The following is a 101,437-nucleotide window of genomic DNA, read 5'->3' as shown; positions in this document are numbered from 1 at the left end:
AAAAGGGCAACAAGGAGGGAGCCAGTCTGTCTTCTCTAGGGAGGGAATACCAAAGTTGTCTGGGAGTAGCTACCACCGAGAAGGCCTTCTCTTGTGTCCCCAGCGAGTGGGCATGTGTGGGTGGTGGGATAGAGAGAAGACCCTCCCCTGGAGATCTCATAACCCAAAAACTCACTTCATCATCATCATCAACTTTATTGCACTAGCCGAAGGCCATGGCTTCATTCACAAAAGGAACAAAAAGAAAAGCAATAATAACCATAAAAACATCGGGCACTGCAGATGCAATAAACCATGATCACGTCTCCTAAAAACTATTTAATAATAATAAATTTTATTTATTCCCCGGCCAGAGCCAGGCTCAAAGCGGCTAACACCAGTAAAATTACAGTGAAAACATAAGCGGGGGGGGGGGGGGGGGGCAATTTAAAATACAGGTTAAATTGCAATTTAAAATGCAGTTTCATTTTAAAAGTAGCCCATAGATCAAGACCATAAGGGGAGGGCAACATAAGGGTCAGACTGAGTCCAAACCAAAGGCCAGGCGGAACAGCTCTGTCTTGCAGGCCCTGCGGAAAGATGTCAAGTCCCGCAGGGCCCTAGTCTCTTGGGACAGAGCATTCCACCAAGTCGGGGCCAGTGCTGAAAAGGCCCTGGCCCTAGTTAAGACCTGGGACCTCCAAAATGTTGTCATTTGTGGACCTTAAGGTCCTCCGTGGGGCATACCAGGAGAGGCGACCCCATAGGTATGTGGGTCCTAGGCCCCATATTTGTTGCATACCATAGAATAGCAGGGGGTTCTCAGGTAAAATGTGCCAGCTTAAATGTCCGAATCACCTTTTCAATTGACCGCTATTTTATCTAGTTCTTTTCTCCTGATCTTCTTAGCTGCCAACGCATACCGTGCTGCTTTATAAGTTGCAAAGTCACTTATGATTCCCCTGCCGCTGATCCTCTGGTGTTGGCAAAATATCTCGGGATGTTTAAAGGCATTTTCCTTCGCCCATGAAAGAGTGAAGGGGCAAAGCAGTTGAAGAAGCAGGGCTTGTGGCTCCTGTTCTCTGAACAATCTTGGGCTCTACCTTACTCAACGGAGGCCCTGTTGTTGTTGAGTGCTTCTCGGCTGGTCCTGACCCATGACAGGGCCTTCTCAGTGGTGGTTCCCTTCGCTGGTGAGATGCGTCTGTCTCCTCCAGAATGGGAAAAAATTCCTGCATGCCCAGGCACTTGATAGTCCTGGAACCCTGGAGCACTGCTGCCAGTCTGCTGCCACTGACTTGTGGGGACATCTTTCAGAGAAGAAAGGGCAAAGGAGTAAACCCTTCACAAATCCAGAGTAGAGCCCCTAAGATAACAACAACAACAACAATTTATTATTTGTACCCTGCCCATCTGGATGGGTTTCCCCAGCCATTCTGGGCGGCTTCCAACAAAGATTAAAAATACATCAAAATGTCACACATTAAAAACTACCCTGAATAGGGCTGCCTTCAGATGTTTTCTGAATGTCAGGTAGTTGTTTATCTCTTTGACATCTGGTGGGTGGGTGTTCCACAGGGCGGGTGCCACTACCGAGAAGGCCCTCTGCCTGGTTCCCTGTAACTTGGCTTCTTGCAGTGAGGGAACTGCCAGAAGGCCCTTGGCGCTGGACCTCAGTGTACGGGCAGAACGATGGGGGTGGAGACGCTCCTTCAGGTATACTGGACCGAGGCCATTTAGGGCTTTAAAGGTCAGCACCAACACTTTGAATTGTGCTCGGAAATGTACTAGGAGCCAATGTAGGTTCTTCAAGGCCGGTGTTATGTGGTCTTGGCGGCTGCCCCCAGCCACCAGTCTAGCTGCCGCATTCTGGATTAGTTGTAGTTTCCGAGTCACCTTCAAAGGTAGCCCCACATAGAGCGCATTGCAGTAGTCCAAGTGAGAGATAACCAGAGCATGCACCACTCTGGCAAGACAGTCTGCGGGCAGGTAGGGTCTCATCCTGCGTACCAGATGGAGCTGGTAGACAGCTGCCCTGGACACAGAATTGACCTGCGCCTCCATGGACAGCTGTGCATCCAAAATGTCTCCCAGGCTGCGCACCTGGTCCTTCAGGGGCACAGTTACCCCATTCAGGACCAGGGAATCCTCCACACCAGCCCGCCTCCTGTCCCCCAGAAACAGTACTTCTGTCTTGCCAGGATTCAACCACAATGGTTGTGACCCCTGGGAATCATAGTCCAGAGCATCAGCTGGGCACCACGTTGGAGAAGGCATGGCAGACCAGACCACCCTCCCTCTGCAGGACGGGTGGGAGTCATCTGGGATGCAGAGATGAAGCTGGTGGGCGCCCCTGTTAGTCATGCAGAACAAAACTGAGCCAGGAAGACAAAGGCTTGCTGACTCAGCCTCCGGCACTATAATCAGGGAACTGTTATGACTCACCTTGCAAGATGGGGATTTGAAAAACAATCATCGGATTAACCCCTGATAGAGTGGAGGGAGGAGGGAAGCCTTTTCCCCCAATGTAGTGGCTGAATCTCTGAAGCAGTGATGCTGTCAGGGCAGGAAAATGGGGGGGGGGGAGAGAGACACAGTCCCCAAATTGGGGGTTTCGTGCAACACGTAAACTATGGAGCTCCCCCCGCCCCCGAAGAGGCAGTGATGGTTACCAACTTGGATGGCTTTGAAAGAGGATTAGACAAATTCGTAGAGGAGGACTCTCGATGGCTACCAGGCAGGATGGTTCTGCTCTGACTCCACAGTTGGTATGCTTCTGAATACCAGTTGCTGGAAACTGTCAGGAGTTCAGCCTACACTTGAGTAGGACCCTGGCAGAGACACATGCCAGACTGGCATGTTCTCTCCCTCCTGGTCTTTCGTTCAGGAGCTTCAAATGTTTCCTCAGCCCAAACATCACAGTGACCGATGCCAACCGACACCAGCACACTTAGGGACCTGCAGAGTTTGTGCAACTTGCATAACAGACCTGAGCAACTCAGCGTTTTGGCTAATCTACTTTATTTAAATATACTGTGGTACCTCAGGTTAAGTACTTAATTCGTTCCGGAGGTCCGTTCTTAACCTGAAACTGTTCTTAACCTGAAGCACCACTTTAGCTAATGGGGCCTCCTGCTGCCACCGTGCCGCCAGAGCACGATTTCTGTTCTCATCCTGAAGCAAAGTTCTTAACCCAAGGTACTATTTCTGGGTTAGCGAAGTCTGTAACCTGAAGCGTATGTAACCCGAGGTACCACTGTAAACCCACACGGAGCACTGCAACATGGCTCCCTCTCTCTCTAGCATCAGACAGCAAAGAGAAAAAGGACAAAGGACAATAGTCCCACTTAACGGAACACAGTAACACAAACATCCTGTCTCCGTCACTTCCCACTCTGTGGAGTCAAAACATACACCGTCATGTGATAGACAACAATCCCATGACTGCAATCACAGAGCAGGAATTCTAACAGAAACCACAGCAGGGGAAAGTTGCTCTTGGGCTAAGATTGTGGGCCCCACAAGTTCGGGGGTGGTGTAGGGCACAGCAGGCAAGGGCAGTCCCCCCCCCACTTCTTGGGGGGGGGTAGGGAGGCTAATTACTCCCATCATAGCCTCCAAATTACCTCGTGTGGGTCGGGGAGATGTTATTGTCAGCCATCTTCAGATGCGCCCCCTAGTGGCCCCCGAAGATCCTGCTTGTGCATGTCCCATAATGGATATCTGGCTGGCCGGTGTGAGTACAGGATGCTGGACTAGATGGGCTGTTGGCCTCATCCAGCAGGCTCTCTTCTGGTATGTCCAACTCTTCATAACAAGGGTGTCTGCAAATGTGCCATGAATGCGGGCAACATCAACTCTGCCATGTGGGAACCCCTTGCAGTGCTTGGAGACAGTCTGGTTGTGTATCCATAGTAGTGACCACAGCAGAAATGACCGCTGGGAGGAGCACAGAGAGAAAAAATGCCCTGGTGCATCTGCAGCAGCACAATCAGATGCCTTCCTCTGCCCCAGCTGCAACAAAACATGTCTCTCCTGTATCTGTCTCTGCAGCCACAGCAATTGCTGCAACTTTCCAACAGTTTGACTTCACCCCCAAAGGTGCACTCCTCCGTTGTCTCCCGAGACAGATGGATGCCAGGGGTGTGTCTTGCAAACCACTGTTCTGAACGATGCTTTTTTTATCGGTTAGGGGGCGGGAGGGAGGATTCAGAGCTGAAGTGGGCTGCTTCGTGAAACTCCCTCTGCGCCACTGATGTGGTTTTTAAAAGACCTTTGCAAAGATTTGCTTGGCATCCTTTAACAACTCTCAAAAGATCCAGTTGATGCTGGAGAGACTAACCGGCTGCCAATAAAAACCAGTTAGGCAAGGTCATTCCCCACAGTTCATTGAGAAAAGTTTAAAGGGAATGTGCCAACATTCAACCGCATAACATGTAGTTTGGGCTTCAGCCACCCTGCGCACACTGGATGACTTTTGGTCAGCCGTTTCCCAAAGCAGGTGGCTTCCAGATGTGCCTGACTACAGCAGGGGCAGATGGGAACATCTGGAAACAGCCTGCTTTGGGGAAAAGGCTGAGTTTGGGCAATCACTTTCTTACTACTTCACAAGGGAGGAAAAACTGGTTTGCAGGCTGACATCTGAATGCTTCCTTGAGTTTCTTGGAGACAGAGTTGGATAAAAATGAAATAAGCACATTGTCGTGTTCCTTTATGTGCTCTGTTTATAATAAGATCAAGGTTTCTAAAATAATGAAGGCCTCATCCACGAACCTCTCTGCCTTTCTCAGCTTTTCCTAGCCAGGCACACATTTAAAGGGCACCCAACACACATTTAAAGCTCAGAACTTCTCCCAAAGAATTCTGGGAACTGTGTTGTGTTGTTTAGTCATTTAGTCGTGTCCGACTCTTTGTGATGCCATGGACCAGAGCACGCCAGGCACTCCTGTCTTCCACTGCCTCCCGCAGTTTGGTCAAACTCATGCTGGTAGCTTCGAGATCACTGTCCAACCATCTTGTCCTCTGTCGTCCCCTTCTCCTTGTGCCCTCCATCTTTCCCAACATCAGGGTCTTTCCCAGGGAGTCTTCTCTTCTCATGAGGTGGCCAAAGTATTGGATCCTCAGCTTCAGGATCTGTCCTTCCAGGGAGCACTCAGGGCTGATTTCCTTCAGAATGGAGAGGTTTGATCTCCTTGCAGTCCATGGGACTCTCAAGAGTCTTCTCCAGCACCATAATTCAAAAGCATCCATTCTTCAGCGCTCAGCCTTCTTTATGGTCCAGCTCTCACTTCCATACATCACTACTGGGAAAACCAGAGCTTTAGTTTCCTCTTTACAGAGTTGCAGTTCCCAGCACAACAGTTCGCAGGATTCTTTGGAGGAGGTTGTGGACATTAGATGTGCTTTTAACGCAGGAGGTCCTTGGCCTCCCCTAAGGGGGGGAAATGTTCCTAGCCAGAGATCCAGGAGCGAATTGTGCAGAGGGCGCACAAACAACTTCCGTCCAAGAGACAAACAGCGGCGTGTGTGCTGGACAGTGCAAAACAATGGAAAGCCCCAACGCCTCTTCTTTCCTCTTATCAGTTTCCTCGGACACGCTCCTTTCTCTGGGTCAGTTTCCTGTGCGGACACTGGTCCATTTCCTCGATTCAACTTGCAAGCCTTTTGGAGACGTCCAAGCTGTTCTAAAAAAAAAACCTCAGGTTGGCTTTTACAGCCCAAATCTCCACCGAGGCCCGCTAATCGATCAGAGAAAACAAACGGAGGCAACCCAAGAAGCAACGCTATAGCTGTTTTTATCTTTGTTCCTTATCTGTTGTGACAGGCCAGAACAAAAGCGAGTTACGAAACGTCACAGATACATCACCAAACGGGTTGTGCATGAAAATCAGTTCATGCTCAGAGTTCATGTTTCTCCCACGTCTTTACAAGTCTATCAAGATGCCTGATGACACCTGAGGATTGCCCTTCCTGGCCTGTCTGAAACATCCTTTGGAAATGGTGAACACCTTGGCTCCTGAAGCCAAAGGCCTGCAACATTCAGACATAGATTTGTGCTCATTTGACAGTTCAGCTTGGCCACGCAACAGACTCTTGTCAAACCGGTTTGCAGAGGGGCGACCTCCCAGGAATTTCTTGCTACCGTGACCTGAGGGGTGGGGGCTCGAGGAGCCAAACCTCCCTCTTGTATTGCTCTCTGTACTATTTCAGACATGCGGTTTACGCACTTCTCCGTGTGCGTTTGCATTGTATTTATGGCACCTTAGACTTCTTGCAACAAAAGCGAAGACGGCAGGCAGGCGGCTCCTAGGCGGACAACTGCCCGTCCCGCACCGGACAGCTTTCATCCACCCCTTTCCTCTGCGCCTGCCAGAGGCTCCCGGTCCCACCCCTTGCTGGCGAGAGCCCTGGTGTTGGTGTCGGTTTCAGGGCCAGGCGCGCGTCCGCCTCCCGTCCGCGCCCCCGGGGAGGAAGAAGCATGATTTGCGTCCGCTTGCTTCCTGGAGGGGACTATCCCTCTCGCCCCCCTCCTGCGCTCCTTCCTCCCGCTCCGGCTGCCCTGTGCGTAATTGCGCGCGGAGGCTCGGCAGGTGATGGTCCTATAACTATGCGAGCCATGCTTCAGGGAGAAGGCCAGGGCGAAGCGGCGCGGGAAGGGTTAACCCCGAAGGGTGCAGAGCCTGGGAAGGACGCGCAGCCCAGCCGGGTAAGCCGGAGAGGAGGGCGAAGGGTGCAGGCAGTGGCCTCAGCCAGGACTAGCACCTTGACCAATTTGGAGAGGTGGCTTTTCTTGTGCGTGACTCCGCGGAGCGCTGCGAGGCTGGCTGAGCGCCCTCACAGTCGGTTCCAAGAGGGTTTCTATATTTGAGCATTTTAAAGGGGGTGGGAGGCGCTCCCGGGCCGTTTGCCTGCCAAAAGTCTAAGCCAGGCAGCCGGAGAGGGTGGCGCTTGACTTGCAGATGCGGCACGGGGAGATCCTTTGGCAAGGAGCAAGCGTCCGGGAGCAGAGTTTACCTATGCGTGTTTGCAATTCTCTTTTTAATTCCGCGGGCTATGAAAAGTAAAACGCGAGGGAGGCAAGGGGGTGCAGACATATAGATCCGAGCACCTGGCCCCACGCAACTCGGTGGCTTTGCATGCGAAAAAGCCCTTGTCATCTCCACTTACAAGGGTTTCAGGTGGTATCTGCGGAACTCGCTGCAGCAGGGGGCAGCGAGGGCCACCGACATGGATGGCTTTAAGAGAGGATTGGACAGATTCATGGAGAAGGGTACCTACGGGACCGCCTCTCCCGGTATGCCTGGAAGACTGTGCTTCTGAGCATGTGCAGAGTGCTGTTCCTCAGGGGGAAAGTGCGGGTGCCTGCACTAGCCCAGGATCAGGCCAGGCTCAAGATCAGGGGCCAGCACCCTTTTTCAGTCGTGGGCCGGTCCATCGTCCCTCAGACCATGCGGTGGGCCGGACTATATTTTGGGGGAAAATATGAACAAATTCCTATGCCCCACAAATAACCCAGAGATGCATTTTAAATAAATGCACACATTCTACTCATGTAAAAACACGCTGATTCCCAGACCGTCCACCGGCTGGATTGAGAAGGCGATTGGGCCGGATCCGGCCCCCCCCCCGGGCCTTAGGTTGCCTACCCCTGCTCAAGATGCTTTGCTGCCTGAGGCAAAGGACGCAAGATGCCCATTTTATGGGCGTAAGCTGACCAGACTGAAGACACAGCCTCATGGCAAAGCTGGCAAGACAGCATCTCCCAACCCCTTAAGGGAGCCAGGCTAACTTAGAGGGCTCAGGGCAGAGCTCTACCCTTTAGCACCAGAGATGGGGAACCTTTTTCAGGCTGGGGCCCGCATTGCCTTCTAACCAACGTTCCAGGGGCCACATGTCAGAGGTGAGCAGGGCCAGATTTAGGTTTGATGAGGCCCTAAGCTCCTGAAAGTAATGGGACCCTTCATATGTCCAGCTGTCCTTCGTCAACAACAAATTGTCGCTGCTTTTTGTGTTGCATATATGCTCTCTGGTAATTGATGGACCTAATAGGTATCTGAAGCCATTTGCACGTAACAAAATATGTATTTATGTATTTTATCAAAGTAATTGTTGAACTGAAATACAATAAAGAAGACGTACTAATAGTGAAATACCATTAATTAGTATATTGATAGTGAAATAATTATTAAGCTCTAACTTAAAATGATTTTTTTATTCATAACAAACTTAATAATGCAAACACATTGGCATTTGCCAATAACAAAAGTTCCTTTAGAAACACAATTTACCAAGACTCATAATCTAATCTCTAGAAACTTGCTATAACATGAAATAATAATTGTAGGTTTTATTTTGTTTTTTATCTTATATTTTGGAAATGTACATCCAGGTGGTTTTTTCCCTTTATTTTTTGGGGGGGCCCCAAGAGAGTGGGGCCCTAAGCTGTAGCTTGTTTAAAGGTAAAGGTAAAGGGACCCCTGACCATTAGGTCCAGTCATGACCGACTCTGGGGTTGCGGCGCTCATCTCGCTTTATTGGCCGAGGGAGCCAGCGTACAGCTTCCGGGTCATGTGGCCAGCAGGACTAAGCCGCTTCTGGCAAACCAGAGCAGCACACAGAAACGCCGTTTTCCTTCCCGCTGGAGTGGTACCTATTTATCTACTTGCACTTCGTGCTTTTGAACTGCTAGGTGGGCAGGAACAGGGACCGAGCAACGGGAGCTCACTCCATCGTGGGGATTCGAACTGCCGACCTTCTGATCAGCAAGCGCTAGGCTCTGTGGTTTAACCCACAGCGCCTCCTGCGTCCTGTAGCTTGTTTAGCTTATACATAAATCTGGCCCTGGAGGTGAGCAGGGGCCAGGAACAAAAGTGGAGTGGGCGACAAATGAAGGCTAGTTTCTACCCACACTTGCACACTCCTCTCTCTATCCTTCCCCCAGGGAAATAAGAGGAATTGTCAGAGTTCCAGGCAGTGGCGTAGCGTGGGTTGTCAGCACCCGGGGCAAGGCAAGTAATTTGCGCCCCCTAACCCGTGGATTTGCGCCCCCTAACCCGTGGATTTGCGCCCCCTAACCCATGGATTTGCCCTAACCCCAGATCTTGCGCCCGGTGCGGCTGGCCCCCCCTGCACCCCCACGCTATGCCACTGGTTCCAGGGCACCTTCCAGCTGTGGAGAAATACTCAAGGAAGGTGAAAAACAGCAGCAATGATGGGCAGAGGCTGTGCTATCGTCAGGCCAACTAGGCATCCGCCTCGGGCACAGACCTCCAAGGGGTGGGCACAGTTTCATACAGGTTAGTTTTTGTTTTGCCAATCCTGTGAACTTAACAGCAGCAACACGAAGACTTCCAAAGTCCATGCTGCCGCTGCGCTAGGAAAACCTCTCTTCGTGCCACGACAGAAGCTCCTGGATAATGTGCCAGATGTTTCTGTTGCCCTAAGGACCCTCCACGCACTTCCAGCGTCAGTGGCGAGTGGGGAACGCAAAGCTCGAGTTTGCAGAACTGTCTTACGTTTAAGAATGTTGCCAGGGGGACTAGTCGGCTTGGCAAATCTATCAGCTGAGCTTCTGCCCAAGCTGCCTGCGCTTGACCCGAAGGAGCTGGTGATGACAAAGTTTGCCAAGGAAAAGGCACACAAAGTGAGATTGTGATCTGCATGAAATGGCAACATGTAACACCGCAATTCACAAGACTATTCAAAATGGTTTGTGTCCTCAAGTGTTTTCTTTTGTATTTGAGGAAGGTGCTCAAAGATGGTTGCATTATGCTTATCCTTACACTCTAAAATAAATTTAGCGCTTCCAAGTTGTGTGCTTTTGATTTTTCAACTGCTTCTGAAAATTGAAGCTAGCAATTTTGGGGGTGGGTTGCAAGTACAGTGGTACCTTGGGTTAAGTACTTAATTCGTTCCGGAGTTCCGTTCTTAACCTGAAACTGTTCTTAACTTGAAGCACCACTTTAGCTAATGGGGCCTCCCGCTGCTGCTGCACCGCCGGAGCACGATTTCTGTTCTCATCCTGAAGCAAAGTTCTTAATCCGAGGTACTATTTCTGGGTTAGCGGAGTCTGTAACCTGAAGCTTCTGTAACCTGAGGTACCACTGTAGTTAGCCATGCCTAGGGTGCAAAATAGCCTGGTGATAGGTGCAGCATGGAGAGAGCACTGAAGGCCAGTTAGAGAGGCCTAATTTTCCTCTCAGCTGCTCTAACACCTTCCCACTGCTTTGCCCCCTCTGCCCTAAATCTGCCACCTGAGGCCATTGCCTCCCTCTGCCTCATGGTAGGACTGCTTTGGAGCTTCCCATAATGAGCAAGTTGTTGATCACTGTGAGGACAGGATGCTGGACTAGCCAGGCCATAATGCCCCACCTTCCTCCCCACACCTCCAGGATTTCATGTGCACACAAGACTTTGCCTTGCTGCATCCACCGACAACATGCTCAATCTGCAACAAGCTTTGATTTTCGGAAATCGGAATGAAACCCTGAAATATACTCAGAGTCGCAAAGTGATTTCATGCTCTTTATTCAGCTCATAGTGGTGAGGAGGAATGAATGAAAGTCCCCTCAAAGTATCCGCTTTATATACATTATTTACACAATGGGCTAATTCTGATTGGCTAATTCTGGAATTCTACTGTAAGCCAATCAGGTTGTGGATTCACTTCTATCTGGAGCATGATTGGGTGGTTCCTGCCAACCAATCATACTGCTGCATTGTTCTAGGACCAATCAGACTGCTGCATTCTGAATCCTATTGTTCTAGGACCAATCAGACTGCTGCATTTTGGATCCTATTGTTCTAGGACCAATCAGACTGCTGCAGTTTGGATCCTATTCAACTCAGTACATAACAAACCCGTTTCTCAAGAAGCGCTTTTCATGGACTAAAAAATACGCAGCAGTTCTAGATTGTGTGAGGACTACGCAGGGGAAAAGAAAACAAGCACTCCATTGACTCTGGAACGAAATGTGTGTGTGCTGCCATAATACTAGGGGATGAGAAATGCCAGAAGCAGGTGATGTTGCTCTCAGATAGTGCGTGGAAGCAAAGAGCTGGCCAAGCCTTTCCTGGGTGCCACGGCCTGTGCCCTGCTTGGACAAGCGCCGAGGGGAACTTCAGGGTGCCGGCCAAGTAGGTGAAGTTTGGTAAAGCATTAATGAACGTGTCCAGGTCCCTGGCTGTGTCGTCATCACCTTCTCTTGTTGCCACAATGAATCACAGCCCTCGTTCCTTCCAGAAATGTGTCTGCAGTCCCCCAGTGAGGGTGCCTCTGATTGGCCTAATTACCGTACTTCCTGCCGTTGGGACAGGGTAAAAAAGGGTAACAGGGTCAGTGCAAGAAATTTGGGCACCAGAGGCGATCGCAAAATGGCACGTCCTCCCACCAGGGAAGATGGGGTGAGTGGAGATGTACAACAAGAACCAGGGAGGAATTGATCAAATTAACCTTACGTGACACTTGAAGTGGGAATCAAAGGCCATTTGGGGAGGTGGGGGCTCTGCTCTGAATCACGCTGGGAGGGTGCAAAGCCCAGGAGGCCCCCAGGAGTCAGCCTTTTCAGTATCCTCCCTGGGGTGGCAGGAGACTGGTAAAGTAAAGGTAAAGGGACCCCCTGACCGTTAGGTCCAGTCGTGGCTGACTCTGGGGTTGCGGCACTCATCTCGCTTTACTGGCTGAGGGAGCCGACGTTTGTCCGCAGACAGTTTTTTCCGGGTCATGTGGCCAGCATGACTAAGCCGCTTCTGGCGAGCCAGAGCAGCACACGGAAACGCCGTTTACCTTCCCGCCAGAGCGGTACCTATTTATCTACTTGCACTTTGAGGTGCTTTCGAACTGCTAGGTGGGCAGGAGCAGGGACCGAGCAACAGCTCACCCCGTTGCGGGGATTCGAACTGCCGACCTTCTGATCGGCAAGTCCTAGGCCCTGTGGTTTAACCCACAGCACCACCCGCGTCCCAGGAGACTGGTAGCGCCCTCTATTTGCTGAGAGGCTGCTGTTGAGGTGGGGTGGGGGGCTGCCGAGGTGACAGATTCAGCCCCCAAGGAGTGTGCCACAGCCATTGCTGTTACTGCAGCTGCAGCCGGTGATGCATTCCTTGGAGGCCAGATATGCTGCCCCTATAGATCCTGCCGCCCGAGGCAGTCGCCTCACCTTGCCTCACGGGTGGGCCGGCCCTGATAAGTAACCAAGATGAGGACCGAGAGGCAGTGTCCGGCTACGAGCCTCAGTCAGTTAAAAGCTCTTTGGAACCAAGAGGCTGTTAAAGGAAGGTGCCACGTGGTCCTTCCCGGTCAGTGCCCTCCCTCCCATCCCACAGGGTTCCTGAGCTGGGGGGCCACCACTGAGAAGACTCTGGATGGAGCAGCCATCTTCTGGAGCTCTCTGGATGCTTTGGGACTACAACTCCCATCAGCCCCTGCCAGCAGAGCTGGGCTCCAGCTAGCCACAGCATCACATGGCTGATGGGAATTGTAGTCCATAATATTTGGGGCATCCCATGATAGGGAAGGTGGGACGCGGGTGGCGCTGTGGGTTAAAGCCTCAGCGCCTAGGGCTTGCCGATCGTCAGGTCGGCGGTTCGAATCCCTGCGGCGGGGTGCGCTCCCGTCGTTCGGTCAAAGCGCCTGCCAACCTAGCAGTTCGAAAGCACCCCCGGGTGCAAGTACATAAATAGGGACCGCTTACAAGCGAGAAGGTAAACGGCGTTTCCGTGTGCGGCTCTGGCTCGCCAGATGCAGCTTGTCACGCTGGCCACGTGACCCGGAAGTGTCTCCGGACAGCGCTGGCCCCCGGCCTCTTGAGTGAGATGGGCACACAACCCTAGAGTCTGGCAAGACTGGCCCGTACCGGCAGGGGTACCTTTACCTTTTACCTTTTATGATAGGGAAGGAAGCACTGGATCTTGGAGCCACAATCCCCCATACTTCAGATAGCGGGACCACTTTGAAGGGAGCCTTCATAGTGCAGGGGTTATTGTTTGTTGTTGTTTTTACTGGTTATGTATTATTCTGTTCTTATATTGTCAAACACCATGCGATCCTCAAAGGAAGGGCAATATAGACATTTGACAACAACAGCAACTGACTTGCAGGCACAACAGGGCTGTTCTGTTCTGCAGCCCTCTGTGAAAATATGTGCTTCTAAAATTATCTGCAGCCACTATCCAGCTGCCGACACCCGATCCATCGCAAGCAGCTTGTGAAATGTCTCCCCGTCTCCTCCCCACCGCTGTTTATGCTGCTATTATCCCTCCAGTCCAAGGAGCTGAGGTTGGCACGTATATGTATATGTATATGTATAGTCATACTTCGGGTTGAAGTTGCTTCATGAGCGCTTTCGGGTTGTGCTCCGCGGTGACCCGGAAGTAACGGAATGCATTACTTCTGGGTTTCGCCACTCGCGCATGCGAAGATGGTTAAAATGATGTCACGCGCATGCGCGGAAGTGGCAAATTGCGACACGCGCAGACGTGGGTTGCGTTCGATCCCGTTCGTATCCAGAGGTACCACTGTATACAGTGGTACCTCTGGTTGTGAACAGGATCCGTTCCGGAGTCCCGTTCGCAGCATGAGCAGAACAGAACCCGCATCTGCGCATGCATGGGTCATAATTCACTGTGTCTGCGCATGCGCATGACATCATTCTGAGTGTCTGCGCATGCGCGAGCGGCGAAACCCAGAAGTAACCCTTTGCAGTACTTCCGGGTCGCCGCGGGACACAACCTGAAAAAACGTATCATGAAGCAAACGCAATACGAGGTATTACTGACTGTATGTATATGTATATTCTGTTTCCTTTCACAACACCCCTGCAAGGGAGGTTATAGACTGAGGGGTTTCCCCACTACAGTTCTCATGGAACTTTGAAGTGTCAGGCATAGCCCTACTGGCTTTAGCCCAAACGTAGCAGAGTTTTCCTGCACAGCGAGGAAGCTAGTTGCGGCAGTAATGACAAGTCAGCTAGACTCAGAATAACTATTTACAGGATTTATTAAAAAAAGGAGAAAATAAAACCAGCAGAGTTTCTGCATACAAAACAAAGCAAAATAAACCCTCTCTTTCTCTCTCTCTCAAAACCATACACAGCACTTCTACTCCTAACAACACCTCACATCAAACTGAGCTAGCAATCCCTTGATAACAGAGTTGAGTGCTGGTCGTTAACCAATCAGAGTGAGTAGTTTCTAGGTCAAGCAGACCTGGGCTTTCTGCCAAGAGTAAATTGACACCAGCCTGAGTTAATTGTGCGAAGCTAGAATCTGCAAGTTTCCCACGAGAACCAATTAACAGAAACTGAACACCCCCTCACAGATTCTGCTGAACAATTAACACCAAATACACCTATGTAGGAGATCATTTTTCCAGCAAACCTAAACCCTTGCACATTCGCTTGTTCTTTATCTTTGCCAATGGTTTAGTTAACACATCTGCTACATTTTCTTCACTTGATACATAAGTACAGGTGATTACATTGTCTTGTACACAGCAACGTACATTTTGGTATTTTACAGAGATATGTTTGGAACGCGATTTGAAACCCTCTGTTTTACTTAAGGTTATACAAGCTTGATTATCAATGTAAACTCGTACTGGTTCTCCACAATTTACATTTAAATCTGCTAACAAATGCTTGAAATAAATCACCTCGTTGCACAATTCACTCAATGCGGCGTACTCTGATTCTGTTGATGACACACTTACAACGTCTTGCTTGCGTGACCGCCAGCTGATTAAAGCTCCACCGACCATTATGACTAGTCCTGTGACAGATTTTCTATCCGGCAAATTTCCCCAGTCACTATCACAGTAGCAACTCAACATTTCATCCTCTGAAGAATTTAATTGTAACATATAGCCAATTGTCTGTTTGAGATATCTCAGAACTTGTTTTACCCCTTTCCAGGCATTTAGTGTGGGTTTTGAGACCAATCTACTTAATATGCCTACTGCATAACTAATATCAGGTCTGGACCACTGTGCTAGATACAATAAACTTCCAATTACAGAGTGATATACATCAGGATGTTCAAATTCAGGACTCTCATCTATATGAAGTGTTTTTATGAAACCTGGATCCATAGGCACCACTGCCCCTTTGCAATCCTGCATCCTGGATGTAGTCAGTAGTTGTTTAACTTTGTTCTGCTGACTAATTAGGCAGCTGCCATCTTGGGCCCAGCACACTTCCAACCCTAGATATGTCCTAACCGGGCCTAAGTCTTTCACTTTGAACTTACTGGACAATTGCTTGGCAAACCTTTTAGTTTGTTTATATGTTTTGCAGGCGTACAAAACATCATCTACATAGATCAGACAAAACTCTTGATCACTGCCTGTACCACGTACATAAACACAATTGTCAGCTGTACTCTGCTTGAAACCAAATGACACTAAGGCCTCATGGAAACATTTGTTCCAAGATCTTGCAGCCTGTTTGAGACCATATAGAGCTTTGTTTAATTTTAACACTCTATTGGAACCTGTCTCATAACCAGGCGGTTCGGCTAGATACAGGTCTTCTGATATTGATGCATGTAAATATGCAGTCTGAATGTCAAAATGGTTTAACAGGAGTTTTCTCTTTGCTCCAAGCGTTAAAATCAGCCTTACACTGTCTCCCTTAGCAGTAGGGGAAAAAGTCTCGTCATAATCTTTTCCAGGCCTCTGAGAGTATCCTTGAGCGACTAAACGAGCTTTGTATTTGTACTCTCCTGTCACCAGAGGTTTAAGTTTGTACACCCACCTGCAGCCTACAATCTTTGCCCCCTCAGGCGCTGCTACTGGTGTAAAAACCTTGTGCTCATTCAGAGAGGACATCTCTTCCTCCATTGCCTGTTTCCAGAGCTCTGCCTCCTCTTTTGGTAACTTTAACACCTCCTGAAAACTCTTGGGTTCTGCAATTACACTAAACACATTTGCAGTATCTGGAGAAAAACGCACCGGAGGCACTCCTTTGTTTTGTCTTTTAGATCTTCTGGGAGAAAATTTTTCTTCTGACCCACTTTCCTCCTCAGAACTTCGACCTCTCTTTTGTTGCTTAGCAACTGGTCTTTGGCTAACTCCACTTTCTTGAGAGCTCTTATCTGAACTTTCCTCCCCCTCAGACTCTGCCGCTCTGCCGGTGAGTCTTGGGGAGGACCGCTCCCCCCTGAAGCCCATTCTCCATCTTGGGCCTGGGGGCGGGCCCCATACTCCACCTCAGCACATAAGGCTCCAAGGAGGCCTCGGAACATTGCTGCTGCCGCTCTGCCGGTGAGTCTTGGGGAGGACCGCTCCCCCCTGAAGCCCATTCTCCATCTTGGGCCTGGGGGCGGGCCCCATACTCCACCTCAGCACATAAGGCTCCAAGGAGGCCTCGGAACATTGCTGCTGCCGCTCTGCCGGTGAGTCTTGGGGAGGACCGCTCCCCCCTGAAGCCCATTCTCCATCTTGGGCCTGGGGGCGGGCCCCATACTCCACCTCAGCACATAAGGCTCCAAGGAGGCCTCGGAACATTGCTGCTGCCGCTCTGCCGTGAGTTTGTGGGGAGGACTGCTCCCCCCTGAAGCCCATTCTCCATCTTGGGCCTGGGGGTGGGCCCCATACTCCACCTCAGCACATAAGGCTCCAAGGAGGCCTCGGAACATTGCTGCTGCCGCTCTGCCGGTGAGTCTTGGGGAGGACCGCTCCCCCCTGAAGCCCATTCTCCATCTTGGGCCTGGGGGCGGGCCCCATACTCCACCTCAGCACATAAGGCTCCAAGGAGGCCTCGGAACATTGCTGCTGCCGCTCTGCCGGTGAGTCTTGGGGAGGACCGCTCCCCCCTGAAGCCCATTCTCCATCTTGGGCCTGGGGGCGGGCCCCATACTCCACCTCAGCACATAAGGCTCCAAGGAGGCCTCGGAACATTGCTGCTGCCGCTCTGCCGTGAGTTTGTGGGGAGGACTGCTCCCCCCTGAAGCCCATTCTCCATCTTGGGCCTGGGGGCGGGCCCCATACTCCACCTCAGCACATAAGGCTCCAAGGAGGCCTCGGAACATTGCTGCTGCCGCTCTGCCGTGAACATTGTGGTGGGCCCACACCCACCACCGCCACAACTTTGGGGACACTGGTGCTGCAGCAGCAAATTTTTAAAATGTTTTTATATATTTTAAAGTGTTGTAAAGGTGTTTTTACTTTTTATTGTGTTGTACCACCATAAACGGTGGTTTTATCCATGTATTTTTATTTTGTTTTGTTTTATTTTGGGTTGGGGCGGGCTAGTTGTTGAGTGGGGTGGGGATTGGTTTTGTTCTGGTGTAATTGTTTCTGTTTGTTTGCTTTTATATTTTGTAAATGGAGGCGAATATGAGGCTTGGGATTCCTACTGTGGAGGGGCGAGGGAGGTATGGCGGTGGGGGCAGATGTTATAGGCGAAGGGGATCGAGATACGGATATGCTCGTACCCCTTCCAATCTGCGCCCCATCCCGAGATACGAGGGTAGGGTGAGCAAGGATTACTCACCTCCGTCACTGGTGTTGTGCAATGCCAGGTCTATAGGCAACAAAACCGCCACCCTGCGAGATTTCTTCATCTCTCAGGGGGTCGACCTGGCTTGTGTGACGGAGACCTGGGTGCGCGAAGGGGATACTGTTACCTTACGAGAGATGGCGCCCCCGGGTTTCTCCGTCCTCCACCAGTCGCGGACTGTGGGCCGGCGGGGAGGGGTGGCATTATTAATCCGGGAAGATTGTTCTTTCAGGGCTCTACCATCGCCATCGATCCCCGGCATTGAATGCGTTGGCCTAGTGTGGGGCTCCGAGGTGAGCTTGGCTGTCTGGCTGGTGTACCGGCCACCTAGCGCACCAGCAGCCACCCTGTCAGGCCTGCTGGAGGCGGTGGCCGGCTGGGCCTTGGAGTTCCCTAACCTATTGGTATTGGGGGACTTCAACATCCATGCTGATGCCACTCCCTCCTCACAAGCTCTGGACCTGGTGTCTTCCATGGCGACACTAGGGCTCTCCCAGTTTGTTTCGGGCCCCACACATCAAGCAGGCCACACGCTGGATTTGATCTTTGGCGTCGGTATAGATGTGATCATGTTTCCTTCGATGAAGGTGCCATGGTCTGATCACTACGCTCTGAAAGCCAGGATTGACGTTCCACCCCCACCCTGCTTGGGTGGCGAGCCGATTTGGGCTCGCCCGCGGAGGCTGATGGACCCTGATAGATTCCGTCAAGCCTTGCGGGACCTTGCTCCCCCTGGCGACTCATTGACTGAGCTTGTTGAGGGCTGGAATACCCAGCTCCTGGCAGCCATCAATGAGATCGCACCTAAGCGCCCTCTGCGACCCCGCAGAAACCGGGCTCCCTGGTTTACCGAGGAGCTCCGGAAAATGAAGCGGGACCTCAGACGGCTAGAGCGAGTATGGCGGGGTGCCCGTGACGGAGCTTCAAGAACATCCTATAGAGTTTTTATGAAAACCTATGAGATGGCAGTGAAGGCCGCTAAGAAGTCCTACTTCTCGGCCTCCATTGCATCCGCTAGCTCTCGCCCGGCGCAATTATTTAGTATAATTCGGTCTTTAACGTCCCTCGAAGGACAGCCAAATTTAAATAACAATTGGACACACAGCTGTGAGGCATTTGCGAGCTTTTTTGCGGAGAAGGTCCTGTTGCTCCGCCATGACCTCCCCGCCAATTTCGATACAATAAAGGAACTGGAGGCCCCTCGACTGTCCTCGGGTCCAGTATTGGACCACTTTGACCGGATATCCCCAGCCGATGTGGACAGACTCCTCCGAGCTGGAAAGCCCACCACTTGTCCTCTCGACCCGTGCCCGTCCTGGCTGATTAGAGCGTGTCCAGACGAGGTGCGGGCCCCCCTGGGGGATATCATCAATTTGTCCCTTGGCACCGGGACATTCCCAGGGGAACTGAAGGAGGCAGTGGTGCGCCCGCTTTTAAAGAAAACATCATTAGATCCCTTAGATCTATCCAATTACCGCCCGGTTTCGAATCTTCCATTCCTGGGTAAGGTGATTGAGAGAGCGGTTGCGGAACAGCTTGGTAGGTTTCTGGATGAAACATCGGCTCTGGATCCATTCCAGTCCGGCTTCCGCGCTGGTCATGGGACCGAGACGGCTCTGGTCGCCTTAACAGATGATCTCCGTAGGCAGCTGGATCAAGGCGGGTCGGGGCTGCTGATTCTTCTAGACCTGTCAGCAGCCTTCGACATGGTCGATCACGAACTCCTGGACCACCGCCTTGCCGACGTGGGGATCCAGGGCACAGCCCTTCAATGGCTGCGCTCGTTTCTCTCTGGTCGGGGACAGAGGGTGGCGCTTGGGGGGGAATTGTCATCCCGCCACTCCTTGGTGTGTGGAGTGCCTCAGGGTGCGATTCTCTCCCCGATGCTTTTTAACATCTTTATGCGCCCCCTTGCCCAGCTTGTCCGGAGTTTTGGGCTGGGCTGCCATCAGTATGCTGATGACACCCAACTCTATCTGTTGATGGATGGCCATCCTGACTCGGCCCCAGACACACTGATCAGATGCTTGGAAGCTGTGGCTGGATGGTTACGTGGGAGCCGGTTGAAGTTAAATCCTTCGAAGACAGAGGTCCTCTGGCTGGGACGGGACGATATGAGATTGAGGGGGCAACTCCCTTCTCTTGCGGGGGTGCAATTAGTGCCAGCACCGTCCGTTAAGAGTTTGGGTGTAATCTTCGATACCTCCCTCTCCATGGAGGCGCAGATTGCAGCTATAACAAAGGTGGCATTTTTTCATCTCCGCCAAGCTAAGCAGTTGGCTCCTTACCTCTCTCGCCCTGACCTAGCCACTGTGATCCACGCGACGGTCACCTCCAGACTGGATTATTGTAACTCGCTCTACGTGGGGCTGCCCTTGAGACTGACCCAGAAACTCCAGCGGGTGCAGAATGCCGCAGCGAGACTCCTTACGGGGTCTTCGCTGCGAGATCACATTCATCCGGTGCTATACCAGCTGCACTGGCTCCCGGTGGAGTACAGGATCAGGTTTAAGGTGCTGGTTTTAACCTTTAAAGCCCTATACGGCCTAGGACCCTCGTACCTACGGGACCGCCTCTCCTGGTATGCCCCACAGAGGAACTTACGGTCTTCAAATAAAAACATCTTGAAGGTCCCAGGCCACAGAGAGGTTAGGCTGGCCTCAACTAGAGCCAGAGCTTTTTCGACTGCGGCTCCAACCTGGTGGAATGCCCTGTCGCAAGAGACAAGGGCCCTGCAGGACTTGACATCTTTTCGCAGGGCCTGTAAGACAGAGCTGTTCCACCAGGCCTTTGGTCAGGGCGCAGCCTGACTCCCTCCTTTGGCAATCTCTACAAAGCTTTAGTCTATGGTTGCCATCAATTTGTATTTTAATTAATTTTTAGAATGTATTTATAATGTTGTACTGTTTTAGTGTTGTTAGCCGCCCTGAGCCCGGCTTCGGCTGGGGAGGGCGGGATATAAATAAAATTTATTATTATTATTATTATTATTATTCTCTGTGTCTACCTTCAGAGTCATGAAGCTCCTGGGAAGGTTCAAACCAAACCTCAGTATTGGCATGTAGTCTCTCCCAGCCACTATGTTCACAAAAACTGGCATTCCTGGAGATCACAATGCCATTTGTCCCTTCAGCAAAACGGAAACCTCTTCCCAGCTCCTGGTAACCCACAAACACTAACTGTTTGGTCTTAGGATCTCCCTTCTTCCTCATTTGTTTTGGAATTAATACCCAGGCTTTTGATCCAAACACATGCAAATGGTCAATTTTGGGTTTTTTCTGAAACAATTTAAAGTACGGGGTTGTACCTATTGTTTGATGAAAGAGCCTGTTTTGGAGATAACACGCGGTGAGCATGCTCTCCCCCCAATAAGACATGGGCAAATCAGCATCATCAAGCATGGCAAACATCATATCTTGTAAAGATCTGTTTTTCCGCTCTGCAACGCCATTCTCCTCTGGGGAAAAAATGTTCGTTTTTCTATGCCCAATGCCACGCTTTTGTAACCAATCTTTAAAGGCATTTGACATAAATTCACCACCTCTGTCCGTCTGAATCCTTTTAAGTTTAATGGACAGAAATCTTTCCACAGATGCCACCCAGCCTTTAAACTTAGTGAACACGTCACCCTTATTCTTCATGGGAAAAACCCAGGAGTAACGCGTGGCGTCATCCACAATTGTTAGTGAAAAGCGCGATCCACCCCTGCTTACAGCAAATGGACCAATTACGTCCATGTGAACCAGCTGTAGCGGTGCCTCACTAACTCTGTCGCTTCTGGGGTAAGAGACTCTGTGGGTTTTGACCTTTTTACAAACATTACAATCAAGGTACTTGTTACAACTCTTTAAATTACCCCCATCAGCCAATTCAGACATTTTTAGTACACTTTTCCAGCAAGCATGCCCCATTTTCCTATGCAATAAGTGCACACAGTTGTCATGTATAGCTTTGTTATTCACTGCAGGCTGAGATTTACTGACTACTGCTGCAACTTGAGATCCTGCTTTAAGCCAAAACAAGCCTCCCTCTGACTTAGCAGTGCCTAAAATCTCACCAGCCTTCTTAATAATGCAACTGTCTCCTTCAAAATACACTTTAAACCCAGCTTTTAGCAAACAATCTACAGACATCAGATTGCTCCTTAATGACGGCACACAAAGTACATTTTGCAGGCATTCACGAAGACAAGGAACAAAAACTGCACCCCCCGAAATCACTTCGGAAGTACTTCCGTCTGCTAGAGCCACCTGGCTGCACTGTGCTGAGTTCTTGGAAACAAACAATTCATCTGAATTTACGATGTGGCGAGATGCTCCCGAATCGACCACCCAGACCGCTTGTTTCTCATCAGCACTCTTGACCTCGCCGGTCACCAGCTGAGCCGACTGTTTTTGTTTGAAGAATTTCTTTTTACGCTGCTGCTGCTGATCTCGTCTCTGCTCCTGCACCGGCAACTGAGACTTGACCAACTCCGGACATTGTCGTTTTAGATGCACTGAAGACCCACATTGGAAACAACGCCTAACAGCAAACGCTGACTCCTCACCAATACGCTGCTTTTGCTTCACCTCTGGCACAGCATGAGAACTCCTTCCAAACCGCCCACCTGTAGAAGCCTCTGCAGCCAACGACCTTTCTTGCCTCTTCTGCCATTCTTCAATCAAACGCCCAGTAACGTAACTGACTGATAAATCATGCTCCTGCATGCCTTCTAGAGACAAAACTAAATTATCCCAGCTTTCCGGGAGAGAACTCAAAATAATAGCCACCTTCTCCTGCTGGTCTAATGCACAGTCTCTTTCCTGTAGCGCAGCAAACTTTAACTGTAAACTGTGTAGGTGTTCCTGCATTGTAACCCCAGGCTGTAACATTGCCTTGTACAATGCCTTGCGAATGAACAGCTTGGAAACCGCTGTCTCACGCACATGGAGTTCTTTAAGTGCTTGCCACACACCTCTAGCTGTCTTGATTCCCCTCACATACGGCAACTGGGAATCTTCCAGCCCCAAGACAATTGTGGCCCTTGCTCTTTGGTCTTTGTCGAGGTCTTCATCATCAGGCTTCGCAGGAAACTTACTCACCACTTGCCAGAGACGATCCCTCTGCAGCACTGCCTGCATGCGTTCCGACCACAGCAAGTAATTGGAGTCATTCAGACGCTCAAAAGCCATCTGAACTGGTTGTGAGGCCATCTTGAGAGCGATGTCCCTGGAACCTGGAACCAGCTACTCACGACCACCGAGAGAGAAAACAGGAACCACAGCACCCAGCACTCACACGCTGCAGCTGTTGTCCTTGTGTCCACTGCGTCACCAGCTCACCACAGTCAGGAACCAGCCAGAGTCCATCTGCTGCACCAGCAGGAACAACAACTTCTGGAACTACTGGAACCAACACCGTTGATGCTGACACCACCGCAACTCAGGCTGGCAGCACAATGCCCATAACCTCATGGAACTTTGAAGTGTCAGGCATAGCCCTACTGGCTTTAGCCCAAACATAGCAGAGTTTTCCTGCACAGCGAGGAAGCTAGTTGCGGCAGTAATGACAAGTCAGCTAGACTCAGAATAACTATTTACAGGATTTATTAAAAAAAGGAGAAAATAAAACCAGCAGAGTTTCTGCATACAAAACAAAGCAAAATAAACCCTCTCTTTCTCTCTCTCTCAAAACCATACACAGCACTTCTACTCCTAACAACACCTCACATCAAACTGAGCTAGCAATCCCTTGATAACAGAGTTGAGTGCTGGTCGTTAACCAATCAGAGTGAGTAGTTTCTAGGTCAAGCAGACCTGGGCTTTCTGCCAAGAGTAAATTGACACCAGCCTGAGTTAATTGTGCGAAGCTAGAATCTGCAAGTTTCCCACGAGAACCAATTAACAGAAACTGAACAAGTTCATGGTTGGCTGGCTGGGGATCCGAACCAGGATCTCTCCAGCCTGGGTTGTGGGCTGCATGCTAAGAGAGGGCAGAGCCAGAATTAAGAACAGGTGGAGACGCTTGCAAAAGTATCCTGAATTAACTAATCCAGAATAAAAACTGCCCCGCGTCCATTTTTGCCATGGTCACCTCAGATTAAAATTCCCAAACTTTGGTGAGTCTACTCAGGAGTAAGCGGTTCTACTGAGAAAGCCATCATCCTGAGCCCCACCCCGCAAGATAAGATGGTCTTCGCTGTTGAATGAGCCTTCACTCTGTTTTGGTTTTTGTTTTTTTTGCAGGAAAGTAAGAAGGTGTGGTGCGGGACGCGGGTGGCACTGTGGGTAAAACCTCAGCGCCTAGGACTTGCCGATTGCATGGTCGGCGGTTCGAATCCCCGCGGCGGGGTGAGCTCCTGTCGTTCGGTCCTAGAAGTTCGAAAGCACCCTTAAGTGCAAGTAGATAAATAGGTACCGCTTTATAGCGGGAAGGTAAACGGCGTTTCCGTGAGCTGCTCTGGTGCCGGTTCGCCGGAGCAGCTTTGTCACGCTGGCCACGTGACCCGGAAGTGTCTGCGGACAGCGCTGGCTCCCGGCCTCTTAAGTGAGATGGGCGCACAACCCTAGAGTCTGTCAAGACTGGCCCGTACGGGCAGGGGTACCTTTACCTTTACCTTTACCTTTAAGAAGGTGTTGTCAAAGCAAGTGTGATCCCACACTCTCCAGTACATTTCCCTGTGATTTATTACAAAAAACCCCCACACCTGATCTTTTTGGTGAACTGGGTTTGTTGTGTAAGAGCCCCCAATGCACTATAATTGCACAACCTGAATTTGTTGTTATGTGATTGAACCCTGCCCTCAAACAGCGGCAGCTGGGGCAGGCTTTCAGTTTGAAGTGGTAACTCAAAAAGGACTAGAATCTTGCTTTTGCTTTATTTTTAAAGAAAGATGCTTTCTGAGAGCAATATTCTATTCTTTATGTGTGTGGGATCTTGAAACATTTGAAGTCCTGTTTTCTCTTTCTCGTCTTCTCTCTCTCTCTCTCTCTCTCTCTCTCTCTCTCACACACACACACACACACACACACACACACACACTGCTGCCTGGAAAGTTGTGATTATGCCCAATTTACAGCTGGGGAATTGAGGTCAAGAAAGGCGATTGAAGAGTCCTTGAGTAAGCTTGCTTTCCTCAACCACATATTCTCTTCTGTTTCTCTGTTATCCACCACAAAAACTTCCATTGCCTCTTTTGAAAACCTGTCAGACTCTGGACTTTGAATGTTGTCATGGCTTGAGAGAGGTCATGTCAGTTTGACACCCAGTTCAGAAATTGTATTTTAGGCCTATCAGGATGTGCCAAAACTCCACTTAGTGTCAAAGGAAGAGGCAGCAGATCAGGAGAGAGAGACACCCCCAGTTTGACACCCAGTTCAGAAATTGTATTTTAGGCCTATCAGGATGTGCCAAAACTCCACTTAGTGTCAAAGGAAGAGGCAGCAGATCAGGAGAGAGAGAGAGAGAGAGAGAGAGAGAGAGAGAGAGAGAGAGAGAGAGAGAGAGAGAGCTTTCTCTGGGTCTGCCAAATCCCTGATTTTGCATAAGATTAACATAGAAAATTCTTGGTCAACAGACGAAGAAGCTCGTGTTTAGAGAGGAATTTAACATCCTCCCAACTCCCGTGATGCAATTTGCAGTGACCCCCCCTCTGACAGTGGGATCAAGGCAACCCGATAGGATTTTGCACTGTGGAAACTCCCTGCTGTTTGAATACAGGGGTAGGCCAGATTAGAGAGTTGTAGAGAAACTGCAGAGGGATGCAGGTGGCGCTGTGGATTAAACCACAGAGCCTAGGGCTTGCTGATCAGAATATCGGCGGTTCGAATCCCTGCGACGGGGTGAGCTCCTGTTGCTCAGTCCCTGCTCCTGCCAACCTAGCAGTTCAAAAGCACAAAAAGTGCAAGTAGATAAATAGGTACCGCTCCGGCGGGAAGGTAAATGGCGTTTCCATGCGCTGCTCTGGTTCGCCAGAAGTGGCTTAGTCATGCTGGCCACATGACTCGGAAGCTGTACGCCGGCTCCCTCGGCCAGGAAAGCGAGATGAGCGCCGCAACCCCAGAGTCGGCCCCGATTGGACCTAATGGTCAGGGGTCCCTTTACCTTTAGAGAAACTGCAGAAGGGATATTCATGTCCAGCAGCTCTACAGACCCTCCCAGGTCAGAAGCAGTAGGCACTGGGAGGTTGTGTGGAACAAACCTGCAGCCGTCCAGCTGGGGGTGATGGCACCTGTAGCCCCAAACACCTGGAGGTTGGCAAAGCCTGCAGTTGGGGAGCACAGAAGTATGCTGTATATTAACCACTGGTCCATCTAGATCAGCATACTCTACTCTGACTGGCAGAAGCTCCCAGAATTCTTTGGGTGCTTTAAAGGTAAAGGTAAAGGTACCCCTGCCCATACGGGCCAGTCTTGACAGACTCTGGGGTTGTGCGCTCATCTCACTCAAGAGGCCGGGGGCCAGCGCTGTCCGCAGACACTTCCGGGTCACGTGGCCAGCGTGACAAAGCTGCATCTGGTGAGCCAGCGCAGCACACGGAACGCCGTTTACCTTCCCGCCAGTAAGCGGTCCCTATTTATCTACCTGCACCCGGGGGTGCTTTCGAACTGCTAGGTTGGCAGGCGCTGGGACCGAACAACGGGAGCGCACCCCGCCGCGGGGATTCGAACCGCCGGCCTTTTGATCGGCAAGCCCTAGGCGCTGAGGCTTTTACCCACAGCGCCACCCGCGTCCCTTCTTGGGTGCTTTACATGCAGGATAATAATAATAATAATAATAATAATAATAATAATAATAATAATAATAATTTCATTTATACCCCGCCCTCCCCGGCCAAAGCTGGGCTCAGGGCGGCTAACACCAATAAAATTACAATAAAAACATAACAGAAAATAAATAAATAAAGCAATTTAAAATACAGCTTAAAATGCAATTTAAAATGCAGCGTCATTTTAAAAGTAGCCCATAGATCAAAACCATAAGGGGAGGGAAACATAAGGGTCAGACTGAGTCCAAACCAAAGGCCAGGCGTTACAGCTTTGTCTTTCAGGCCCTGCAGAAAGATGTCAAGTCCCGCAGGGCCCTGGTCTCTTGTGACAGAGCGTTCCACCAAGTCGGGGCCAGTGCTGAAAAGGCCCTGGCCCTAGTTGAGACCAGTCTAACCTCCTAGAGGCTCGGGACCTCCAAAGTGTTGTTATTTGTGGACCTTAAGGTTCTCTGCGGGGCATAGCAGGAGAGACGGTCCCATAGGTACGTGGGTCCTAGGCAGCATAGAGCTTTAAAGATGAAACCTTTCTTCAAAGTGTGCAAAACCAGATATGCTGTGTTTTGGGGGGAGGCTCTCCTGTGCATTTCTGCAGTAATAATAATAATAATAATTTATTATTTGTACCCCGCCCATCTGGCTGGGCTTCCCCAGCCACTCTGGGCGGCTTCCAACAAAGATGAAAGATACACTAAAATGTCACATATTAAAAACTTCCCTGAACAGGGCTGCCTTCAGATGTCTTCTGAATGTCAGGTAGTTGTTTATTGCTTTGACATCTGATGGGAGGGCGTTCCACAGGGCGGGCGCCACTACCGAGAAGGCCCTCTGCCTGGTTCCCTGTAACTTGGCCTCTCGCAGTGAGGGAACCGCCAGAAAGCCCTCGGAGAGCGGGGCCCTTGACCTATGCCCCAAAGTCCTCCCTCGAGTTCCCCACTTTGACAGGGGTGTGATGCTCCCCTCATGCCCAACTGAATTTCCCAGAGGCCTCCAGTTCACCACTGCCAGATGCTCACCAAACTGAACACCTTCTGATCTACCAGGGCTGCTCTTTAACATTTTCTTACATTTGCATTAGAGAAGACAGGATTTGCTACCTTAGCAGGGTGTGTGTGTGTGTGTTCAAGAGATGCTCTCCTCACCTGCTAGCATCTCATTCCCAGGTGAAACCAGCCTTACCTCTCCACCGGAAGGTTTGCTATGCGCTTGGAGGCGCCCCTTACCAGCTCACAGGCAACGCAGTCGGGTTTTTCCTCCAGATCTTCTTGCTGGATGTCGTGCAGGTGAGCTCCATCCTGCCACTCAGCTACATTCGGCAAAAAACAGTGATCTGAATGAGTTATAAACATGCAACACCAGATGGCGCCAGACAGCACAAAACTTTTCCATAGCGTTTTTCCATAGGTTTTTTTTTTTGGTTATAACAATTTGATTTCTGACTTATTTATAGCATTTTCCCCCCTGTGTGCAGATCCACCCCTGGTTTGTTTGCAGGGAGATGAAATGTTGGTTTCTTAATAATATGATGGTGACGATGATGATGATGATAATGATAAATTTATATCCCACCCTCCCCAGCCGAAGCCAGGCTCAGAGCGGCTAACAACAGTAAAATAATACAGCATTCTAAAATCAATTCATTATAAAATCAGTTGATAATGATGATTTATTATTTATACCCTGCCCATCTAGGAGGCTTCCAGCAGAATACTATAATACAAGGATTCATCAAATATTAAAAGCTTCCCTAAACAGGGCTGCCTTCAGATGTCATCTAAATGTCAGATAGTTGTTTTTCTCTTTGGCATCTGGTGGGAGGGCGTTCCACAGGGCGGGTGCCACCACCAAGAAGGCACTGAACAGATTAAGTCAGGGGTCAGCAACCTTTTTCAGCAGGGGGCCGGTCCACTCAGACCATTTTTTTGGGGGGGGGGGAATGAACGAATTCTTATGCCCCACAAACAACCCAGAGATGCATTTTAAATAAAAGCACACATTCTACTCATGTAAAAACACGCTGATTCCCGGACCGTCCGCGGGCCAGACTGAGAAGGCGATTGGGCCGGATCCGGCCCCTGGGCCTTAGGTTGCCTACCCCTGGATTAAGCCAACTGTTCTGTTGTTTGTTGATAAAATGTTTCCTGCTGCTGAAGTTTCCCGCTGTTTCTGGGTCTGTTTCATAAGTTTCATAATTGTTTTCCTGAAGTTTACTGAGCGTAAACTACTGAGAAGGCCCTGTGCCTGGTTCCCTGTAACTTCACTTCTCGCAGTGGGGGAATCGTCAGAAGGCCCTTGGAACTGGACTTCAGTGTCCAGGCTGAACGATGAGGGTGGAGATGCTCCTTCAGGTATACAGGGCTGAGTTCCAAAGTGTTGGCACTGCGACACTAAATAATCAATTTCAGAATGTTGTTCGGGTTGATGCTCCAGGTCTTTCCGCACTGCCTAACAGATTCAGTCTCCCCCTTTGCCTCGATCTAGCTGGAGCCCTTCCATGCTTCGCTGATCCTTTTCCTGGGGAAAGCCTGGGATGCTGTGGCCGACCCCGCCATCGGATTCCTGGTCAGCAGAAGCCCCCGCCGGAGGTGGGGCAAACTGATCCCCTGGTGAGTGAGAGGGGAAAGGGGTGACCGGGTGGATCTGCTGGTGTTTTGCAGGAAAGATCAAGGGGCAGCCTGGTCATAAAAGCTGGAGGTGCGTTAAGCGAGCCGCTTCTCATAGGACAGTGGAGTTGGAAGGGACAAAAATGAAAAATTCAGCCTTTCTCAACCTGTGGGTTCCCAGATGTTGTTGGACTACAACTCCCATCACCCCTAGCTAGCAAGGCCAGAGCTCAGGGATGATGGGAGTTGTAGTCCAACAACATCTGGGGACCCACAGGTTGAGAACCGCTAGTCCATATACTTCTTACAGAAGATTGGAAGAAGTATATGAATTATTTGAAGAGCAACTGTAACCAACGAATTATGCTAGTAGGACTACAAGAAGTTCTGTAAAGAGAAATATACGAAGTGTTACAAAGCAGGAAAAGATAGAGATATCGGTTATGAGTTTGAAATGTAATAGGGGAAATAAGAAGTGCATACTAAGAGATTAGATTGGAAAATTTTCAGACAGGACTGATGGAAGTCAAAAAAAATTGAATAGGATGTAAAAGTATGTTTAATTACTGTTGAAAATGATATGTTAAAAACAAATTAAAAATTATATAATTTTTATAATATATATATATATAGAGAGAGAGAGAGAGAGAGAACGGCAAGTCCACGGGTAGGCAAACTAAGCCCCGGGGGCCGGATGCGGCCCAATCACCTTCTAAATCTGGCCAGCAGACGGTCCAGGAATCAGCATGTTTTTACATGAGTAGAATGTGTCCTTTTATTTAAAATGCATCTCTGGGTTATTTGTGGGGCAACAGGAATTTGTTCATTCTCCCCCCCCAAAAAAATATAGTCTGGCCCCCCACAAGGTCTGAGGGACAGTGGACCGGCCCCCTGCTGAAAAAGTTTGCTGACCCCTGCCTTAAGCTAAGGGCGCTGAACCTTTTCGGCTCCATGGGCCAAATTTTGCAGGTATGGAGGTTTTGCATGTCGCCCCTCTTCCCTCTTTATATTTCCAACCTCGGAGATTTCAAGGGGAAGAGAAGAGGCAGTTGGCCAATGGTGTTGTGAGTTTTTTCTCCCCCCCCCCCTTCTGAACAAGTTGAAGCTGAACCTTCAGGGATGGATCCTGGCATGTTCCTGATGTGGCCTGACGTTTGTTCCAGCGGTCAGATCCCTGGTTTCACATCCTGGTTCCGCAGCTCTACCTGTTGGACTCCTGCCTTTCACGTGGCCCTTAAAGACATAAAAGCCCTTCTGGCAAACAAAGACTTCCACCTTGGGCACCCAGCCTGCCATTGCCCCCTCTTCCAATAACTGTGACGAATTCCCCATTGCAGTGGAACCTCCAGATACAGGGATAGTCTACCTCTGAGCACCAGATTTTTTTGGCACAGTCAATGCAATCCTGCTTGCTGCCTGGCGGCATCCAGCCAGCTGCTCTTAGCAACGACAGCAAGGCGGTCCTCACGCTCTCTTGTTCTCCTTGCAGGGTCATCTGCTCCACGCCATTCGGGGTCTTCTTCTACACTATGCTCTGGTTCGTGCCCTCAGATTCCCTCTCTGTGTCACTGAAGTTCTTTTGGTATTTGGTCATGTACTGCCTCTTCCAGACCTGCATGAGTGTAAGCGCTTGTGCCTGGGACGGATGGATGAATGAATGAATGTTCCCTTCAGCCATTGATTTATTGATTTATATATAGACACGGCATGTCCTGCAGTTCAAGGTGGGCTTTGTAGACCAGGAAGGTAAAAGACAAAGACACACACACACGCAACACACACAGCGGGGAGTTTAAAATGAAAGCCACATTTTTAAAAAAGCTACAAGCAGGCATTGCTAAGAGCCCAGCTCACAACATTGCATTAACTGCAACTACATTGAGGTTGAATCCTGACAAGACAGAAGTGCTGTTTTTGGGGACAGGGGGTGGGCAGGTGTGGGGGACTCCCTGGTCCTGAATGGGGCAACTGTGCCCCTGAAGGACCAGGCGCACAGCCTGGGAGTCATTTTGGACTCACAGCTGTCCATGGAGGTGCAGGTCAGTTCTGCGTCCAGGGCAGCTGTCTACCAGCTCCATCTGGTATGCTGGCTGAGACCCTATCTGCCTGTGGACTGTCTCGCCAGAGTGGTGCATGCTCTAGTTACCGGTATGTCCCGCTTGGACTACTGCAATGCGCTCTACGTGGGGCTACCTTTGAAGGTGACCCGGAAACTGCAACTAATCCAGAATGCGGCAGCTAGACTGGTGACTGGGAGTGGCCACTGAGACCACATAACACCGGTCTTGAAAGACCTACATTGGCTCCCAGTACGTTTCCGAGCACAATTCAAAGTGTTGGTGCTGACCTTTAAAGCCCTAAACGGCCTTGGTCCAGTATACCTGAAGGAGCGTCTCCACCCCCATCGTTATGCGCAGACGCTGAGGTCCAGCGCTGAGGGCCTTCTGGTGGTTCCCTCACTGCGAGAAGCCAAGTTACAGGGAACCAGGCAGAGGGCCTTCTCGGTGGTGGCGCCCGCCCTGTGGAACGCCCTCCCACCAGATGTCAGAGAGAACAACAACTACCAGACTTTCAGAAGACATCTGAAGGCAGCCCTGTTTAGGGAAGCTTTTAATGTTTAATAGGTTATTGTATTTTAGTGTTTTGTTGGAAGCTGCCCAGAGTGGCTGGGGAAACCCAGCCAGATGGGCGGGGTATAAATAATAAATTATTATTATTATTATTATTATTATTATTATTATTATTATTATTATTTCCACCCTGACAGATTCCCCCCTTTACCTTTACCTCCTTTTAGTGCTACCACGTCCCTTATTCCTCGCTGACCATGTTCCTGGGAGGGAGTCAGATGGACCGTGACTCTGCGACCGCCTACAGTAAGTCCCTTGGCAGAGATCACCATTGATCTGGAAATGCAGCTCCTGCCTTCCTTGTTTTCTGAGATGGTGAATCTCTACAGCAGGCACCCCCAAACTCGGCCCTCCAGATGTTTTGGGACTACAACTCCCATCATCCCTAGCTAACAGGACCAGTGGTCAGGGATGATGGAAACTGTAGTCCCAAAACATCTGGAGGGGCGAGTTTGGGGGTGCCTGCTCTACAGGGATTTCCTAGTCTGGAAAAAATAATAGTATCAGAGTTGGAAGGGCCAAGTACACTCTAGCCCAGGGGTCAGCAAACTTTTTCAGCAGGGGGCCGGTCCACTGTCCCTCAGACCTTGTTGAGGGCCGGACTATATTTTTTTTTTGGGGGGGGGAATGAACGAATTCCTATGCCCCACAAATAACCCAGAGATGCATTTTAAATAAAAGGACACATTCTACTCATGTAAAAACATGCTGATTCCCGGGCCGTCCACAGGCCAGATTTAGAAGGCTACTGGGCCGGATCTGGACCCTGGGCCTTAGTTTGCCTACCCATGAGAGAGACAGGGGTCAGCAAACTTTTTCAGCAGGGGGCCAGTCCACTGTCCCTCAGACCTTATTGGGGGCCGGACTATATTTTGAAAAATAATAATGAACGAATTCCTATGCCACACAAATAACCCCGAGATGCATATTAAATAAAAGGACACATTCTACTCCTGTAAAAACATGCTGATTCCCGGACCGTCCGCAGGCCAGATTTAGAAGGTGATTGTGCCGGATCCGGTCCCCGGGCCTTAGTTTGCCTACCCCTGCTCAGTCTAGCTCAACCCTCTGTAATGTAGGGATCTTTTGCCCAGCGTGGGACTCAAACACCCAACCCTGAGATTAAGAGTCTCACGGTTTACCGGCTCAGCTACCCCATCAGTTCATTTGTCCTGCCCTGGTGTCGTTGCCTGAGGCTGGTGTGACAGTTAACAAGGTGGAGATTACACTGATTAATTAATGGGGATTTTACGGAGAGGGAACTTTTCTGTGTAAGGGTATTTCATAGAATCATAGAAACCTAGGGTGGGAAGGGACATGAGGGTCATCTAGTCCAGCCCCCTGCCATGTAGGAATCTCAGCTAAAGCATCGATGACAGATGCCCATCCAAACTCTGCTTAGAAACCTCCAAGGAATAAGGACAAAGAAACAAGCATAGGATAAAACATCTGAATAAAATACAAGAATAAACACAGATAATGGATGGATAAAAACTGATAATTAAAACAGTTAAGAACTAAAAACAAACAAAAACACGCAGTTAAAAGTACTGTAAGAGCATAAGAACTAAAAGATTTGCAGTTAAAACAACTATAGGAGGCTGCAGAGTAGAAGGCTCTGAAATAGAGGGCACTCACAACATTAGAAACTGATGTGCAAATATGGTTAACTTAAGACTTAAGACTTCATTCCCTCATAATAAATCTACAACACTTAAAATATAAATCCGGGGACTTTAAATGAAATCCGGGGACATTCCAGGGACGGATTTTGTCAGGGACAGATTTGTAAATCTGGTGACTGTCCCTGGGAAACGGGGACGTCTGGTAACCATAGGCTAGGTTCCAGCCATGCAAAATCCAGAGTTGTAGAAACATCTGCAAGCGCCACTCTGATCTCCATCCAGGCACCTTCTGGCCAGGCAAATATCACTCAAGGAGGGTGTGAGATGGGGATGGTGAGGGGTCTGGCCTAGGGGAAGGGGTTGTGGCCTGGGCGGAGTCCAGAGGGCTGGATAGAAGAGCCTTGGGGGCCGCCCCCTCTGGTTTAGAGCTGTGCTGCGACTCCTTTCCGCTCACGCCTCTCCCACTTTTCCACGGCTTTCGGCAGGGATGGGAGTGGAGATGCTGAGCACCCTGGTGGGGTCGGGTACCCAGGGGCAAATTGTCGGGAGTCACCATGCCAGCATGAGGAAGAGGTGCGACGTGGCGAATGGCACCCTGGCAGAAAACGACACCTCTCTGCTCCCGGATGTGCTGGAGAATGCGGTAAGAGTTGGGCTGGCCCTTGGTGACTGTAGGCAACCAGCCATATGGGAGCTGAAATGGGATTGGGAGCCGCATGGAACAAGCAAGAGCTGCAACAAAATGTTGCAGCATGCCCCAGCCTAACAGAGCTGCTCCTGTTCAGGGTTCTAGCAAGCATAACCTTCCTTGAGGAGGCTCCATTTCCCCATACTGCCATCCCTATTCAGATTAGCTCCATTAATAATAGTAGTACAGTCATACCTCGGGTTACAGACGCTTCAGGTTGCGTTTTTTCGGGTTACAGACACACCAAAACCCGGAAGTGCCAAATTGCAACTTGCGTGTGCACACACGCGGTGCTGCGGGTTGCGAACGCTGTGGGTTGCAAACATGCTTCCCACACGGATCAAGTTCGCAACCCGAGTGTCCACTGTAGTAGTAAAAGGTAAAGGGACCCCTGACCAATAGGTCCAGTCATGGCCGACTCTGGGGTTGCGGCGCTCATCTCGCTTTATTGGTCGAGGGAGCCGGCGTCCAGCTTCCGGGTCATGTGGCCAGCATGACTAAGCCGCTTCTGGCGAACCAGAGTAGCACATGGAAACTCTGTTTACTTTACTGCTTGGTCATCCAGCAACCCCAGAGTCGGCCACGACTGGACCTAATGGTCAGGGATCCCTTTACCTTTTACTACCTTAGTGGACACTCGGGTTGCAAGTGGTACCTATTTATCTACTTGCACTTTGACGTGCTTTCGAACTGCTAGGTTGGCAGGAGTAGTAGTAGTAGTAGTAGTAGTAGTAGTAGTAGTAGTAATTCATTATTTATACCCCGCCCATCTGGCTGGGTTTCCCCAGCCACTTGTGGGATGTAATCCATTGGTGCAGTCAAATGCAGCATTCCTTATTTCCTAGAGTGGGCACAGGCAGGGAAACATCCAGTCAGTGTAACTTCCTCTTAGCTTCCTCTCCCTGCATGTGACCTGGGAGATGAGCATGGCTCTGGCTGGCTCCACAAAAGAGCCACATCATGAAGCCATGTTTTCAGTTCGTCTGTCTTCTCCATACTGTCTTGTGTTGCTGTTCTTTTGCTGCCATACTGTTCTCCTGCCGCCATTTTGTTGCCTTAATGTAATTTTGCTGTCTGTTGGCTCTCAGCCAGCAGCACATGAGTTCAGTCTCCCTATGAGATGAACTCGCAGATTCTTGTGTAACTATTAAGAAAAGCCTGCCTTCCGGGAATCATATTGCGAACAGAAATGTGAATAAATCTTTTGTTACTTTGCTCAGAAAGACTCTTGTGTCTTTATTCTTTTAAGCGGGATCAAAAGGGAATAAACTTAACGAAGAGATTCAAACGAACCTGCAAACTACCGTATTTTTCGCTTTATAGGACGCACAGGACCATAGGAAGGGGAGAACAGGGGGAAAATTTTTTTTCTTGTTCCCCCCCTCAAAAACAAGGTGCGTTCAAGAGCAGGTCAGGGAACAGCGCAAAGGCTGCAGCCTTGCCGTTGCCCCCCGAGCTTGTGGGGCTGGTGGTGGTGGGAAGCGCTGCTTTTCCCCACCCCCAACCTCAAAGATCCCTGAAGCCTTTGGAGCGCAGCTTCGGAGACAGCCTTTCAAGCCTCCGCAGAGCGGCGGGGTGCCTTCACCCTGCCACCCTGCGGAGGCTTTGCGCAGCTATCCCGAAGCTAGAACAGCGAGACGGAGGGCTGCTATCCGCAAGCCTTCGGAGCCTGGCGGGAACTCCCACCGGGCTCCGAAGGCTTGCGGACAGCTGCCCGAAGCCTGGGGTGCGCAGCGCTGCGCTCCCCGGACTTCGGGCTGCAGGCAGCTGTCCACAAGCCTGCGGAGCCCAGCGGGAGTTCCCGCCAGGCTCCGAAGGCTTGCGGATAGCTTCCTGAAGCCTGAAACGTGAGAGGGGTCGGTGCGCACTGACCCCTCTCGCTCTCCAGGCTTCAGCGAAAGCCTGCATTCGCTCCATAGGATGCACACACATTTCCCCTTCATTTTTGGAGGGGGAAAAGTGCGTCCTATAGGGCGAAAAATACGGTAGCTTCCGCTATATTGAGGGGAATCTGCTCTGCTACATCACTTACTAGCGTGAGGGAAGGAAGGCTAATACTTATTCAATATAAAGTGGTACCTTGGTTTACGAACTTAATCTGCTCCCGAAGTCCGTTCTTAAACCGAAACTATTCTTAGACCAAGGTAAAGTTTGAAAACCGGGACACTACTTCTAGTTTTGTGGAGTTCGTAAATAGTTCAGATTTTGACTGGTTGTGATTTTGCACACGGCCAGTAAATGGTTTTCTCTGTTTCCCTTTCAGCGCACGGCGTATGTTGTCGCCTCCCTGGTCCTTGGCTCTCTTTATTTCCTTTCCTGTTTGGTCCTCTTCTTGGGAGTGAAAGAGCAGCCAGGTAAACGTATAACTATTTCATATATTTGGTGCTCACTTTGGCTTTTCTTGAAGGTTCAGCCCTGGGCCTGGTCACAAGATCCAGGGTACATCTAGAGAGATGCTTATCGTGGGATGGCTGCGGCTTATGCATGCAAGATTCTTTGCAAAGTCCAAAACAAAACCCATCTTCCCTTCTGAAAAAGTTAAAACACACCCAGTGTGTTGCCAATCTCCCATTTGCATCTTCTGAATTGCCTGCTTGCAATATTAAGATCTTGTCTGGAAACACCCTGTGAACAAAGAAATGCGTTGTTGTTGTTGTTTAGTCGTTTAGTTGTGCCCAACTCTTCGTGACCCCCTGGACCAGAGCATGCCAGGCACTCCTGTCTTCCACTGTCTCCCGCAGTTTGGTCAAACTCATGCTGTTAGCTTCAAAAACACTGTCCCACCATCTCGTCCTCTGTCGTCCCCTTCTCTTTGTGCCCTCCATCTTTCTCAACATGGGGGTCTTTTCCAGGGAGTCTTCTCTTCTCATGAGGTGGCCAAAGTCTTGGAGCCTCAGCTTCAGGATCTGTCCTTCCAGGGAGCACTTAGGGCTGATTTCCTTAAGAATGGATAGGTTTGATCTTCTTGCAGTCCAGCATGAGTTTGACCAAACTGCGGGAGGCAGTGGAGGACAGGGGTGCTTGGCGTGCTCTGGTCCAGGGGGTCACAATGAGTCGGACACGACTAAATGACTAAACAACAACAACATCAATATGTCCAAAATTTTGTCCTTCCAAATTATCCATTCTTTCCACTACATCACAAGTGTTGTTAAAATCCCGCTAATGTTTGAACCAGCTTACAATGGTCTTGTAAGTACGGTAAATTATAAATTTTTCCCATTTTTTTTAAAAAAAGTTCTTGCCCTCTTGGTTTCTGAGCTTCCCAGTTAATTTTGCCGTTTCGGCATAGTCCATCAACTTGGTTTGCCGAAGGAAAGTTTAAAGGAAGTTAATGCTAACCTGCTCCCCTTCTATTACATCATACGTTTGCCTTGGGCATTCTGGTACAGAAAGGCAATTCAGAAATAGCAGAAATAAATCCATGTTACTGTTCCTTTCTTCCCTCTTTCTTTCTTTTTTCTTTTATGCCAGGACGATACACCCCTTTGGGGAAGACCAGACTCCCGTTTTTTGCCAGTCTGCGGGCCGTCCTAAGCCACAGCTCCTACACCCGGCTCCTTGCAGGTTTCTTGTTGGCATCACTGGCCTTCCAGGTAACAGCAGGCCCTACCATGGCTGGGTAACAGCTGGTACAAGGCTTTCCTGGGGCGGAAGCGGGACACAATTGCTCAGCACTACACTGAATTTGCCGGACGGGTCATAGCTCAGCAGTAATAATAATAAATAATAAATTTTTATTTATACCCCACCCTTTCCTGTTCAGAAAACCGGGCTCAGGGCGGCTAACAACAAATTTAAAACACTTAATTGATGCAACAAAAAACAGCCTAAAATACAGTATAAAACGTGAATAATGATAAATTCAGAGTTCAAAAATCAATTTAGGGGGAAATCCATCAAATAAACATTAGATGATCACCAGGGCTAGCTGGCTAAATTAGTCCATTTTGGGCCAGCGAGGAGACCAGGGGAGAATTAGCTGTGGGATCCCAGAGCAGGTAATCTTCATAAAAAGGGGAGAGGGAGGGAAGGAAGGGGAATAAAAGATCAGGCTAAGTTCAAATTGAAAGCCAGGCAGAATAGCTCTGTTTTACGGGCCCTGCGGAAGGAGGTTAAATCCTGCGGGGCCCTGGTGTCATGGGACAGAGCATTCCACCAGGCCGGAGTCACCACTGAGAAGGCCCTGTCCCTGGTGGAGGATAATCTAACTTTCATAGGGCCCGGGACCTCTAAACTATGGACCTTAAGGTCCTCTGCAGGGCAGACCAGGAGAGGTGGTCCCGTAGAGCAATGTTCCCCAACCTTGGGCCTCCAGCTGTTTTTGGACTACAACTCCCATCATCCCTCGCTAGCAAGACCAGTGGTCAAGAATGATGGGAATTGTAGTCCAAAAACAGCTGGAGGCCCAAGGTTGGGGAACACTGCTGTAGAGCACCTGCTTGGCTTACTGAAGATTTGGTCCCTGGCATCTCCAGTTAACGGGGTCCATAGCAAGGGATGGGAAAGTCCTTTGCTCCTTCCGACCCTGTTCACTGATTGGCAGCATGAGCAAAACGCACTTTCAACCCAGGTGTATCTCTACCTGCCCCAGGTAAGGGCAGGTGAGTGTGGCTTGACCAAAAGAACCTGGCAAGGTGGTGTTTCGCCACCACTGATTTTCATTCTGAAAACAGCCTCCTTGATGGTCACTGAGGATAAAAATGGAAGCAATGGTTTAGCAGGGAGTGGCATGCCACACTCGCCCGTTCAGCGCCCGAATGCTCGCTGAGGCTGTTCTGTTTCCACCCACAGCTGGCCCAGGGAATCTTTGCCTTCTTCTGCACTCATGCAGCTGGACTGCCTGGGAGCTTCCAGCATCTGGTGCTCATCATGTTGGTACGTATTGCCCGACCTTTTTTTAAAATCGTTTTTATTTGATTTTTCAAATATAAATTTATAACAAAACCAAATACATTTCCATATACAGTGGTACCTTGGTTTTCGAGTGTCTTGGAAACCGAACATTTTGGTTTTTGAATGCCGAAAAAGCGGAAGTAAATGCTTATGTTTTCGAACGCACCTCGGAAGTCGAACGGCTGCGGTTTTTTTTCCATTTTCTGCATTGACTTTGCATACTACCCTTTGCGCCATGGTTGTTGAATGTTTCAGAAGTCAAATGGTCTTCCAGAACGGGTTACATTCCACAACTGAGGTACCACTATAGAGAGATTTCTCTGAATCTGGAGACCTCCGCCCATCCCCTCTGTGGCTCCTAATATAAATGTTTTCAACTGCATATCAAATCTATATTTCATATAGATTTTATATATGGGACATATATAGATTTTATATATGGGACACGGGTGGCGCTGTGGGTTAAACCACAGAGCCTAGGACTTGCCAATCAGAAGGTCGCCGGTTCGAATCTCTGCGATGGGGTGAGCTCCCGTTGCTCGGTCCCTGCTCCTGCCAACCTAGCACTTCGAAAGCACGTCAAAGTGCAAGTAGATAAATAGGTACCACTCCGGCGGGAAGGTAAACGGCATTTCCATGCGCTGCTCTGGTTCGCCAGAAGCGGCTTAGTCATGCTGGCCACATGACCCGGAAGCTGTACACTGGCTCCCTCGACCAATAAAGCGAGATGAGTGCCGCAACCCCAGAGTCGGCCACGACTGGACCTGATGGTTAGGGGTCCTTTTACGTTTTATTTAATGAATATCTATCCTGACTTCTTTGTGGGGGACACTGGGGGATGTTGCATCAAGCGAGTGTCGTCCCACACTTTCCAGAACTGGGGTGCCAACTTGAATAAAATATTGGGGAGAGGGCAGGTAAGCCCCGCCCTGCATAATTGATCACATGATGTGGTACACACACACTATTTGAATGGCAATGCCGATCAGCTGAGGGGGGAGAGGTGGAGGAGGCCCCTCAAATATTTTATGGGGGGGGGCAAAACCCCCCTCAGCACCTAGGAATTGGCTCCTATGTTCCAGGACATTTCCCCATCACCTCCTGAAATATACTCAGCGTCAAGAGTGCATTTCATGCTCTTTATTCAGCTCATAGTGGTGAGGAGGAATGAAAGTTCCCACAAAATATCTGCTTTATATACATTATTTACACAATGGGCTGCACGTGATTGGCTAATTCCGGAATTCTCCTGTAGGCCAATCAGGTTGTGGATTCACTTCCATCTGGAGCTGGATTGGGTGGCTCCTGCAGACCAATCGTACTGCTGCATTGTTCTAGGACCAATCAGACTGCTGCATTCTGAATCCTATTGTTCTAGGACCAACCAGACTGCTGCATTTTGGATCCTATTGTTCTAGGACCAATCAGACTGCTGCATTTAGGATCCTATTCAACTCAGTACATAACACTTTCCTTACTGCAAAACAAATTCATATTTTGTGGGAGAAGCAGGTTTGCTGTGCAAAAGCTCCAAACCAGCTTTCCTTGCACAGCTTGAATTTGCTGGGATATGGCTGGATACGACCCCAAAATAGGGACAGTGTGCTGGTCCCATGGGTTACCCGAGAGGCGAGGTCCAAGTCCTGTCCGGGGTCAAAGATGCAACGTGGAGACAGTCCGTAGTAGCTGAAGCTGGGTGCAGGGCAGGGAGTCAGGTGAAGTCAGAAACAGGCTTTCAAGCAGGGAGCCAGGGCAGGTCAGGAGCTCAGGCAGAAAAGCAGGACAGGATTCAGGCAGGAACTAGCAACCGACAATGTTGCTGCTGCACCTTGGGACTGGGGCTGGCCAGCTTTTATTTGCCTCGAGGCATAGGGCGGCCCCGATCCTCAGGTGACTCGCCTCTCTGCCCTGAGCCTCTGCAGCTCAGGAGAGGCTGGAGGGTTACCGGACCCAGAGGCAACCACCGCTTCCCCTGACGGGGCTGAGAGTGGAGCACCTGCAGGCAATGGGTCCTCCATCACCTCTGGAGCCAGAGCAGACTCAGCTGGTGCCTGCACCTGAGGACCCAGCACAGGTGAGGACCCTTCAGGCTCATGCCCCAGCCCCGGCTCAGCTGGTTCTGGAGGCGGGGAATCCTGTGCAGGCTGGGATCCCTCAGGTTCAGCATCCAAATCCAAATCCCAGGCCATCACAGACAGTCTGGAATTGTCCGTAAGTCTGACTTCTGCCTGAGCTTTGTGGGAGCAAATCAGGAAGGATGCTCAAGGAACAGGTCGCCAGACGGAGCCCTGAGGTGGGTTGCTCATTCAGCTGCTGCACTTAATCTTTCTTAGAAAGCCTAATAAGACTGTCCAAGTAAGATAAATACAGCCTTGTGCCAAAGAGCTCTGAATTTCTGAATTTTCTTAATTTTTATTTAAAAAATTATTTACAATGTAACATAAACCCCCCACCCAATACAGAAATCCACCCTCATTAAACAAGAACATAACATACAATAAGCCAAACATACAACAATACAAACAACCAAATAAAAGACTTCCTTTATCCTGTACCTGGCCTCCTTATTTACTTCTTATAAGCTGAATAATTATTAAGATTTTTCTAATTATAACTTAAATATCCACAAATTCTCCTGCAGACATTAATCGAGACAAGTCCGGGTATGTATTTTAGGGCACTGTTTTGTGAAGTATTCTCTGCATTTCCCCCATGCTTTTTGAAGTTCTTGTCTAGTGGGATCTCTAATTGCCTCTGTTAATCTAGCCAGTTCAATATGCTCTAACAGTTTGTCTTGCCATTCCTTTTTTGTTGTGCCAAAGAGCTCTGGGTCATACCGGGTGATGAGTTTCCTCTCCCCTCTCTGTCTCCAGGTGGTCGCCTGCCTCTCCATCCCTGTGTGGCAGTGGTTCCTGGTAAGGTTTGGGAAGAAGTTGGCTGTCTTCATAGGCCTTTCGGTGAGCGTCCTTCACAAGACCTGTTCTTGATGACTTGTCTGCATTTTGCCTTTTTCAGTTGCAATTGCAGAGGGTGGCGACAAGGAAAAGGGGCCGTTTCAGCCATGGCTTCCTGCTCATGGCATGGTCTCCCCAGGGAAGCCTGCCTGGCTCCATCATTGACATCTTTAATAATAATAATAATAATAATAATAATAATAATAATAATAATAATAATTTATTTATACCCTGCCCTTCTGGCTGGGTTTCTCCAGCCACTCTGGGCGGCTTTCAACAAAGTATTAAAATACAGTAATGCATCAAACATTAAAAGCTTCCCTAAACAGGGCTGCCTTCAGATGTCTTCTAAAAGTCTGGTAGTTGTTCTTCTCTTTGACATCTGGTGGGACAGCGTTCCACAGGGCGGGTGCCACCACCGAGAAGGCACTGGACAGATTAAGTCAGGGGTCAGCAACCTTTTTCAGCAGGGGGCCGGTCCACTGTCCCTCAGACCATTTTTTTTGGGGGGGGGATGAACGAATTCTTATGCCCCACAAATAACCCAGAAATGCATTTTAAATAAAAGCACACATTTTGCTCATGTAAAAACACGCTGATTCCCCGACCATCTGCGGGCCAGACTGAGAAGGCGATTGGGCCGGATCCGGCCCCTGGGCCTTAGGTTGCCTACCCCTGGATTAAGCCAACTGTTCTGTTGTTTGTTGATAAAATGTTTCCTGCTGCTGAAGTTTTCTGCTGTTTCTGGGTCTGTTTCATAAGTTTCATAATTGTTTTCCTGAAGTTTATTATCTGTTTTTATTATATACTTTATGCTCTCTTTTTAAAAGTTGCTTAGAGACTCGCCCCCCCTCCACATTTTACACTTTTCTATAAGTGACTAACAAGTCAAATAAATTTTCCAGTACTGTAACAAACCTGTGATGTGGAGAAAAAAACCTTGGATGATGCCCTTTTCTCCACCAGGCATTGTGCCAGGAGAGAGCAGGATTGCAGCATCTCTGAATTTTTTCTACCATGCAGATTAAAAGTGCTAAGTACTTAAAAGTACTATGTCAGCGAAAAGCACCTGACACATCTATGATGCGCTTTGATAGTGTGAGTCAGTGAGATTACGCATTTCCAAAAGAGAGATATTGGTCCAAGGCTGCACTGTGACTGCAGAGGTGAGCCTTAAACACTCTATATCGCCTAATATATTGTTAAGAGCCAACTGGCTATAGAAAACCATCAGAGACAGGTTGGAAAAATATACCGGTATATGCCAAATTCCAGGGGAGTAACAAATGAGACCTACAAGTAAAGCTGTAGATCAGGCTGTGGAACTCCTGCTGCGCTCCGAAGGCTTGCGGATAGCTGCCTGAAGCCCCCGGAGCGCAGCCTTTCAAGCCTCCGCAGAGCAGTGGGGTGCCTTCATCCCACTGCCCTGCAGAGGCTTTGCGCAGCCATCCCCAAGCTAGAACAGTGAGACAGAGCACTGCGCAGCGCTCTGTCTCCCTGTTCTGGCTTTGCTCTATAGGACACACACACATTTCCCCTTAATTTTTGGAGGGGAAAAAGTGTGTCCTATAGAGCGAAAAATACGGTTGATGGATGTGAGGAAGTGAGGGCTTTCCGTCTTGCCAACTGATGGAGGAAGACCAGCAGGAACGAGCTGCTGTGCTCATTAGGCCTGACATCCCACCAAGCCTGTGGATGTCGAATTTTTGCTAATAAAGAGTTCACCCCATCTTTTGAACTGTGTGATTGCGGACTGGCATGCTTCTGTGACAAGACCCCCAATAGGAATCCCACAAGCAGGACCTGAGTGCAAGAGCAGCTCTCCCCACTTGTGATTTCCCACAACTGGCATTCAGGTGGATCCCATCTCTGACAGCATAGGTAGATCAGGTAGCCACCCTGGCTACTAGTTGTCGATGAGGTGTCTCTTTTCCCTCTTTTTCTTCCCTCTCCTCCTCCTGCTCACCTTGTCTGCTGCAGCTGATCATCCCGTCTCTCATTGTTATCACGGTCGTGACCCACAACTTCCTGGTCTACGTCTTCATGGTCGCCCTGGCAGGAAGCAGCCTCGCCGTCCTCTACTTGTTGCCATGGTGAGCGGAAGGGAAGTCCCGAACAATAGCGGGCTCGTCTGGGGAGGGCGTACCGCATCCGGACGGAAGCTTCCTGAAAGCTATGCTTTCCAGCATTTTGGCACTCCGGGAACTCTCAGAGGCACTTGGTTCATAAAGTGCAGTGCTACACATATGAATGTGAGAAAAACAAGCACGAGAGAGATCTATAACAGGGTCTGCCACTGTGTTTGCTTTGGCAAGTTTTTCCATTTGGAGTTTTCTGTTCTAATTCCTACTTGCCCCTTGACACAACCAGCCCAAGAGATTTTGCCGCTTGAGGCAAAACAAAATGAGGTGGCTGCAGATGGCCCAGGGAATTCCCAATATTCTGAAAGCAGTGGGAGAGAAAATGGGAGGCTGGAGGTGGCAGCAGGCAGCTGGCACAGAAGGTGGCAAGTGGCGTGCTCCTCGTGAACCAGATTTGCCTTCCCTCCCAGCTTCCTCCAGCCTTCTGCCTGAGGCGACTGCCTCACTGAGGCTAATGGATGAGCCGGCCTTGCTCCTCAATCTCATCTGTCTTTCGATATGATAATACGATATGATACGATATGATAATCTTTATTGTCATTGTCCCATGCAGAACAACAAAATTGAAGAAATCTACACCAGACATTCAAAAACCAATAAGCCTGCTATCCCAGCTATCCCAGCCTGGTTAACCCCCTAAAAACTCAGATACCCCCTAATTAAATACAATATGTGGGTGGCGCTGTGGGTTAAACCACAGAGGCTAGGACTTGCTGATCAGAAGGTTGGCAGTTCGAATTCCCGCGATGGGGTGAGCTCCCGTTGCTTGGTCCCTGCTCCTACCAACCTAGCAGTTTGAAAGCACGTCAAAGTGCAAGTAGATAAATAGGTACCGCTCCGGCAGGAAGGTAAACAGCATTTCTGTGCACTGCTCTGGTTCGCCAGAAGCGGCTTAGTCATGCTGGCCACATGACCCGGAAGCTGTACGCTGGCTCCCTTGGCCAGTAAAGCGAGATGAGCGCCGCAACCCCAGAGTCGGTCACGACTGGACCTAATGGTCAGGTGTCCCTTTACCATTACTTTACTCCCACAGAGACTGCCTTACACTGCGTTTAAAACCAAAATCGCATTTGGATAGAAACTTTCTCAGGCGGCTAGTCCTAGTCTTTATAATCCTGTACCTTCTTCCAGAAGGCAGAAGCTCAAAGAGATCGTTTCCGGGGTGCGCACTATCCTGCGCTATCTCTGCAGCTTTCTTATGGCACCTGGAAGTGTAGATTTGATCCAAGGTGGGAAGAGTGCACCCAGTTATTTTCTCTAGATGATCAAGGCCCTTCCAGTGGGTCAAAGCAAATTATTAGCTCCAGCAAAGCTCCTAAGAGCCCACGTTGTTCCTCTAGTACCCTTACCACTCCCAGGGCAAATCGTGCCCCCAACTTGAGGGTTGTGAGAACCTTTGGGGACATCTAGTATCACGATTTCGGGCTAATTTTGTCCACTGGGACTGGCAGCAGCTTTTGCAAGGTCCGTGGCAAATGTAGCTTAGCAAAGTCCCCGAGTGCCTGGGAAGTTTGAGTCCCTGGGCTTTGTCCCTTTTGCACCGACAGTTGCTATTTTGCTGGTGGACTTTCTGAAATAAGGAAAACGATGGCGGTAACCACACTTGCTTGACACGGATTCCTTGCGAAGGAATCGGAACGAATGCTCGACAGACAACCTCCCTGCAGACTTTGTGCAAAAACATTGAGTAAGGTAAAGGTAAAGGGACCCCTGAGCATTAGGTCCAGTCGTGGCCGACTCTGGGGTTGCGGTGCTCATCTCGCATTATTGGCCGAGGGAGCCGGCGTACAGCTTCCGGGTCATGTGTCCAGCAGGACTAAGCCACTTCTGGCGAACCAGAGCAGCGCACGGAAACACCGTTGACCTTCCTGCCGGAGTGGTACCTATTTATCTACTTGCACTTTGACGTGCTTTTGAACTGCTAGGTTGGCAGGAGCTGGGACCAAAAAACGCAGCTTCTCCAGCCAGTAAAGCTAATATTATTATAATGACGTATATAATCTTCCCATAATAATTTCACAGCAGGGCATAGTACTAAAGAACCTAATGATCTGCCATCCTTTTCACTTAGAGAATTCCACACAACACAAATAATCCCATACATCATTTATAAAAGCATAACGGGGGAAACTGGGAAAATAACAGATGGTAAGTAGAAAGAATCCAAAATTATTATTTAAGGAACTAATGGATGCACTGGTTTTTCAGAGCTGAAAAGGGACTGGCTGTTGTTGTTTTTTTATCTTTTCACTTGTGTGTACAGTATCTGTTACTAAAAACCTCTGTGAGAGGATATGGGGGAAACTTTTATTACTGGATATCAAACATTAAAGGTAAAGGTAAAGGGACCCCTGACCATTTGGTCCAGTCGTGACCAAATCTGGGGTTGCACACTCATCTCGCTCTATAGGCTGAGGGAGCCGGCGTTTGTCCACAGACAGCTTCCGGGTCTTGTGACCAGCATGACTAAGCTGCTTCTGGCGAACCAGAGCAGCGCACAGAAACACTGTTTCCCTTCCCGCCGGAGGGGTACCTATTTATCTACTTGCACTTTGACGTGCTTTCAAACTGCTAGGTTGGCAGGAGAGGGACCGAGCAACGGGAGCTCACCCTGTCACGGGGATTCGAACCGCCGACCTTTTGATCTGCAAGTCCTAGGCTCTGTGGTTTAACCCACAGCGCCACCCGTGTCCCTTAAAACATTGAGATTTATGCTTAATAGGGAAGTTGTCTTGAAGCAACCTTAGATATGCTCATTCACAGGTGAATTGTTGCTTGATGCTGTGATGACTGTCTTGCAGGTGCAAACCGCTTGACTTGATCTCCTCCTGTTCCACAGGTCCATGCTTCCAGACGCAGTGGACGATTTCAAGCTGCAGAACCCCACCTGCCTCAACCTGGAAGCTTTCTTCTACTCGTTCTACGTTTTCTTCAACAAGCTCGCCGCCGGCCTCTCCCTTGGGATTTCCACCATGAGTTTGCAGTAAGCCTCCTCGTTCCAGCCTTGTTGCTCCTAAGTCACAAACGCTGTCCCAAAATCCCTTTCACTTCCTGGGATGGGAGAATGACCTAGAGCAGGGGTCAGCAAACTTTTTCAGCAGGGGGCCGGTCCACTGTCCCTCAGACCTTGTGGGGGCCAGACTATGTTTTTTGGACGGGGAGGGGGGAATGGACGAATTACTATTCCCCGCGGGTGGCGCTGTGGGTTAAACCACTGTGCAGCTTGGGCTTGCCAGTCAGAAGGTCAGCGGTTCGAATCCCCACGACGGGGTGAGTTCCCGTTGCTCGGTCCCTGCTCCTGCCAACCTAGCAATTTGAAAGCATGTCAAAGTGCAAGTAGATAAATAGGTACCGCTCCGTGCGCTGCTCTGGTTCGCCAGAAGCGGCTTAGTCATGCTGGCCACATGACCCGGAAGCTGTACGCTGGCTCCCTTGGCCAATAAAGCGAGATGAGCGCCGCAACCCCAGAGTCGGCCACAACTGGACCTAATGGTCAGGGGTCCCTTTACCTTTAAAGCTTAGAATTTGGGACGCGGCTGGCGCTGTGGGTTAAACCACTGATCCTCTTGGGCTTGCCGATCAGAAGTTTGGCGGTTCGAATCCCTGCGACGGGGTGAGCTCCCCTCACTCGGTCCCTGCTCCTGCCAACCTAGCAGTTTGAAAGCACGGCAGTGCAAGTAAATAAATAGGTACCGCTCCAGCGGGAAGGTAAACGGTGTTTCTGTGCGCTGCTCTGGTTCGCCATGCTGGCCACATGACCAGGAAAAACTGCGGACAAACGCCGGCTCCCTCGGCCAGTAAAACGAGATGAGCGCCGCAACCCCAGAGTCGTTCGCGACTGGAATTAATTGTCAGGGGTCCCTTTACCTTTTACAAATAACCCAGAGATGCATTTTAAATAAAAGGACACATTCTACTCATGTAAAAACACGCTGATTCCCCGACCATCCGCGGGCCGGATTGGGCCAGATCCGGCCCCCAGGCCTTAGTTTGCCTACCCATGACCTAGAGGCAGGGCTGGCTTAAGAGCCCTCATGGTGCAGTGGTTAGAGTGCTGGACTCTAACCTGGGAGACCAGGGTTCAAATCCCCCACTCAGCCATGGAGCTCTCACTGGGTGACCTTGGGCCAGTCACCAGTTTAACCTTCCTCACAGGGTTGTTGTTGTGAGGATAAATGAGGAGGAGGGGAACCACGCTCCTTGGAGGAAAAAGTGGCATATAAATAAATAATCTATTTTTTTTTAAAAAAGCCATCATTTCCAGTTTTGCAGGTTACAGAGCCACGGACTGCACACATAACCCCCAGGTTATCCTGACGCTGCAAATTCTCATGGCGCCTGTTCCCATTGCCCTGCTGCTCTCCTCCATGGCCGTCTTCTTCTCCTACCCCATCGATGAGAAGCGGAGGAAGCAGATCAGAGTGGAAATGGAGGCAACTGGGTAAGGATGGGGTTGCCCCATGTGGAGCAGAAGAGTTGGAGAACCTTAAAGTGGTGGAGGGTCGCCCCTAATTAAAGGCACAGGCTTCCCTATCCTAAAGGCTTGGGTTGGGCATTTTAGACCAAATAATAATAATAATAATAATAATAATAATAATAATAATAATAATAATTTATTTATATCCCGCCCTCCCCAGCCGAAGCCGGGCTCAGGGCGGCTAACAATAATAAAATAATACAACATTCTAAAATCATTTCATTATAAAATTCAAATCAAATTAATGGCAACCATTGGGCTAGAGTTCTGTGAAGATTGCCAAAGGAGGGAGTCAGGCTGTGCCCTGGCCAAAGGCCTGGTGGAACAGCTCAGTCTTGCAGGCCTTGCGGAAAGATGTCAAGTCTCGCAGGGCTCTAGTCTCTTGTGAAAGAGTGTTCCACCAGATCGGGGCCACAGCTGAAAAAGCCCTGGCTCTGGTTGAAGCCAGCCTAACCTCTCTGTGGCCTGGGACCTCCAAGATGTTTTTGTTTGAAGACCGTAAGTTCCTCTGTGGGGCATACCAGGAGAGGCGATCCCGTAGGTATGAGGGTCATAGGCAGTTTAGGGCTTTAAAAGTTAAAACCAGCACCTTAAACCTGATCCTGTACTCCACCGGGAGCCAGTGCAGCTGATATAGCACCGGGTGAATGTGATCCCATGGCAAGGACCCCATAAGGAGTAGCATTCTGCACCCGCTGGAGTTTCTGGGTCAGTCTCAAGGGCAGCCCCTGCAAACATCTTCCAAGACAATAATGCCCACTCACACCACAAAGAGCTCATAACCCATCTACTCTCAGCAGCCAGAAACATCATAGCCAGACACTGGAGAGACCTGTCAGGAGTAAGCATGGACCAATGGTACCAAATAGTCTGGGAAACAGCCTATTAGAAAAACTAACCAACCAACTGACGTGGGGACAAATAGAAGAAGATGCCTTCACCCCAGTATGGCTCCCCTTTATCACATACACAGCCCAACAAGACAGCAACAAGAATCCGCCAACAGCATACAAATCAATCTGGCTAACCTGATTCAAAAATACATACTCACACCCTGCTCACACACAAAAACAATTCTCACTGCAGCCAACCAAAGACAACCAAAGAGAGGCTACCTCAACCTCTCTCATCACCAAGGAAATACAACAAGTGAATAGGGAACCAGGGAACCAGGCAGAGGGCCTTCTCGGTAGTGGCACCCGCCCTGTGGAATCCCCTCCCACCAAATGTCAAAGAGAAAAACAACTACCAGACTTTTAGAAGACATCTGAAGGCAGCCCTCTTTAGGGAAGCTTTTAATGTTCGATGGACTACTGTATTTTAATATTTTGTTGGAAGCCGCCCAGAGTGGCTGGGGAAGCCCAGCTAGATGGGCAGGGTATAAATAATAATAATAATAATAATAATAATAATAATAATAATAATTATTAGAGAACCCGTACAAGTAACGCTGACACTAAATAGAATAATAGAAGCATAACGACCCCACCCCACTCGCCATTCCCTCCTCCCCCTCTTCCCCCCTTTTTCTTCTCCTTCTTCTTCTTCCTAATTGAACTAATTCATGAACCAAGAACTTATACATTGACCACTAATAATGAAACATGCAGATTCCCCCCCCGGCCACATTTATTATGCTATTGTTGTGATATGCAAATGGCATGAGAAAACTTGGTATACTTATTTGCATAACATTATTCTTGTTAATAATAATAAGCCACAGGCACTGGGATTATGGGGTTTTTTTCTCCCCACACGTTACCCGCTAGCCAATGGGGCAGCAGCTTCAAAGGTTTGGATATATGCAGTTTCAGTGTATATGCAGAACATTTGGAACCAAACCCACATGTAAGACAAGATCGTGCTGGAGATGTCAACTGGCTTGGCAGTCAAGTCATTCCATCTTTCCAGGGAACCCTGAGAAATAATAATATAATAACAACAATAATTTATTATTTATACCCCTCCCATCTGGTTGGGTTTCCCCAGCCACTCTGGGCGGCTTCCAACAAAATATTAAAATATAGTAATGCATCAAACATTAAAAACATCCCTAAACAGGGCTGCCTTCAGATATCTTTTTTTTTTTTTTTTTTTTTTTTAATATTTTATTAAGGATTTTCTTGTTTTACAGAAGTGTAGTGCCTCATATATATTTTTCCCCATGTAACATTTTTACAAATCCGTTTCATTTGTTGAGGCATTAGGGGGAGAAGAAAATAAAAATAAAAATAAAAAAAGGAGAGAAAAGAGAAAGGGGGTGGAGAGAGGGAAGATGGATAAGGGTGGGATTGGGTGGCGGTGTTTCTATTATGTTTAATGTATGTAGAGTTTGGTGTCAGCGTGCTTGTGTTGTTCACTTGTGTTCCTTTGGTGGTGAGAGAGGTTGGGGTTGGCCTAGGGTGTGATTGTTTGCTTGTGATTGGCTGTGGTGATCTTTGTTTTCGTGTGTGAGTGAGGTGGGTGGGTGTTTTGGATCAGGTTAGCCATATTGATTTGTATGCTGTTGGTGGATTATTGTCATTGTCCTGTTGGGCTGTGTGTGTGATAAAGGGGAGCCATACCGGGGTGAAGGCATCTTCTTCTGTTTGTCCCCGTGTCAGTTTCAGTTTATTAGTTAATTTTTCTAGTAGGGCTGTTTCCCATACTATTTGATACCATTGGTCCATGCTTACTCCTGACAGGTCTCTCCAGTGTCTGGTTATGGTGTTTCTGGCTGCTGAGAGCAGGTGGGTTATGAGTTCTTTGTGGTGTAAATGGGCATTGTTGTCTTGGAAGATGTTTAGTAGGGCCAATTCTGGGGTGGTGTCTATTACTTGCTTAGTTATTTTACAAATTTCTTGTATGGCTGTTGTCCAGAATAGTTGGATTTTGGGACACTCCCACCACATGTGGAAGTATGTGCCTGTGGAGGTGCACCCTCTCCAGCATTTTGGTGAGGTTCCTGGGTGTATTAGCGCTAGTTTCCTTGGTGTTAGGTACCACCTGTAGGTGAGTTTCAGTGTGAGTTCTTTTCTTTTCGTTGATATGGATTTAAAGGGGGGTTTAGACCACATTCTGGTCCATTGAGTGGGGTTTATCTCATAGCCTATGTCATTCTCCCATTGATTTTTGATTGCGTCTAGGGGATTTGCGAGATTTTGGAGTAGTATTTTGTATATTGCGGATACCATCCCTTTACCGTTTCCCTTTGTTGTTAGGAGGAGGTTTTCGAAGGTTGTCAGGGGCCTAGTTGCTGCTGATTTTACTGTTGGGTTGTTTAAGAGGGCATGTAGTTGGTGTTGTGTTAACCAGGGCATTTGGGTGTCTTCTAGTTTGTCTTGTATTTCTTGTGTTGACAAGGGTTTGTTATTTTTATAAAAGTCTATTAGGCGATACAAGCCTTTGGTTCGCCAGGTTTTTATCTTGAGGTTTTGTGCTGCATGGTGGAATAATGGGTGGTGTGCCAGGGGGATTAGTGGGGATGGGGTTGGGGATAGTTTGCCTATTTGTGTTTTCCATGCTTTGAGCATGGTCTGTGTGTACCTGTTAAGTGTTGTGGGAATTTTCTTTAGTTTGTTTGGGAGGAGTGGGTATGTTGTGGTGCAGGTGTTTTCAATTGTGTCCCTCTCTAGGTGTACCCATTGTTTTGTCTCATCTTCTAGTATATATGGGATTATATGGCGTATTTGGTTGGCGTTGTAATATGCTTCTATGTTGGGGATTCCCCATCCTCCTTCTGAGGTGGGGAGGTGCAGGTATTTGGGGCTTATTCTTGGTTTTTTATGTGAGAAGATGAAAGAGTGTAGTTTTCTCTGCCAACTGTGAAGTTGGGTTGAGGGGATCCAGATTGGGAGGGTTTGGAATAGGTAGGTTAGTTTTGGGAGTGTGATCATTTTGATCATGGCTATTTTGTCTGAGAGAGTGAAATTCATGTTATTCCATCTCTTTAGGTCTTTGTTAATTTGTCGCCACAGGGGCTTGTAGTTGTGGAGGTATAATTTATTGAGGTTTCTGGTTATTTGTACCCCTAGGTATCTGAACTTGGTGTGGCAAAGTTTTATTTTGGTGACCTTCGTGAGTTCTTTTTGGGTGTGAGGAGGGGTGTTGAAGCACATAGCTTCTGACTTTGTGAAATTTACCTGTAGGCCCGACACCATTGCAAATGCGTTGAGTTCTCTGATTAGGGAGGTTGCTGTGCTTATGGGGTCTGGTGTTGTGACCATTAGGTCATCTGCAAAGAGCCCTAATTTATAGGTCCTGCCTTTTATTTCCACTCCCTTGATGTCTGCGGCTGCTCGGATGCGGATTGCTAGGGGTTCCAGAGCCAGGATAAATAAGAAGGGAGACAGTGGGCATCCTTGTTTCGTGCCTCTTTGGATAGCTATAGTGTTAGAATCCATATTGTTAGTTCTGCATTTTGCTGAGGCTTGGGAGTATATTTGTTTGAGGATTTGTAGGAAGTTGGGGCCAAATTTCATGTTAGTTAGTACTGCTAATATGTATTTCCACTCCAAGCAATCAAAGGCTTTGAGTATGTCTAGGGACATAATTGTCAATGGGAGTTTGGTTGCCTTGCTGTGTTCGATCAGGTTCAGTAGTTTCCTGATGGGGTCTGTTATATTGCGGCCAGGGACAAAGCCAGTCTGGTCTGGGGCTATTAACTTGTGTAGGAAGATTTTTAGGCGGTTGGCCAAGATTGATGTGAATATCTTGTAGTCTTGGTTTATTAATGAGATTGGGCGGTATGATTCTACTTTGAGGCTGTCTTTTAGTGGTTTTGGGATGGAGACTATTTTGGAGTGGGTCCAGGTTTTGGGGATGGGGCCTCCTTTTATGATGTCGTTGAATAGGCGGGTCATGTAGGGCATCAAGGGTTCTTTGAATTTCTTATAGAATTCTGCTGTGAAGCCGTCTGGGCCTGGGGCTTTGTGTGGTTTCAAGTTTTTGAGGACCGCATCTATTTCCTCTGGGGTGATAGGGCTATCCATGAATTCCTGTTCCTCATCAGTTAGGGTAGGCATGGTCAGTCCTGCTAGAAATTTTTTGATTTCCCTCTCTGGTGGGTTATGGGAGGTGTATAGGTTGGAGTAAAATTCTGCAAATTCTGAAATTATTTCTTTGGGGGAGAATGTTATGTTGCCGTCTTTTTTGGTGATGCAGTGTATTCTTGTTTTGAGTGCTTTTTTCCTACATCTATTTGCTAGTAATCTGGAGTTTTTCCCTCCATATTCATAGAAACGTTGTTTAGAGTATAGAATGTTGATCATTGTTTTGTTGATTTCTAAGGAGTCTAGTTCTCTCCTTTTCTGTTCTATAAGTTTGAGGAGTTTTTTAGATCCTGTTTGTTTGTAGCGTGATGAGAGGGCTGTGATGTCTTGTTCTATTTTGCTAATTTTTGAGGAGGTTTGTTTTTTAAGGAATGTTTTCTCTTTTATGCAAGCTCCTCTGGTGACCGCTTTCATTGCGTCCCATAGGAGGGGGGTTGTTGTATTGTTTACATCGTTTTCTTTGAAGTAGTTTTGGAGGGTTTTTGTGAGACTCTCTCTAATTTGTTTGTTTGTAGTTAGGATGGGACTGAAGGACCAGGATGGGGTGGTTTGTGTTCCTTCTCCTATTTTAACAGTGACTTCTACTGGGGCGTGATCTGTGATTTTAATGTTACCTATGTTTGTTGATTCTACTGAGGGAATCAGACCCTGTGTGAGTAGAATGCTGTCCAGTCTGGACACTGTATCATGGCGTCCCGATTGGAATGTATGGCTGATGTCTCCCGGGTTTTGCTCACCCCAAATGTCATAGAGACCCCTGTTTTTTAGCATTTTTAGTAACTTGTAAGAGTTCCTGGTTGTTGGGGGTTTCCTTCGGAGGAAGGTTGCCCATGGGGTTGTGGGGTGGATATCTTTCAGGGATATACCTTTCATATTTAGATTGAGGTCCCCTCCTAGGATTGCTTCCCCTTCAGAGAAGGAGAGGAATTTGTTTAGTGTTTTCTGGAAGAATTCTAGTTGTTTCGTGTTTGGGGCATATATGGAGCCGATTGTCAGTTTGATTTTGCCATCTAGTGTCCCTTTAGCGAAAATGAATCTGCCTTTTTTGTCCTTGAGGACTGTTGTGGCAGTGAAGTTCAGGTCCCTACTGAGTATTATGGCTACACCACGGGCTTTCCCTGAGCCTCGTGCGACCCACTGTTGACTAAAGCGGGGGTCGCTCAGGAGTTTGCTGCCTTTGGGTGGATTGTGTATTTCTTGTAGGAAGGTGATGTGTGGTTTCATGGTGTTTATGTATGAGGTGATGCGTTTTCTTTTGATGGGGTTTCCCAGCCCCCTCACGTTTAATGTAATTGCTTTTAGGTTAGCCATTTTGTTTATCTATTATGTGGGGCGATTCCCTGCCAACCCGTTCGGGTTGTCTTGTGTCTCTCTCTTCGTGTTGTTTAAAGAACCAGTGGGGTTGCGCTGACCTAGGGTGTGGTGGGTGGGGGGCTAGTAGGATTAGAGTGAGATTTGGGTTAAAGAGTAGGGGGTAAGTTGTAGGGAGTTTCCTATATGTAGTCATATAGGTGTTTGTTTGGGGTATTTTGGGCCATCTGGCATTTAGCCAGTTGGTCCTAGGTCTCAGCTGGTGTGGAAGGCCGTGTTCAAGGACAGGCCGTCCCCCCTGTTGTCTGCGATAGGGGGTGATCAGCGAGACAGTGTGAAGTGACTTTGTAACGTCGCTGTCAGGTATAAGGTTTGTAAGCAGTGTTGCCAGTATTATGAGCAACATTGTTGGTGTGTTGGGGTGGGGATGTGGGTGCTGGTACGCTCTGGTGCCACCATAGTGCTGGTTGGGTATCAGATTTTAGCCTGATTGTGGGTTGTGTTATTAAGGTTGGAGTTGTTTTTCCTTAGTATGGAGTATGAGGATGTTGAAGGTGTGGGTGATGGGGAATGTGGTTGAGGTCGTCTGGACTGGTGTTGGGGTGGGGATTTCTGTGGGGGTGCGGGGCTGGGGGGGGTGTTGATGGTGTTAACTAAATCTATGTTTTGGGGGGGGAGGGGAAAAAAGGGGGGGGGAATCACCAGTCCTTCAGTTTGTGGTTTTTTCCTGGTTGCTTCTTTCAGCCGGGGTTGTTGTTGTTGTAGGGTTGTCCATCTGCGATGAGTTGGTTTGGTTGATCTTGGTCTGGTTTCTTGTGTCGTATGGCCGGCGGGACGGTTCTGAGCATGATGCTTGCCTGTATTGGTTTGCGTTGTTGCGCCGCTTCTGTTGTATCTTTTTCTTCTGTACCATTGTCCAGTTGTTTGCTGTTGTTTCCTCGTGGTTGGGGCTGTCGCTTGGTGGGTTTGTCGGTTTCCATTCCGGCGGGAGGTCGAGTTCAAGGTTCTTTAGTAGTTGCAGGGCCTCAGGTATGTTGGTAGCCATGTGTTGTGTTGTGTTCGTTGTTACAATGAGGCGGAAGGGGAAGCCCCATCGGTATTTGATCCCTGCTTGTTGGAGACGCTGGGTGCATGGGCGCAGGCTTTTCCTCCGGTTTAGGGTATCCTGAGATAGGTCCTGTAAGGCCAGAATGGGGGTTTCTCCATATCGAAGGTTGCTTGAGTTTCTGAGTTGGTGCCATATTTCTTCCTTCTTTCGGTAGCGTGTGAAACATACAATGATGTCTCTCGGGGGGGCGCTGGGTTTTGGCATAGGTTTTAGGGCTCTGTGAGCCCTCTCCAAGTCCTCTGCCTCAAGTTTCAGGCTTGGGATTGTGTTTTTCAGCCAGCGTATAATTAGGTCTGCTGGGCTTTTCTCCTCTGTTTTTTCAGGAAAGTTGCGGAAGCGGATGTTACAACGTCTATTGCGGTCTTCAAGGTCGGCTTGCTTAATTTTCATCTCGTTGTGTTCTGCTTCCATTTGGTTTACCAGTTCGTCCAGTTTCTTGTTCACACGTGCGTTCTCCTCCCGGTATTGTTCTATTATTCTTTCTTGCATTTGGTTCTTGTTCTCTAGAGCTTCCACTTTGGAGGTTAGATTGTTGATTAGTACCTGCATGGGAGCCATTGTGGCCTTCAGTGCTTCTTCTAATCGTGCTTCCATTTCCCTCAGATCTCGTTTCGTTATTGGGTGGTCATCATCTTGAAGGGGAGCTACCATCTTAGCATTGTTTGCCATCTCCCTGGTTGGTGTCATCTCGGTCTCCCTGATGGTTTTGGTTTGAGGTTGGCTTGGCGTCCTCTTGGGGTTGGGCGTGTGGTGGTTAGGAGTTGTGGCAGTGGTGATTCCTGGGTATTGTTGGGTTGCTGAGCTGATCAGGCTTTGTTGGCTGGTGGCTTTTACAGAGCGTTTCGATTAGGTGGTCATTTGTGTCACTTCTAGCCTGTGTTTTAAGAACTTCTCTAGGGCTTCTGTAGATGCCTCAGCGGTGCCGCCGAGGCGGGGGGGGGGGCAGGTAAGCAGAGATGGGTAGACTAATGGACAGACAGTTCATATAAAGGGAAGGGGGTTAGCAGGTAGAGATGCAAGAGATTAGAGGGTATATGTTTAATTTTCCTCCATTTTTAATTACTTTCCCACAAGCAAAAAATAACAACAATAACCAGGGGGAAATATTATTCTTAAGAAAAACAAATCAAACAAAACCATGCAGTTATTTTTTGTTCTCCAAATGGGTATATGGAGGAAATTTTTGTTTTAAAAGAGAGTGGTGGTCGTAGCTGGGGGCGAAAGATTCCCCCCTCAGGAGCAGGCGAACAAGAGCTTTAAAAAGAGAAAGAAAAGAAGAATAATTGTATGGCTCTGCTCTGTCTTTTAAAAAATAATAATAATAATATGTCCCCCCAACCACCGCCACCACTCTCCGTCTGCAGAAAAGCAACCAAAAATGTACGGGTAAAAGATAAAAATGAGAATTAAAGGTAAAAAAAAGGGGGGGGGTGTCTTTAAATAAAGCTTTTTATTTTTATTTTTTTTTAAATGAGTAAAGTATAGGTAAAAGAGGGTAGGTAAAAGAGAGTGGAAAGTCTGGGGCGGAGTGGCAGTCCCAGGAAATGGCCTGTGATGGTTCAGGGCTGTTTTCTGGGTACTGCCATTTTAAATCTTAAGAGGGGGGTTTGAGGTGGAAATAAAATGAGGTTTAAATTGAGGATGTGTGTGTGGAAAAGTGTGTCTTTAAATAGTGAGTAGAAAAGATAGAAATAAAAGTAAAGATTCAAATAAAGGGTGGCTGCAGCAGCAGTGGCCCCTCTTTTAAAAAGAAAAGTGGTAAAAGTAGGTATATGGGGGGGAGGGATAAGAAAGATGTATATATATATTTTCTTTAAAGGGAGGGAGGGAGGGGGAGGAAAGGGTTAAAAAAAGGGGGTGTTAAAAAAAAGGGGGGGGGAGGTTGTTTTTTCTTTTCTGTGGTCTCCTTTGTTATGCAGCTTCTCTGTGTTCTCCTTGCCGCTGGAGCTCCCGGTAGGGCTCAGCCACGTGCGTTTTTGTTTTTTTTTTCCTTCCTCCCCGAAGCCTATTTTGCCTTCACCGTGCTCACCTACCTCTCCTCTGCTTTCCCGTCGGCAGAGATGGGGGCAGCAACGGTAAATTTGGGGCTCCTTTTTCTTTCTTTCTTCTTCTTCCTCTCTCTCCCTTTCTTTCTCCCTCTTTGCGTTAGTTCCACTGTCCTCCGGGTTTTGGAGCTCCTCTCGGCTGTTGGGGGGGGGGGTCGGGTGCCTTTCCGGCTCAATCAAGGTCGTGGGGGGGTGTTTTGGCTCCTTTGATAGATGCCCGGGCACCCCCAATTCCTCTCCGTTGGCAGTGCTGGCAGCAGCAGTTCTGGGGGGTCCGGGAATCGGTCACCAGAGCCTTTTACTCTGGCTGGCTTCAGGAGCTCTTTTCTTCTGCTGCTGCCGCCATGCTGCCTCGCCGGAAGTCTTCAGATATCTTTCTAAAAGTCAGATAGTCATTTATTTCCTTGACATCTGGTGGGAGGGTGTTCCACAGGGCAGGTGCCACTACCGAGAAGGCCCTGTGCCTGGTTCCCTGTAACTTGGCTTCTCACAGTGAGGGAACCTCCAGAAGGCCCTCAGCGCTGGACCTCAGTGTCCGGGCTGAACGATGGGGGTGGAGACGCTCCTTCAGATATACTCGATATACTTTCATTGGGGCTGAAGGAGGCAAAAGAAAATGCACAGAGTGGGAAGAGAGGCTAGTCTCCTTCCATTGACCTTATTCAGCCAAAATCACCTATCCACCCACCCCCAAAAGTCTTAACCCAGGGCTGGGAGCCTCCTGGCCATAGCCTTGATGAGGCCTACCCTGGATCCCAAAGCTTCTTCCCCCATGTGTGATGTGGGGTGTGTGGCAGGTGGAGACACGGCTGTTTATGCACAATTTGCAGTGCGTTCCCAATGGTGCCTGCACATGTGAAATATACTCAGAGTCGAGAGTGGATTTCATGCTCTTTATGCAGCTCATAGTGGTGAGGAGGAATGAAAGTCCCCAAAATATCTGCTTTATATACATTATTTACACAATAGGCTGCACGTGATTGGCTAATTCCGGAATTCTCCTGTAGGCCAATCAGGCTGTGGATTCACTTCCATCTGGAGCTGGATTGGGTGGCTCCTGCAGACCAATCATACTGCTGCATTGTTCTAGGACCAATCAGACTGCTGCATTCTGAATCCTACTTTCTAGGACCAATCAGACTGCTGCATTTTGGATCCTATTGTTCTAGGACCAATCAGATGGCTGCATTTTGGATCCTATTCAACTCAGTACATAACACCATCTTTGCTGGGGCTGATGGGAATTGTAGTCCAACAACTTCTGGGGGCACCAGGTCGGCAAAGGCTGCTCTACGAGTTTGTTTGCCCCCTTTCGGAGAGCTCTGTGCGTCTCTTCCATAATTTCCCACTCTGCACCGACCTTTAGACGCTGAGCCTCTCCTCCGATTTCACGTTCATCTTTGCTGTTTTTCTAAGCAGGCATCAGGGTCAGACAGAACGCCCAGAATCAGAGGCAAGTTAGTCTCTGGAGGGAATTCATGACTACTTGCGGGAAAGTTGCTAATGCTTCTTGCCTCCGGTTGCAACACTACAAAGGACAGGTCTCTGGCGTCTTCCTTTTTTTCAATCCGGGAGCAGCAGTGAAGACATCTCGGGCGCTTGCGCAAGATGCCAAAGAAATTAACTCCACGGAGCTCAACGTTTTTACAACCATCTCTCGCCCAGGGACAAATCCCTGAGGATGGAACAAGCAGAGACTTCGCTTTAAAAACTGGAATGAACTTCTTTCTCAGGGGAGCTGGAACAAGCTGGTGGTTCTACAAACACAGGGACTTTTAACGTACATTTATGTAACAAATATCTCTTGCCTTGGAAAGAGAATGGATTGTGCTATGATTCAGTGACTCGTCTTCTGCACTTATACGATTTATGTAAGCTCCTCACATACGAGTAAGGAAACTAGGCCAAATGCATATTCAATTTCAGGACATTTTAGAGAACTGGAACTCAGCTGCCCGGAGGTTGACCCCGGGCAGCTGCACTCAATATCATTATGGGTCTCTCTCAACCCCAGTCGTTTTCACAGGTATTTTGGTCTTCTGCAATCTCTGGAACACAAAGCTATCTTCTTTGCAAGCTGAACTGGGACCTCTATGCATTTCTCTGTATGGTGGCATCTGTTTGATACCTACCCATGGCAAGAAGGATGCTTATTTAGCTCAGTTTAGAGAGGCAGAGGGCATGATCTTAGCGGTAGAGAACATGCCGTGAATATTGAAGGTCTCAGGTTCCACCTTCAATGTCTTGAGTTAACAGATCTCAGGTTAGGAGGGCTGAGGAGCTGATTGGAGAGTCAGAGTAGATAATTCTGAGCTAGAAGGATCTGTGTCCAGAGGGAAGTAAGATGTGACTCACCCAGCTGGCCGGGCACGAGTTGACCTTTCTCCATGTCCTGACTGGGACCTACCATGACGTTCTTCTGACAGGCTATTAGCATTATGTTCCCAAGCGCTCCAGGTCAAGGCAAGCACAGCACTGAACATGCTGATGAGACCTCCCTGACCCAGGCCGATCCTTAGCTTCCAACCTCCCCTACAAAATAGCCTCGTAGTTTCCACTTTCCTGGTTAGGGGAATCGCCTGGTTAGGGGAAACAAGGCTCTGGTGCACACCAGAACCTGGTCCCAGCCTTCTGACGACACGACGCCTGCCTGTTTGTGAGGCTATGGATGCTGACATCCTTCGAGCCATTTAGCAACGGAATCTTGTGGTCTGGTCTATTTCGGTATGTGCTAATGTGGTTGCCATGCACACTGATGGCTTTTATCTGTGTTTTTAACTAGACTGCGAGTCGTTAGTGATTTGCCTGTTTATTGCACAGAGCCAGAGCAACAATAGGTGCTTTGTGAATCACACCGTGGAGCCAGGTTGACATTTCAGAAATAAGATTCCTTTTTAAAAATAATAACAATTAATTGGGGTGTTTTTTCCCCGGGGGAGTTGTATGTGACTAAGAAGCTGCGGCTGACCATGTCTCAGTTGCAGAAGCTTTATTCCAGTGCAAACGGCATTTCTCTGCGTGCCTCTCATTGCTATGTGACTGGGATCAGGGGGTCAGAGGTTGTGACTTATTAAGGTAGGCCTGAGATTCTCCCCACTGGAATCCTACCGCCAGGAAGATCGAAGACAGAGAACACCAAAATGTTGCAAAGCTTACTGCAGCATTTTGATTCTCTGTCAAAACATAGATAGTTGCTGTAACGTATTGGATTCAAAGAGTCCTTCAGTCAACACACACACACTTGCTGTTAGACAAGCCACTCTTCTCTAGACATTTTGTTAAGTTCTGGGTGAACATATCACAGCAATTCTTCAAACAGCTCTTGTTTATTCACAGGCCAGAACAGAACTGAACTGAAGGGCTCAGTCAGCCTGCTTATATAGCGTTCAACTACAAAGCAACAGTGACAACTTTCTGTAACTATCCAACCACTGAACGTCACTTTCAATTCCTTATTTGCATATGCGGACCTGAGTGAAAACTATCTACAGTATCCCCCTGCTGGCCCAGGGTGAGAACTTCAGGACATAACACCCCTCCCCACCGAGATAAGGCGTTAGTTACAATCGTAATGGTTTCCTTATATACAGCATTACACGTAATGGATCAATTAGGCCAGTGTTTCCCAACCGGTGTTCCGCGGCACACTAGTGTGCCGCGAGACGTTGCCTGGTGTGCCATGGGAGGGAGGCGGGCGAGTCGGGCGGTGAGAGGCAGGGCGGCGGCGGCATCTCCTGCTGGATGCAAATCCAAATATGGCGGGCGCCTCCCTCGCTCCTTTGTAGGCGGACCATCGAGAGAGAAAGAAAAGGAGGCGAAAGAGCGAGAGAAGGCGCCTGCGCGGAAAGAGGAGCGAGCAGTGCGCCTGCATGCCGCGGCGCCCGAGTGCAGTGAAATTCCGTGAAGAGGGGAGGGGGGGGCTGGAAAAGAGAGAAAGGAAAGATTTTTCATTTTTTAAAAAAAAAAAAAAAGGAAGAGGGAAAGAAGAGAAAAAGCGGCAGAAGCTGAGGGGAAGGTTTCCGTGAGGGAGAGAGAGAGAGAAACGCGGGGCTGGCGGGACCCCTCCTCTTCCGCCACGCGTCGCCCGCCACCGCCTCAGAACCTCCTCAGGAGCGGCGGCGGCTGCTCCCCCTCGCCCCCTTCCTCCCCCCCAGCCCCCTCCCAACCCCCGGACGAGGGACGCGAGGCGGCGCCGCTGAGAGGACGGGAAGGCCCCCGGCGGCGGGGTCGGCTCGAGCAAGGAGGGGCGAGCGCTAGCCAGCTGGCTCTAGCCCGGCAAGAGGAGGAGGAGGAGGAGGAGCACGCCGTCGCTTCCACAGCGGCCGCCACACACTCCCCTCCCTGGGCACCGGCGGGGAGAATGACGGAGCTCCAGTCCGCGCTGCTACTGCGGAGACAGCTGGCAGGTCGGTCGGTCCGTCCGTCGGTCGGGTCAAAACACACCACAGCGCAGGCAGAGGCAGGCAGGCCCGTCTCTCCCTGCCCCCCCTCGGACCTGGCCGGCCTGGGGTTTGCACCCCAAACATTCATGTCCACCCCAGCTACACAAGCCACACCTTGCTCTCAGTTCGATCTGTCAAATAACTCACCTATCATTCACATAAAGAACCTAGTCTATCCTCAAACGTCAGAATGTACCTCCTCTCTAGCTTCCCCCACTTCATCTAGGCACTTTCAGCCCTTACTTAACCCACCCCAGCCTGCTTACTCTTCCTTCATTTGCTATAAAAACTAAATACAGAGAGAGACTGAGAGCTGTTGACGAAGAGCTATGTGTGTGTCTTTCTTCGATTCCAGCCAGAATATCAGCTTTGTGTTCAGCCAAACAGGCCCAGGTTGCGCACTGAATAAAGTATTTTATAATTTTTCATATTTCTGTTTACTTACTATTTCATAATAAAGTAATTATAAAATACTTTCTTTGTGTTTATTTGATTCCTATTAAAGAGAGTTACTTTATATATAGTCAATATAGGCACAGAGTTAATTTTTTAAACATTTTCTAATGGTGGTGTGCCTCGAGATTTTTTTCATGAAACAAGTGTGCCTTTGCCCAAAAAAGGTTGGGAAACACTGAATTAGGCACAAAAACACATTGGTTACATTTCACATACTTCCATTAGATCGACAGTGTTACATGTCCAACAACATAGTCCTTTAAATAAGTTGGGCGCTTGGATACTCTACTGCAGTGTTTCCCAACCGGTGTTCCGTGGCACACTAGTGTGCCGCGGAACGTTGCCTTGTGTTCCGTGGGAGGGAGGCGGGCGAGTCGGGCGGCGAGAGGCGGGGCGGCGGCGGCGAGCACACGCGGGGCGGCAAGCGAGCTCCCTCCCACATCCCATCGCCGCTCGCTTCGGCCGGCCTACTGGAGGAAGGCGCGAAAACCTCGCGCATGCGCAGGCCTTCCGCCTGCGACAGCCCAGTAGGCCGGCCGAAGCGAGCGGCGATGGGATGTGGGAGGGAGCTCGCTCGCCGCCCCGCGTGTGCTCGCCGCCCGACTCGCCCGCCTCCCTCCCACGGCACACCAGCCTACCTCCGTGGGAGGGAGGCGGGCGAGTCGGGCGGCGAGAGGCGGGGCGGCGGCGGCGAGGAGAGGCCGCCCAGCGCGGGGCTCTCGCCGTCTGCCTGCCTGGCTGCCTGCGAGCTCGGCGGGCAGCGCTTCCGCCCGCAGCGCCCGCCTTGCGGCTCTCATTCCCTGCCCCTGCCAAAGCTCACCCAGCCAAGCCGCGCTCTCCTTCCTGCCTCGCTTTGCTGCCTCCTCCCCCCCCACCCCCAAAGCTTGGAGGTTCCCCGGCAGGAAGGAGGGAACTTAATCCTCTCCAAGGGCTGCGGAAAACAGACATGCAAATGGGGGCTTGCCAGCTCTTCAAGCGCCGCCGGCTTTCTTCGGGAATTACCGCCCGCCGAGCCCGGTAACGCTGACAGGCCGAGCCGCGGGGCTTGGCAGCGCAGCCGGCAGAGTGTGGGAAAGGGCGGCCGCCACGCGCCGGGCAAGGCGAGACTCGACGGGGAGGACACCGGCAGCAGCGCCCCCCCCCCCAGAAACCCGCTCCGGGCAGGTAATTCACAGAGAGTGGACAGAAGGAAGCCTTAAAGGGCTTCAGCCTCCCAGAGTGGCGGGGAATAATAATAATAATAATAATGATAATAATAAAATTGACAGGGGGTGTTTTTCTAGGTGAGGGGGTGGGGACTGTAATAACAAAAAAAATCAGCTCTATATCAACCGCTGTTTTGCAATGAGGAATTCCAAATAAGGAAGATCAAAAGGAGAATGTTTTTTTGGGGGGGACTCTCTTCCTCTTCCTCCTCCTCCTCTCGTTCTTGCTCCTCTTCCTGGCAAAAGGGCTGCTGAGACCCCTTCTCTCTTGGGTGCCGGTGGGTGCTGTGACGTTGACGCTGCTGTGGCAAGTGCCTTTACTTAGCAGAGTGCATTCCCCTTTACACAGGAGGGGAGGGAAAAAATTGAAACTTACACTTTCGTGCGTCCCTCCCGGCGCGACGCTGCGCGCTGACGTCACGGGGCTGTAATGGTGGTGTGCCTCGAGATTTTTTTCATCAAACAAGTGTGCCTTTGCCCAAAAAAGGTTGGGAAACACTGCTCTACTGGCTCACCTTACAGAGTTGTTGTAAGGGTCACAGTGTACATGACATGGTTTGAAACCTCTAAAGAGCTACACAGATGTGATCTCTTTTTATTACGACCACAGCTATGCCCAGATTCTTGCCAGATTCAACACTGCTACATGCAATGCTTCTCTGATCTTCCTCAGCAAAGACCTGGGGAAACAGAAGCCGTTGCGCTGTTGCTTTTGCTGAAAAGCAGCTGATTTCTCGTCTGCAACCCAGGGCCAGAAACGCACTTCAGGATGGGCTGCTGTGTACAGCTTGTTCCCTCTCTGCCCCTGCAGCTTCATTCCCATTATATTCTGGGTTGCTCCCTCCTCCTTCCGAAAGGCGGTGGCTTTTTGGTGCCAGGAAATCAAAAGCTGCTGTTATCCCATCCTACTAAAAGCCTCACAATTGGTGTAATTTGTATTCAGGTATTCTTGTAACTTGCATGTTACACCGTGTGGGCTGGAAGAGTAACGAGCGTTCAAGCTGTGCTTTATACTTCGGAGTTTGACTGAATATTTGCATTTTCCGACATCTCTTGAGTTGTTTCATTTCAGCTGACAAAAGCTGCCGTTCTCATTTTGTATTCTGTATGCTTTGACAACCAATACAGATGTTTCTGTTTCCTCCCTTCTCATACACTGTCCCTTATTCTTCAGGGGGAAGGGGTGAGGAGCATCTATTCCATTCCCGCCTCTCACTTCTGTGTGTTTGCGGTGGAGGGTGATGACTGAAAGCACATATATAGGGAAGGAGGTGGGTTTTCTCTCTTAAGATAAGAATTCTGCAGTGTAGGCTGAAAACTCCTTTTGCTTCTTGGAAAACGGGAATAGGAGAGGGGGGCCCAGGTACCTCAGAGATGGACCGGCCTGTGGTGAAACACATACAGTGGTACCTTGGTTGTCAAACTTAATCCATTCCGTTCGACTCCTGGAACCGTTCGAAAACCAAAGCACAGCTTCCGATTGGCTGCAGGAGCTTCCTGCACTCAGTCACAGAAGCCGCGTCGGATGTTCCAAAAAACTTTTGGCTTCCAAAAAACGTTCGCAAATCAGAACACTTACTTCTGGATTTGCAGCGTTCGGGAGCTGATTTGTTCGGGAGCCAAGCCGTTCGAAAACCAAGGTACCACTGTAGTTGATTTCAGTGATGCAAACCAAGCTAACCGATGGGCATTTTCTGCAGATGAGGATTGATTGGGATAGGTTGGTGGGCAAGACAAGCTAAACAGCAAGTGGGACTTAGGGCAAATGGTTGCAGCGTAGAGTGCTCCTGTTGTGAGATGCTCATAAGAACACGAGAGCCCTGTTGTGTCTGGGTGCAGCCTCATCGAGTCCAGCATTTTGTTGTCAAAGTGGCCAGCCAAATGTCGATAGGAAGCCCTCAAGCAGTACTCAGAGCAGAGGCGCACTCTTCCCAATTGCATCAGGCTGGGGAAGGCTGCCTTAGGCTACCGTATTTTTCGCTTCATAAGACGCACCCGGCAATAAGACGCACATAGTTCTTAGAGGAGGAAAACAAGAAAAAATATTCTGAACGAAACAGTGGATGTATGATTTTTGGGGGGCAGGCTGTAGCCATGGACGTGCTATGTGATTTGATGGTGAATTTGGGGTGACCCAATGTAAGAATTCTGAGGATCCATGTGCTTTTACCTGCCCCCTCCCAGGCAGCCTCCTTTATCGCTAGCGTCCCTTATCTCTCTCCCGATCCCACCGATCAGCTGCTTCCTTTCAACACTCCCTTCCCTCTTGTTTGCCTTAGTGTCTTTTCCTTAGCTGGAGCAGTTTTTTGCTCCTCCTTTTCTTCTAATTTCTCTCCTCATTGATTTAGTCTTCCTGTTTCTGCCCTTTGCAAGTTTGCTGTCTTTACCTCCCCCCTCCCAGGCAGCCTCCTTTATTGCTAGCATCCCTTATCTCCCTCCCCGATCGCTTGCTGATTAGCGGCTTTGTTTCCACACCCACTTCCCTCTTTAAAAAAAAAAAAAAAGCATGATCTGCTTTTTGCCCCTGGGCAATTCGGCTCCAGGGACCACACATTCGCTCCATAAGACGCACATTTCCCCTCACTTTTTAGGAAGAAAAAAGTGCGTCTTATGGAGTGACATATACGGTATTTTGGAAGGTGCAATAGTTTAGTGGCAAGGCACATTCTTCTCACACAGAGCATCCTGCCCCGAAACCTTGCCATCTTCAATTAAAAGGACCAGGAATGGAAGATTTGTCAATGATTCGCAGTTTGGAGCAGGCAGTTCTAAGCCAGATGGACCCTTGTTTTTTAGCGCTGCAAAACAAGGCTGATAAAGTTTCAGCTTCAGTATGTTCTGATTTTGAAAACTGCAATGTGAAGAGTAGGTCTTAAACCTTCTGTGCAATTATTTGTCCTTGCCTCTTCTGTTTTAACTCTGCAAGGGCACCCAAAGGAGAAAGATTTCATGACAAGCGCAGCTGCCGTCACTTACATCAGAATCATTCACTTCAAATCAGGGGTTCTTTCTTCTATGCTCTAAAAACTGGCTATACTTCTGATAAAAATATATATTCCTAGCTGTGTGTCTCCCCAGAGGGTTTCTCCGTTTCAAAGGATAAAGGCTGCTTGTGGTTTGAGAAGAAAACTGCCTTTGAATACTGAGCACTCTTCAAAATTTGACCTTACAGAGAATCTTCCATTTTTAGCGATGCCTCGTGACCCTGTCAAAATGAATGCAAAGAAGTAATTTGAGGGGTGTTAAGCTACAAGAAGAGTGTGCTCCAGGGTTTTTCTTTCAGTTTGAATATTGATATCCTACTGCACACTTTTAAGTTGATTCCTGAGGTTGAGATAGGCTGAATTGATGAGTTCTGCTGCTGAATTACCGTAATTAAGAGCATGAGAATAAAAGCCTGGCTGGATTGGCCAGTGGCTTATCGAGTACAGCATTCTGTTCTCACAGATGCTCGTATGCATTCAACAGAATATTCAAGGGAACCAAATTGTTGTGATTTATTTGTTTGTTTAATTTGTATAGTGCCCTTCATAGATCTCAGGGCCAGTGGCGGAGCTTCAAGCTCCGGCGAGCGGGGAGGGGGCAGAGAGCAGGCAAGGGCGTGGCATGCGTCCTGAGGGCGTGGCATGCGTCCCAGGGGTGTGACATGTGTCCTGAGGGCGTGGCATGTGTCCTAGGGGCGTGGCATGCATCCTGAGGGTGTGACATGCGTCCTGAGGGCGTTGCATGTGTCCTAGGGGTGTGGCATGCATCCCAGGGATGTGGCATGCGTCCTGGGGGTGTGGCGCCCAGTGCAGGAGGGGGGGAGCAGTCGCGATGGCACCCCACCAGGATTGTGCCGCCGGGGGCAGTGTGTTCCCCCCGCACCCTTGTTTCTCCGCCAGTGCTCAGGGCGGTTCACAGACCCCGCTCCAAGTGCGAGAACACACCTTTGGTGCCAGGAGGACTTATTACATAAAAACACCAGAAGAGCCTGCAGGATCAGGCCTATGGCTCATCTAGTCCATCATCCTGTTCTTACACTGGCTGACCAGTTGCCTGTGGGAAACCCAGAAAGAAGCAGGATTTGAGCACAAGAATTCTCTCCCCCTCCTGCAGTTTCCAGCTGCTGGTAACCATAAGTGTTCCTGCCTCCAACCGTGGCCACTGTGGCTAGCCCTCTCCTCCATGACTTTGTCCAATCCTCTTTGAAAGACATTCAAGTTGGTGGCCATTACTGCCTCTTGTGGGAAGGAGTTCCATAGTTTAACGATGTGCTGCACCTGGTCCAGTATGTCGGCGTGGGAGCTCCCTCTCGATGTACTTGCAGCATAGCTAAGAATGTTTCCTAGGTGCGGCCATCATACATGGACTACTGTGTGCAGCTCCCATCAACTCATCTCAGAAAAAGCTACTTGTTCCACTTCCATCTAGCCTGGGATGCTAGGGCACCGGATGACTCCATCTACAAAGGCTGCTCCTATGATAATCTTTATTGTCATTGTCCCATAAAAAGGTAAAGGTACCCCTGCCCGTACGGGCCAGTCTTGACAGACTGTAGGGTTGTGCGGCCATCTCACTCAAGAGGCCGGGGGCCAGCGCTGTCCGCAGACACTTCCGGGTCACATGGACAGCGTGACATCGCTGCTCTGGCGAGCCAGCGCAGCACACGGAAACGCCGTTTACATCTCGCTGACCTTTCGATCGGCAAGCCCTAGGCGCTGAGGCTTTTACCCACAGCGTCACACAGAACAACAAAATTGAAAAAAACCTACATAAGACATTCAAAACCCAACAAGCCTGCTATCCCAGCTATCCCAACCTGGTTAGCCCATAGCTGTCAACCTTCCCTTTTTTTGCGGGAATTTCCCTTATTCCAGCGCCATTTCCCGCTGCTTCCCGCTGCTATCCTGGATTGTTAGATATCCCGTAGACTGTCCCCGGGACAGGTGAGGCTGCTGATCCCTTATTTTCAAATCTGAAAGTTGACAGCTATGGGTTAGCCCCTTAAAAACTCTGATACCCCATTTTTAAATACTATATACACCCATACAGACTCCTTACAACGTGTTTAAAACCAAAATCGCATTTGGATAGAAACTGTTTCTCAGGCGGCTAGTCCTAGTCTTTATAACCCTGGACCTTCTTCCAGAAGGCAGAAGCTGAAAGAGATCGTTTCCGGGGTGCGCACTATCCTGCGCTATCTCTGCAGCTTTCTTATGGCACCCGGAAGCATAGATTTGATCCAAGGTGGGATCCTGCTGCTGAAGGCATCCAAAGTGGCATCTCTTCAGTTGCTGAGATCCAGCTGTTCAGCCCCATTCATTCCTTTGCCTCTGAGGACATCAGTGGGAGCCGTTGCCTGGTAACAGCCAATTGCCATCCAGGGAAGTCTTGCCTCCCATCACAGGACTTAGCTAGATCCAGCTGCTCAGTTCCATTGTCTGTCCTCAGGGGACATCAGCGGGTTCTGTTGCCTAGTAGGCGGAGGCTGACGGGCAGCATCAAGGATGAGGGCAGGAAATGCCACCTGAATAATCCTGGCACCACCGTGTTTTATTGCTGTTCCCGGTGCCAGACTCAAATGGCGGTTTTTAAATCGTGCAAATCTTTTTCACGCTGTGTTGAAAGCCTATTGGGTCTGTAAGGCGGAAATTATTTTTCTTTATTTTGTTAAAAATGACACACCACTTGATTGTGAAAAAAAAGCCCAGACTATAATCTGGTAACTTTTCTTCAGCTCCGATTCCTTGATCAGTTTGGTTGCTCTTTTCAGAACGTTTTCCAACTCTTCATTCATTCATTCTACAAAATAAATAAATAAGAGAGGAGGATGTGAGTTGCCTCTGTAAGGAAAGAGGATGCCCTGTTTGTGGGGACTTAGGGGAAATGTTATGGGGAGCTCAGGAGCCTAGGACTGCCCGTTTTCCAAAGATCTTCTTTGGGTGGGTGTCGAGATTGACCCATCTCTGGAGCGTGACCATGCTGGGTGAAGGAAGGTGAGGACAGGTGACCTCACCTAGGCCCGAAGTCACCCCCCCACCAAAGCAGGCTGAAAGCTTCTCAGAGCTTTTCAAAATCATTTTTCTCAGCAGCTAAAAGGCATTAGCTAAGCATCAGAAACATTCCGCTTGCTGTAACTAAAAAGATTGCAACAAGGTAGAGAACGGAGCCCATTGCCTTCTCAGGCCTTTCTCAGAACCACATTGCAACTTGCTTTCTCTCCGGGAACCATGCCAAAGCACAAGAATGAAACAACGGGAACACTCTGAAAATCCCCTCACCCCCTTTCCTGCCAAGAGTCCACAATAGTCCCAAGACAGCTTTCTGTACATGCTCAGAGGAACCTCAACATGGGGCAGGACTCCTGAGGGAGGAGAAAGGGGGAGGGAACTAGAAAGGGGTATATATGCTTGTGCACATGACTGTGAACTTCGTGCATGCTTTTTGTGAGTTATCACACTTGCTCCTTCTACCAGTTCATGGATGGTAGAAATAAAAACCTTTTTCTCCGAAACTATTCCTTGAGTGTCTGTTGACTCCCACTTCCCTTTCCCAGGCGCAATATTTTTCCCACCCGAGGGCAAAGCCTCATAAGGCTACATGGGGACATCCAGGAACTCACACAACAAAACTTATTTTCTAACAAATAAAGCTTTCTTGAAAGAAAGTTGCAATTGGCTGGAGGTGACCCATGGAGACAGGAAGTCTCTGTGCAAGAGAGAGACGCTCCCTGATGTAGAATAAAGCAGCCCTATTTTTCTAGATTCAGGAGGTAGCCATGTTGGTCTGACACAGTAGAAATCATATAATAAAAAATGGTCCAGTAGAGACCAACTAAATTTGTTCTTGGTATGAGCTTCCTTGTGCATGCACACTTCTTCAGAAACTTCAGATTTTTCAGCCCTATTTTTGTGGGAGAAACATTGGAGGATATGGGCCCAGGCGAACGAGTGGGAGTCCCCTTCCCCTCTGAAGTGCAGGCAGCCATAAACGGCACACTTGCCTGCCTACCCACCACATTATTATTATTATTATTATTATTATTATTATTATTATTATTATTGCCTTTTCCCCTGACAGGGACCCAGGGCGGCTCACAGACAAAAACAAGAACCGCTAGCAACTAGGGAATCTGAGCCTGTTCATCAGGCAGAGGAAAATACTGTTATGTGCATGTTTGGGGACCGCACTGTATTTTTTTTTTACCACAAACACGACCATTTTTTCCTATTTCCCTTTTCCCAGAGGTTGCTGAGGGCAACCCAGTCAGATGGGCGGGGTACAAACAATAAAATCATTATTATTCTTAGGATGTGATTTGACCTTTGAACAACGTAATATATGTATTAGTATATGTGATATACTAATAATATATATTTTATTAGTATTATTATTATATATTCAACATCTAATGCAAAATTTCCCTCATCATAAACTATTGAGACATGTCCAACAAAAACTAGATATCGTGATTTTGGTTTTAATCACTGTTGACCATAACACAATTATCTTTCCCCTAAGAATAAAATCAGTCAGTGCACTAACAATTATGTACATTCAACTTGATTTTAAATTGGGATATTAATGTACTGTAAATAGGGTACTGCATTGTAGTCTACATCTGTTTAATACTCTGTACTATTTAAGAGTTGCTTAGAAGTATACAATATGTACAGTTACTTTCAAGAGCTAACATTTCTTTCCCCCACATCTCAAGGGGATTAAGTTCTTCCTTAATGGCTAGAACAGTAATAAATGATGCTCCTGTACATGTAACATAAGTACTACTGTCTGTCTGTAATGAAATCTGCAACTTTGTTTTCCAAAGTCCATTTTATTTTGATCTGTCCAGTATATTGCACTAATTCTTTAGTTATTTTCATTATATGAAATCTACCAAGTGTCAGAAAAGATGATTTAATCTATTGAACTGCTAGCAGAAACTTACATGTGCAGATTGTAAATTTGCAGTAATTGGGCTTAGCAAGGAAAATGACAGTTCACCAGTGTTTAGTTTTATATTGAGGTGCTCAGGTTTGAATAAAGTGGTATAAAAAAGGGGGGGGGAAAGAAAAAATATATATGTATTATATATATAATAACGCAGTAATATATGTATTAGTATATGTGATATACTAATACATATATATTTTATTAGTATTATTATTATTATAATATATATATATATATATATATATGTATTATATATATAATAACGTAGTAATATATGCATTAGTATATGTGATATACTAATATATATGTCTGTAGGAGAGTCGGGGGCGGTGAGGAAGAGCGAGCGAGGGAGCCGCCCGCTCTCCCTCTCCCGCCTCCTCCTCCCTGAGGGGCAGCAGCCAAGATGGCGGCGGCGTCTGCTCTCCCCTCTCCCTCAGCCGCGCTCTTTGCCCCTCCCACCGCCGCGGCCACGTGCGCCTGGCCTTTCCGAGCGGGCGCGCGCGCGACAAACGGCGGGGCGTGGCTCCGAGCGGCCGACTCCGGCGAGGCGAGGCAGGGCGTCGGCGGCGGCGGCGTGGGGCGGGGCCTCCGTTCTAAAAGGCAGTGCGCAGGCGCGGCTCCTCCCTCCCCGCCCCCTCCTCCTCCTTCGCTCCAGGCGTTGGTGGTTCGTCCGCCGTTGCTGCTCCTTCCTCTCGCCTGCCGGACTCGCCGCTGCCGCTCCTCCCGGTGCGCCTTTGGGGACTAGCATCGCCGCGGGCCGGGCCACATGGGCGTGCGCGTGGAGACCATCTCCCCCGGGGACGGTGAGCCCGAGAGACCCCCCCCCCAACCGACGACCCCCCCTCAAGAGGTTAGGGGGCACGAGCCCCCCTCTCCCCCCCCCATTAATTGCCTTTTTCTCTCATCTAGGGAGGACCTTCCCTAAGCGAGGGCAGACCTGCGTGGTGCACTACACGGGTGAGTCTCGTCGTCTGAATGACCCTCTTTTAACCCCCCCCCCCCGCTTGCCCCACTTCCAGGAATGTGGGGGTGGGGGCAGGCTTTTTGGTTGGGGTGGGGAGGGGTCGTCTGCAAAGGGTCTCTCTCTGTGTCTGGTGGGGAGGGAGTGGGGGGGTCACAGCTGCGTTTTGCGCTTGGAGCAGAAAAGGGAGGGGTGGAGGGGGCAACTGTGCGTGGGGGGGGGCGAGTGTGTCTCAGCTTGTAGGGGGTGAAATGTTATGGGGGGGGAGAGGCAGGAGCAGAAATCTGTGCCCCCCCCTCTTCCTTCCAGCAGAGGGTTAGGATATGGCTGGGCACGGTGGCATAAGGTGCAGTGGTTAGAGGAAATCCTTAATTGTCAAAAAGGGGGGGGGTGATTGGCAGGCTGAGGCTCCTCCTCTCTTACCTGGTTGCAAAAACAACCCCCTCCCTCCCTCCCTTGCATTTTAACCTCGCAACCCACAAACCTGCTTTGGGAAATTGGGTGGTGGGCACTCAAATCTGTGCCCTTTCTTCCCTTGGCAACTGATGCTCCTCGGGTCTTGCTGCATTCATCGAAGAGGGGTGGCTGTGTGGGGGTCTCTCCACATGCCCCCCCTCCACGCCAGCGAGCTTTGTGGTCTACGACACCCATGTTTAAACCCAGTGTGTGGTTTTTCCCTGAGCCACCACCTGCTCAGAGGTACTACTGGAGCAGCCACAGATTCCCAAGCAGCTGTGCTTGGGCTAGGCGGAAAGGATCTCACCAAAAGGAAGGTGCTACTTAGATAAGCTGTTTGCCCTTAATACTGCAATTTCGTCATAAATCTTGTTGTTTCTGGCAGGGGTCTTAGGCTGTGGTTGGCATCTTGTGGGGTTTATGCCGCCCTCGCCTGCAACCGCATGCTTCTCCGTCTGCAAGGCTAAAAAACATGGTTGAGGTTTCTATGTTTCTGGTCTGCTCTGTTTCCCAAGTGATTGTCTGTCATGCCAGCTCTTGTAAGGGAGATCCAATCTGCCCAGATTTATTTATTTGTTACAGTAGCTTGCTTACTTGCTTTTGGACGGTTGGAATATTTAAGGAACTTCCATAAGAACTGAGTGAAAAAATATGTTTCATGTTTGTGGGCAAGATTTTGGGGGCTGGGTTTTTTTTTAAAAAAAATCCTTCAGGAAAAAGCCTAAATTTATTGGGCAGTGGAAGCAAGCATTGAGGAAGGGGCCATAGCTAAGTGACAGAGCCAGTGCTTTGGGTGCGAAAAGTCCCTGGTCTCTCCAGGTACTGTTGGGGAGGACCCCTCCCTTCTGAAACCCTGGAGAGCTGCTGCCAGTGTAGATAACACAGAGCTAAATGGATCCAGTGGTCTGACTGAACATAAGGCATATCCTTGTTTCAGTGCATCTTGTTATTTTTATATACGTACAAAACTGCCTTAGGCAGACAGACCCGTAGTACATTTTGCCTAGCTTCGTTTATTTCAAGTCTCAGTGGCCTGGGTCCTTTTTCAGAAGCTGCTATGCCTGACATCCTGATCAGGAGCACAGGACTTGAGGTGCTGGTGCATGCTTTTGGTTAGTCTGGGTTGGTTAGTGGTCTTTGCGAATGGGCTGTTAATGTGGAGTTCATTTTTCACACCTTTGTGGTTTTAGTGATATGTGGATAGGTTTGAGGTTCCAATTATTACTGCATATCCGTGTGTGTGTGTGTTTAAAAAATGTGCTACCTTTCGGGTAGTCTCTGTTATCAAGTGTTCATTAGCATGTCAGTCACTGTCTCTGCACTCAGGCTGATTCTTTGGTGCTACACAGGTCATCTAACATATTTTTGTACTGCAAAATCTAATATTGGCAATGTGAGGAAAGCACAGGTCTTCAGACGATTGTGCCAAAGTACTGTACTTAATCACTTGGGTGCAATACTGTGGTGATTTGCATATTATATTAGAAGCGCTTCCATTTTGGCTCATGTTAAACCCTTTTAGCAAAGAGCGTGTCTGCTCCCTAGGTTGATCAAAAGCACCCAAATCATTGAGAGATGCCATGAAATTCATCTAGTTGGGAAGTCAGCTGGTGTGCTATGTACAGGCCCCCCGATTTTGAGGGTGGCTCTGAATCTGGTGGAACGTGAACTCTGTGTTCTTTGGTATCTACCTTCTTTGGTAGATATTTTGCTTTGCTGCTTGAAGCCCGATTGGTTGATCTGTGGAACTGACAGCTAATTTGTCCACTAAGGTATTCCCCTTTCTGTACTGGGATTCGTTGCTAGGAAGTGATGGAGACGACAGCCTAGTTTTTTCAAAGAAGGCTTCAAAGGCACCCATGGAATCGCTGGCTGCCCTCTATCTCTTACGGCTTCTAGCAACTTTAAATTGTAAATATTCACACAGCATCCTGAAATCCCTTGCCCTTCCCGCATGCAGTGAGTGATGATCCATACGTGAATTACTCATGGAAGGAAACCAGGGTCTGAGTATGGCAGGCTTCTGAAGGGCTGTTGGATTCCACTACTGGATTGCAGCTGGCCGAAAGCATCTCTATAGGCCCCATTGCCATTTTTACGGAGAGCCGTCTCACATCATTGCCTGACCCATGGAGAGACTGTGTGTGCTGCATAGAAGAGACCACCTGGGACAAGAATACAGGCAGTGACCTTTCTAGGTACGTCCAAAATGTGTGCAAATGCACACATTCGCATTGTGCCACACCTGGAAGTGATCTGAAAATGTCCCCAAAAGGGGTGGATCGGGGTGTTTGTAGGCTTTTTCAGTGGGTGTTTGGATTATACGTGATTTCACGTAAGCTTGCAGTGTCTCGGAAAGTGGCCCGCATGCAAATCGACCGCGGCCTGTATCATAATGGCTCTAATGTTGGGAGTTGGTGCAGAGTTCCACGTTCCTGATGCCGCGCAGTGAACGGTATGCATTGTGCACCTGCAGAGCTGGCCGCCCACGAGGAGCGAAGGTTTGAGTTCTTTCCTTGTAGGGCTTGAAGCTGTTTGTGGCGGGAGGGAGAACACCATGAAGTATGCAAGGCCAGAATGCTTTGCCGTGGTTGCGCTGTGACAACCCAGCTGCTTATATGGGTAGAGCTACTTCCAACAGCGGTTGGATGGATGGCCTGGTTCTTAGCAGCGTAGTGGCTTTTTTTTCTTCTTGGCACCCCTTCTTTGTACGCACTTGCAAGGGTTCTCATTGTGCCAGAAAAATGAAGAAGGCGTAACGCTAGCTGAGTGGTAGCTGCTCTTCAAACATCCTTGGGTGGCGGGGGAAGTAATCGGGAGACAAACGGGTGGAAGCTGTAAGATAGCAGTTAAACTTGCAGTCTGGGGAGTGAAATCTTTTTTGGAAGCCTCCAGGGAAATTCTGGGAATGCTGTCGATGGAGAGTATCCTGTTTTTAGGGGAAGACGCCAGGTTGAATAACCAGTTCTTTCAGTTCCGTGATGTAGCTGTGGAAGCCAAAGTGATTTTCTGGCCTCCAGGCTGCAGGGTCTGTGGGGAGTTGGCACAGCACCCCTTGGGTGCTTATGAGGGAGGACTCTCCCTGTGTAGCAGCCTTACTCTGGTGTGAGTTAAAACAGCAAAGGGTCTACCCCCTTAGAGATGTTCTCTTTAGCTCTGCCCTGCCTAGCTTGTGGAACGAGCTGGACTGCCGCCCTCACCTTTCGATCTCCTTTCATCCCTCCTGTGTAGTCAGGGGACCCCGTTCTTGGATGCCAAAGGGGGAGAAAAGGGAAGGCTTGGTGCCGGAGCAGACCTCCTCCCTCTCCCGGATTAGCAGCCACTCCATCTGTTTCTCTTTCCTTCCCTGCTGTCATTGGGTGGGGAAGGGAAATGAGGATGGTCTCTCCCTGGCTGCCGCTTGCGCTGACAGGAAGAACAAAGGGATGGCTGGCAGGGGACCTGGAGGCTGTTGGTTGGGACAGGAGATTCGCCCGCCCTCTGGGGCTGGCAGCGCTGCCTTCCTTTTCCGTGTCTGTGGAGCATTTGGGGAGGGCTGAGCCATAGGCAGCGCCTTTCCGTCATCTCCACTTCATTTGGGTGTGTGGGTGTGTGTTTGGACAACACCATCTTACCTTTAGCAAGCCCCGCGGTGCTAAAATGCAGCCGCTCTCCTTTCTCAGGTGTTTCATGCTCTGGTTTAGCTTTTTTTTGGCAAGGGCGATGTCTGCTCAAAAGGTTGGCCTGGTCTGATTTAGCGATCGGCATCCGATGTGAGCAGAATGCCAGATACAGACAGTGAGCAGTGACTACATTATTACATTATACACTGTTCCACAGCATTTGATATTTTCATTTACATACATTCATTCAAAATAAGATGGGTTTATGAAGCAATTCTATATCCTCCCACCACGCTGACAAAGAATTCTATGAAACAGTAGTCAATATCTGGAATCACTGTTCAGTGTTGGACATCATATTTGCCGAATACACAAAGCTTCACAGCTTGTCTTTCATCGTATAAAGTCTGGTACCTCACTTCATTTAAAGATTTTCAGAGACTTTGAGATTTCATTTTGTACTTGTTATGGTTTGAAGGAATTCAATGAAGATTGTCTATTGCATATGTACATGGTCATCGTGTTGCCTAGACATTGCTGACGTTCTCTTTGCAACACAACAGTTTTTGGAACAAAGCATGGAAGAGGAGGAGAAATGGGTTTGTGGCATGAGGATTGCATGTTCTGTGTCACAGGAGTTAAAAAGTTAGGATGGTTCTCCACCACAGCCTTCAGGGCATGTGTTGGGTGCTGGGAATTCTAAACTGCGATCCTGACCACACCTCATGGGGGCAGTTTTGGATTATGCAAGCTATAAATGAATTATCTCTGGTGCCAGTGTGGGAGCAACAGGGAGCATGGGTGAGGTTCTGTGCCCACAGCCTGAGGATTGGGGGCAGATGTGCTCATTCTTGTTAGTGCCTGAACTTCTTAGGAGAGGCAAAGACTGCGTAGCATTTCAGATGCATTTACAAGAACTGTCAGCTTAGTAGGAGCCAGTGGCGTAGCGTGGGGGGTGCAGGGGGGGCCGGCTGCACCGGGCGCAACATCTGGGGTTAGGGCAAATCCACGGGTTAGGGGACGCAAATCCGCGGGTTAGGGGGCGCAAATCCACGGGTTAGGGGGCGCAAATTACTTGCCTTGCCCCGGGTGCTGACAACCCACGCTACGCCACTGGTAGGAGCAGTTTGGGTTTCCCCACTGCAAGTCGTTTCCAGATGTGGCAGGCAAGGTGCTCCTCTCCCAAGCATGAAATTCATTTAAAATCAGCTTTATATGATTGAGAGCAGACTTTCCCAACTGGCCTGGTGGGGTAAGAAGCATCTGTGCCCCCACCGCTCCATTTTCATAACTGAACTGGAAGCAGGACACCTCTTAAAAAGAGAGCTGAACCAAATATCTGGTTTCATTCCTCAGGTAGAAACTAGTAATTCTGAGACAAATGGTGTTGATATTCTTTTCTCTTCAGTCGCCTCTGATCCTATTAATTCTCCTGCTCAGAGTATTGATCTCGGGTGATCTCAGCCATTCAGGGATCATGAATGGGATGATGCCACTGTATAGCCAATTGGAAATGACTGTAAGATGAGTGTGATTCACCTAATGAACTCTGTCAGCGGAAGCCCTGCAAAAGGGAAATTGGATTCCCACCCCCTTATATCCCTGTGCTCCCTGAAACTGACTCTGGGGTCTTGGGGTACCCCCAGAACAGTGCAAGGGGGATCTTTCTGCCTTGCAAGCGAAAATGCTTGTGCAGACAGAACACGTGTAATAGTGTGACACTGAGTTGCATGCACACAATATCATTTCAGACTACTGAGGGTCAGGGCCAAACAACGTATAGACGTAGTTTGCAGGGGATGCAAACTACAAAACATTGATAGTGTCAGCTTAAGGACTTATCAGACTGGTAACAGAAGTTAAAAGGCAATCTTCATTTTTTCACCACAACTTGGGAAAGGATTTTTCCTGTTCATGTTGGCCAGTATCCTTCACCTGGGATGTTGTGTGTTGGCATCTTACATAGCATGTTGCAAAACTTGCTGGAATGCGGCACCAAATTGTTTAGGCCGTGTGTGCTGTTGAGATTACTATTTTGAGGAAAATTATATATATATATATATATATATATATATATATATATATATATATGTATTTGCTTTCGTAGATTTTCACGGGTACAGGAATGCAGGTTTTGGTGTCCTCGGGTGTCTTCCCGTGTAAAAGTTGGGGTGTCTAGGCGACGTTTCGACGAGGTCTCACTCGTCATCTTCAGGCTGGTGCTTTCGGCTTCTTGTTACTGGAACAGAGCAGGATCTCAGTGTTTGAGTTCCTATAAATACTGTTGAGGAGGTGTTCCCAGGCTAGTGTGCCTTTTCTTCTTTTGTTCCTTAATTACTTGAGGGATATCTTGAGTGATTTCTTGAGTGATATCCTGAGTACCACTTAGGTGGGTCATAGGTGTGGATTAGTTGCTAAAGCCTTTGTGTCTTGACCTCTTGAACTTTGTGAAGAGTTTTTCTGGGAAGATGGCTGTACTGCACTAGTTGTGCTCTGGCTTGGCTTCGTGTATAGGGGCGAGCTGTGGTTTTGTGGCCTGTGCCAGCCAGATCTGTGTAGGGATTGCAGGGGGGTGCAGCATCCGGAGGTGCCACCATGGTTTGGCTACTGGATGGTGTCTGTAATTTATCTGTAGAGAGGGTCTGGGTTAGGGTCTGGTGTGGTTGATTGGTGATGGCGTTCTGTGTGCCTCTGGATCTGGTGTCAGCTTTTGTGGGGAGGGCTAATTTCCAGATGTCTGGCAAGCGGGATGTGTCGTCACGCTTGTTCATGTTGTGAGGGTGTTTCTCTATCTCGATGGCTTCCATGATTATTCTCTTGTGGTGATGTTCCATGTTAAAGAGCAATTTGGAATCTGCAAAATTAATTTCGTGTCCTGTTTCTTTCATGTGTTGGAAAAGAGAGGAAGTTTTTTCTTCTTTTTTGACGGCATTCTTGTGTTCTGCAATACGTGCATTTATTCGTCTGTTTGTTTGTCCAATGTACGTGGCTGGGCAGACTTTGCAGGGTATTTCATAGACCCCTTGGTTTTCCAACTGGATTTTATCCTTGGGGTTTCTGAGGATATTGGCTATTTTTTGGTTGGTGCAAAAGGCTGTTTTGATATTGTGTTTATGGAGGATTTTGCTAATTTTATCTGTAGTGCCCTTGATATAAGGAAGGAGGGCCATGCCATTGTTTTCTTCTGTGTCTTGGTTTTTGGGGGGTGTTTCTTTTTGGATTAGCTTCGTAACCCTGTTTTTCTGGTATCCATTGGCAATTAACACATTTGAGAGATTCTGTAACTCAGTTGTCAAGTGGTCTTTGTCAGCCAGGCGTTTGGTTCTGGAGATGAGAGTCTTGGCTACGGAGTTTATTTGTGCAGGGTGGTGGTGTGATTGTGCATGTAAGTAGCGGTTGGTGTGTGTTTTTTTCCGGTAGATAGTGTGTCCTAGGGAGCCATCAGGTTTTTTGTAGATTAGGACGTCAAGGAAGGGAAGTTGGTTGTTGGCTTCTATTTCCATAGTGAATTGTATTTTGGGGTGTAGGCTGTTGAGATGTGTGAGGAAGCTATCCAGTTTTTCCTTCCCGTGTGGCCAAATTACAAAGGTGTCGTCAACATATCTGAGCCAAACCAACTTCCCTTCCTTGACGTCCTAATCTACAAAAAACCTGATGGCTCCCTAGGACACACTATCTACCGGAAAAAAACACACACCAACCGCTACTTACATGCACAATCACACCACCACCCTGCACAAATAAACTCCGTAGCCAAGACTCTCATCTCCAGAACCAAACGCCTGGCTGACAAAGACCACTTGACAACTGAGTTACAGAATCTCTCAAATGTGTTAATTGCCAATGGATACCAGAAAAACAGGGTTACGAAGCTAATCCAAAAAGAAACACCCCCCAAAAACCAAGACACAGAAGAAAACAATGGCATGGCCCTCCTTCCTTATATCAAGGGCACTACAGATAAAATTAGCAAAATCCTCCATAAACACAATATCAAAACAGCCTTTTGCACCAACCAAAAAATAGCCAATATCCTCAGAAACCCCAAGGATAAAATCCAGTTGGAAAACCAAGGGGTCTATGAAATACCCTGCAAAGTCTGCCCAGCCACGTACATTGGACAAACAAACAGACGAATAAATGCACGTATTGCAGAACACAAGAATGCCGTCAAAAAAGAAGAAAAAACTTCCTCTCTTTTCCAACACATGAAAGAAACAGGACACGAAATTAATTTTGCAGATTCCAAATTGCTCTTTAACATGGAACATCACCACAAGAGAATAATCATGGAAGCCATCGAGATAGAGAAACACCCTCACAACATGAACAAGCGTGACGACACATCCCGCTTGCCAGACATCTGGAAATTAGCCCTCCCCACAAAAACTGACACCAGATCCAGAGGCACACAGAACGCCATCACCAATCAACCACACCAGACCCTAACCCAGACCCTCTCTACAGATAAATTACAGACACCATCCAGTAGCCAAACCATGGTGGCACCTCCGGATGCTGCACCCCCCTGCAATCCCTACACAGATCTGGCTGGCACAGGCCACAAAACCACAGCTCGCCCCTATACACGAAGCCAAGCCAGAGCACAACTAGTGCAGTACAGCCATCTTCCCAGAAAAACTCTTCACAAAGTTCAAGAGGTCAAGACACAAAGGCTTTAGCAACTAATCCACACCTATGACCCACCTAAGTGGTACTCAGGATATCACTCAAGAAATCACTCAAGATATCCCTCAAGTAATTAAGGAACAAAAGAAGAAAAGGCACACTAGCCTGGGAACACCTCCTCAACAGTATTTATAGGAACTCAAACACTGAGATCCTGCTCTGTTCCAGTAACAAGAAGCCGAAAGCACCAGCCTGAAGATGACGAGTGAGACCTCGTCGAAACGTCGCCTAGACACCCCAACTTTTACACGGGAAGACACCCGAGGACACCAAAACCTGCATATATATGTATATATATATATATCTCGCTTCTTCTGGCGCGCTTGAAGCACACTTTTGGTTAGATCAGTGCTCCTGCAATGGGTTTTACTGGGTGCTACCTGTATTTTAAGGGATGCGGGTGGCGCTGTGGGTTAAACCACAGAGCCTAGGACTTGCCGATCAGAAGGTCAGCGGTTTGAATCCCCGCGACGGGGTGAGCTCCCGTTGCTTGGTCCCTGCTCCTGCCAACCTAGCAGTTCGAAAGCACGTCCAAGTGCAAGTAGATAAATAGGTACCGCTCCAGCGGGAAGGTAAACGGTGTTTCCGTGCGCTGCTCTGGTTCGCCAGAAGCGGCTTAGTCATGCTGGCCACATGACCCGGAAGCTGCACACTGGCTCCCTCGGCCAATAAAGCGAGATGAGCGCCGCAACCCCAGAGTCGGCCATGACTGGATCTAATGGTCAGGGGTCCCTTTACCTGCATTTTATTTTACTTCTACACTTGGAACAAGCTAATTTAAATGGGCGGTTCTGCCCCCGTTTCTCATGTATACCATCTAATGGCTGCCTCAACGTGGTCTCTGGGCCATTGCCAAAATACATCCTGGTTTGGGTCTGATCCAGCAGACCTTCTCTTATCCACAAGGAAGATGATCGGAGTTTGTTAAACCAGTTTTCTTTGACATCCAAATTGGGCCAATGTGTCCTTATTGCTGCTTGCAAACAAAGATATCAGACTATGATGAGGGAGCACATGGGCCCATTAAGCCATCAGATCATTAGGTCTGAAGTGGACCAGGGTGTGTTCCAATCTTAAGAGTTAGATCTGGACCTGATGGCAGAGGCTTCAGTCGTCACGTCACACAGGAACACATCCTCTTGCGTGTATCTATTCAGATAAAGGACTGGTTTCAGTTCACGGCTAGTCTTTCTAAAATTCCTGAGCCCCATGCTTTGAACAACCTTGGCAGCTGTGTAAAATTTGGTGGTGTCTGATCATGGGGTACCTTTGGGTTTATACCGACTCCTAACTAACTGGTCCTCCAGAAGCACTGTTCTGCTGGGAAAAAAATACTGTGTAGGCCCACAGATTCCTAACCATATCACAGTTGTCCTTAATTTATTTTTTTTACATCTTTCCTACAATGCTGGAGAAAGCTCCTTGGGTGATATATTGCCCCAAATCAGTTTGAAATCCATATTGTGGTATCAGTTTCATATTTTTTGACCCGGCAATATATCGCCGTGTGTGTGTGTGCATGCGCTATGCAAAAATCACGATGCTGCAAAAACCCTGAAGCCTGCCCAATGCCTCTACATGGCTCCATCCTTATTTCAGACACTGTGATATATTAGCTGATAATATATCCCGATGTTGAGAGCCAGGTATCTCCCAGCCCTAAAACTCATAACAGAATCGCGTGAGAATGTGGGATTAAATAAAAATTAACCATTAGAAACTTAAAAAACCGCGGAAGTTGATAAGTAATAGCCAAGGCCAACTAGTAGGCTTGAGGTTTGAACTGGAGTCTTCTGGGTTCAGAGTGCAATCTGGGTTTGACAACACTTCCCCTTCTCCGTGGTTTGTGTGTTGAGTTACTTTTGCTGAAGAATTAAGGATAACAGGGACAGAGGAAGGTGGTTGTCTTAGTGATCTGTCCAGTTCATGTTCTAGAAATGAGATTGGATTGTTCCTTGTGGAACCATTCAAGGTTTTGTGGGCTTGGCTTTGGCAGTTGTTCAGCTCCCTTGTCGCTTGGATGATGCAGGAAGATGGAGATTCTGTCATGTTCGTGTGGTGCACGCGATGTTGTGGCTTTCAGGTTTCATTGCTGTAAGGCCCAGCTGCGTACTTCTGCAGGGGGTTGAACTAGATCAGCCTTTCTCAACCTGTGGGCCCCCAGATATTGTTGAACTACAACTCCCATCACCCCTAGCTAGCAATGCCAGAGTTCAGGGATGATGGGAGTTGTAGTCCAACAACATCTGGGGACCCACAGATTGAGAACCGCTGAACTAGATGATCCTCAGGGGTACCTTCCAACTCTGTGATTCCATTTTCTTCCATCAGAAAGCATAGAGGGGGCGAGGCGTGTCTGGGGTGGGTTTTGGGTTATGAGATAAGTGACACCCTGGAAAGCAGTGGTCAAGAACACAAGGGCATAGATTTCAGGGGTCTAAGCAAAGCAGCTTGTTTCTGGGCTCTCTGCAAAAAGTGTGCCTGTAAATATGCCCACCTCTTTGGCAATGCGTGGACTTGGGTGCCGGGCATGGTTTGGGCAATGTCATGGCATTTGAGGGGAGTGAGCCATTCAGAGACGGCACTGACAGGTGCCAAGAGACGCAGGCTCCTTTGGAGGCCCTGTTTGCCCATGAGTGCGCATGCAGAGCTTTGTGGCTTTTCTGTTCCTCACTGGTCATTGCTGAAACTGGGGAAGCCACAGCTTGCCTGTTCTCCCTCCCGCGTTCCCCTTCCCAGGATCCCCTCCTCCTAAGCAAGCAATGCGTGTGTTCTGACCTCCAATGGCCTGTGTCTTCTGGAGCAGCTGCTGCAACTGGTCTCCATCTTGCCTTTTTGTAGAACCTGACGGAGCTCGCCACAGTTTGCAAATAAGCTGTCATCGGGAGACTGTGCCCTTTCGTATCCCGACTTAAATCTGGACCTTTGCTCACCACCGCCAAGCCTCTTGTTGCTAACAGGACCGGCTGGCAGGCTCCCTAGGCTGCCAGAGAATCGCGTCTCCGTTCCAGTGCAGCAAGATGGCACTCTAGGAAATGTTGCACGTTCTGTTCGTACCTTCCCAAAGTAAATGGCTCTGGGACAGGAATGCCCTTTGTTTTTCCAGCCTCTGGCTTTAACGGGGACGTCTGCCTGCTTGGGAAGGACTTTACCGTGTAAGGTGATGAGGAGCCTTTGTAGCTGAAAGGCCAACTGTGCAGCCGGCACTTGAAGCGGCAGCGAAAGCAGCCTCTGAGACGCTCCTTGCTCTCTCTGTGCTGCAAATCGAAGTGGGTGGGAACTCCTGGGCCGCCTCTTGCCAATTTGCACATTGCCTTCTGAGGCTCTGGAGGGCAGCCTGCCAACTGTGGCAAAGACCCAGTGAATGCGAGATGTCTGACCTTCTTGAAATGGAGCCATTCTTCATTCAATTCAAATTGCACGTATAGGACTGTTGCCCAGGCTACAGGCACTCAGAGGGCTGCAGTTTCTCACTTCCTGCAACAAATGCAGCCTTTTGTTGTTTTCTGATCAAGTAACCTTTTAAAAGAGGGGCAGTGAATTGCAGCAGAGTTACACAGGGTGTCTGCCGTCTGCGGCAAATGCTGCAATTCTGTGCAAGATTACCTGAGAGTAAATCTACTTGGGAGTGATTTTTACTGAAGGTGGGAGAGATAAATAAGTAGCACTGAATTCAATGGGGCTCACATCTAAGCAAGCTTAGCATTAGGCTTTAAATTGCTTTATCTAATTCCACAGAAAGAAAATGGCATTCAAGGCAGTTGATATACTTTCCTGCCCCTCTCTCTGTGCTGCCGCATAATGCCTGAGGTGCCTTAAGTTGGCTTTGTGGGAGCTGCTCCATTTGAACCAGTGTGACCCACAGAAAGGTGAATTGGCTAATAAACGATGGCTGCCACAAATGCATGTTCAGCAGCTCAATTGCCATCTTTGTCCATACTGACTAGTTTTTAGCATCCTTGGAATTCTTCCAGCTTTTGAGAGAAGGATATGGATTTCCTGATCAGGAAATAATTGCAGGGGACCTGAACTCTCGATTCGGGAGTGGAATCTTAGCTGTGTAGAATTCGCATGTTGTGGTTATTTGGAGTGCGTACTCAACATTTTTTGGATGCGGGTGGTGCTGTGGGTTGAACCACAGAGCCTAGGACTTGCCGATCAGAAGGTCGGCGGTTCGAATCCCCGCAACGGGGTGAGCTCCCGTTGCTTGGTCCCTGCTCCTGCCAACCTAGCAGTTCGAAAGCACCTCAAAGTGCAAGTACCGTATTTTTCTCTCTATTACACGCAGATTTTTTCTCCTAAAAAGGAAGGGGAAATGTCTGTGCGTGTTATGGAGCGAATGTGGGGGGGGGGGTCCCTGGAGCCGATTAGGGGAGTGCAGGAACAAAAATCAGCAAAAATCAATTGTGCGTTGTGTCGGAGAGGGAAACCTGAAAAGAGGAAGTGGTTGCTTTCCTACATTCTGCCTCAGGGTCTTACTGCCCACCCTCCTCTGTTTCGTTGCTGTGTTTGCTCAAACGGAACAAAGAGCAGGCAAATCCCCTCCCCTCCAGGCAAGCAGAGGGGAAAGCAGAGGTCTTTCCTTCTAATTCCTCTCCGTGCTTTCTTAGCCAGCTGCTTCTCTGCACACCGCTCTCTTGTCCCTTCTGTGTTTTTCCTTCACTCCCCACTTAAAATGTAGTTACAAAGCATGGATCCACATGGATCCTCAGGATCTTTGCATTGGGCCACCCCAAATTCACCATCAGATCACATAGCAGCCTGCCCCCCTAAAATCACATACCCACTGTTGCCTGGGGCTGCAATGGTGCAAAAACGTGGTTAAAAAGCATGGATCCACATGGATCCTCAGGATCTTTGCATTGGGCCACCCCAAATTCACCATCAGATCACATAGCAGCCTGCCCCCCTAAAATCACATACCCACTGTTGCCTGGGGCTGCAATGGTGCAAAAATGTGGTTAAAAAGCATGGATCCACATGGATCCTCAGGATCTTTGCATTGAGCTACCCCAAATTCACCATCAGATCACATGTCTGTGGCCACAGCATGAAGCACAAAAATGATACATCCACTGTTTCATTCAGAATTTTTTCCCTTGTTTTCCTCCTCTAAAAACGATGTGCGTGTTATGGTCAGGTGCGTGTTATAGAGCGAAAAATACGGTAGATAAAGAGGTACCGCTCCGGTGGGAAGGTAAACGGCGTTTCCGTGCGCTGCTCTGGTTCGCCAGAAGCGGCTTAGTCATGCTGGCCACATGACCCGGAAGCTGTACGCCGGCTCCCTTGGCCAATAAAGCGAGATGAGCGCCGTGAGAATCGGCCACGACTGGACCTAATGGTCAGGGGTCCCTTTACCTTTACTCAACATTTTAACTTCTTAAGATCAATTCAGTAGCCAGCCGAAAAAGGCTTCAAGGAGCGTTCCATTGTGTTCATGTCCTGCTTGGCCACTGAAAACAAAGTGCCGGATCTTTGGTCTCATGCAGCAGCCAAGCTCTTGCTACGTTCATTATTATTATTATTATTTTGCATTAGATGCTGCATGCTATGCCATTTTACTTCGGTACATGCATGCTGCATTCCTTGAGATAAGCCTTAACGCCCCCCCCCCCGGGGGGGGGAGGGGCAAGGATAAAACAGTCAAATGATGTGAAGTGCAAAAAAATAAAATAGAAATAGTAGCCAAATACAGTGCTTGAACTGTATTTGGCTGCTACTGAACAGGAATATTTTTACCGCCTTCTGTAAAAAGGTGCCTCAGACGTCTCTTAAAATACAGTGGTGCCTCGCAAGAAGAAAATAATCCGTTCCGCGAGTCTCTTCGTCTAGCGGTTTTTTCGTCTTGCGAAGCAACCCTATTAGTGGCTTAGCGGATTAGCGCTATTAGCGGTTTAGCGGCTTAGCGGCTATTAAAGGCTTAGCGGCTTAGCGGCTATTAAAGGCTTAGCGGCTTAGCGGCTAAAAGGCTATTAGCGGATTAGCGGCTTAGAAAAAGGGGGGGAAGCGAAAAAAAATTGCAAGACTCGCAAGACGTTTTTGTCTTGTGAAGCAAGCCCATAGGGAAAATCATCTTGCGAAGCAACTCAAAAACGGAAAACCCTTTCGTCTAACGGGTTTTTCGTCTTGCGAGGCATTCGTCTTGCGGGGCACCACTGTATAATTCCACGGAGCTAGAAAGCACGACGCCTTGTCCCAGGAGGAAGCTGAGAAGGGCTGCGGCTTCAAATGTGGAAGCTCTCGTACAGGCATTGGCCTCTTGCGAAAAACGGATGTGCGCTGCTTGGATCCCTCGATGTCTCAAGCTCCGGGTCCAAAGCTGCACTTTCTACCTTGTCAACTTTTCCTCTTTGCTCTCGGCCGTTCCCCTCCTTATCCGTGGTGGCAAACATCTCCATCCATCCTCCTGCTCTGGAGGGGAGTCCTGGCTTTGTCTTCTGCTCTCTTCCTCCTCCTTCTCCTTTTCTTCCTCCTTCTCCAAGTGGGGGGCTGTGCCTTGTCAGTATTTGGCAGTCTCCCCCGTGCTTGGAATGTTAGATTTGATTTTGCTGCAAGAATGTGTTTTGATTCACAAAAAAACCGTGTGGGTTTGGTATTCTTTGGCCGTTTTGGAGGCTGGCTTAATTTGATAACGAGGCCAGTAAACATTTGTTACCCTAAGTGGGGACTGTTATGCAATTCTGCATACATGGGAAAAAAACAAACCCCAAACTGTTGATTTCTTGTTGAGTGCTGCATTCTGAAGAGGATAAGTGTCTTTGGCTTTAAAGGAAAAGTTTTTAAATTCCTGTTCCTCCAAGGCAGCCCAGAAAGATAACCATAGTTAGTACTGTACTGAATGCCACTGAGAGGGCCAGGAGAACAAATGGACTTTTGCTTCTTCACCTGTCTCCCCGCCTGTGTCATCTGCTTGTGCAACAGAGGTGGCTTCCAGGCCAAAATCTAGGAGGCATCTAGCATAGCTAGTTTGAATCCAGAAACCCTAGAGCCATATTACGCAACCCGGTGGGTCAGCGGGTGTTCAAATCAGGGGTCCAGATATTATTTTCTTTCCAGCAGAGTCTGTATCACTGCCTCTTTGAGTACCAAAGGCACGAACCTCTCTCTAGGGCAGCGGTTCTCAACCTGTGGGTCCCCAGATGTTGTTGGACTACAACTCCCATCATCCCTGACCCACCGGTCCTGCTAGCTAGGGGTGATGGGAGTTGTAGTCCAACAACATCTGGGGACCCACAGGCTGAGAACCGCTGCTCCAGGGGGAGCGGTTTCCACCTTCCACACACAGCCTCCCTTGTCCTTGTGTCCTGCTCCAGTGTTTCTCAAACTCCAGCTGTTGCTGGACTACAACTCCCATCATCCCTGACCCACTGGTCCTGCTAGCTAGGGATGATGGGAGTTGTAGTCCAACAATAGCTGGAGACCCACGTTTGAGAAACACTGTCCTACTGTTGAGCAAGGCCAAGTACAAGAAATGAAAACAATGCAGCTACTTTCCTTCCTTTGCTCTTTTGAATTGCCCTTGGGCCAGGACGCGTTCCCTTGCACTGCTGTGCTTTATAAGTCAGCATAAGAGCACGCACTGTTTGAATCTGGCTTGGGCTGGGGAGAGTCCTGCCCAGCCCATGTGCAGAAGGGAATGCTGGCAGCGGAAGCAGACCCTGATCACGCCCAGTGTGCAACTAACAGGAGATCTACACCTGTGTGTCTGCAGCTCCTGACATGAAAAACCAGGGCTGTTAATGAGACCCATATCTGAGGTGCTTTAATACAGGGCATTGGCAACCTGAGAGCAGGTAGGCAGCGCTGGGGAGCTGTTGTGTTCTTCCCCACCTTCCCCCTTCGCAGGAACCTGGCCTGCGTTCCCCAAAGCAGAAGGCGCAAAGCATCGCATGGATTTTTAGGGATTATTCGAGCTCAGGCGCCTTCTGTGCTGTTCGCACGAGCATGCAAGTTTATCCTAAGAGGTCTGCATTCTGTGAAGACGTGTGGTGTTGCCCCAGAGTTCTTGTCGGCTCCCTAGGAAGAAAAAGAGAGAGCCGCAACTGTGGTAGTCAGGCAGTCTGGGAAAATTGGGGCATGGCTCTACTGAAGTCCTGTTTCTGTGCAGTATATACTTAAGAAATCTGGGTGCATGCAGCCACACCACTTTGTCTCCTTCCTTTAGTCCTAAGGCAGGATGTGCATTACTGGCCCTCCTTGCTGGGAGCTGTTCTCACCACTTTGCTATCGCTACTGTGCGCTCACACTATTTCATTTTCAACCGCTGTCCTCACTGCTTTCAGTATCTTGCTCTTCAGGCCTGCCAGTCTCTCGGACTTCTACTGGCTAAACCCTTCCATCTTCCTCCAGCTGCTGCCCTGCACTTTCAGCTCATTTGATCTCTTTAAGGAAGGGACTGCGACCCTTTTAGGCCTGTTGGCAAATTTGGATTTCTGAGGCACGCCCCCCCCCCCCCATCACTACTTTTCTGCTTCAGAACAGTGTGGAAGGAAGCAAGAGGGTGCATAGCTCACACTTCACTTTTCTAGAGGATCTGTGTTGTAGTATTAGTAGTAAGTAAATAAATAAAAAATTAAAATTTATTATTTATTCCCCAGCCACTCTGGATGGCTTCCAACAAGAGATTAAAAATACATTAAGACATCAGTCATTAAAAACTTCCCTAAACAGGGTTGCCTTCAGATCTAGTCAGTTCCAGTAGAATTAATCGGAAGCTTCAGGTGCATATACAGTCGTACCTTGGTTTTCGAACAGCTTAGTTCTCGAACGTTTTGGCTCCTGAACGCTGCAAACCCGGAAATGACCGTTCTGGTTTGCAAACTATTTTTGGAAGCCGAATGTCCAACAGGGCTTCCGCAGCTTCCGATGGGCTGCAGGAGCTTCCCACGGCCAATCAGAAGCCACGCTTTGGTTTCTGAACATTTTGGAAGTCGAATGGACTTCCGGAACGGGATTCCGTTCGACTTCCGAGGTACAACTGTACAGCCAAAAGTGTAAGTGGGAAAGAGTGCCTCTTTTTCAGCCTCCTCCTTGGGAGGTCTCAGAGGGGGAAGACCTCAATGCATACATGTGTTGTGGCCTAGGCCATTGCAGACGTTAGGCGCATATAAGGTTTGCCAGTCAAAAGGAGTGGCTAGAACAGGAATGCATCCCTGGAAAGCAATGTGACAGGGAGTCTGGAAAGGTGGCGCCTGAGAGCAGGATGGTGGTAGCATGTTGTTGTTGTCTAGTCGTTTAGTCGTGTCCGACTCTTCGTGACCCCATGGACCAGAGCACGCCAGGCACCTCTGTCCTCCACTACCTCCCGCAGTTTGGTCAAACTCATGCTGGTAACCTCGAAAACACTATCCAACCATCTCGTGCTCTGTCGCCCCTTCTCCTTGTGCCCTCCATCTTTCCCAGCATCAGTGTCTTCTCCAGGGAGTCTTTTCTTCTCATGAGGTGGCCAAAGTACTGGAGCCTCAGCTTCACGATCTGTCCTTCCAGTGAGCACTCAGGGCTGATTTCCTTAAGAATGGATGCGTTTGATCTTCTTGCAGTCCATGGGACTCTCAAGAGTCTTCTCCAGCACCATAATTCAAAAGCATCAATTCTTCGGCGATCAGCCTTCTTTATGGTCCAGCTCTCACTGGTGGTAGCATACGGACGCTCAATTCCTTGCTCTCCGCTCTCCGGTAAAATCAGAATCAAAGCCTCACGCATCATTTGCAGCCTCTAGACGTGTGTTCAGAACACTTAGGAGAAAATATCGGTCTGGTTAACCATTTTGTCGACAAGGTCTGTTTCTCAAAACTCGTTCATCAAGTTACGGGTGACATGGATGCTCCCTGCAGAAGGACTCTGTTAGAGTCTGTCTGTCTGTCCCAGCCAAAGATCTGAGTATTCCTGGCTAAACTGGGCATGGAACCCCTTTGCGTGATGACAATATGTAAGATGTTTGCGTTCCCGTGCGTAAAATGTAAGTGCAGAACTTTTCTTGATCTCCTGTTATTGTCGTCTTACTATAGAGGAGCAGCAGAAATGGTATACACCGCAGGTGGGCAGGCTCCCCTTCCTGGCCCTTCCTCACCACCCTCCTTGAATATGTTTACCTGGCTAGAATGTGTCCTTGAAGTCTGGTCACCCAGAGTATGTGCAGAAACTGGCCTTCTTGTACAAAGGCAACGCCACAAAATGGCCATGTAACTGTTGGCAGGTTGCCTGGAAGAGATTGCAGCCATTGGGTTGGGGGGAACGGGTTCCTTGCTCCTGCCATGCACATATAATTAGGTGTAAACCCTATTGGCCTTGGTGGGGCTTACTTCTGACTAGACGAGGACGGATTGCACCGTGAACGTACCCAAACAAAACTGCTGATGCCTATCTTCATTGCTTGACTTTGGTCAAATTGCCTGGTGGGTTTAAATTTCCCAGGTTCCAAGAGTCCTTTTGTTCAGGACTTTCCCAAAGGTCCTTGTGCTTGGATCCCAAAGGCTAATCTAGGCGTGCTCAGCGGAATCTTTCACACTCCCCGCAGCAGATTATCAAGCCAGCGCACCAACTTTGAAAAGGAGTTTCCCTGCCATGGGGCTGAGGCCTGCTCTTTTATAATACAAGGCCAAAGTGCTGTGGATGCTCAGAACTTTTAAATGTGTTGTGGAAGTGGAGATTATTGGGTTGTCTTTGTTTTTATTTTTATTATGTATTTTGTCTTTTATATATTGCGATTTTACGTTGTGAACCGCCCTGAGATCTACGGGTATAGGGCAGGGATGCGGGTGGTGCTGTGGTCTAAACCACTGAGACTCTTGGGCTTGCCGATCAGAAGGTCGGCGGTTCGAATCCCCACGACAGGGTGAGATCCCGTTGCTCTGTCCCAACTCCTGCCAACCTAGCAGTTCAAAAGCATGCCAGCGCAAGTAGATAAATAGGTACCGCTGCAGCGGGAAGGTAAACGGCGTTTCCGTGCGCTCTGATTTCCGTCATGGTGTTCCATTGCACCAGAAGCAGTTTAGTCCTGCTGGCCACATGACCCGGAAAGCTGTCTGTGCACAAACGCTGGCTCCCTTGGCCTGAAAGCGAGATGAGCGCCGCAACCCCATAGTCGCCTTTGACTGGACTTAACCATCCAGGGGTCCTTTACCTTCATAGGGCAGTATACAAGTTTTATCATCATCATCATCATCATCATCATCATCATCATCATCATCATCAGGCTGCTGTTCTTTGGATCCTGGACACGGTTTCTAGACCACCCTTGCCCTGAAGCATCTCTTAAATACTTACTGCTGCCTCAACACAGGAGTGAGCGTTCTCATTTCCTTGACCACTTAAGCTCGGGCAAGTTGTGGTTGACATAGCCAGGGAAGTGAGTATTTCGGAATGTGTAGCATTCTTTTAGCTCCTGGGATCTATGCAGTTGTGCCTTTCAATTGACCTATTTTAAAAATAACTGTGCGTGATTAATTCATCTGCTTTTGTTTAAGCTGTGTGCGCATCTTAGGCAAACGGTGCCTCGAAAGGTGACTTAGAAGCACGTTCTAAATAAAAGTGGAAGAATTGTGCTGAACATGGGTCCTCACTCCTTCACCAAGCTCAAAACCCGTGAGCGCTTCAGGTTCAGAATCGGCCAGTGGGGGAAGAGGCGGACTAGACAAATGTACCAACCTCCTTGCTCTGGACACGAATGTCCCTGTATCTCGCTCGGCTGTCTCCCAAGATGAGTCTTGCCCTTTTGAAATGGAAGCCGATCCTGTCAAGCTGGCCATTACAATCCAAGCTCACCACGGCTCTTAATTTGTAGAGAGCCCCATGGCAGGAGGGGTCTTGCACTGGATGTATACAGGTCCTTCAAGGGGTAAAGAGCTCCTTGCTGTTTTTTTCCTGGACCAGAATGTAGGTCCTTGGAACCTCCTTCCCTGCTGGTCTTAAGTTCTTGGCCAGCCCTGTGCTTAGCTGCATATCTCACTTAATCACAAACTAATCCTCTTTAATGGTTGTGGCAGACCTGTTGCGGATGCCTGCGAACTGCAAGGGCTCCCCAAAGGCTTTTCTCCTGGTTGCTTTCTGCCTTTTCTGGAAATATCAATCGGTGGGTCCTTTCTTGCAGCCACATGTGACCCGCTTTGCACAGTTGTGAGCAGAGAGCAGCACAATCAGTTTATGTCTGGAAGCCTCCCCTAATGACACTTATGGTAATGTTCGTAGACTATTTTAGAGAGTAGTCAAAGCACTTCACAAAATTTATCACATACCATACTTTTCTGCGTACAGTCATACCTCGGGTTAAAGACGCTTCAGGTTGAGCGTTTTTAGGTTGCGTTCCACGGTGACCTGGAAGTAACGGAACGGGTTACTTACGGGTTTCGCCGCTCGCGCATGTACAGATGCTCAAAATGACGTCACGTGCATGCGTAGAAGCGGAGAATTGCGACGATGCGCAGATGCGGGTTGCGTTCTGCTCAGGATGTGAACGGGGCTCCAGAACGGATCCCGTTCACATCCAGAGAGGTACCACTGTATAAGACTAGGTTTTTTGGTGTGTGTTTTTTTTATAAAAGTATGCTAAAAAGTTGGGGTTGTCTTATACATGGATAGTACACAGGGTGGACATTTGATTGGTTGCTGCCACTGGTTTCAGTGGTTATTGGGCAGTCCTCCGCAAAGAAAGCTCAACAACTCTATGCCATCACCCCCATTTTCTAAAATGTTAGTCCCCCAAAATAGGGGGCATCTTGTACATGGTGGCGTCTAATACACTGAAAAATACGGTATTTAGAAGCAATGTTTTGAGCCTACATTATCTGCTTCCTTTAGTCCAGTTGCTGAAGAGCAAGTGGGAAGCACCTTTGACCTTTGAGTGCTGGTTCATGGCTGCTGAAAGTAGGATACTGGACTCTCTATTAGTCCCCAGGTCTGTTCCAGCAGGGCTGCTTGTGTAGGCTTTGAAGGTCCTGTGTGAGTGTCTGGAGGCGGTTGGAGGATGGATGGTGGCTAACAGATTGAGGGCTCATGGGAGTCCCTGGATAGGGACATCTCAGAATAGTAAGTGTGTGGCCTGTTTGTATGGAGTTTTATAGAGAGCTTATTTCTGAACAGCATATGACCTAATTATCCATTGGCCTTAGTTAGACTCCTGGATTTATTTTTTGTTAGAGCCTTACTGTTGCTTCTCATTCTTATTTTCAAAAGAAATCAAAACCCATTTTTTCAATCACTGAATGCTGGCGTTGAGTGGTAGCTCTTTTAAGAGTACACTAAAGGCATGTTATCAGTTCTCTCCCCTGCTTCCCAGAGGCGATGTGGGGCAGGCGAGACACAAGTTAATGTTGTGGTCCTCTCGTTTGGTGAACACCACAACTTCCTGTGCATCTAAGATGCCGTCGCTCTGTGGTTTCATCAGCCAAACTTGGTGTCGTGTAGCAAACTTGGTCACGTTAGGTCTGGATGTTTCTGTGACCTCTGTAATTAAACGGGAACTTGGGGCACAAGGCTGATTTTGGATAACCCTGGGCTGGCCGAGAAAAAGTTAGTATTCTGCTCATGCCCCACTACTGGAAAATTTCACAGTGCTTTAGAAGCAGCGCCTTTCCTTTAAAAAAGAAATTAAAGAAAATTATTGGTTTTTTAACATATCATTTTCAACAATTATTAAACATACTTTTATATCTTATACATTTTTTTTGCTTCCAGCAGTCACATCTGAAAATTTTCCAATGTTTTCTACTTAATTTACATTTTTTTACTTCCACTATTACATTTAAATATCATAACTAATGTCTCTCTTCTTTTCTTTGGAAATATTTCATATTTTCCTCCTTACAAAACTTCTTGTAGTCCTACTAGCGTAATTTGTTGATTACAGTTGCTCTTCAAATAATTCGTATCTTTCTTCCAATCTTCTGTGAATCTCTGGTCTCCCAGGTTTCGAATCCTTCCTGTCATTTTATCCAATTCTGCGTAGTCCGTTAATTTCGTCTGCCATCCTCCTTTCGTCGGTATTTCTTCTTGCTTCCATTTCTGGGCCAACAATACACTTGCTGCTGTCGTTGCGTATAAAAACAGTTTAATATCCTGTCTATTCATGTCCTCACTTATAATACAAAGTAAAAATGTTTTAGAAGCAGCGCCTTTCCTTGAAGGACATGTTGCTGTTGGGGTCTTGGGCACTCATTCAGCAGACGCAAAAGCTGCCAGCCAGGTGGTGGGTCTCTTGCCCCTCTAGGTGGGGCAAAGGGGTCTGTTCTGGTTTCTGCATGACGTGGCATCATTCAATGAGTTGGCTGCAGTGCTGGTAACCAAATCCCTGTCTTGTAATTCCCTTTTCCATCCACGTTTCTGCTTTAACAGCAGTGAATTTGGGGAGGCGTTGTGTAGACAGGGCCGTGGTTTGAGGAATCCTAATTGGGGCCCGGGGGGTGGGTGGTGGCTGGCTTTATCAGGGTGGGGTCTTTCTCTTGGTTTACTCACCAGAGCTCAGGAAAATGGGAAGGGTCAGAGCATATTTTCATCTGGTAGCAGAAAGGGTTCAGAAAGGACATATCCTCTGCCCCAAGCAGCTTACAATCCAAATTTCCTTTGCAAGGCGGAAGTGAAGGAAGGAGGAAATAGCAGAAATATGTGCAAACACAGTTAAGACGGATTACATTTCCATTCAGTTGGGGAAGAGGACTGAGGGTCAAGTCTGTGGGATTCACTGAAGAATCACTGAGAAGGGATCTGAAGAAAAAAGGTTCCATCTCTGTGGAGAGCGTCTCCCTGGTGCCTGTTACCGATTTTGTATTACAGTCGTACCTTGGTTTTCGAATTTAATCCATTCGAAAAACCAAGACGCAGTTTCTGATTGGCTGCAGGAGCTGGACGTTCGGCTTCTGAAAATCATTCAAAAACCGGAACAATCACATCTGGTTTCTGATCGTCCGGAAGCTGAAATGTTCGAGTTCAACGGCGTTCTGAGGTTCCACCGTAGTTGACCGTTATCGACTGAAATCTGTCTCACTGAATTAATCTGCCATCTGAATTCCTCTCCCCACCCCAGTTGAGAGTCCTGTGCTCTTTGACATGTGTCCAATTTGTTTCCTTTGCTGGCACGATCCTCCTGGGAAATGTTTCTCTTGGGTGTATTTTGCCCCCAGGATGACGTTCGCTTCCTTTTCCATCACAGGTATGCTGGAGGATGGAAAGAAGTTCGACTCGTCCCGTGACAGGAACAAGCCATTCAAGTTTGTGATGGGCAAACAGGAGGTCATCCGTGGCTGGGAAGAAGGGGTTGCCCAGGTGTGCAGGTTTGAACAGTGCCAGGTGGCAGGAGTTGGGCGGAGAGGAGAGTTGGGGGCTCTTCCTGCTTTGTGTACACGAAGCAGGAAGATTTGGTGGCTGAAAGGGATGGGGCGATATTTTGGGCCAGCTGGGATTTCCCCCCACAATTGGGATCTGGCTCGCAATGACCTCAGTGGGGTTTACCTGGAGAGAACAACCTCTGTCTTATCCCTGCCTTTTGCATGTGAGTCACAGTGGTGAGAGATTTGCATATCATGCCAGCCATCTCATGATAAGACTGAAGTGGATGCAGACTAGAAATGGAGGCATCTCTCAGCGTCCTTTCGGGAATAGTTTGCAGCTAAGCCTGTCTGCCTTGTCCTCCTTGCTGGAATGGAGGGAATATGAAGGATGTGGCCAGCCAGTGTCTCGCCCCCCCGCCCCCCAGACACAGCAGGGAAACCTGAGGCCTTTTGCTGCCAGGCTTTTCTTTGTCTCTCTCTGTTGTACACCTTGCCTTTTCCGGCCTTTGTGTGTTTCAGAAACGGGGATTCAGACACCTTCTGTGGAGGGAAACAAAGGCTGAGGGGGGGTGGGGGTGGGAATGGGCTGCATCTGCTCTAACGGCCTGCTGTGTTCCTTTTGCAGATGAGCGTTGGGCAGCGAGCCAAGATGATAATCTCGCCAGACTATGCCTACGGTGCCACCGGCCACCCGGGTATCATCCCACCCAACGCCACCCTAATTTTTGACGTGGAGCTTCTAAAAATGGAATGACAAGAGGCATGTGTTCTTCCATTTCCCTGCTCCGGGGTAGGTGACGGTATCGGAAGACTCCTCGGGAAAGAGAGACAGACAGAGAGAGAGACAGAGAAGAGGCACTTCCAGTGGCTCAGGGAGAGGCAGGTGTTGGGAGGCCTCCGTCTGCGCAGAAATCTCTAGAACGGGGCACCCTGGGCCCATTCATCAGCCTGGCACAAAGCGTGACTATCTTGCCATAAGTGGCAATAGCAGGAGATTGAGAGCTTCCTGCCAGAGCTGAACTTGGCACCTGAGCAGGGTTGCCTGGGCAACTAATGGGTACAACGCCTTGAGTCAACAGGGCTGAGGTGTCGGATCTTCTCCACCCGCCCCTTTCTCTCTCTCTCTCTCTCTCTCTCTCTCTCTCTCTCTCTCTCTCTCATTCTCTGTACAGCGCAGCTGCACCCCTCCTCTCCAGGGCAAACTCTAAAGCAAGTTCCCTTTTTCTTTTTCTTTTTTGCCTTGACAGGTTTGGCACATGGAGAAATCCAGAAATCTCTGCTTCAAGACGAATGCACATGAATTTGTATGGAGCTTTCCCAGCTGTCCACTACATCCACCCTGATTTGAATGTTTTTGGGTCACTCGGCTCTGCTTCTGAATCTCCTTCCTTGTTTCCTTTCAATATTTGACATTTTTAAGCTACATGCTGTAAAACCTCAGCTTATCTGTTCTCTTGTTTTTGGGGTTTAATGGTTTTTTGTTTTTGTTTTGGTCAGGTTCTTTAATCTTATTATATATATTTTTTTGGTGTAGACTTGAGTTGTGTATGATCGAGCATTGCTAGTAAATATACTGGTTGGTTCACATTATATAGGAAAAGTTGCTTGAGACGAGGCAAGCCTTTGTTTCGTTTCCGTTTTGGGGAAGTACCTTATTGTATTAAAAAACCGATTTTTCTGCTGCAAAGCCATACAAAGCAGTTTGAGAGGCTGTCGAGGGCTGAATCACCGGGAAGCCTCAGTCATAGGAGTTGATACGGTTCTCTGCCTGAAACCTGGGGCCACAAGAGACTCTTCCCCCCCCCTGCCCCCCCACCACTACCATCTTGGGGAAGGGGCATCTTCCATGGTGACGTAGCGTCAACCTTGTTGCTCTGGGGGCAGCTCTCTCCCCCAGCCCACTGACCTCTTCCGCCGCACCCCTGCCAGTATTGTGGTGCGTGGTGTTTTCTACTGGATTTTCAGGATATTTTTACCTTTTAGCAGTCTGAATCCCCGCAGCTAGCTAAATTCAAGGACTTCGAAAGGTGCTGCTTTCCCCACGGGGGGGTGATGGGGGTGGTGTGAACCCGTGCCCGCTCCCCAGCCCCCCCGAGTGCGGACACAACGTAGAGAGTTCTTAACGGAGATCTGATGCTGGTCATCGCAGCTTGCCACAGCCGCCTGGGCAATGCACCGGCCCCCATCCTGGTGTCCTGCTGACCCCCTCCCCATCCCCTCACGTAGTGAGTTTTGGTAAGAGAATTGCCGCTGCCTCTTCTTCCTCCTCCGCCGCCTCCTCCACCATCACCACGTAAACACATAGAGTTTTATTATTGCAATAAAAACGCTTTACGCTGGCTTTTCTCAACTCCGGGCATGTTGTTTGTCTTGGTTATTGCCTCCTCTTGCCGCTCTGGGAAATGGGTTGGCCTCCGGCGTCTTTATTGGTTGTGTTCTTGTCCTGTTCTTTCCTTCGCATCGTGGCACCCGAGGCATCCAGCCACGCGCCAGCCTAGCTCCTGCAAAGGGTCGAAGTGGTTCTGCAGTTTGTGCCCGCGGTTTAGGCACGAGGTGTGCGGATAACCCTGCGCCAAGGTAGAATTCCAGCGTCCCAGCTCAGGTCAGCTGCCAAGAACCTGGCGTATTTTCTTCTTAAAACAGGGGTAGGCCACACTGTGCCCTCGAGAAGTTAGGGCTGTGACTCACACCTTCCCTGGCTGCTGCCCATGCTGGCTGGGCCTGGTGGGATCTGTAGTCTTAAGACACCTGGAGGCAGCACTTGAAATTAGGCAGGCGCAAGGCGCATTTTGCACCTCGCTTTCAACCACTTGCAACCAAGTGAAGGTGCCCGACACCTGTACCACCTGGAGGTGCATGCCTGGGGGCAGGGGGAAATCCTTGGGTCTTGACCCTTTTCAAACACAATAATAGCACATCCTGTAGAATTACATCAGTTATATTTTATCTGCACAATCTGAATGAATTTCAGGTACCAAAATGCTTTCTCTGTTTCACCTTGAGCAGGATCAATGAACAATGTTCTAGTTAGTTGCTGTAGCAGGCTTCCCCAGCCTTGGCCCTCCAGATGTTTTTGGCCTACAACTCCCATGATCCCTAGCTAGCAGGACCAGTGGTCGGGGATGCTGGGAATTGTAGTCTCAAAACATCTGGAGGGTTGAGGAAGCCTGTGCTGTAGCTTGTCTTCCCTTGCCTCCACCCCACTGCCCTGTTCACAGTTGTGAAGACTCTTCCTGCATTATGGATGGTCCATGTTGCCATTAAGAAAAGGAGGTAAAAATTGGCTAATAGCTAAGTGGTTTGTCCCTGGATATAATAATAGTACAGTTACGTTTGCTTCATGTTACGTTTTTTCAGGTTGTGTCCCACGGCGACCCAGAAGTACCGGAAAGTGTTACTTCCGGGTTTTGCCACTCGCGCATGCGTGCAAAATGATGTCACGCACATGCGCAGAAGCAGCAAATCCCGACCAGCATGTGCGCAGATGTGGGTTGCATTCCTTTCATGTTGCGATCAGGCCTCTGGAACGGATTCAGTTTTCAACCAGAGGTACCACTGTAGTAGTAGTAGTAGTAGTAGTAGTAGTAGTAGTAGTAATAATAATAATAATAATAATAATAATAATAATAATAATTAATAATAATAATATTATTAATTAATAATAGATTATTTGGACCCCGGCCATTTGGCTAGGTTTCCCCGGCCACTCTGGGCGGCTCCCAACAAAATATTAAAAATACAATAAAACATTAGACATCAAAAACTTCTCTAAACAGTGCTGCCTTCAGATATCTTCTAAAAGTCTGGTAGTTGTTTATTTCCTTGACATCTTGTGGGAGCGTGTTCCACAGGGTGGGCGCCACCACCGAGAAGGCCCTCTGCCTGGTTCCCTGTAACTTCACTTCTCGCAGGGAGGGAACCACCAGAAGGACCTCGGAGCTGGACCTCAGTGTCAAGGCAGAACGATGGGGGTGGAGACGCTCCTTCAGATATCCTGGGCCAAGGCCGTTTAGGGCTTTCAAGGTCAGCACCAACACTTTGAATTGTGTTGGGAAACGTACTGGGATTCTTTTAAACAGCCCTGTGTTGGTGGCACTTCTTGGTGTGCCCCTTGTTTTTAGAATGTCTCATCCATCTTCCTCCTGGGACATTTTAAGGTTTCCAGTCACGTGAAACTGAGGCTGGGAACTTCGGAAGGCAAGAAGGACACAGGCGAAATAGCCAGGTCTCCGTTTTGAACCGCAAGATCTGGTTTCCTCCCTCTGCGCTCAACAAGTCAGCGCTCCGCTTTGAGCCCCCTCCCTCTCCTGCCTTAGGAGTGTCACTGACAGATCGGCCTGCCCTGGTGGACATCTAATTGCATTATGGTAAATCTATTACAGTCGCCTCCCAGCCTGCCACTTGAGACGAGGAGCGAGTGTTTCGTGCCTTGAGTGCCACCTCTCTGCTTGGTACGGAGGATTAGTCTCTCTGCGTGGAGATGGCTCCACTTAAGGAGGTTGCGGTCTGAGCTCTCGATGTCGCTAAGCAGTGAGAAAGCCCAGGCGCTATTGTAGAAAACCCCCAGAGTCCATGGGACCTGTAACTGGTATAAGGCCATCAGGGTAATAGGCAGAAATAATGCAATAAATTACAACAGTAGTGCCCGAAAACATGGGATAGGCATGAAACGGATTAATATTGCAGGACCCGCTAAACAGACT

General features: G+C 48.8%; 2 protein-coding genes across 7 annotated transcripts; both read left to right on the top strand.

Annotated features, from left to right (window-relative positions):
- Window positions 1-5,287: 5,287 nt before the first annotated feature.
- On the top strand, window positions 5,288-59,564 carry LOC114599811 (sodium-dependent lysophosphatidylcholine symporter 1-like). 5 transcript variants are annotated; one of them, XM_028735546.2, is made up of 14 exons: window positions 5,296-6,685; window positions 27,384-27,503; window positions 28,702-28,826; window positions 30,313-30,445; window positions 31,621-31,699; window positions 33,564-33,721; window positions 36,030-36,120; window positions 37,241-37,362; window positions 38,561-38,644; window positions 41,536-41,619; window positions 43,597-43,709; window positions 46,597-46,740; window positions 48,022-48,198; window positions 59,148-59,564. In XM_028735546.2, exons 1-14 carry the CDS (start codon window positions 6,458-6,460, stop codon window positions 59,188-59,190), a joined length of 1,701 nt encoding a protein of 566 aa, XP_028591379.2. In that variant the 5' UTR covers window positions 5,296-6,457; the 3' UTR covers window positions 59,191-59,564. The 5 variants fall into 5 exon arrangements, with proteins under 5 accessions (XP_077785557.1, XP_028591379.2, XP_028591378.2 ...); XM_028735545.2 differs by having other exon boundaries at window positions 59,145-59,564; XM_077929430.1 differs by lacking the exon at window positions 5,296-6,685 and adding an exon at window positions 10,127-11,382 and having other exon boundaries at window positions 59,145-59,564.
- A 12,824-nt stretch (window positions 59,565-72,388) lies between these two features.
- FKBP1A (FKBP prolyl isomerase 1A) lies at window positions 72,389-99,084 on the top strand. 2 transcript variants are annotated; one of them, XM_028735544.2, is made up of 5 exons: window positions 72,389-72,569; window positions 72,676-72,723; window positions 96,617-96,729; window positions 97,360-97,494; window positions 97,982-99,084. In XM_028735544.2, exons 1-4 carry the CDS (start codon window positions 72,533-72,535, stop codon window positions 97,486-97,488), a joined length of 327 nt encoding a protein of 108 aa, XP_028591377.1. In that variant the 5' UTR covers window positions 72,389-72,532; the 3' UTR covers window positions 97,489-97,494; window positions 97,982-99,084. The 2 variants fall into 2 exon arrangements, with proteins under 2 accessions (XP_028591377.1, XP_028591376.1); XM_028735543.2 differs by having other exon boundaries at window positions 72,391-72,569; window positions 97,360-97,524.
- Window positions 99,085-101,437: the final 2,353 nt, after the last annotated feature.

The sequence above is a fragment of the Podarcis muralis genome, chromosome 5 (genome assembly GCF_964188315.1).
Source record: "Podarcis muralis chromosome 5, rPodMur119.hap1.1, whole genome shotgun sequence".
NCBI lineage: Eukaryota > Metazoa > Chordata > Lepidosauria > Squamata > Lacertidae > Podarcis > Podarcis muralis.
The sequence above is the reverse complement of the archived record's forward strand: the minus strand, read 5'-3'. Positions and strand labels throughout refer to the sequence as shown.

Coding starts and splice junctions, on each gene's coding strand:
- LOC114599811 (XM_028735545.2), top strand. CDS start 6,458: ATGATTTGCGTCCGCTTGCTTCCTGGAGGGGACTATCCCTCTCGCCCC. Junction 31,700..33,563: donor TGACTCTGCGACCGCCTACA/GTAAGTCCCTTG, acceptor GGCTTTCGGCAG/GGATGGGAGTGGAGATGCTG. Junction 36,121..37,240: donor GGGAGTGAAAGAGCAGCCAG/GTAAACGTATAA, acceptor CTTTTATGCCAG/GACGATACACCCCTTTGGGG.
- FKBP1A (XM_028735544.2), top strand. CDS start 72,533: ATGGGCGTGCGCGTGGAGACCATCTCCCCCGGGGACG. Junction 72,724..96,616: donor CTGCGTGGTGCACTACACGG/GTGAGTCTCGTC, acceptor TTTCCATCACAG/GTATGCTGGAGGATGGAAAG. Junction 96,730..97,359: donor GGGAAGAAGGGGTTGCCCAG/GTGTGCAGGTTT, acceptor TTCCTTTTGCAG/ATGAGCGTTGGGCAGCGAGC.